General features: G+C 43.7%; 1 protein-coding gene and 1 pseudogene across 1 annotated transcript; both read right to left on the bottom strand.

Moving 5' to 3' along the window:
* Nucleotides 1-69483: 69483 nt before the first annotated feature.
* Nucleotides 69484-131600, bottom strand: LOC148453483 (wings apart-like protein homolog). Its single transcript, XM_088462066.1, has 16 exons — nt 131574-131600; nt 129446-129541; nt 125684-125833; nt 124389-124525; nt 123746-123857; nt 115818-116042; nt 112842-112953; nt 110118-110215; nt 101769-101845; nt 101484-101659; nt 97982-98097; nt 96453-96611; nt 95096-95315; nt 78806-78894; nt 78399-78494; nt 69484-74177 (listed from the first exon to the last, which is right to left on the bottom strand). Exons 1-16 carry the CDS (start codon nt 131598-131600, stop codon nt 74112-74114), a joined length of 1956 nt encoding a protein of 651 aa, XP_088318192.1. The 3' UTR covers nt 69484-74111.
* LOC148453484 (5S ribosomal RNA) lies at nt 105670-105788 on the bottom strand (annotated as a pseudogene).
* Nucleotides 131601-144179: the final 12579 nt, after the last annotated feature.

The following is a 144179-nucleotide window of genomic DNA, read 5'->3' as shown; positions in this document are numbered from 1 at the left end:
GAACTTTGCCGCTCCGATACACCTGAACCATTGCCCCAATCTCATTTCTCTCTTCAACTGGCACATCTTTATTTTGATACTGCAACCATGTTTTTACGTTCAGCCGTTCTCTCAAAATAGGTCTCACAGTAAAAAACCTTATAGAATTTATATACAGATATGGACATTAATGGTGCATACACACGGTCAGATTTTTCCATCAGATATGAACGATAACGATTTAAAAATCGTTCAGTCGTTCATATCTGAAGGAAAATCGTTCATATCTGACATGCCTGAACAATGGACGATCAACGATGCGCGTTCCCGATGGTCAGATAACGATTTCTGAAATCTGATGTGTTTGCAGTCAGACTTGGACGATTCCATTCATTTTAATGCAGTCAAAAATCGTTCAAATCGTTCAAATCGTTCAAAACTTTGTGGTAAAATCGTTCAAATCGTTCAAAACGTTGGTAAAATCGTTCAAATCGTTCAAATCGTTTAATCGTTCATCTGACAAATCTGACAAGTCTGACAAATCTGACCGTGTGTATGCTCCATTATATGTATTTTTACATTTAGTATATACCTATACTATATATTGTAACACGGGGTGTATAAACGAGGATTCAGACAGGCAGTTATTCGGTAAAGCAGTCTTTTACTGGCAGCAGACACTGCACTTTAGCATGCATGAGATTAGGCCTGGACTCACACTGGCACATAACAGAAAATAAGCAAACAAACATAAAAGGTTCCAACAATTAGCAGTCAGCAGTGGCTTGTAGCCACAATTGGCCATGCTATCCTAGCATAGCCCTTTCCCTGGCACTACAAACACATAGTCCTACTACCTGGCTGCTAGACAGCATCAGGGCAAGGAGCAACAGATGTGTGAGTTTTAACCTCTTCCTCTGCTGCTCAGTGATGAGTTGTAGCTGGGCCTGTGCAACTGTGAAAACATGGACTTCCACATCTCCCTTGCTGCAAACTGGACAGTGGGACTCCCTTGGAGGGAGCTAATCCCACCAGAATGTGGGAAATTCATATGAGAAACCACCCCTCTCACCACAATATATATCACTCACACACACATGCACACAGACTAGCTCCTTGATACTATGAATTAAAAAAAAAAACATGCTCATGTTACTCTGGTGCAAAGGAGATCAGATAAATTGGCTCATGTGAGCAGACCCTACAGGTCAGGAGAGGCTCTGGGACAGACTGTTGCTTGCTGCATTGGACTCTATGCATAGAGCTTGATTCAAATATGTGCGCTAATGTCAACACAGCTGCGAATTTGTACGCAGCAGCTGTTCAAAAAATATGCGAATGTCACAGCTGTCTGGATTTGTATTGAGGTGCCAAACGGTGAAAATATGCGCTAATGACTGCATACCCACTGCCACCACACCATAATATGAAGACACCCAGCACTTCATAAAGATGCCCCTTTTCCTTCACTCACATCCGTGATAATGTGCAAGTTAGCGAAAGCATCGGTACAATGGAGACCCATTGGACCAATACGCAGAGTACCCAGGCTGCTTATGGGTTTGCTTTCAGTAATTTATGCACGCCCCTGCAACGGCATTCGAACGCACTGACACAACTGCGTTCGCACAACCACCCCCTACCCCCCCCCGCAGTCACCACCCACAAACAGCAGTTCCTGTCAATCACTTAGTATGCATACTGCCTGCTATCGCATTCCCGATCACAGCGCCTGGGTCTCACATGAGTCTTATACGCATGTACAGATCGCGAAAAAGTGCGTGCGTCTTAGCACTTGCGATCCATGCTGAATCAGGCCCTAAATCCGGCTCTGGCTGTGGGAAATGAGACTCCAAAGCCATCTTTACTGAGTACATAATCACAGTCAGTCATCACCCCTCCGCATACTTACCTACTTTTATCATCTGCTCCACGGGAGAGCAGACACAGGTGACCAGTTCTGGGGGCTGGGCCAGACTCCTATGTCATTAGGCCCCATCCCCATCGCGGCAAACCCCCGCAAATCACGGGAACATGAGGAGGGGGCAGGACCAGGGCTGTCTTAGCAGTGCAGGCCCCTGGGCAAAGCAATGCACTGGGGCCCCTATTAAACAATCCTCTGCCAGGGATGGGATGCTATCGGTGGAGGCTGTGCCAGGGGAAGGGGGGGGTGGTTGTTGGTTATCGCCAGAAAAACAGAAGTCACAGTTTGAACATGTACAGTACAACAAATTTCCTATGCAGTGCCCCTTATACAGTGCCCCCAGAAGTGGTCTCCCCTATGCGGTGCTTCCAGTAGTAGTCCCCCCTATGCATTGCCCACAGTAACAATCCCCCTATGCAGTGGCCCCAGTATTAGTCCACCTATGCAGTGTCCCCAGTAGTAGTCCCCCCAACGCATTTCCCCCAGTATGCACTATGGAATGGGAGAGACGTCATGACATCTCTCCCATCGCCCACTGCGGGGGGAGCCGGAAGGCGGAGCTCATGAGTGAGCTCCAGCCGGCTCCCTCCGTGGAGGACGCAGCAGCCAATGAGAGTCTGTCTGACTCTCATTGGCTGCTATAACAAACACACAGCCGCCGCTGGTGGCTGTGTGTTTGTAAACTGTCTAGGGCAGACCACAGTGAGAGCCCGGGGGACCCTAACAGGGTGCAGCGACAGCTATGGGACCCTGCACCATAGCGGGCCCCAGTGCAATGCACCAGCTGCACCGCCGCTAGTTACCCCCCTGAGCCGGTACCCGCCTTTGCCTCCTCCCCATGCAAGACTATCAGCGGTGACAGCTATGCAGTGGGGGGTAGGGGTGCCATCGTCCACGGGCCCTCGGAATCCTGGGGCCCTTGGGCAACTGCCCATTTAGCCTATAGGTAGAGATGGCCCTGGGCAGACTACATAACACATTTCCACATCATTTAGCCCTGGCTTCTCCATACGGAGCCGCGATTTACCGTGATTCCCGGCATTTATCTCAACATCCTGCCTACTTCACTAGGAAGTGGGCGGGGTGCAGGAGATCCAGACACTCTTCTGGGGGTGCGGGGGGCTCCCCAAAAATTTGTGAGCCTCTGGACACTTCCAGGAGAGTAGGTAAGTATGCCCCTCCGTTGCCACCCACAAATGGTCCCTGCCTGTCAATCCCTCTGCAAATGAATTCTCACTATGGGGTCTATTCATGTATAACATGAAGTGGCTACTAAAAGATTTCACAAAATATCACATCACATCGATGCAATATATAGTGAAGGTTAGTAGCCATTCATGTATACTTACCTCTCCGGCAATTTCGGGAGCTCCTGTACGCAGTGAGAAAACAGACACTGCACATGCCACGGCATCTGAGAGCAGCAGGTCAGGTCAGACCTGCTGCCAAGGATGCTGGGAAAGGGGGACGGAACCAACGCCGGGTGCCGGACAGAGAGCAGGGAAGTATGCAACTTCCTTGCTCTGTTCGGATTGCAGTACAGACTACGCCATTCTCCAGATGGCGAATCTGTACCGCAAGAGAGGAACGGAAAGCTGAGCTTTCCGTTTTTTTATGAATCGCACTCACCATACAAAAGTATGGTGATGCGATGTAGGCATGGAGCAGGGGTGCCGCTGGAGAGGTAATACACTTCTCCACTGTAAACTTGCTCCATGAATTACACAAAGCAGAGAAGAGCCCTGATTTCAGCTAAACAGCTCTGCTTCATGAATAGACCCCTGTGAGTGACAACGAAAATTAAACTTGACGGGTGCACAGTGCGGCTCAGACGCATACTCTGATTACCGATCATCACTCAAATACATAAACATCGGCATTTCAACCATCTCTGAATGATGCCCATAATCAACAGAGACAACCATACAACCATACAGTAAAGTATGTAGAGTCCTGGACAAAGCTTTGAAGGTGTTCTGAAGTGATCCACAAGATGGAGCTCTCCTCTTTAAATTTATTCCTAGATTTACCATTGATCTTTTTTTTTATGCAAACTGCAATTGGTTGTTATTTTCTCTTAGTTAAAATGTACTGTATGTTAATAGTCAAAATTTCCAGGAAATTCCAGTCTAGGAAGAAACCTGTCCACAGATCAAACTATAGCATTGAAAGATGCCGATTGTACAGTGATCAGTAGCTCTGTAATTTAGCCAGTCAATGGGATTAGTTATTATATTGGGCCTACTATTCATCCCTATGCTTAGTGTTACATAAGATAAATAGAACAATTTTCATTTCGCTACTCCATAAAAACTGTGTCACTTACAAGCTCATTATGTCATCTTTCTGCATGAAGTATATGAAGGATGTTGATGATGCAGGTGTTGGTGGTGATTGCAGGCGCTTGGATCTAACAGAGAGAAGGTAGCAGCTAGGTGACGCTGGACTGATTGTTATGTTTTTCGCCAAAGTTTCAGAATTTTGGAATTTGATGAATGCGCTTCAAGTGATGTAACAGGGAGGAGGTTCCTAGATGGTTAAGGTCCTTACCGCTACTCACTCTTGCTTGGCAAACGTTACAGATGGTTTGACAACTGTTGTCCGGAAATATTTCCACACATGAGAAGTGGATTTTTTTTGCTTTTTGTCCCGGCATGACAATGGGCTTTTTCATACCATGCACAACCACTGTTGTCTGATTTACACAAACAACATCCTCATCATCCTTGTTAGCGCCAACTAAATAAATATCCTCCTCATCCTCCTGGTGCAATTCCAAAGAAGCATCCTTGATTTCTTCATCAGCATTTTGACCTGTGTTGATCATCCCTACATTTGCAGAGGCCACACAAATGGTGGAAGGGGGATCCTCTTCAAGTACAGTATTAGAAATGTGAGGCTCACACATGGCAACCACAGAGATACTTAGGACCTTATTCAGACCAGCTTGCAAGCTGGTTGATGTTTAGGCCCTGCGCACGTGCAGCGGCTGCACTGCGCATGCGCAAGCCCCAGAGCGACAGAGAAATTCTCTCGCTCCGGGGCTCACTACCAACGGGGCGGCTGTCAATGTTGATCAACAGCTCGCCTCGTTTAGTAGGCGGGGAGGGGGGGTGGTTTCACAAATGGAGGCGCTCTTTAAGGAACGCATGCCATTTTGTGGGCGGCCGCACTGACATCCCGAGTATTGTCAGTGGGGAGCTTCCTGCTCGATCAGAGCAGGAAGCTCCCTGGGGCTTGCAGTTGCCGAGACCCAACCTTAGGGTCTCGTCGCAAGCCCCGATGGTCGCGATGGTCTTGACCATCGCGACCATCAACTTGGTCGGTCGCTAAAGCTGTAGGTGGTAACCCACAGCTTAGCTAGCAACCAGGAGGCCGCACTTCAAAACACAAGCGGCCGCCCACATTCAGAGCGACCGCTCGCATTTTGCGAGCGCCTCTGAATGAGGGCCTTAGATTCTCCGCGGGGATCTGTGACTTTTTATTTAGCACACAGTTGGTTCATGTGCCTTAGTGATTTTTATTTTTTTTTGACACTTCTACATGGAGAAGGCCTTATATCATCAAAGATGCAGAACCACCAGTCATGAATAAAGGCCAAGGCCTTATCCTTTCCTTGCCACTTCGTGTAGTAAATGACATATTGCCAATTTTTTGTTTCTCTGCAGCTAACGTAGCTTTTAATTTTTTTTCTTTAACACTCTAACACATTGCTTGTTTGATTTTAAATGCCCTGACTTAAGCCCTTGGGCATCGGCCTTCGTAGATGACGTTGACGGCCTTGCATCGTCATCATGACTGCTGGCCGCAGGTGCAAGACTGGTATGTGGTCCCTGCTTTCCTCTCATTTGATCGTCCTCCATATCAACAAACTTACACTGCGGTCTGACCGGCAGTGTCAACGAACAATATTTTTTTAACACGAGGAAGCGCACCCCTGAACGAGGCAGCAGCCCCTTGATGAACACCACAGACAGTACCCCTTCCTTATGGAGAACAAAGCAACCCTGCCAAGTGCAGACAGACCACCTGCAGAGTCACAAATACGTGGACGATAAACTGCGGTCTGGCCGGCAGTGTCACCAAACAATAATAGTGCAGCTAAGTTGCTAATGCACACATATAAAATTAATATCCATCCACAAAAAATATGTGTCACTTATATTTTTTTAACACTGGGGAAGAGCACCCCTGAACGAGACAGCACCCCTTCTTTATGGACAACAAAGCAACCCTGCCGAGTGCGGACAGACCACCTGCAGAGTCACAAATACATAGACGATAAACTGTGGCAGTGTCACTGAACTAGCTAAGTTGCTAATGCGCACGCACGCACAATAAAAAAACAGAAAAAAAGCACTTTTATTTTACACTGGGGAAGAGCACCTCTAATTGACAGAGTACCCTCCCTGGACAACACCGCACCCCTTTATGGACTGCAGCCCTAGTCTAATGCACAGGACAAAAACACAGCAGCAGCCACAGTAATTGACAGGACAAGTGACACAGCAGCTGCAGCAACCACTGACGGAAGCCCTCCTTTATATACTGCAGCCTAAGCCCCTTTATGGACAACACAGCAGCAGCCTTCAGCAAAAGACCCCGACTGGACAAACACACTAAATGACTGACAGTGACTACACTAGCGAGCTTCTTTCTCCTCAGCCGGAGTGAAAATGGCGCCTAACGTGGGAACATTTATATAATCCAGAACCCACAGCCTGAGGATGACATTTTGCCTCGTTTTGAGATCAGAGTCAAGCGGGAAAACCCGAGCCGGTCTTGGATCCTACTCAGAATTGGAATGTTCAGTGGATTCGGTTCTCTGAGAAACCGGACCCGCTCATCTCTACCGTAAAATACCTCCATATTATATCTTGTTTTCAGGGAGACCCGCAAATATTGTTTTCAGAGAATATCCCGCAAATATTGTTTTTAAAGTAGGCCCCTGTTAGCTGGATTAGTTAAAGGGACTGGGGTGGAACTATCCCCTGCTGTACTGTGAGCTGAAACTGAATAAAAAGTGCTCTACAAGCCCTATTTTGTGTTTATCCTCTGATCATTTTAAGTGTGTAACATCTGTATGTGGCGTGTAAGCTTGGCACCTTTAACTGAGAGTTTATTTAGATCTCAAACATTATTTTGCTTAAAGAAATGCCTGTATCTGCTTGTATCCAGGGCCGTTAAAGAGCCGGCTCGGGCGAATGGGGCGTGGCCTAATCGCAGGAGACGTTGCCACGTCCCCTTAGAAAAAAAAAGTTCTATTGCCAGAGGGGGGCGCTGTGAGCCATTTAGCCCAGCGCAAACCCAGGGGGGGGGCGTGATCCCCCCACAGCAGAGGAGATTGTTGAGTGGCGTCAAACCCGGGGCCCCTCCAGCACGTCTGGGCAATTAGTCCTCCCCCCACTTCAAGCACTCCTGTGAGCACCAGCTAGGCACTGAACACAACTTTTCTCCAACTGTCCTGCGGTTAAGCCCAGCTTCTTCAAGCTTAAGCCCTCTGCCCACTATCAGCAGCACTGGTCTATTAGAAGTTGCCAGTGGTGAATTAGCTCACATCAACAACAGTTTATACATGTTACAGCAGCGTGATCACACATACCGGAAGTCCCAGGTGCTTATGGTAGGAATATATCCAAAAAATTGGGTCTGGCCGCCTAAGTCAAGTTTCAAACAAGGAAAATACCAATAAACATCCAAATGCAACTTAATACATAGATGATACTTAGAGGATAATTCAGCATTGCACACAAGTGCAATGCTGAATGCATATTCCCCATTCTGAAAGGCAGAAGCAGTTAAGGTGTAGTGCGGGGCGGCCGACATTCCCAGAAACAGGAGCTTGTCTGTCCCATTTTCCAAGAGTGACAAGGCCAGGGGCTGCGTCCACAGACTCAGTTTCCTGGCCTCGCAAGCCAGCCAGCCTTGGTAGTACTGACACAGTGGTGAGGTAATCTCAACATATAAAGGTATATTTGTTCTTTCCTCCACCAGCTGATTAACACATCAGATAAAGGTATTAAAATTAGAGATGTGAGGGTCTGGATTTCTGAAATCTGAACACACCCAAATTTAGGGGTTCCCAGTAGACCCAGGTCAAGGTTCGGATTCACTTTTGTTCTGAGTCCCTATTCAGATCTGTGGCCCATTCAGAACTCGGATTTAAAAACCAAACTCAGGGTTTGGATTCTGACATTTTACCTGTTTTTATTGATTTTTATACATTTTTGTCCGAATCCAAAACATTTTAGGTTGGTTTTGCAAAACCAAAACACGGAAATGAATCCAGATCCAAACCAAAAGCCAGGAGGTCAGTGTAGTTCCGGGTGGTGATTCATTATGCAAGGCCAGCAATTCTTTCTGGAGCCTCTTCTGCATTGATGCCATGGCGTAAATTCAGAAGAGGCTCCAGAAAGAATTGTTGGCCTTGCAGCATCCAAAATTTCAATACAAATAGGAAGGAATACCAGAGTAGTGTATTCATATACAGTGACGTCACAAGGGGGGGTGCAAGCCGCATCTCGGTGTCACCCGCCGAGGGGTAAGACCAAAGTGCCGACTCCTCCCCAGTGACAGGAGCCGGGTGCTGCTCTGTAGCATTATGTGCAGCACTCTGCTTCAGACACAGTGAGGGAGCCGGCACTGCACACAGGCTGGTACCCAGGGGCAGTCCACATCTCCACTACCCCAGAGTGACTGAAACGAGGTTTCGGGCCATGAGGTCATGTCCCCTACTGACAAGGCCATACCCTCTTCTTTACTACTGCACTACCATCCTCTCCGGGGGCCTGCACCTAGTGTCACCAGGGTGAGTGACACCACTATTGATATATACCTTAAAGAAACCGCTACATGATCGGAATAGCGTCACCTATCTTGAGTATGGTACACAAATTTTATCTGGTACATAGGGTGGGATGTACAGTAGTAAGCATTGCACCAGCGATGCAGTACATCCGGCCCGTCTTCGGGTACACACTGCGGTTAATTACCGTGGTATGTACCAAGAATATCACAAAGGACAGCTCTTCCGATAAGAGCCTCCCTTTGCGATACTGCCGGGCAGAGGGACTTCTGGGCTTAACACCCAGAAGTCCCCTGGTGTCCTTCTGCGCATGCGCAGAGGACGTGGGCTGCGGGGGCTCATGGTAGAAATCGGATCGGATCCCTCCCAAGGGGGAGCATCCCGAAAAGAAGCACATAGGCTTCTATTGGGTAACGCCACCTGAAGGTGATGATACCCATCTGGATGGTGCTTTCTACATATGGGGAATGTGGTAAAACACCCGAAAAATGCATTTTTAGGGTTTTTATCGCATTTTCCTATTTAGTACATCTCAGCCATAGTGTTTTAAGATGTTTATCTGATATATTAATCTTCTGGTAGTGGTGAGGTAATCTCAACATATAAAGGTATCTTTGTTCGATTCCCTTTCCTACGTATAAGCCATCTACCTGGTAGTCCTGGGAAATTCATCACCTATTTGCGCTCTTAACTCACTAAGGGTGTATAAGACTAATCAGGACATATAACACTATGAATTGTCCCTTTGAATCTAAATACAAAAGAGAAGGATGACCAATCAAAGATTGAGGTGGATTTTCAACATGTTGACTGCAGAATAATTATGGACTAAGTAGCATCTATGAATTAAGTTGCATTTGGATGATTTTTGGTATTTTCCTTGTTTGAAACTTGACAGATGCCCTGATCTGTTGTTTTTGTATATATTTCTATTATTAAGGATTTGGGGGTCCTCATTTAACGAATGGCTGCCTTAGTGACAGTTGCGCCTTGGGATTTTATTATTGTTTGTTTTGCTTCTGGTAGGAGCCTGAAAGAAAAAGCGGTTCCAGATGCTGCTAATGTTACCTGCCCAGAATGCAGTTGCTGACAGTGCAAAGGAATCCCTTCAAGTCAGTAGTGGCTCAATGAAGACTAACCTCTGTGCAAATATACAGTAGACCACGTGGCTGAGTAAGGTCATCCAGTCACTGATATTGGTGACATAGTGGCAATATAATCTGAGGCATTTTTTCAGTCATCAGATTGGGAAAGCTAAATTACTCAGCAGAGGAGTAACTGCAGCACCAAAGAACGCAAAGGATGGCGGATTACAGCAGATTGTCTGAAAAAGGTCTCTTAATTATTTTCCAAGTTAGGGATGTGCTCATGAGCTAGGAGAAACTGCACCATTTGGAGGAGAAACATGCTGAAGACGACAGTATGCACAAGCTCAGCATATCTATGCAAAGCACTCTCTTATCTTCTAAAGTTGTTGAAGACATCCCCGTGTAGAAAGGGGAGTGCTGTATGAGGGAACAGAGATAAGTAGGAGAGGAATGGAAGAGAAAATAAAGAAGGAGGACAGGAGGTAGGAGGGAGTGGCAGGCCTGGAAAGGACTACAGTTTATTGGTGGATGGTACTACCAATGGCAGGATGATCCAGATAATCCCAATCATCCAGCTCCCCTACAAATGAAAATTTGGGCCATACTACGTACAAGAAGCAAAAAATAATAAAAAAAACCACAGGGCTAAGAATGCAGGTGGGTGGAAAAACCAGTGGCTACAAAATACTGTGCAAAAAATTAAGAGGGTACAGCTAATTTAAATCAGATGTAAGCTTGTAAAAATGTAATACTGTATGTGCATTTTGGTATTTGTTACTGTTGGCATTTCATTATACTGTAATCAAGTTACAGTACTGGCAATTCAGTGATACAGGTTGGGTCTCCCATATCCAAAATGCTTGGGACCAGGGGTATTTTGGATAACAGAATATTCCGTATTTTGGAATATTTGCATACCATAATGAAATATCTTGGGAATGGGACCCCAATATACACACAGAATGCATTTATGTGTTATATACACCTTATACACACAGCCTGCAGGTAATTGTATACAATATTTTCAATAATTTTGTGGCTCAAGCAAAGTTTGTGTACAGAAATGAAATTATTTTATGTTTCATATTCACACAGCCTGAAGGTAATGTTATACAATATTTTTAATAATTTGTGCCTTAGATAAGTTTGTGTACATTGAACCATCAAAAATCAGAGATTTCATTATCTCAGTCATGCTAAAATTATTCTGTATTTTGGAATATTTGGATTTGGTAATAAACTTGAGTCTGTTATTTTGCAATAACATTCCTGTATCCTAACAAGATACATCTCACTCTTCTGGAAAACTTCATGCCAAAATTCAACCACTTGAGTCCAGGTAATTCCCTTGGGGGAAACTCGCAGAACTTCTCACATGGCTTTTCATTACCCAATAACCTGCTGCTACTGGCTCCCTTATAGAATCATTTGCTGCTTCCGCTTTTCATGCCTCCAGCACTTGCAGATAAGCCGTCAGAGAACTGAAAACTGAGCCACCAAGGAGTCACCTTTGATCTCATGACCAACTGCAGTTGGGCATTTAATCCAAAACTGGTATTTTTATTAGATATTTAAACACTCTGTAAACATTGTTTAATAGAAAAAAACATGATCAATGACTTGTGCATTAACAAATAAACTTCAGTAAACTGTAATGTCAGTGATTAATTAAGCTGGATTTAGAGTCCTCACATAAACTAGTTAAGTCTCTGATAAGGTGGCTGAAGTTTAATCCATTATTCCTGTGAAGAAGAGAACAGAATAGTCGTACAGAGTAGAGTCTTACAGTATACTGTATGTCAAACACAAATCATGCCAAACTCAATGTGTTTACTTGAATTTTTCCTTTGTGACCAGATATTTCAATATTTAACTGCAACTTTTAGCATTACTGCCTCGGCACTGAGGTCATGGGTTCAATTCCCACTATTGGCCTAACTGCATGCGTGGGTTTCCTCCCACATTTCAAAAATATACTGGTAGGTTAAATTAACCCAAGTGTGTATGTGTGTGAGCATGTGATAGGGAATATAGACTGTAAGCTCCACTGGGGCAGGAACTGATGTGAATAGCCAAAATATTCTTTGTAAAGCGCTGCAGAATATGTGTGCTATGTAAATAACTGGTAATAAATAAACTTATTATAAGAACATATATCAACCAAAAGGCTATTAAATGCTCATCACACCTGTAAAGTCCTTGTTATCTAACATCCTCACTTTGCCCACTATAAATTATGGGAGATTCATACTACAGACCATGACAGTTCGGAATATCTCACCCCCACCAGTGTATTTTAGGAATGTGGGAGGAAACAGGAACACACAGAGGAAATGGAAGCTTACACAATCACATGAACACCATACAAACTTTTAACTTTGATTAGAATTCACAGTTCTATAGCAGCGCAATTTTGCTCCCTAGGCCACCTCCTGCATATATCTGATGTCACAACTCCAAAAAGAGGGGTGACCAGGAAACCGAAATCTGAATGTCGGAAGACTCTCAGGCTAGGGATGGCCATCGACCATCGGTGCTTAAACATTGATGGTGTTGCCATCAATGGTGGAGATCCAATGGTTCACCACCATCGATGGCACAAAGCCAGGCAATGTTTTTTTTTCTCCATGTGACGGGACACTGACTCTAGCTCCACCCCTGACATGCCCTGCTAAGCCCCGCCTTCACTGTTTGGCCCACTGCCTGGCCAGTTTTAAAAGTAGTATGACCATTGGTGAATGAAACTATTGATGGTTCACAGCTGTTGATTTCATACTATCTGTGTCAACCACCAATGGCGACCATCAATGTTGAACCTACCAATGGCCATCCCTATCTCAAGCAGATCTCCAGGCACCTTGCAAGCCAAATGCAGGTGCCTATGGAGCAACAAGAGGTCTCACCCCCATGGCCTTGCACTCTTGCAATATTCGCACCTCTCTAGTAACATTCCTGGTAACTGAACCATGGCCAAGCAATGTGAAGCAGTGTTGCTAATCACAGTGGTGTCATAAAAATTGGTGACACAATTACAATGAAATAAAAAATAATGTGACTAAAAAGCATCTCAACAATATTGTTTATTGAAGGATGTAATAATGCATTTATAAGATCTGATTAACAATTAATTGCCAGTATAACAATCATCAACATCGTTGATATTTCCATCTATTGCAGTTATAATACATAAGATAAGGAGGAATGTGGTTAAAATGCCGACAGTCGGGATGCCGCTACTTGGAATCCTGGCGCCGTCATCCTGAAGGAAAGTAGCGGGGTTAGGGGGAGACTCATGATTAGGGTTAGGCATTAGGGGGAGAGTTAGGGTGCGGGTAGGGGGAGGTTATGGTCAGGCACCAGGGGAGGGAGGGTTAGGGTAGGGAGAGGGGTAGGGTTAGAATACTGACCGACAAGTGTCTGTATTCTAACCCTGGTGGGATTCTGACCTCTAGGATCCTGAGCACCAGCATCCCTTACCCATCATGATAAGGAGGTAAAAAGAGTTATTATATTATATTATATATAGGCATGTAATTCACAATAAAATAGGTATTTCTTTGTTTTGTCATTTTGCTGATCTCTTGGTTGTTAGAAGGAGGCTACACTGTAATAATCACAATATAGTAGATAAATTGCTTAACAAAAACACCATTAAAAAGTCAATCTAAAGTTAAATATAAGGATACAAGCAATTATTTTGATGATCACTTGGGGCAAAGTGTTTATTTGTGGCTCCAAATAAATAATTATACAAAAACCTGAGATAAAATGTAATTAAAGTGCAATATCTCATAATGAAAATAAAAATGTAGTAGCACTTTCATTTATCTATAGAATTTAGATACAAATGCTGGTTATTATGCTAATTTACATTATATGAATACGTCAGTAGTAAATGAGTGTAATTTTGAGAATGAAATTATAAGCTCTTCATAATTGTATCCAACAATGCAGTATGTAAGCAAATGTGTTGTATTGTATATATTTTAGCAAATGGGTGTTAAAAATTAATTTACTAATGTGATTAAACATAGCTAATTTTTAGTTATATTAAATTTCAAAAATATGCTTTGATTAGACATATTATATCCCAGCATGGTCATGGTTTTGCATAAAAAGACTGCCCGGTTACCTATGATCATGGCTGCAAGAAGGGACTTCGGTGACTTATGGGCGGTAAACACTCAACAATATGTAGTCCGATCAGGCGGATCGGACATGTCGGCAACATCGTCTAGTGTGTACAATCAATGTCACTGACAATGCGAGCATGGCCCCTGCTGTCGCGATGTCGCTCCCGACATCGGTAAGAGTGTTTACACTAGCCGATGCTGGAACCCTGCAGGTCGGCTGGGTACACATCGTCAAATGTGTACCCAGCTTTAGAAAGAGAGATGATGGTTTGGCTGCATTTAGCAGGTGCATCAGTGATCTTTTTAACTCAATTTTATAATGTTGCAGGAACATGAGTGTCATAGGTGATATCAGTATGGAACACCAAGGGAAAAACGCCATTAGCAAAGTGCAACAATGGGTGGAATTGTCAGCTTTGCGATCATGATACAGTATCCATGCATTAAAACAGGAAATAAAATGAAGACCAATGACTACAAATATCAACCTGTGTGTTATACAACAGGATCTCAGACTCTTTTACCATACCCGGCGCTGCCTCCATTGGCCAGTCTACCCAAGGTTCACATACTTTCACATCATAGTGTCTAAGGCCAGCGAACATGGGTCTTGATTTTGTCAGCTGTCTCTGGAGTTGGCCAAACACTCGGGAATCACTTTTCCACATGACCTGTGCAACCAATGACTGTCCAAGTGCAACATATTTAAACCCCTCACCTGCTCCTTGCCAGTTACAGTACCTTACATGATGCTGGCTGAAACATCAGCAGCTCTGCTTTCAGATTCTTGAATTCAACAGTTCCAGCTTCAGCTGTTTCTAGCTCATGTCTGCTTGCAAAACTAAGCAGTTCTCACACTATCCTCCAGCCTGTCACCAGCACAATTATCCATTGCAAACCTGATGCAGTTCTCACAGTGGAGATTCGTTCAATATCCCGGCACAGGGGATGCCGGTGCTTAGAATACCAGCGCCAGAATCCTGACACTTGTGTGAATCCCACCACTGGCATCCCAAAGGTAAGTAGTGGGGTTGGGGGGAGGATTAGGGTGAAGAACTAGGGGAGGGTTTGGATTAGGCACTAGGGTGGAGGGTTAGGTTTAGGTTACAAGGTTGGGGAGGGTTAATATATCTACTGACAGGTGTCGGTATCCTAACCCTGTGGGGATGTCGAGCCAGCTTCAGGATTTTGACCGCCGGCATCCCCTACCCATCTCCTCACACTGCTAATTATCCGAAGCTAGCAAGCCTGTGCAAGTTAACACCTGCTGTTTTGAGCAGTTCTAAGTCTGCTACCATCTCAGTCAACTGCTCAACTCCAAGTTGCCTGTTACTATACATTCCAGGGTGTTTCAGCTCTCCTGTGATCTTCAGTTCTAGCTGAATACTTCCAGTATCCGAGGCGTCACAAGTGGGGTGTGTAGGAGAAGTGAAACTGAAAGGGGAATTACAGTGGGTGAGGTAAAAGCCCAGGGACTGATGGTGAGTAGAGGTATGTACGTAGGTGAGGTATGATGTCAGGGAATGGTGTAGAGTGAGAGGAATTACAGTTGATAAAGAATAGGGTCATTTTGTAATATATATCAATTAAAAAATCAATGTTGTTGAATGGTTATACGTTACTTCAAATGCTTAGTAAAATTAAACCTATAGCAATATATACAGAGCCATATACTGTATAAGGTGGTGTGATATGAGACACCACCTAGGGCGACTAGAAGGAGGGGAGCATAGCATGCACAAGACTCAGAAGTTGATCTCCTCCCTTTATGGAACTAAAAACCTGCAAGAGCAGTAGATGTGTTGCCTGTTATCTATGGAGTTTAGCCACAGGGGTCTGGGATTAGAGCCAGTTGCGAATATATTGAGGTTTTTCGGAGCAGCTGGTGATTAGCTAGTAGGCGTCAAAGTAACTGGGAGCTGTTGGATACCCCTTTTGTTGAAGTAATTATCCCACTGTCAGCCACAGACAGATTTACTGAAAACCTGACCTGTTGGGAAAACTTTAGGGTTCAGGTTGAGAATCAGAAATGTATAGGGCTGAAATTGTGTAGAGCAGCGTTTCCCAACCTCGGTCCTCAAGGCACACTAGCAGTCCAGGTTTTAGTGATATCCATGCTTGAGCACAGATGGTTAAATCAAAATAAGTAGTACTAATTAAGACACCTGGGCTCAAGTATGGCTATCTTTTAAACTTGGACTGTTAAGCTGGCTACACATCTAAAGATTATCTATCCAACCAGCCAACTAGTTGATTGGTTGGAATGGAAATTTGGTAAGGTATAAAAGCAAAATGACAATCAGCAATTTGTTCCCAAATGCCGGAAAATGGACAATAACTGTTGTTTGAACAACTTGTTTAGATCAAACATTTAGCAAACTTGTCTGACGACCATTTTCATCTGTTTTCTGGCATTTAGGAGCAAATTGCTGATCATCATTTACTCCCATACGTTTCTAGATTTTCATTCCAACCAATCAACTAGTTGGCTGGTTGAACAGATAATCTTTAGATGTGTGGCCAGCTTTAGTGTGCCTTGAGGACCGTGGTTGGGAACCCCTGGAGAGCATTTCTCAAGTACAGGTCACTTTTTTTGGATTTCTTTTATCATGCACAGGTGAGTTAATTTATGTTGCTGGGTCAGTAATTATCTCAACTGCTTCCACAGACAGAAATCCTGACAATATGACCTGTTTGGCACACTTGAAGGTTGAGGAAGAGAAAATGTATCTAACCTTCCAAAAAGTGAAGAAGAGGACAGGTGGAGTAGTGGCCAATAACAACCAATCAGCTTCTAGCTTGCATTAACAAGTACATTCTATAAAATGATAGGTAGAAGCTGATTGGTTGCTACAACAACTTCTCCACTATTTAGAACAGTATTTCTCAACTCCAGTCCTCATTAACTCCTCACATTGCAGGTTTTCTAGGTCTCCAAGTTAGTACATGTGTATTCATTACAACAAAGATACAGTGGACAACTGCGCACAAAGGGGCTGCAAAGTGGGGATTGACCATGGGGGGGATCATCAACCCCCAATAGATAAGCCACAAACCACAAGAAATGGACAACCCTAAAACTCTGCGCACTCCTAATAGAACAACAAACACAAATCCAAAAAGGAAACTGATACAATACTGTAGGGTTTATCTTACTGCCAATAGGAAATGTTCAACATAGTGGATGAAGTTGCAGTTCTTCTTGTATGGAATCTTGCAAGCAGAGGAGAAAGAAAACAAACAAGAAGAAAATAATATAGTGTAGTAGTTCGTAACAGGAAAGTCTCTCAAATAACACAAAAAGATGTGACTTCTTCCCCTGAATGTGGACAGTAAAAGTGGTCGTACCGCACTCACGTTCCAATATTACAGATTCCTCATATAAAGGTATCTTTTAACCAGAAGATTTCATCACCACTGTGAAATTGTTCCAATTGTGGAGTTCACCCATGCATATGGTACAATATAAAAGGCGGGCGTACCCAAACTCACACTGATCGTGAATTCATAAGATCATAAAGGTATCTTAATTCTGGTGCTTCTATTCTTCTGTTGTGGTTGATATCTTATCTTCTGTTCCCTCAGATAATCTCAGTCTTCAGTGTCTCCTGGGCATGACGAAGTACCACTCAAAATGTTTGTTGTATTCATTACTGGTGGGCACATTGTAAAAAATCCACAGTTGGTGCTAATTATTTCCCAGCCTGCATTGTTTCAAGCAGGCACTGAAAAAAACCCTGTTCATAAAAGCATATCTGTCCTCCACTTAACCATATCACCACATAGTCTACCTCTTAACTCCCTTTACACTGGCTCACTCCTTATGCCATCTGTTTGTCTCCCCCTTCACTTTAGAATGTAAGCTCCATAAGCAGGGCCTTCCTTCCTCCTGTTCTCATCACCTACTTCTCTTGCACACCTGCTACACATCCTCCTTGAACACCCTGTCCCTGGACCCCAATCATCTGTTTGAACAAGACCCGTCATTTGCACCCATGCCCTATAAATAAAATGTAATAATAATGATACTGAGGAGACATGTAAAACATGCAATGTTAGGGATCCCTGCAAGCTGGAGATGAGAGAAACTGCTTTAGGAGAATAATAAGAGTTATGGTAGACTTGCCATTGATAACTTCTTTGAGGTCCATAGGGTCAACAGGGATACCATGGGGTAATGTGGTTGGAGAGATCCAGGCACCAAACAGTTAAAGCTTCAACTCCCAGGATGCCTCGGGTCCTCCCCCATACATACCCGCCCCCATCCACAGGCCTTCAGTTTTGTAAACAAGCCTCAAGGCAGGAGAAGGAAGATCAATCATACACCAGAAGCACTCTCACACAAGATGAGGGAATCCATGACCGAAAGAAAAAATACCCAATGCAGCCAGGTGCATCAGGGTGGGTACCCTGTGGACCTTGAAGAAAAAGAGTTATCAATGGTACAGTAAGTCTACCATAACTCTTATTTTCTTCTTCAGGGTCCATAGGGATCCACAGGGATACCATGGGAATATCCTAAAGCAGTTCCCCTAAGGGTGGGGGACGCTCCTGAGCAAAAAGGAGAACTCATCGCCCAAAGAAGCATCCTGAGAGGCAAAAGTATCAAAGGCATAAAAAGAAAAGTGTGGACAGAAGACCATGTGGCTTCCTTGCACAATTGTTCAGCAGAGGCACCATGACTAAATTCCCAAGATGGCCCTAATGACCGAGTAGAATGTGCTGTCACCGTGTTTGCTATAGGTAGATCAGCCTGTGTGTACACCTGAGAGATAGTCATATGTAACCATCGAGCAGGTCTGCTTGTTAGATGGCCATCCTCGTTTGTGAAAACCATATAATACAAAAAGAGCATCTGATTTTGTAACAGAGCTTGTACACTCCACATATATAGGGAGAGCACAAACTACATCCAGGGAGGCTGCCCCTACAGAGCGGTCTGGAGCTGGGAAAAGCTGGAACTACAATTTCTTACTTTACATGAAAATGAGACACTACCGTAGGAAGGTAAACCCCCCTTGTACAAAGAACAGCTCTATCCTGGTGAAAAATCAAAAATGTGGAGCAATTCGAGTGCTGAAAAATCAGAGACTCTGCATGTAGAAGAAATACCGAGGAGAAAAAGTGTCTTCACAATCAACCATTTCAAGTATACAGAGTCCAGAGGTTCAAATGGGGGAGCCTGTAGCCCCTTAAGTACCAAAGAGAGATCCCACTGTGCTACCGGTGGGATAAAAGGAGGCTGAACTCGCAGAGCTCCCTGAAAAAAATTCTAACATATGGTAATGAAGTAATCTTTCTCTGGAACCAGACTGACCATGCAGAAACCTACACTCTCAAAGTGGCCAGGCAGAGACCAAGGCCTAAACCAGCCTGGAGAAAAGCCAGTATCCGGGAAACCCTAAACACCTTAGGATCATACTTCCTGTGGGAACACCATTGGCCAAAATAATTGCAACCATTGTAATAGATGCAGGCAGAGGCAATGCTTTCGTGCCCTAAGCATCGTTGAATCACAGAGCTGGAGAAACCTTTGGCTCTTAAGATGGAAGATTCAAGAGCCACGCCATCAAAGCCAGACTAGGTAAGTCCGGATGCAGACAGGGACCCTGCGTTAACAAATCCTGCCATAGAGGAAGAGGATACGGACTGCCTATGGATAGATTCTGTATATCAATAAACCAATGACGTCTGGGCCATGCCAGAGCCACTAGTATTACTGTTCCGTCTTCCTGCTTGAATTTCCTGAGGACCCAAGGGAGGAGGGAAATTGGAGGAAAGAGATACACTAGTTTGAAGTCCCTTCTTACTGCCAGTGTGTCCACGAATGGCTGCTGATGGGTCTTTGGATCTGGACCTGTACCAGGGGACCTTGTGGTTGTGACGTGATGCCATGAGGGCTATGTCTGGTAGACCCCATTTGTTCACCAAGAGCTAAAACACTCCTAGGAGGAGAGACCAATTTCCGCTGTGTATGTCCTGATGACTTAGGAAGTCTGCTTCCCAATTGAGGCCTCCCAGTATGAATATTGCCGAGATGGCCGGAAGATGACGTTCTGCCCAAATAAGAACCTTTGTCACTTCCTTAATGGCTGCATGACTTTGCATGCTTCCGTGATGATTGAGATAGGCTACTGTAGTAGCATTGTCGGACTGGAACTGGACCGGCCTGCCATGGAACAGGATCTGTGCCCTGATAAGTGCTTTGTATACTGCTCACAGCTCCAGAATGTTAATTGGCAGATGACTTTCCTGATCTATGCGAAAAAAAAAAAAAAACTTCTGGGGAGGATGCCACCGGAAAGTGAGGGCACACCCCTGAGAGACCACTTCTCGGACCCAGGCATATGTTTGATGCCAGTAATCCGCAAATTGAAGAAGTCAGCCTCCCACCCTGGGATTCCCCAGGAGGAGATAGCCCCATCAGGCTAAGGGTTTGTTGTCTGGCTTAGAAGCTGGACATCTGGCCGGCCCAGACCTCTTAGTTTGTCACCTGGATGTCCTGTGAAAACTAGACTGCTTGGAGGAAGACTTCCTTTGCTTGTCCCGGAGGATGAAGGAACTGAAAATAAGACTGCCTACATTTTATTTTAACTGTAGATGGCAAACCTGCAGACTTTGAAGCTGCCAGAGTAGCTATTATCTTATCTAATCATCTTGCATCATCTTGTATATCTAGGATTGACTGAACTACCCTCACCAAAAAAATGAGAGTTATGGTAAGAACTTACCTTTGTTAACTCTTTCTTCGAAGTCCATAGGGTCCACAGGGAGACCTTGGGGTGTAGGTTGGATCTGGATCCCGGGCATGATGCAGTTAAAGCTTTAGCTCCCAGGATGCACTTGTCCACCCTCCCTATACCCCACCCCTGAGCCACCTCAGTTGGTAACAGGTCAAAGGCCAGAGGAGGAAAGAGAAGATTGGAACATTCAAGAATCACACTCACAGAGAAGGAGATGGTAAACCGGTGACTAGCAAAGTAGCCCATATGAAGCCAGGTGGGTCAGAGCAGGTGCCCTGTGGACTTCGAAGAAAAAGTTAACAAAGGTAAATTTTCTTTTTCAGGGTCCATAGGCTCCACAGGAAGACCTTGGGGATGCCCCAAAGCAGTCATTTTAAGGGTGGGGACGTTCCTGCGCTGAGAAGAGAATCTGTCACCCAAAAAAAGCATCCTGAGAGGCAAAAGGTATCAAATGCATAGAACCTTAAACAGGTCTGGATAGAAAACCACGTGGCCTCCTTACAAAGCTGAACAGCCGAGGTGCCACGGTGAACTGCCCACAGACCGAATAGCATGAGCAATAACAGAAGCCAGAACAGGCAAGACTGCCTGTGTGTAAGCCTCTGAGATAGTCATACGAAGCCACCTGGCCAATGTTTGTGTATTGGCTGGGTGGCTTTCTTGTGAAATCCATGGAGCACAAATAAGGTATCTGATTTCTGAAGTGAACTAGTTCGGTCTACATAAATCCAGAGAGCACAGACCACATCCAATGAGGCCTCACCTGCTGAAAGATCAGGTGACAAAGGTCGGTACAATAATTTCCTGATTAATATGGAAATTAGAAACCACTTTAGGAAGAAACTCTGTGAGTTCAAAGCACAGTCCTGTCTAGGTGAAATATCAGAAAGGGAGGACGACAGGAGAGCGCCCCCAATTCTGACACCCTCCTGGCAGAAGCAATAGCCAGGAGAAAGAGAGTCTTAGCTGTTAACCACTTGAGATCCAATGAATCTAGTGGTTCAAATGGAGGACCCTGGAGGGCCCAAAGAACCACCAAATCCCAAGGAGCTACTGGGGGGACAAAGGGAGGTTGAATGTGGAGAACACCTTGTAGAAAGGTGTGGATATCCGGGAGCGGAGCCATCCTTCGTTGGAACCACACTGAGTGCAGAGACATGTACTTTCAAAAAGGCCAGGCGAAGGCTGAGGTCCAATCCTGCTTGAAGGAAGGTCACGACTCTGGATATCCTAAACACTTGAGCTTCTGGTACAACGCCATTGGAAATATGTACACCACACTATGTGGTAGATACAAGCAGAGGCTGGCTTATGCACTCTGAGCATACAGTTGACTACAGAGCTAAAGAATCCTTTGGACCTCAGGAGGGATGTCTCAAGAGCCATGCCATCAAAGACAGATGACCCAGATCCGGGTAAAGCAAGGACCTTGAGACAACAGGTCTGGACATTGAGACAGCAAGAACGGAGTGCCGCTGTGGAGACTCCAAAGATCTGAGTACCAGTGATGATGGCTGGGCCAAGCTGTAGCCCCCAGCAGGAAAGTACCTTCGTCTAGTTTGAACTGCCACAGGGCTCAAGGAAGAAGGGAGACCGAAGGGAACAGGTACACAAACTGGAAGGTCCACTTCACTGACAATGCATCTACGAAGGTTGTTTCAGCATCTCTTGTTCTGGACCAGTACACAAACAGTTTGTGATTGTGTCAGGAGGCCATGAGGTCCCGCTCTGGGAGGCCCCATCTGCTCACTAGGAGTCAAACACACCTCTAGGTGAAGAGACCATTCCCCGGGATGCACGTCATGATGGCTGAGGAAGTCAACTTTCAAATTGGGTACTCCTGGAAAGAACACTACAGAGATGACCGGGAGGTGACCCTCTCCCATGTCAGAATGTGTGACACGACTGTCATTGCAGCCCAACTCAGAGCGTCTCCTTGATAATTGATGGAAGCCACTGTTGTGGCAGTGTCGACCTGAACCTGTACAGGTTTTTCATGCTGGGCCAGTTTGAGAGCCCTGTAGACCTCTCAAAGTTCCAATATGTTGATTGCCAGGGATAATTCGACTGATGTCCAACAGCCCTGAAAGGAGTTTTGTCCGGTCACTGCGCCCCAGCTCCCCAGCCCCAGAGACTGGCATCAGTTGTTAGGATCCATGATCCAAAAGGGGCGACCGTTGGTTAGATGAGATATCTGTAGCCACCAAAATAGAGACAGATGCACCTCCGGAGAGAGCACCATCATCTGAGTTCTGATCCTATGGATTAACCCATCCACATGGAAAGGGACCAGCCTTTGAAAGGCCTGGAATGGAACCAAGCATATTCCATCATGTCGAAGGTGGACATCATGGATCCCAGAACCTGCATTGCCGAGTGGATCGACACTTGGCAACTGTGGAGACTTCTGCGCACTTGTAGTTGAAGTGTGGAGATCTGGCCTGATGTCAAAAAGATTCTCTCATCCTGAGAATGCAGTTGTGCTCATAGATGAATCATTGAGGGATTCAGGGAGGACATTTTCCAGTTGACTAACCATCCGTGCTTGTGAAAGAAAGCAATGGTTAGCTGTAGATGGCTTTAAAGCACCTCTCAGGAACCTGCTAAGAGCAGGAGGTCATCCAGATATGGTAGCAGTCTGATACCCAGACCATGCAGGTGAGCCGCCGTGATAGCAATAATTTTGTTAAACACCCGTGGAGCTGTGGGCAGGCCAAAGGGCAGAGACTGAAATTGGAAGCATTGCTGTAGTATAGCAAACCGGATATAACGCTGATGAGAGGACGCCATAGGTACATGTAGGTACATGTCCTGAATATCCAGTGGTACAATAAAGTCTCAAGGCTCCATAGCTATGATGATGGAGCATAGGGTAGACCGATGAGACCCATTCAGCTTCTGAGTCAGAAAGAGAGTAGAATAACAACCAGTCCCTGGCTGAGATAGTGGGACTGGCATACTTACCCCTGCTTGCAGCAAGGACTCTGTACTGAGTTAGAGAATATGTCTACCCATGGTGGGGGGTACAGGAGGTACCTGTATTGCCTGAACCTGATGTAACAACCCCAAAGGGGGAATCACATCCTGCTGTGATAACCCCATCGGGGGGAATCACAGCCAGATCTGCAATAGTGGCCAGTACCTGAGTAAAGGAGCCCAGGTTATATGTAGCCCTTATCAAATCCTCCTCACTTAAGCCTGCAGCCCATAATTTGCCTGATAGCAGTATGGGGGCAGATGCCTGTAAACACTTCTGCCTTTGCTATACATAGCTGCAAAGTATGGCATTTGGTATAATGCAACCACTGTGTATGTAGGATACTAGTAGGAAGCAATATACTGGTCCTGTCTTATGCCTGGGTAGGTTGCAAGAGCATAGAGCTCAATATGGCACAGTGCAACGAATGTATGTGACAAAACCTCACAAATACTTAGTTCTATAAATGTGAGGCACAGTAAAACCCCTGAATACACCTGTATGTTAAGGTTATAGTCTGAGAAAAAAAACACTGGTCTTGACTGATGCTTGGATAAACTGCAGGAGCCCACTGTATGCGACACACTGGTTCTGTCTGACACTTGGGTAAGCTGCAGGAGCCCTTTGCCCAAATACGGCACAGTGCAGCACACAGCAGTATGTGTTAGAACTCACCAACATTATCTTTTTATACACACACACACATATATATATATATGAATTAAAAGAACCACCTTAACTACAGCTGTATTAGGGCAGAATTAGAGGTATAGACATATGCTGACAGTTAGGAAAAAAAGACAGGCAGCACTAGCATAAGTCACATACAATGCAGAAAGTATACTGCAAAGTGGCACTACAGTCAACTGCCCAGATTCAGTGTCTGGGAAGGCTATAGTGCTGCATACACCAACCGCAAGGAGAGGCATGCAGGGGGACTGGACCACGCGCTGTCCTGAGAGATCTGCAACTCTACCACAAAGATAATGGCGGCCGGAGACCTCAGAGTGGGTGTGAACACAGGAGGAAACAGCTCAGCAAAGCCAGACTGCAGGAAAGGCACGCTGAGCTGAGGGGACAAACTGCTAAACAGGGAATGCTGTCATCTCCCTGGCTGACGATTAACCCCCGGGACACTGGCTCCATCACCAAATAAAAGTCCCTGATAATCTAGTGGAGTGCAGGGTATTGTGTGCCTGCTTCCACAGTCAGCACCTCCGGTCTGTCCCCAGAGACAGGAGGTAGGACTGCTAATACGCGGGTCACCACAAGTGGATGACCCGCTCTTACTTGTCCCTGTACATCTGGCCGCAGTCCGGGATGTCCTGCGGGGCCCGACTAGAACAGACCCCGGGGTCCCGCTGAGATCCCCAGATCGGTACTGGCATCATGGCTCTGGCGGGGTGACGGAGCGGTAGCACAGAAGTCCTATGGATAGTCTGCTGCTGCACGCTCTGATGGAAGAAAACAATCCAAATCATAAAAATAAAATTAACTTCGGGGCTGCTAAAAAGCCCCCCTGCATATACAGTGACCCGACTCCATCCAGGCACCAACTTAAACTGAGGTGCCTCTGGTTCGGGGGCAGGTTAAAGGAGGACGGACCAGTGCATCCTAGGAGTTAAAGCTTTAACTGTGTGGTGCCCGGGATCCAGATCCAACCTACACCCCAAGGTCTCCTTGTGGAGCCTATGGACCCTTAAGAAGAAAGTAACATCCACCGTGGACGGCTGGTCCTCCTCTCCCGAGCTAGACCCTGGAGAAGAAACCTGCACATCATCTGATTCCGCTGATGCGTCTGAATCCATATGCTGAGCAGACTGATAAAAAGATAACTTGCGTTTAGACACCTTAGTAATTACCGGTCTGCTTTCAACAGTCAACTTTGCCATACTCTGACTAGAATGGCCATAAACATCCCTCCAGGAAGGATGTATAGGAGGTGCAAGCATGGCATGCTGTGGACACCCCATACAAGGAGGCACCATGTGAGTAGCCATTCGATCCACAAACTGCTTCATTACCTGAGACAAGGACGACACCCAAGGTGGCTCTTGTTCAGAGGCAGGTAAACTGGACTAGTGCGGTGGCTCTTTATAACAGACAACACACTAAACATCCTTTATAATATCCTGAGGGGACAAACTGGCCAGACAGGATTTACATGAAACCAGCACAGGGGCCTCCACCTCCTGTTTCCCTTTACCTTTTATCATATTCAAAATTAAAGGCAACAAATGCAATACTATGCGACAGCCTTCACAACTACTAGTAAATGTAAAGTACCCAGAAAACACCCCCACCCCAAATGGATGGATAGAAAAAACAGTGATAGTTATAATTGACAGTCAGAAATAAAAGACAGTATCAAACAGTAGCAAACAGTCACATACAATGCATATGTGATATAGTTGCAATAGACTCTGAATCAACTACCCAAACAAAAGGAATGATAGGATATAGAGCACTATATACCTGGTCCAAGGGAGAGGTCTACAGGGAGACTGACCCAAACCCTCCCGAGACCAACAGCTACAGCAGCGCGCCGATATTGGACTGTGAGCGTCTCATATACACGAGGGGGGTAGGCGGAGTGACCCAGATACACGAAAACCTTTGATGGATCTACGTCTGGATCGGGGCAGTGCCTACCTCCCCTGAGCTGCATCAACCGGCTGAGTACGTCAGACCGATCCCCAGCATCAGACGATAAGGACCTGGGAGTCCCGTGGACGCTCCGGGCCCTGACTGCCATGGCTCCTGGTGCGTCTCCGGTGCCAAAAGCAAGGTCTGCCACCCGTGATTCCCCATAAGCGAGGAATCACCTTACCCGACCTCTCCATGTGTTCAGTTGCAGACCGGGCCCCAGCCTCACTGCTAGCAAGCTCAGCCATGACCCACCAAAATCACCAGCCTTGTTACTGGTGTTGTGGGCCCGGCGGAGGTAGACGGAGTCACAGTACATGTGTCACGTCTTAGACTGGAGTAGGAGACGTGGTGGGCCTAGGTTGTGGGAGGAAGCGGAGACGAGGGGCCTGGATATATGTTCTCCTCATCCACAGGTCTTGAATGTTGGCGAGACCTGGGCAAAGGTGCGGAATCTAACCCACAGGATGGTGTTCGCCAGTGACCCCTCCAATTGGGATTTGGGCTTAGCTGCACCCCGTGAGCAGGTCGCGGTCCTTTGACCAGGTACCCAAGCCCTGCGGGAATAGAGACACAACACCCATGGCCCAGAGAGTGTTATGTCTGGATAGGCACTAGCAATACCCTAACCGTACAGTAACTATACCTTTACAAGTAGATCAAAAATCAATAAGAAATTCAAGTGGAGAGAGACTCATGGTTACTTGAGAAATCACCAGAGATAGAAGGCACACAGGTAGGGATGGTGTACACTGCTGCACGGATATTTACCAGAGACGGGAGGCACACAGGTAGAGATGGTATATACTGCTGCACGGATATTCACCAGAGACGGGAGGCACACAGGTAGAGATGGTATACACTGCTGCACGGATATTCACCAGAGACAGGAGGCACACAGGTAGAGATCGTATACACTGCTGCACGGATGTTCACTAGAGACGGGAGGCACACAGGTAGAAATGGTAACACTGCTGCTGTAAGGAAGGTTAGGAACCTGGACCGGGAACTCACTAAGGCACGCTAGGAGACAACCGTTGTTCAGACAACTTCCTGTAACTGTGGAACAGTTATATACCCAGGGGAACCCTTTGATAGATGCACAGCATCAGCTGATCACTCACCTATCCTGGGAAGAAGATACTGTCACATGGGCCGACTGTCATGGCGGCGCCCATGTCCGGAATTGTGATGCCAGCCCACCAGGAAGCCACTGCATGCGGGGAGAATGCTCAGCTTCTCCCCCGCCGCTGCACCAGCTGCCCGACCACCCAGGATGACAGGGGAAGCCGGCGGAGCGGTAAGCGGGAGCCGATCCCCGGCTGAGCCCTTACAGTACCCCCCCCTTTCAGGGTGGGCACTGAACACCCATCAAGCTTATCTGGAAATCTCCTATGAAAACTCTGGGTTAGTCGCGGAGCGTGCACATCAGAGGCTTTGATCCAGGCCCTTTCCTCGGGGCCGTAGCCCTTCCAATCAATGAGATATTGAAGGGTGTTAAATCTGTGCCGAGAATCTAGGATCCTCTCCACCTCAAATTCAGTGCCTTGTAACGTCTTAACTTGAGGTAATTTAGGAGAATAACTCTGAAAACGATTGAGCAGCAGAGGTCGTAAAAGAGAAACGTGAAAAGTGTTTGAAATCTTCATTTGAAGTTCCAATTTATAAGTTACTGGACTGATTACCTTAAGGACACGATATGGCCCAAAAAAACATGGGGCGAGTTTCATGGACGGTACTCTTAACCGAATATTCTTGGAGGACAACCAAACCCTGTCCCCAACTCTCAACAGTGGAACAGCCAAACGTCTCCTGTCCTGTAATTTTTTGAAGATTGCTTTAAAGATTTATGAATTTTACTCCACAAAACTGAAAAGGATTGGATATTTTGGTTCACAGCCGGAACATTCCATAGATGGAAGCTTTTGGAAATCTGGAACTCATGGGTGTCTACCAAAAACCGTAAAAAAAGGAGTGGATTTAGAGGAAGAATGGTACTTAAAATTGTGAGAAAACTCTGCCCAGGGTAAGAGGTCCACCCAATCATCCTGGTAGGATGACACAAAGAGCCTAATGAAGGTCTCCAGCTCTTGATTGACCCTTTCCGTTTGACCATTCGACTGTGGGTGGTAGGCCGAGGAAAAGTTCAGTTTGATTCCACAAGTATTACATAGGGCTCTCCAGAATTTGGCTATAAATTGAACACCTCGATCAGAGACTATTTCCTTTGGGAGACCGTGTAATCTGAAGATGTCTTGAATAAAAATTTTTGCTAATTGAGGGGCTGAAGGAAGGCCAACCAGATGGATAAAGTGTGCCATTTTATAAAAGCGATCCACGACCACCCATACCGTGTTATGCCCCTTGCACCGAGGTAATTCAGAAATAAAATCCATTGAGATGTGGGTCCATGGAGCAGTTGGGATAGATAAGGGACGTAGAGGACCAACCATCTTTCTACGTGGAGTCTTATGTTGGGTGCATTTAATACAGGACAGGACAAACTCCCTGACATCCTTCTTCATGGTAGGCCACCAGTAAGATCGAAGTAAGAACTGGTAGGTTTTGGTGATTCCAGTGTGACCTGCGAACAAGGATGCATGAGCCCAAACCAGTAGTTTTTGCGTAAATTGGGAGGTGCAAAAATTTTTCCAGGTGGTAGAGACACTACTTGAGTAGGAGCAAACACAATTGGGTCCAAAATGGAACGAACTTGAGAACACTCCTCCTCCTCCAACTTGGTCATAAAGGAGCGAGATAATGCACCAGCTTTTTTGTTCAACACACCTGGACGAAACTGAAGTTTTAAATTAAACCTAGAAAAGAAAAGTGACCATCGTGCCTGCCTGGCATTCAACCGGTGTGCAGTTTGCAGATAGATCAGATTCTTATGGTCTGTAATAATCGTGACAGGAAATTTAGCCCCTTCAAGAAGATACCGCCATTCCTCCAAGGCTAAACGCATAGCTAAAAGTTCTTGGTCGCCTATAATATAATTCCTTTCTGCAGCAGAAAATTTATGGGAGAAAAATCCACAGGGATGAGTCTTCCCATCTTCAGCAGTCTGAGATAATACCACCCCTACTCCAACAGAGGATGCGTCCACCTCCACAATGAATGGTTTGTCTATTTGAGGCTGGCAGAGGATTGGAGCTCTAGAAAAGGCATTTTTTAGGTTTTGAAAGGCTTGTACTGCTGGAACAGACCATTTAGAAGGATTGGCTCCTTTCCTTGTGAGGGAGGTAATGGGTGCTACCAGCGTAGAAAAGTGTGGAATAAATCTCCTATAATAGTTTGCGAATCCTAAGAAGTGCTGAGTACCTTTAAAAGAAGTAGGCAGGGGCCACTCAGAGATTGTTTTTAGTTTATCAGGATCCATCTGGAGACTCCTCCCAGAGATTATATGACCCAAAAAAGGTACCGAAGTTTGATTAAACATACATTTGGATAGATTTCCAAAGAGGTGATGAACACGAAGGCGGGACAATACCTCCCGTACATGAAGATGATGGCTCTGTAAATCTCTGGAAAAAATTTAGATGTCATCGAGATAAATCACAACAAATTTATGAAGAATATCCCGGAAGACATCGTTGACATAACCTTGAAAAATAGCTGGTGCATTGCAAAGACCGAAGGGCATTACAAGGTACTCGAAGTGCCCGTCTCTGGTATTGAACGCGGTCTTCCACTCATCCCCAGCTTTAATTCGAATCAAATTATACGCGCCACGTAGATCCAGCTTGGTGAAGACCTGAGCCCCTTGGACTTTGTCAAAAAGTTCTGAAATTAAAGGTAAGGGGTACCGATTCTTTATGGTGTTTTGATTTAAGCCTCGGTAATCTATGCAAGGACGGAGTCCTCCATCTTTTTTCCCTACAAAAAAGAAACCTGCCCCTGCAGGAGAAGAAGAAGGCCGAATGAACCCTTTAGCAAGGTTTTCCTTAATGTATTCTTCCATGGCCGCGGTCTCTGGCGCGGACAAGGGGTAAACACGGCCACGTGGAGGACTTTTCCCGGGAAGTAAATCGATAGCGCAATCCCATGGTCGATGCGGAGGAAGTTCATCTGCAGCTTGTTCACAGAATACGTCAGCAAACTCTTGATAAGCCTTGGGCAACCCCGGCTGGGGGGGGTGTCTTGGAGACTCAGGACGGAGGAACTTCTTAGCTGAGTTGGAAACCGTTGCTTGGTTACATACTGGAATGACCTTGGTCAAACAATTCTGAAAACAATGTGAGCCCCAGGATAGGATTTGCATAGCATCCCAGTCGAAGACAGGATTGTGTTTTTTCAACCAGGGCAATCCTAATACCAGCTCATAGGAGGATTCGGGTAATACAAAAAATTCCAGCATTTCCTGATGTAAGCATCCAACTCGGACAGTCACAGGATAAGAGAGTGAAGAAATGGGTAGCCCCACCAGAGTTTTACCATCTAGACCGTACAGCAACAATTTATTAGGTAGGGGAACGACTGGAACACCCAAAGTGTGAATCAATTTTTCTGCAATAAAATTACCAGCGGCTCCTGAATCAATTAAAGCATGGACCTTTCTTGTCCTGGACTTATGGGAAAGTGACACTACTAGAAGACTTTCTGATAATTGGGATGGCTTGAGAATGACCCCCAACTGAATGCTCCCTACTTCAGTCAGGGTCTCGCATTTCTCGAATCCTAAGAAGTGCTGAGTACCTTTAAAAGAAGTAGGCAGGGGCCACTCAGAGATTGTTTTTAGTTTATCAGGATCCATCTGGAGACTCCTCCCAGAGATTATATGACCCAAAAAAGGTACCGAAGTTTGATTAAACATACATTTGGATAGATTTCCAAAGAGGTGATGAACACGAAGGCGGGACAATACCTCCCGTACATGAAGATGATGGCTCTGTAAATCTCTGGAAAAAATTTAGATGTCATCGAGATAAATCACAACAAATTTATGAAGAATATCCCGGAAGACATCGTTGACATAACCTTGAAAAATAGCTGGTGCATTGCAAAGACCGAAGGGCATTACAAGGTACTCGAAGTGCCCGTCTCTGGTATTGAACGCGGTCTTCCACTCATCCCCAGCTTTAATTCAAATCAAATTATACGCGCCACGTAGATCCAGCTTGGTGAAGACCTGAGCCCCTTGGACTTTGTCAAAAAGTTCTGAAATTAAAGGTAAGGGGTACCGATTCTTTATGGTGTTTTGATTTAAGCCTCGGTAATCTATGCAAGGACGGAGTCCTCCATCTTTTTTCCCTACAAAAAAGAAACCTGCCCCTGCAGGAGAAGAAGAAGGCCGAATGAACCCTTTAGCAAGGTTTTCCTTAATGTATTCTTCCATGGCCGCGGTCTCTGGCGCGGACAAGGGGTAAACACGGCCACGTGGAGGACTTTTCCCGGGAAGTAAATCGATAGCGCAATCCCATGGTCGATGTGGAGGAAGTTCATCTGCAGCTTGTTCACAGAATACGTCAGCAAACTCTTGATAAGCCTTGGGCAACCCCGGCTGGGGGGGGTGTCTTGGAGACTCAGGACGGAGGAACTTCTTAGCTGAGTTGGAAACCGTTGCTTGGTTACATACTGGAATGACCTTGGTCAAACAATTCTGAAAACAATGTGAGCCCCAGGATAGGATTTGCATAGCATCCCAGTCGAAGACAGGATTGTGTTTTTTCAACCAGGGCAATCCTAATACCAGCTCATAGGAGGATTCGGGTAATACAAAAAATTCCAGCATTTCCTGATGTAAGCATCCAACTCGGACAGTCACAGGATAAGAGAGTGAAGAAATGGGTAGCCCCACCAGAGTTTTACCATCTAGACCGTACAGCAACAATTTATTAGGTAGGGGAACGACTGGAACACCCAAAGTGTGAATCAATTTTTCTGCAATAAAATTACCAGCGGCTCCTGAATCAATTAAAGCATGGACCTTTCTTGTCCTGGACTTATGGGAAAGTGACACTACTAGAAGACTTTCTGATAATTGGGATGGCTTGAGAATGACCCCCAACTGAATGCTCCCTACTTCAGTCAGGGTCTCGCATTTCCCGCAAGTAGAGGACAATTCTTCAGAATGTGGTTAGGTGCAGCGCAATAAATACCCAATTTATTTTGGAAGCATCTATTGCGCTCTGCCGGAGTGAGTTTGGTTCTATTGACCTGCATCAGTTCCTCTTCACTAGCTGAGGTGGGCATAGGCGGATTGGCAGCAGAAGAACGAGCTGGTAGACGTTCACCTCTTCCCCTACTAGCCCACCTTTCCCGGTGACGAAGGTCAATTTTGATGCAGAGAGAGATAACGTCAGCGAAGGATTCTGGCAAATCTCTGGAGGCGAGTTCATCCTTCATCCTCTCAGAGAGGCCATGAAGGAAGGATGCTTTAAGAGCTTCCTCGTTCCATTTTAATTCCGCTGCCAAGGTCTGAAACTGGACTACATACTGCCCTACGGATCGTGTGCCCTAACGCACACAGAGAAGATCAGAAGATGCAGATGCAGAATGGCCTGGCTCATCAAAAATTCTCTTAAATGCTAAAACGAATTCCTCGTAAGTAGATACGATGGGGTCGGCCCGTTCCCATAGAGGGGAGACCCAGTCTAACGCTGCTCCTGTCGACAGTGATATCACGTGTCACTTTTGCCCGAGACGTGGGAAAATTCTGGGGAAGGCATTCAAATTGGATCTCACATTGGTTGATGAATCCGCAGCACCGCCTGGGATCACCGGCAAACCTTTCTGGAGTAGCTAACTGGAGTCGAGGTTTGGGGGTAGGAGCCACCAGTGGAGGAACTGATGGAGAAGGTGCGGGAGCTGCAGCCGGAGGAACCAGAAGAATAGAAGCCAATGTGGTTTGAATAGAAACCAGTTGCCTCGAGAGCTCCTGTAAATACTGAGCCACTTGTTGTTGGGCCGCCTCTTGGTTGTCCATCCGAGAGGTCAACTCTTGTAGTGACCCAGTACCTTGGGATCCTGCAGCCTCCATTGGGCCTGAACAAATTATCACGTCTGAGACTGTAGAAGGAGACGTGGTGGGCCTAGGTTGTGGGAGGAAACGTAGACGAGAGGCCTGGATATATGTTCTCCTCATCCACAGGTCTTGAATGTTGGCGAGACCTGGGCAAAGGTGCGGAATCTAACCCACAGGATGGTGTTCGCCAGTGACCCCTCCAATTGGGATTTGGGCTAAGCTGCACCCCATGAGCAGGTCACGGTCCTTTGACCAGGTACCCAAGCCCTGCGGGAATAGAGACACAACACCCGTGGCCCAGAGAGATTATGCCTGGATAGGCACTAGCAATACCCTAACCATACAGTAACTATACCTTTACACGTAGATCAAAAATCAATAAGAAATTCAAGTGGAGAGAGACTCACGGTTACTTGAGAAATCACCAGAGATAGAAGGCACACAGGTAGGGATGGTGTACACTGCTGCACGGATATTCACCAGAGACGGGAGGCACACAGGTAGAGATGGTATACACTGCTGCACGGATATTCACCAGGGACGGGAGGCACACAGGTAGAGATGGTATACACTGCTGCACGGATGTTCACTAGAGACGGGAGGCACACAGGTAGAGATGGTATACACTGCTGCATGGATGTTCACTAGAGACGGGAGGCACACAGGTAGAAATGGTAACACTGCTGCTGTAAAGAAGGTTAGGAACCTGGACCGGGAACTCACCAAGGCACGCTAGGAGACAACCGTTGTTCAGGCAACTTCCTGTAACCTGTGGAACAGTTATATACCCAGGGGAACCCTTTGATAGATGCACAGCATCAGCTGATCACTCACCTATCCTGGGAAGAAGATACTGTCACATGGGCCGACTGTCATGGCGGCGCCCATGTCCAGAATTGCGATGCCAGACACCAGCCCACCAGGAAGCCACTGCATGCGGGGAGAATGCTCAGCTTCTCCCCTGCCGCTGCGCCAGCTGACCGACCACCCAGGATGACAGGGGAAGCCGGCGGTGCGGTAAGTGGGAGCCGATCCCCGGCTGAGCCCTGACAACATGCGTCCTAATTCAGACGTTCAGTTCTGCCAACCCAAAAACATAGAAAATAAAACATAAATTAAAAGCTTAGGACTGCCTGAGTATTCCCCTGTTATAAAGGTGTGTCTGAATCCTGCCGAACCAAATGAACAACTGAAGGCCTGTGGCTGGAGGCGGTGTGTATATATGGGGGAGGACCCGAGGCATCCTGGGAATTGAAAGTTTTGACTGGTGCTGGATCTCTCCAAATTACCCCATGGTATCCTTGTGGATCCCTATGGACCCTGAAGAAGAAAGATATATTCCCCCCTCCACCACCACAGACAGATGAGTTTTAAATAATATGGGTGCAGGGTGTGTGGTGCGGGGCCCTCCTGGACCTGGGGGCCCGTATGCTCCGCACACCCTGCACCCATTATAGATACACCCCTGCTGAGGTATTGAGTGAAATATTGGGTTTAAAATTTTAGAGTTTGATATGACACTCCTTTAGCATCCCGATGCTGGCATCCCAACAGGGTTAGGATATCGACATCTGTCAGTCGTTATTCTAACCTTCCCCTCTCCCAACCCTCCCCCGGTGCCTAACCCCAACCCTGCTACTTACCTTCTGGATTCCGGCAGTCGGGATTCCGGGGCTGGCATTCTGACCGCAGGAATCACAGCATCCCTTAACATATAGATTGCGATAGATAATATCTGAAGCATTCAGATTCAGTGTTGCTACAGTTTTTTTTATATTCCCCTGATTTATCAAAGTGGTTATGCCGAAAGGACACACAGTAGTCATTTGCAAAGTGGTTTTCAACACTGTTTGGTATATGCAGTACATTTGTCGAAAAATCCAGAATGATTATTGTATACCATCACAATTTTTTTAAAGACAAAGGGAGGAATTGCTGCAGACTGGTGAAAGATAATATTCAGACCTGTAATGGGAAGATTAAATTTCCTATGAGGCAGCTAAAGCTCTACCTTGAAATATTCAAGTAGTGTCACTACCGCACGCGGTAAGCCCCCGAGGTTGCACTTAACGGAGATACTTCCTTCAGCCTCAGGAGCTGCGAGGGTGGTAAACCATCAATTTTGGAACAAAACCCAGAATCTATGGGTTAACGCACATTAGCCACGGGTTTGCCACCCGGAGTTTAGTCGCGCGGTAAACACCTCGGCTATTTGAATATGCCAACCTGTGTATGTAAAGTATACAGTTATCTACTCATTTGTCTCCTAAAAATAAATATAAAGATAATAATAAAGTAAAAAAGGCTATTGTGAAGATTTAATGTAAAAGATTATTAATGTGGAGACAAAAAAGGGGACTTAATTAGAAAAAAATAAAATAATTGATAACAGCAAAAAAAAAAAAAGTAGATTAGATAGGAGGCAAAAATGCAAAAAAAAAGCATGTGTGATTAGAGATAGAAAAAAAAGGCGACTGTTACAGTAGGAGTGCACTAAATAATACTGAACTGGAGCTTAGTAAATTTATATTAAGTGGAGGCAAATGGTGATACTGTTAAATAGTCATATTTCATTGCAGCCTTCACCACATGATGACAAAACTACAATATCAGATAGAAACACGTCCAAACTCATATTCTCTATCCTCTTCAAACCAAAAGAACACTACTTCTGGACGTACCACAATACCACAACTAATTGCCAGAAATGTAAATATATTTCCTTGTGGAGCATTAATGTATCTCCCACATATTACTTATTTCCTATTTTCTTCTTTATAGTAGGTAACACATCTTTCAACAATATAATTTACATTTAGATAAAATAATCTGAGGGGATCACGACACCTCGGACTTCGCTGTATCATGTCCTGTTTCTAGATCTATTTACTCTAGGCTACACAGTAGGCGTGCTGCACCTTGAAGGTGGTATAATTCTATGAGGGCTGCATATAATTTTTTATTGTTTTAGGATGTGATTCAGGTTTAAAATTCTGCAATTGAATTCTTTTCTAAATGTGTCTCAAAATATATTTTATCATTTTGCATATAACTCCGTTTCCTGCTCAATTTTTTGTTTATGTCTATATATAGATGAACTTCTCACATCACTCACCGAGATTGTTTGCTTCAGTATAGTATTTTATTTATTTATTTTTTAAATCACAGAGCAGTATGTAATCTCAGTAAAACCAACGGGTTGAAATGCAGTTGTGATCATGCATGATTCCTCATTTACTAAATTAACTTAATTTTCATAATGGTGAATGTTATAAATGGCCTGTCAAATGAATTGAGAAATGATAAAGCAATCTATAATATGTTTGAACATCATACCCATCATCTTGAAAGTAATATGTGATTCCATTATTAAATAATGATGTAGCAATAAAGAATTATTTTATGCAGTCATGGTTTTATTCTGTGGAACGTTATATCACAGGGTCAGTGAAATGAAGTAGTGATCCAGACGTGGGTCCCATCGTGCCAGAGGTGATGGTATGTCACATCCACAGACTGGCAGTTCAGGTTCCCCTAAAGGAGTAATGCAGTGTGACATGCCAGAAGTGACGTGGCAGTACACCATAAAATGTAAGCAAAGGTCATAGCAGCGATCTAATGTTTTAGTAAATCTATAATAGATACAAAGAAAAAGAATATAATTACAAGCTTCATGTAAGGATCTAGGATATCCTAAAGAAATTGTGTATAAAACTAATTAAAGTATAAATGGTTTCTAGGCAACAGATGATTAATACGATGCCAGAATTCGGTCATAAATCAATGTTATAAAGTCATCAAACATCATGCAAAATCACCAGTATAGTAACCACAACATCATAAGATCTGAACTATAAATGAAATGGGCAAGCATATACAGTATAATGGAGACGTCAAAAATTAGTCCAAATGGTAGACATGAAATAAAAAAATATATGCAGCCCTCATAGAGATATCAACAAATGTTATAGGATATTGTTCATGTTATAAAATGAATGGAAGCTCAGTTACTCATTGAGACATACTGAAATATATTATCAGTTCACATTCGTGTTGAAGAAGAAATGTATGACGAGCACCTCCTCTGCAAAGGGGCACAGTATGTTCCATGGGCATAAAAAGTCTTTAATTGTATGACCTTTTTTTATAAAAAAATTAAATAAATGATCTGGCCACTGGTGAAGTGCTATGGTCAATTTGGGTCGATGCCTTTTTGATGGACGACATGTCTATAGCGAGATGTTCCTTCACCATTCCTATAACTTTATTGGGGTATAAAAGTTTACAAGGGCAATGAATGAGATGACATATTTACTTTCACATGTCATACAATATTTTAGCCTATACACCATGCCTGTAGAGGGTTGTTCAAACCTATCCCAAGTAATTATGAGTACAAAATTGTCACCTGTCGACAAAGAAATGAACCATTTTTCAATTCAAACCAATTGCTTTTCTTAGGGCTGATAAGAGTATCTAGATCTTAAAGATTTGGGCTTAATTTGGCAACTGGAACCAATCAGTTCTAATAATGTGCCAATGATGCAGTATTGACAGTCTCATTTTCCAGAATGAAATTGAGTATGTGCTTGGGAAAACTAAGCGATTCATCCTGGTATCTCTGGGTTTAGCAGAGTGTGTCTGTCCAATAAAAAGCATTTTTTATGGCTTCATCAATTTCAGTGCAGTCATAGCCACATTGGATAAAGTCATTGCCCACTTTGTTCAAAGCATTATGTAAAGTAGATCAGGGCAGAGCAGTAACTAGACCCTGGGCCAGAAAGAGCATCAGTGCCCCCCATCAGTGGCGTCACTAGGGTTGGTGTCACCCGGTGCTATAACTCATGATGACACCACCCCCCTCCACCAAAAATTTTTTTAAAATCAGGACCAAGGTGCACAGCTCCACACACTCTCCCCTCTTACCAGTCACGCAGTCCAGTACTCTCACTGCAGTGCTTCTCCCAGAATGCCGGCGGGCATGAGCAGAGAAAGAGGGACTCACAAGATGGCCCGGAGAGCCTACCCCTGCTTGCAGCCACAGTGGCAGGGACGTTTTTAGGGACTGGAGCTCCCAGCACGAACATCCAAAACACGTCCCCCCACACAAATAAAGCTTAATATAGTAAATGTGGTCTCACGATAAGGGGCGTGATCTCAAATGAAAAGGCTACATTATGAATAAATAATGTTAACATAACCATAGGATTAGGGACAGCAAGACCTGTTAAAATTTCCAAGGTACACCATCTGTTGTTCCCCCTACAGGGAAAAAAACATTGCTCCCCACAGAAAATAGCACGTCCCCAGCCATCCAGCCCCACCTTTTGTGTCCCCAGCCAGCCTGCTCCCACCTTCTTTGCCCCCAGACAGCCAGCCCCCATCTGTTGTTCCCAGACAGCCTGTCCCCCCTTCTGTGTCCGCAGCCAGCCCCGCTTCTGTGCCACCAAACAGCAAACCCCCCTTCTGTGTTCCCAGACAGCCTGTTCCCCCTTCTGTGTTCCCAGACAGCCAGGCCCCCTACTGTGTTCCCAGACAGCCAGCCCCCCTCCTGTGCCCCCAGACAGCCAGCCCCCCTCCTGTGCCCCCAGACAGCCAGCCCCACCTCTTGTGTCCCCAGCCAGCCTGCTCCCACCTTCTGTGTTCCCAGCCTGTCCCCCCATTCTGTGTCCCCAGCCAGCCTGCTCCCACCTTCTGTGTCCCCAGCCAGCCTGTCCCCCCTTCTGTGTCCCCAGCCAGCCTGTTCCCACCTTCTGTGTCCCCAGCCAGCCTGTCCCCCCTTCTTTGCCCCCAGACAGCCAGCCCCCATCTGTTGTTCCCAGACAGCCTGTCCCCCCTTCTGTGTTCCCAGACAGCCTGTCCCCCCTTCTGTGTTCCCAGACAGCCTGTCCCCCCTTCTGTGTCCGCAGCCAGCCCCGCTTCTGTGCCACCAAACAGCAAACCCCCCTTCTGTGTTCCCAGACAGCCTGTCCCCCTTCTGTGTTCCCAGACAGCCAGTTCCCCCTTCTGTGTTCCCAGACAGCCAGGCCCCCTACTGTGTTCCCAGACAGCCAGCCCCCTCCTGTGTTCCCAGACAGCCAGCCCCCCTCCTGTGCCCCCAGACAGCCAGCCCCCCTCATGTGCCCCCAGACAGCCAGCCCCACCTCTTGTGTCCCCAGCCAGCCTGCTCCCACCTTCTGTGTTCCCAGCCTGTCCCCCCATTCTGTGTCCCCAGCCAGCCTGCTCCCACCTTCTGTGTCCCCAGCCAGCCTGTCCCCCCTTCTGTGTCCCCAGCCAGCCTGCTCCCACCTTCTGTGCCCCCAGCCAGCCTGTCCCCCCTTCTGTGTCCCCAGCCACCCTGCTCCCCCTTCTGTGTCCAAAGACAGCCATCCCCCCATCTGTGCCCCCAGCCAGCCTGCACCCCCTTCTGTGTCCCCAGACAGCCTGCCCCCCTTTTGTCTCCACAGCCTGAAAGCCCTCCATTCTGTGTCCGTGGACTGCCAACCACCCCCACTTCTGTCCCCAGCCAGCCACCCCTTGTCCCCAGCCAGCCACCCCCTCTTCTGACCCCAGCCAGCCAACCCCCTCTTCTGTCCCCAGCCAGCCACCCCTCTCTTCTGTCCCCAGCCAGCCACCCCCTCTTCTGATCCCAGCCAGCCAACCCCCTCTTCTGTCCCCAGCCAGCCACCCCTCTCTTCTGTCCCCAGCCAGCCACCCCTCTTCTGTCCCCAGCTAGCCACCCCCCCTCTTCTGTCCCCAGCCAGCCACCCCCCTCTTCTGTCCCCAGCCAGCCACCCCCTCTTCTGTCCCCAGTCAGCCACCCTCACTTCTGTCCCCAGCCAGCCCTCTCACTTACCTTCTTCTTGACAGCTACTCTCTTCCAGCAGCGGCGGGTAGGAAGCGTGCTCCTCTCTTCCAGCGGCGGGTGGCCAGCGTGCTCCTCACTACCAGCAGCAGCGGACGGGCAGCTCTCGCAGCAGCGGTGGGCAGTGGGCTCCTCTCTTCCAGCAGCGGCAGTGTCAGCGGACTCCTCTTCCAGTAGTGGTGGCGGGTGGGCAGCGGGTTACTCCCTTCCAGCAGCGTCAGCGCAGTTTGATGCCATGACATCACATACCGCACGCCTTCTTTAAAAAATTAAATAGAAAACCATTTAAGCAAGGATGGGTGGCGGCAGCGGAAGAGGGTGAGGGAATGGGCTGTTCGCAGGCAGATCCCCTGCCCGGGACCTTGCAGCAGCTACTGGTGTGCTCAGCTTCCCTTTCAGTGGTCCTGCGCACACCTCAGCTGTGTGACGGCGGGGGAGTGAGTGGTTTTTGGTGTCACCGCCCTGGAGGGTGACACCCGGTGCAGCCCGCCCCCCCCCCCTTGTGATGCCACTGCCCCCCTCCCTGATAATTTTGTCAGAGGATAGCTGATATTGTGAATGGACGGCTTAAAGATTCCCCTACACATGCTGCAAGGGTAAGCAGCTTCTGCAAAGTCAGAAATTATCACTATATAACATCTCCAGTTGACGGATGATTTTTCAAGCAGTTTCTCCACTTTAGTAATATCTGCATCATTGTGGCTTTATCGATTTCACTTTTGAGAGGATTACCACAGCCAATCAATTTTTTTTTTAATCATAATATTTTTATTAAGTAGTTAACAATTAGAATTGTAAACATGTCTACATAAGCAGTAATAAAAATATAGTCAATAATAGCACAAATAAAGAACATACAGACACAATATAAATAGAAATATGAGCAATATATGTGGTAATACAGATATGAAAATTGAATTAGGAAAAAAGAGAAAAAAGAGAAGAGGGGGGGAGGTGAGCATGGGGATGTATAGAGGAAAGGAACTATGCCAAACCAGGGAGGGAAGTATTATGCAGATCATACCAAGGTCTCCATACCGCATGAAACTTATCCACCATGTTGTTTTGTAGACTAGTTATAAATTCCATCTTGGATATGTACCATATCCTATTTATTAGTTCCTGGCGAGAGGGTGGAGAAGATTGTTTCCAAGCTCTAGCAATCTGGTATTTAGCCGTACAAGATATAAGCATAATCAATTTGTTGACATGTTTAGATAACTTTATATACTTAGACCAACCTTTCTACATCTTTTTCAAGACAATCTATTGATCCGCTCTAATTGGTATATAAATTGTTTTTGTGGCTATAGGCTGATATTGTTTAGCAGATATACCAATTACCTGTACTACTAAACCTATACCACAGAATGTTCAGCGGAACCATTTATTTGTATTGGTTTATTGCCGGTATTGATGGGCGGCAATACATATTGTACCATTGGTGGATGCGATCACTATATTTTGAAAACTGTATATAAATGTATATGTAGTTATATGCTGGAGATAATAAGTAGCGAGTGCTAAAGAGACTACATAGTGGTCTATTACAAAACTATACTAGGTAACTCTTTAAGCAATTACTGGGTACTATATATTTTCTTACAACGGATTATATACAGAGAGATGCCTATTTACTTGAACATGACTGCTGCCTATACTACTGAGTATTAACAATCAGTAATACCATACTATTATTCATAGTTTAGCTGTATCATCGTTAGATGCTTTTTTATGTGTTGTATGTTGTTTGTTTAAGATTATTTTAACATACATATTAAAAATTATATTTTAATATTTTGTCAAAGAGTGTCCCCAGCACAGATGAGAGTTCCTTTTCCTCTTTTGTCTTCTTATGTTTAGATAACTGGCAGACTGGGACACACAAGAGAAGTGAGGCTGGGAAAATCGGGGCATGGGGAGGGGGGGCGGTGAGCAGGTGTTATTGAAGCTATAAGCGAATTAACCATGGACCAAAAGGATGCTATCAGTGGAGGAGTCCACCAAATGTGGAAAAAGGTACCAACCTGGCCACACTGGCGCAAACATAACCGAGACACACAGGGAAACATTTGGTGAAGACGGTTTGGGACTAGGTACCAATGTGAATACACCATATATGAATTCTCTTTTGATAGCAATGCTGATGGAGCATTTCCCAATGTTAGATCGAACTTTCTCCCAGGTGTCATCCCCTAGGGGGCATCCAAGATCCTCATCCCAGGATAGTTCATGGGCTGCCATGGATGAGCGAGTGAAGATTAAAATGGAGTGATACAATTGGGAAATAACGCCTTTGTCCAAAGAGCGATAAATACAAAAACGCTCCATTGGTGTGGGGACACTGGAGAGAGAAGAAAAAGACAGGGATGAATTGACAAAGCTCTGTATTTTAAGGTATTGAAAAAAACAAGAGCGGGGTATAAAATGTCTCTGTTGAATTTCTGCAAAAGATTGAGGAGCAAATCCGCCTGAAATATGCAGAAAACGGGTAATTCCAGTTGAGGACCAGATAGTAGCCATCTGCGAGGATGGCTTGGAGTAAACAAAGGGTGGTACCATAAGGGAATTGGGGGGGAAGAGTATGTGAAGAGATTGTATTTTGTGGTAAGGGAGTCCCAGACAGACAGAGTAAGAGCAACTGAGGCGATCGATAGTGCAGAAGAGGATATAGGTTTACGAGGATCAATGTTTAGTATCTATGGCACAGCCAATCAATTTTTATAGAGTGGACACTGTGATCTTGACTTATAACAGACTTGGTTAACCTACCTATTTGACACTATTACAAGATATGAAGCATGATCGCTATATGTGTCTAACATGTTGATTTTAATATGTGGATTTTGATGTGATAAATGCAAGAGTATCCTTTTCTATTGGAAAGTGCTTTTTGTTATATATAAACAGAAAAATCGGGCGCTGAGGTATTAAGTAGTTCAAGATATAATCCACATGCAACTCTCCATAAGGGATGGCTAACCCTTGAATCAGGAAAAACAGAAATATAACAGAAGGGAGCACAATAGGATTCAAAAGCTGTTTAATATATGTTGTAAAATATTAATAGGTTCTAATTAGAATAAGATCATGTTCAGGATAAATCACATTTAAAAAAGAGTCACAATACAATACAATATATTAAAGCTAAACCGTAAATACAGGTGTCAATATGTATCAAATTGTTGCAAGTGCCTAGTAATCTCATATGAATCAGTGGAATTCTAAATATACCTTCATAAATCCAGACAAATGTCTAATTTCATAAAAATCGGAAAAGGAAAAAAAACAAAAATATGAAAAATAAAAATTATTGAAATAAAATTGAGTTAGATCAAAATATCGGTGATGTTCTTAAATGTTCAAATTATTAAATCCGTGCACCGATGTGCAAAAACTCAGATAGAGAAGCCGTTTTGGGTTATTAAAATGGGATCGATCTTACCCAGAATATAGACAGTAACAGTCACTCCGTTTGGCTGTTTCACCGGTGATTATTTGCACAGTGTGAGCTAACCTGCGTAGTGTATCTCCCGGCTCACATCCAGCTGTATTGGAGGGCAGTGTCCGGAATGTCGCTCCGATGGTCAATAGTAGCAGTGTGGAGGAAACCTTCACCTCTGGTTATGGAGTGGGACCTCCTGTCTCTAGGCACCAGGGATATATCCGTAGAAACTGTTAGATTGAGCCGCTCTTAAGCTTACCACTTGATCTGGATAGCAGTGACACAGATTATCACCCAGTTTATTTTATTTATATATATATATATATATATATATATATGTATATATATATAAAAAACAAGTTTGCACTCCCTTCAAAAGTCCGCAACAGACGAGGTGCTCACTCCAAAATTACCAGCCTAGAACTAAACTGGCTCTTGAATAGTTTCCAAAAACCAGAGGGCACTCCCTTTCAAAAATAGAAAAACTTTTATTGCACTACATGAACTTAGTCCACATTTCTTCAAAAATAATGTTCCAATGTGATCAATCAACTCTTCATCACCACCCAATACATAAAAATAAAAAAAATAAAAAAAATGAAAACAAAATAAAATAAACATACGCTTGTACAGATTCCTAAATATTATATACCTCAATATTTATAGGAAACACCTATAATTAATATTCTCGTTAAGACCCCTTGGAGCAATCGTATCCAAACGATGAATCCAACGTGCTTCTTTCTGTAGCAACACTCTATCTCTGTCACCACCCCTCTCCATTTTGGGCACATGATCAATCAACATTGTTCTCAACATAGCCACCTGATGGCCTTTTTCAAAAAATGTCGTGCCACTGGCTTATCACTCCTTCCATCTCTTATTGCTTGTCTGATTGTACTCCTGTGATTAGCCATGCGTTCTCGAAAACATCTTGCCGTTTTCCCAATATAATAAAGTCCGTGTGGGTGTGCAAATTCCTTGCCTGCTATCATCCCACTACACGTGGTACATCCAACACACCGAAAGCAGCGCTGTAGCTAGACTGCAGTGCGCCCTGTGCAGCACTGCCGCCCCTCTCACTCCCTCTCTGCCCCCCTCCTCCCCCCCTAAGCGCTTACCCTTACTGCCGAGGGGAGGAGGGAGGGCGGGATCCTGCGCCGACATTCACTGTGCGGCATGCACCACTGCCGGAGGTCTCTTCCTGCAGACCTCCGGCGCAGAGAAGTGTGTGGCCGATGCCGCTGGAGGATTCCGCCCTGTGCGGAGGCACCGGCCGCACAGCCCTCCCTACGGCCCTGCCGAAAGCAACCTTTCCAGTATCCCCTTTCCAAAAACCTGGATGCCATGTCTTCAAGTTGACACACTGCCATCTCTCCCATTGTATTATTTCGTATCACCCCCTAACAAATTGAGAGACAGGTAGTGCATCCTTCAATGCCCTGGGGTGGTGACTGGTCGCATAAAGAAGCATCCATGGTGGCCAAGAGGATCTCATCCTGTAATTCCCCAATCATACTTAGTTTTTGCAACAGATCAGGGGTATCCTTGATGTAACTCTCACTCTTGACCACCACTGGTTGTAATAATAAGTCCACAAACTGCGCCAACGGCTGTAACACTGAACCTCGAGCTGACACTATTGGGCGGCCCGGTGGTGCAGTGGTGGACTTGGGAGAGATGGCAGTGTGTCAACTTGAAGACATGGCATCCAGGTTTTTGGAAAGGGGATACTCAAGTCGTGTGGTTAAAAGAGCTTTAACAAGAGTGAGAAGAATCTGTATGAGAGTGGAAAGAAATTAAGATAAAGGTACAACAGACCGCTTTGTTGTCACCACCCAAAACAATACCAAGGCATCCCTTTTTGCTAAATCGGTTCGTAAGAACTGGCGGATCATAGGGAGTGATCCAAATTTGAAATGTCTCAAGAGACCACCTTTGGTAGCGTTTAAAAGAGGGCCGAACTTGAGGCAATTGTTGATGAAACCTACCAAAAATTTCAGAAGGAATAAAGGAGCCACATGGTTACGACGTAAAAAAACAGGTTGCTTTCGGTGTGCTGGATGTACCACGTGTAGTGGGATGATAGCAGGCAAAGAATTTGCACACCCACACACGGGTGTGAAAATCACGATTAAGCATTGGTTAACCTGTACATCATCTTTTGTCATTTATGTGTTGATGTGTCCATATATAATGGTGATCTTGGGGAGCACCAAATTCCAATTACGCAGGTTCAAACGTTCCCTTAGATTTTTGTTTTAATGTCCTTTTAAGAGGGTGAAGATGAAAAAGGGATCCACTTTCAGTTCCTACAATGAAACCTTAATTCTATATGTATTAACTTCCAGACTCAATCAGGATGGCAATTAGTGATTCCCTACCTGACCTGTTAGCTATACACTACTGTAGGAAACCTGCCCTCCATTGAATATCTCCAGCTGAGGACGATAAGAACCATTAGGCTGGATAGGGCATTCATAATTTGACCTAAAAACTGAATATATATTGTGATAGACTAAGGTAACTGGCTGCTCTTGAGTGCTTTTTAAAGGACGTACTAATTGCCAACCTGATTGAGGATTGGAGTTTAGTCTGGAAGTTCCTACATTTTGATTTCATTGTAGAAACTGAAAGTGGATCCCTTCTTCATCTTCATCCCCTTAACCCTTAAAAGGACATTAAAACAAGAAATCTAATGGAAAGCTTGAATCTGCATAATTGGAGTTTGGCGCTCACCAAGATCACCATTCCACAGAACCCTTCTGGTCCATACTGGCAAAGGACCGCACTTGGGGAAGCAGCATCTACTAAAAAAAAAAAAAAATCATACTGTATGTTTAATTTTTGCATATTTAGTTAAACTGGATGAAGTAGCGCAAATATAGGTATTATATATACATACATATACACACACTCACCATAGACAGTAACAAAAGCCAACCAGAATTTGTCAGCTCACATACATGGTAGTCGATGTTTCAGTCATAACAGACCTTTATCAAGACCAGACAAAGGAGACACCATGGCAACCACCTAGTACCATAAACTCCAACTTAGATATCAGCCCCAATCAATCAAAGAGACTGCCCATTCAGACCCAGGAAATCAATAATTCCCGAGACCGGAAGTGGTCTACAACATGACTTATACATGTCAAGTCAATATCTATTCACTGCAACCAACTGAGCCAAGCATACACTATACCTGATGTCACAGGCAACTATAATGGAACAAACGCTCACTTCCAAACATTGTAGAAACCTCAAGCCTGCCACCGCCGGAAGTGTCATGCATTCCAACCAGTGGAACGCACCATACCCGGAAGCGACGCAACTCACAAGGTAGAGGCCAGAACTAATATGTGTTCCATTGCATGGAACGCAAGCAGTTGGAGGATGCGGTTACCCTTATGGCTTATCGCCTAGGTAACAACAAACGTATCCAGCACAGTATAAACAATCAATCAAATAACAATATACAAAATCAATACCAATACAATGTAAATAGAAGGAAATCCAAAGGATAAGACAACTTCGGGGCTGGTCTAATACACTGTATGGATAGCACTGCCAGATAAACTAGCTGAGGATAAATCCACCAAACAACTCAATATATACAGTCAGGTGCATAAATATTGGGACATTGACAGAATTTTCATGTTTTGGCCTCTATTCACCACCACAATGGCTTTAAAATGAAACAAACAAGATGTGCTTTAACTGCAGACTTTCAGATTTAATTTGAGGGTAATTACATCCAAATCAGGTCAACGGTGTAGGAATTACAATGGTTGCTATATGTGCCTCCCACTTTTTAAGGGGCCAAAAGTAATGGAACAAACTAAACAATCCTAAATCTAACTTTCACTGTTTAATACTTTGTTGCAAATCCTTTGCAGGCAATTACAGCCTGAAGTCTGGAACGCATAGACATCACCAGACGCTGGGTTTCATCCCTGGTGATGCTCTGCCAGGCCTCTACTGCAAATATATTCAGTTCCTGCTTGCTCTTGGGGCATTTTCCCTTCAATTTTGTCTTCACCAAGTGAAATGCATGCTCAATTGGATTCAGGTCAGGGGATTGACTTGGCCATTGCATAACATTCCACTTTTTAGCCTTAAAAAACTCTTTGGTTGCTTTTGCAGTATGCTTCGGGTCATTGTCCATCTGCACTGTGAAGCGCCGTCCAATGAGTTCTGAAGCATTTGACTGAATATGAGCATATAATATTGCCCGAAACACTTCAGAATTCATTCTGCTGCTTTTGTCAGCAGTCACATCATCAATAAATACAAGGGAATCAGTTCCATTGGCAGCCATACATGCCCACGCCATGACACTACCACCACCATGCTTCACTGATGAGGTGGTATGTTTTGGATCATGAGCAGTTCCTTTACTTCTCCATACTCTTCTCTTCCCATCACTCTAGTACAAGTTAATCTTTGTCTCATCTGTCCATAGGATGTTGTTCAAGAACTGTAATGGCTTTTTTAGATGTTGTTTGGCAAACTCTAATCTGGTCTTCCTGTTTTTGTGGCTCACCAATGGTTTACATCTTGTGATGAACCCTCTATATTCACTCTTGTGAAGTCTTCTCTTGATTGTTTACTTTGACACATATACATCTACCTCCTGGAGAGTGTTCTTGATTTGGCCAACTGTAGTGAAGAGGTTTTTCTTCACCAGGGAAATAATTCTTCTGTCATCCACCACAGTTATTTTCCGTGGTCTTCAGGGCCTTTTGGTGTTGCTGAGCTCTCCGGTGCATTCCTTCTTTTTAAGAATGTTCCAAACAGTTGATTTGGCCACACCAAATGTTTTTGCTATCTCTCTAATGGGTTTGTTTTGATTTTTCAGCCTAATGATGGCTTGCTTCACTGATAGTGACAGCTCTTTGGATCTCATATTGAGAGTCGACAGCAACTGATTCCAAATGCAAATGTGACACCTAGAATCAACTCCAGACCTTTTACCTACTTAATTGATAATGAACACCTGTCCATGAAATATCTTTTGAGTTGATAGTCCCATTACTTTTGTCCCATTAAAAAGTGGGAGGCACATATAGAAACCATTGTAATTCCTACACCGTTCACCTGATTTGGATGTAATTACCCTCAAATTAAATCTGAAAGTCTGCAGTTAAAGCACATCTTGTTTGTTTCATTTCAAAGCCATTGTGGTGGTGAATAGAGTCCAAAATATGAAAATTCTGACAATGTCCCAATATTTATGCACCTGACTGTACATAGTACCACCTATCCCAATTGTCAAAACAAATATACAAACAATAACCCAAGAATGCACACACAACTTCAACAACAAAATTACCATACAAGTGAAAACAATAAAAGTTAAAATATGGGGAAAAAAAAGAATAGAAAAATATAGAAATAAAAAATATAAATTACGAAAAAAAATGACATAATAGCAAAAAATATAGAAATAAAGATGAAAAATAGCATAATCCAACACTATTGCCCTAGACTCAAAAAGTTTTTTTTCTCTACTCCTGGGTATTATCTCAAAAAATATTATATGGCTGATGTTCATTCAGAAGTCAGTCTCCAAATCAAAGATCCACATAAAAAAAAAATAATAATAATAAAAAAAAATATATATATATCTGTCCAGATTCAGCCCGGCACTCCCCTCCAATATCCACAGACAGCTTGTTCCTGGTGCCCTCCACTAGGGTACGAATCCCCCACAATATAGAAATGAAGAACTGGCAGCACTCAGGAGACTTTTGTAGAAATAGAGCTTTTAATTAAAAGCACTAAGTTTTTCACTATTTCTACAAAAGTCTCCTGAGTGCCGCCAGTTCTTCATTTATAATAAATATATATATACAGTCAGGTCCATAAATATTGGGACATTGACAGAATTTTCATATTTTGTCCTCTATTCACCACCACAATGGCTTTGAAATGAAACAAACAAGATGTGCTTTAACTGCAGACTTTCAGATTTAATTTGAGGGTAATTACATCCAAATCAGGTGAATGGTGTAGGAATTACAACGGTTTCTATATGTGCCTCCCACTTTTTAAGGGGCCAAAAGTAATGGGACAAACTAAACAATCCTAAATCTAACTTTCACTTTTTAATACTTTGTTGCAAATCCTTTGCAGGCAATTACAGCCTGAAGTCTGGAACGCATAGACATCACCAGACACTGGGTTTCATCCCTGGTGATGCTCTGCCAAGCCTCTACTGCAAATGTCTTCAGTTCCTGCTTGTTCTTGGGGCATTTTCCCTTCAGTTTTCTCTTCATCAAGTGAAATGCATGCTCAATCGGATTCAGGTCAGGGGATTGACTTGGCCATTGCATAACATTCCACTTTTTAGCCTTAAAAAACTGTTTGGTTGCTTTTGCAGTATGCTTCGGGTCATTATCCATCTGCACTGTGAAGCGCTGTCCAATGAGTTCTGAAGCATTTGACTGAATATGAGCATATAATATTGCCCGAAACACTTCAGAATTCATTCTGCTGCTTTTGTCAGGAGTCACATCATCAATAAATACAAGGGAACCAGTTCCATTGGCAGCCATACATGCCCACGCCATGACACTACCACCACCATGGTTCACTGATGAGGTGGTATGTTTTGGATCATGAGCAGTTCCTTTCCTTCTCTTCTCTTCCCATCACTCTAGTACAAGTTGGTCTTTGTCTCATCTGTCAATAGGATGTTGTTCCAGAACTGTAATGGCTTTTTTAGATGTTGTTTGGCAAACTCTAATCTGGTCTTCCTGTTTTTGTGGCTCACCAATGGTTTGCATCTTGTGGTGAACCGTCTATATTGACTCTTGTGAAGTCTTCTCTAGATTGTTGACTTTGACACATATATATCTACCTCCTGGAGAGTGTTCTTGATTTGGCCAACTGTTGTGAAGGGGTTTTTCTTCACCAGGGAAATAATTCTTTTGTCATCCACCACAGTTGTTTTCCGTGGTCTTCCGGGTCTTTTGGTGTTGCTGAGCTCTCCGGTGCGTTCTTTCTTTTTAAGAATGTTCCAAACAGTTGATTTGGCCACACCTAATGTTTTTGCTATCTCTCTGATGGGTTTGTTTTGATTTTTCAGCCTAATGATGGCTTGCTTCACTGATAGTGACAGCTCTTTGGATCTCATATTGAGAGTTGACAGCAACTGATTCCAAATGCAAATGTCACACCTAGAATCAACTCTAGACCTCTTACCTGCTTAATTGATAATGAAATAATGAGGGAATAGCCCACACCTGTCCATGAAATAGCTTTTGAGTTGATAGTCCCATTACTTTTGGCCCCTTAAAAAGTGGGAGGTACATATTGAAACTGTTGTAATTCCTACACCGTTCACCCGATTTGGATGTAATTACCCTCAAATTAAATCTGAAAGTCTGCAGTTAAAGCACATCTTGTTTGTTTCATTTCAAAACCATTGTGGTGGTGAATAGAGGACATAATCTGAAAATTCTGTCAATGTCCCAATATTTATGGACCTGACTGTATATATATATATATATATATATATATCACACACATACACACACACTGAATGACGTTCCCATGAGACCACACCCCCTTAATTTTTTTTGCAGAAGTACCCCTAGGGACGGCAAAAAAGTTGATCCCTTACCAAAAATAATTGGGCTCGGGCCGGCCCTCATAACAATTGAACCTTTACTCTGGACTGTACATGAATTCTACATATGTAGTTATTATTATCATAAAATATATAAAAACATTATTCAAGATTGACAAAAACTTTGAAAGCAGTATTCACTTACACAGAATAGTTAAATTAAATATAAAAAATTCTCAAATTGTTTATGGACTTAAACATCAGTCAATTCCAATTTTACAGAACTCTGGTGAACAAACTTAATACAATGCTATGTGCTTTCATTAAAGCAAAGTTTTTCATTTATATATAAAAATAAATATCCTTTTATCATTTTCATCGCTTATTGATCATTGGCTGTTCATGGATTTTAGCAGATAACATAAATTATAAATTGAGATTTCCATTTACCACCACTACTGAAATTGCTGCAAATGTGGTCACAGCTACTGTAATTAATCTAACTCCAAGTTCAGGAAACCAAAACTAGTCTGTCAGCCTTTGAATGTTCAAATAACTGATCCAATTACACTGCAGATTATGGGATTAATGTCTGTCCAAATCCTTTTACTTTGTGGAAGCACTGGAGGAAGTTAAATAATCACTTAGATAAATAAATCTTTGCTTTGTAAATGACATCACTAATTTTTATTCCTCATTTATAGCCTCTTTGATTCAATCTCCCAAATTACAGTAATTTATGATTTCCTCACTTAAGGTGCGTACACACGTAATGATTTTTTGAACGATTTAAAACTAACAACGTTGTTATCGTTCAAAAAATTGTTCAGTTTCTGAGTTATAACAATGAACGAAAATCGTTCAAGCGCGTTCCCATTTGTAGTTCATTTCAGACTGACCAACATAACGATTTTCATTAAGGGAATGAACATTTTTTCGCTCATCGTTGTAAAAATCGTTCATTACACTTCAAAAACATGTTCATTTTTCAAGGGAAAATCTGACAGATAATCGTTGGTTACAAAATCGTTACTTGTGTAGGCACCTTTAGAAGCATTTTGTGTTACCAAAATATTAAACCCCCCCGATTTTTTTTTTTTTTTACCTTTCTCATGCAACTTTTTACTTCGAAAAAAAGGTTTGCTATTACATAAAAAGGATGGGCTTCTTCATCCAGTACAGGAAACAGTTGTAACAATGGGAAATCCCTAACTCTGTAAGGTACACAACAGTATGGATAGTGACATGGCCACATGTTACTGTATTCTTAACTGCATAAAAACCATGAAGTATTATATATGAACACAAGATAAATAAGCCTCAGATTTCATTATCTTTCTACAGAGACATTCTGAACAACTCCTTTACAAACTAATGAAGATTTCTAATGCATTAGGCATTATAAGCAAGATTTATCTTCTTGGTAGCTTTCAGGTAACTCTAATGGATACCAAACAAGGCCTTCTGATACATTAGGTTTGCATAACTAATGCACTGAATCCTCATGCAGCAAATAGTTATGAGTAGTAGTGAACAGTTTAGGGTAAAACATTATCAGAAAGCATATTCAGTCAAAACTCTTTTTCTTGAATGAACTAAAAATTATGGCAAGTTAAAATTAATAATTGAATAAATAAGACATAGGGGCCTATTCATCAAATGATAAATGGCCCGGTAACCATGAGGAAATGCTAGTTAGGTTACTGGGCTATTCATCATCAGGGGTCCGGTAGGACCACCTGATATTCAGCAAACTCCGAAAACTGCAAGTTTTCACAGTTATTTTCTGAGAATAAGCGGCATCTTCAGATAGCCCTTGTTCTCGGATCCCATTCAAATGGGAAGGAGTTCCGGGGATGCGAAAAGGGATCCGAGCGTCTCTGCGCATGCGTGACCTTGGGTCACGCATGTGTAGCCAGGATGACGGGAGGGAGGTAAGTAGTGTAGCTACTTCTGTAGCTGCTTTTTGGAATTGCTTGAATTGCTCCGGTGTTTCATCTATTTATTTATGTAGTATGTGGAAATTAAGTGGATATGAATGTCTTTCTTGATCCAGTTACTGTTACATTTTTCAAGGGTTGAATATTTATGTGTGCTCTGACCCATCAATAATATAAGATAGCATGCAAATCACGTTTTGTTCTCTCTCTTAGATTGTTTTGTTTTTTCATTTTGCATGTAGTGATACCATATTAAAGATGGCCACCGTCATTCAAACGGGTAATATACAGATGGTCCTGGGAAATGGACGTTTGTGCTTCAATGATACCACACTAAAGATGGCCACCATCATTCTAATAGGAGATATACGGATGGCCGGAGAAAAGGATGTTTGTGCCTCAAGAAAGATGGCCGCCGTAACAGGAAGTTGAGACCGGAAGTGGTCACTTATGTTAGAGATTGCGGAAAGTATGAGAAATCCTCTGGACATTATAGGATGCTAGTGAAGTCCTCCAATACCAAGAAATGACGCGTGGGATGTGAGAAGTTTATGTGACTTATTTAGTAATAAAGAACACGCTCCGCGAAACCGGAAGTCTGGATGGGTACTTCCGGTTTCATGTATGAAACAGTTTAGGAAATATTACATGTGCTTTTAAAATTTGGCTGTTCAAGTATATTGGTTAAGCAGGATTGTGTGTGTGTTAATGGACCCCAATGAGGATCCATTATTATGTATGATTATTGAAATTTTTTAATGAGATGGGCCCTTTGACCCAGAAGTAAATATAGAGAGGGGGATATAAAGCCTGTGTATCCCAGTCTGAGCCACATTGCCTTGAGAGAGCAGAGACTCTTGAAACACGTTGGCCTGTGGTACAGACTGAAGGTTTCTGGTGTGTACATTCCTGGCATTATCCCCTGGCACAAAGGAATCGAGGTGGAGAATCCAGAGGCTTCCACGCAGTGTTTTTATACAGGCCTTTATGCAAGGGGACGTCTGGTAATTACACAACCTATAAACCACAACTTTTTTGATGTCTATGGGATTGATTATATTCTGTTGATAAGACCGACATCTAGGAATTTTTTATTTTTCAATTTTTTACTGATAGTAGGTGAATAATTTATTTTGTTATTATTGGATTACACTATAGTTCCTTTTCCATTCATTGTGTCTTTCATGATATTGCACAAATAAGAGAACATACAGATACGGGAATCATTCAGATTGGATATACAAGGAAAGTACTGTTTTTTTATGACATATGAATTCTTTTTTTAATAGTTGACCTTAGCGCACCCTAGTCCCCAACACTGTCTTATGTCAATATTGTCTCAGCTACTTTAGGGTATTACTTTTTTGAGGACAGTGGTGCTGCTTGTGATACTATTATTGGTGTCTGGAATTGTACTACATTGTATATATATATTAGATTTGCTCTCACCCTACATAGTATCTGTTTTTAGGCTGCCTCCATTTGTGGAAGAATATATTTATCATGTTTAAACAGTTGAAAAATAGGGAGGAAAAACTAAGAATTTTTTTTGTTGAGAGCCCCTTTTTACATAATGATGATCTAGAATCAGCTTGTAAAAAATTGGAGAAACTGTTATTAAAGGAAAACCGCCTATGGTGGGAGACAGTAACCTTAGAGAAGTACGTTGCAGATCAGATTATCCCTAAAGGTCTAAGACTCAAGAAATTACCTTCTTTTGAAGATTCTGCCGAAAGCTTTAGAGATGAATAGATCAGAACCTTGGAGACGTGTTCTCTCACTAATGGACTTGATTTTAAAGGAAATACGGGAGAAAATAAAAAAGTTCAAAGAAGAAATTGATGCACTATTCACTTTAATAGAACCATTTAAGGAGCAGCCCGAATGTGAAAGATCTGAGAAAGAAATCGAATCCAAAATAAGAACACAAGGAAACTACAAGGAAATAATTAAGAAAAAAACAGAAGAAGCTGAAAAGAGACCATGACTATTACAAGGAAGGAAGAGGGGATTTATTTAAAGAAAAGATAAATGACGGATCATTATATTCAATGAAAATGGATCCAGATGATCTGGAAGAAGAACCCTATAAGTCGATATTTCCAGAATATGGAATGGATAATGATAGACCGGAAAAGAAGATCTGGGGAAACACCAGAGGAGACAAAGAGATGAAGGAGAAGCAAAGAATACCGCACCATAACAAAAGTACCTTTAGGAATTTAAATTAATATGGAGATGAATACAATAGATATAGAAGAATATATGAAGATTTTAATAATAAAAAATGGACATACAAAAAAGATTATGCAAGACACTATGAAAATGAAAGATTGGGATATAAAAAGAGATAGAGACTATGAAAATACCAGATGGAAACCACACAATATAAGGAGTCAGAGACATCAAACAAGACATGACCACTTTATGGGAAGAAATTAAAGATATAGAATTGATCAAACACAAAGATGGGAAAGACCAAGGAATGAGAGGTTCCCCCAGTTTCGGACTCAAGAGGACTGGGATCCAGCGGAAAAGAAGAATTGGACCTATATAAATAGGACAAGACCTTTTTTAGAGGAAGGCTGGAGACAGCAAAGGAACCCATTATAACGAAGTTGGAGAAACAGAAGAGATCAAGGGGGAAAAGGGGGGGATGCAAAGATAAAAAGATCATATACAAAAAGAAGAAACGACACCTAAAACAAATAGTAGTACAATAGAAGAATAACCAAAGTAAGATCTTCAATTTGAGAAGAAGATCACTAAGTAAGGAAGAGGAATATATTCTTCTGCAAGGACTAAAGTTTGCTCCCAGTAATAAAATCGACCAATTTACCACGTGCATTGATGTTGAAAAATTTGTAAGGAAATTAACCATCAAAAAATGTTTCACAGAAAAAGAGAAAAATGAAGTGGAGGAAGTGTCATAAATAAAGAATAAGTTTAAAAAGTGCTCCACATTTTACCCAAGACATATGAAGGGGAGTCTGGTAGATAGCTTCCAAAGATCAGTCTTGAGCGATATAGAAAAATTGGAAGATGTCAACTTAAAAAAATGGAATTTGAATAGAAAAGAGATGAAAGCAATAAAATCACTACAAAAGGATGAAAATATTATCATTAAACCTTGTGATAAAGGTGGAGGAGTCATAATTCTAAATAAAGATTATGTTGCAGAATTAGAGAGAATTAAACGATGCCAAAATCAAAAGCGACCCTACCATGAGAATTAAAACAAATTATTACAAGTTTTTAGAGGAGTCATTGGAGAATGAAGTCATCGCTAAAAAAAAAAAAGTATGATTTTCGTGGCAGGTGTGGGGAGTTTGACTACAGCCCTATTGGAATATATACTCACATCTACAACCCCTGGTAACAAAAACTAAATCACACCTGAGAGTCACCAGTGATGTTTTGTGTAAGATTAAGAATGTAGAATGGACTGAAGGAATGACACTGGTCACAGCAGATGTGTCTACTTTATACACAAGTATACCACATGACAAGGGTCTGGAAGCCATTAAATGGCATCTGGAAAAAATGAACTTTACCAAAGAAAGATTTTATTGTAAATGAAATTAACTTTATTCTTAATAATAACCACTTCTATTTTAATGAAGACTATTATATACAGTTAAATGGTACCGCCATGGGTACGAAATTTGCTCCCAGTTACGCCAATTTGTTTATGGTGTACAGGGAGGAGGAGGTTATCATTAAAGAGCCTAGGATGAACCTCCAGTGGTGGTACCGTTACGTAGACGATATTATATTTTTATGGGACGGTAATGAAGAAAATCTTATGACATTTTACAATGATCTTAACGAGAATAATTTTAATATCATTTTAACCTTTCATTCCAGCAAAAAGGAAATCAATTTCTTGGATCTTACAATTTATGTAGATAATAACCTATTACATACTAGAAGTTTCAGGAAACCCACTGACGCAAATAATTTTATTGCAAGTACCAGTCAACATCACAGAAACTGGTTAAGAAGCGTCCCTAATTGTAGTAAAAAAGAAGAAGAATGTGAATCTCAAATTGATGTGATGGAACAGGTTTATTGAGAAAGGTTGAGAAAAGCATGTTGGATCATTATAAAAAAAAAAATAAGAGTTATGGTATAACATACCTTTGTTAACTCTTTTTCTTCGAGGTCCATGGGGTCCACAGCCATTACGTTGGGTATGAATCCCGGTCACCAAACAGTTAATACAAACGAGCTCTCTGCTCCCAGGATGCACCAGGTTTCCTCCTCATATACCCCACCTCTTGCCTCAGGTAGCCAGTTTGTTACCAAGCTCAAGCAGAGACAAACAAAGGGTAAGAAAGAAAAGACCCATACTTACGAGTCCAGACTCAAGAGAAGAAACTATGGAAAACCTCCTCCAGAACTACAGGTGCGTCTGGGTGGGTGTCCTGTGGACCCCATGGACCTCAAAGAAAAAGAGTTAACAAACGGTATGTTATACCATAACTCTTATTTTCTTCTTCGGGGTCCATGGGGTTCACAGCCATTACATTGGGGATATCCCAAAGCACTAACCCTATGGGCGGGGACACTCCTGACTCTCGGAAGAGAGGAGAATCCTACGCCTGAAGGAGGCATCCTGAGAGGCAAAAGTGTCAAAGGCATAAAATTTGACAAAGGTATGGATGGAAGACCATGTGGCTGCTTTACATAATTGCTCGGCAGAAGCACCCCGGCGGGCCGCCCATGATGGACCTACCGCCCTAGTAGAATGTGCAGTCACTGAATCCGGCACACGCATACCAGCCTGTGTATAAGCCAATGAAATTGCCATACTAATCCACCTGGCCAGTGTCTGTTATTTGGCTGGCCAGCCACGCTTATGACAACCATAAAGCACAAAAAGTGAATCGGACTTCCTCCATTTGCTCGTGCGTTTAACATAAATTCTCAAAGCACGGACCACATCCAGGGAAGCCTCACCTTGTGAGAGAGACTTGTGCCCTGAAATGCTGGAACTACTATTTCTTCATTAATATGAAATTTAGACACCACTTTCAGAAGGTAACCCTCCCTAGTACATAGTACTGCTCTATCTTGATGAAATATCAAGAACGGCTCCCGGAAGGAAAGCGCAGCTAAATCCGACATTATGTGCAGATGCCATAGCAAGGAGGAATACCGTCTTTGCTGTTAGCCACTTGATGTCTATTGAATTTAAAGGCTCGAACGGAGGAGCCTGAAAAACCTTCAGAACTAGAGTCAAGTCCCACGGAACAACCGGGGAGACGAAGGGAGGCTGAATCCTCAACACCCCCTGAAAAAAGGTCTTAATATCCGGTCTCAGAGCAATTTTATGTTGCAACCAGACTGAAAGAGCTGACACCTGAACCCTTAAAGAAGCCAGGAGTAGCCCTTTTTCCAGACCGCTTTGAAGAAAATCCAGCACTCTGGATATCAGGAATTTATGTGGATCATACCCTTTCAGTTCACACCACTGAAAGTATGCCAAACCCTATAATATATGGTTTCCGTGCCTTCAGCATCATCCGTATAATAGACTCGGACAACCCCTTTTCCCTCAAGACGGAGGCCTCAAGAGCCATGCCGTCAAAGATAGCCGATGAAGATCCGGGTACCAGCAGGGACCCTGTAGCAACAGATCTGGTCTCAATGGCAGAAGCTATGGAGTGTCTATGGAGAGAGACCGTAGATCTGTGAACCAGTGCCGTCTCGGCCACGCCGGAGCTATTAATATGACGGTGCTGCCCTCTTGTTTGATCTTTCTGACCACTCTGGGCAGAAGAGCAAACGGGGGAAACAGATATACCAGCTTGTAACGCCACTTTACTGTGAGTGCGTCTACAAACTCGGCTCTCGGATCTCTTGTCCAGGATCCGTACCTGGGAACCTTGTTGTTCCTTCTTGATGACATCAGATCTATTTCTGGTAGACCCCACCTGTCCACAAGGTTCCGAAAAACCTGTGGATGTAGGGCCCATTCCCCTGCATGTATCTCTTGCCGACTGAGAAAATCGGCCTCCCAATTCAGGATTCCTGGAATGAACACGGCAGATATCGTGGGCAGATGAGTCTCTGCCCATACCAGGATTCTTGATACCTCTGCCAAGGCGGCCCGACTCCTCGTGCCCCCTTGATGATTTAGGTAGGCGACCGTGGTGCGATTGTCCAACTGTATCTGCACCGACCTGCCCTTTAAGATTTCCTGAGCCTGCACTAAAGCTTTGAATATAGCTCTTAGTTCCAGGATATTTATCGGTAGCCGGCTTTCCGTCACCGACCGCTTTCCTTGGAATGTGTGTGACCATGTCATCGCCCGTCAACCTTGAAGACTGGCGTCGGTTTTGACTAATGTCCAATCCGACACCCAAAAGGGGCGACCCTGCCTGAGATGCTTTGTCTGCAACCACCAGGTCAGGGACAATCGTACCTCTGGAGAGAGATGCAGCAGCTGGGACCTGATCGTGCGATGATCCTTGTTCCAGCAAGACAGAATGAATTGCTGCAGTGGTCTGGAGTGGAATTGAGCATTTTCCACCATCCTGAAGGTGGCCACCATCGACCCCAGGACCAGCATGGCTACTAGAATGGATATTTGCCTGTTGCGAAGCAACCTGCGTATTCATGATTGTAGAGCAAGGATCTTCTCCGGCAGATATATTCTCTGCACCACGGAGTCCAATCTCGCTCCCAAATGACACATCTGTTGTACCGGACAGGGTGACTACTTTTGCCAGTTTATGATCCAGCTGTGACTGTACAGACATGATACTGTCAGCCTCAAATGATCCTGTAACTGCTGTGGGGACTGCCCCAGCAACAGGTCGTCGTCTAAGGCAAAATACTGACGCCTTGGTGCCTGAGGCATGCCATCATCACTGCCATCAGCTTGGTGAATTACCGAGGGGCTGTGGACAGGCCAAACGGCAGGGTCTGGAACTGAAAATGTTCCTCCCCTACCGCAAAACGAAGAAATTTTTGATGAGCCTGTGTGATTGGGATGTGAAGGTAGGCATCTTGTATGTCTAGGGACACCATATAGTCCCCCTGTTCCATTGCCAACACAATCGATCGCAATGTTTCCATCCTGAACCTGGGGGCTCAAACAAATTTGTTGAGCTCTCTCAGATTTAGAATAGGCCGGTATGACCCATTCGGTTTCAGAACGAAGAACAGATTGGAGTAAAACCCCTCTCGGAACTGGTTCTCTGGCACCGGAATCACTACTTCTGATGCTAGTAAGGCAAGAATAGCCTTCTGAAGGGCCAAAGCTTTCTGAACCCACCTGCGGGTTTACACAAAAGAACCTTTGAGGAGTCGTCCTCCAAAACGTCAGGGCGTACCCTCGGGAAACTCCCCAAATTCAGGCATCCTCCATCATGAGGTGCCAGGGCTCTGAGAAACGACGCTGTCGGCCCCACACCCTGGGATCCCCCAGGGGGAGGCCCGTCCCATCAGGCCACTGGTTTATCCTGGACCCTTGTTCTGCCAGGGCTTCCTGGTTCCTGCCTTTCTTGGTGGAAATCTCGCTGAGGGCTGACCTTTGGCCTTGCCCTGCAGCCGAAATCCCCGAAAGGATGCCCTCCTCAATTTAGATGAGGTTGCTGATGGTAAACCTGCCGTTTTTGAGGCTGCCATGGAGGATACAATTTTGTCCAGTTCTGGACCAAAGAGCACACCTCCTGTGAATGGAAGGAATTCTAGGGCCTTTTTGGACCCGACATCTGCCCTCCAATCCTTCAACCAGAGGATCCTATGTGCCACCACGGACTCAGCTGAAACTTTAGAGGAAAGGTTCCCTGCATCCAAGGCGGCATCACCCAAATAAGAAGCCCCTTCTCTAATAAAGGAGATCATATCCAGTTGCTCCTTAGAGGCATCTGGTAAAGACTCTGTTAGAGTTTTGGCCTACTCCTCAATAGCTCTTGCTACCCAGGCAGTGGCCATAGCTGGGCGGTGGCCGTTCCTGCCAGCGAAAAAATTGATTTGAGACAAGACTCCAGTCTCCTATCCGTGGTTTCCTTCAGTGAAACTGCTGGGATTAGCAAAGTGGTACGTTTAATCAGCTGTGCCACATGCGCATCAACTGATGGTGGATTCTCCCACTTGGCACAGTCCACTGCTGGAAAAGGATATAGAAGCGTCATTCTTTTAGAAGAATGGCTTATCTTATCCGGACGGACCCATAAGTTCTGATAAATGTTCAGACTTTGGGAATTCTGTCTTAACCACTTTTTGGCACTTGAACAGGGGGGCTTTCCTAAGCGGAAGATCCCCTTCCTCGATATTTAACACCAATTTTACAGCCCTTATCAGAAAAGGGACATCGGCTACTGGGAAATGATCATCACCCTCCTCGGAGCTAGACTCCTGCGAAAAGACCTGTGCCTGTTCCTCCTCGGAGGAGGCACTCGAGTACTCATCCATGTAAGGCGGTACATGGCGCCTAGATTTAGGCTGCTTTGGCTTGACAGCCTGTGGCTGAAAAACCCCCGAGGATGATGCCCTAACCTTACCAGCACCAGGGTCCATCCAAGGCGGCCACATCATGGGCATAGGATGCATCTGCTGAGGCAAGCCCCAAATCGGTGGTACCAGGGCAGCCAGCCGTTCCGCCACCTGAGCAATAACCTGAGAAAATTATGCCCAAGGAGGCTTAGGGCCTGAAACAGGCAAACTTAATTGGTGTGGTGGCTGTCTGAAACAGTTCCCACAAAGCCCATTTTGTAGAAAGTCCTGTGGGGACAAACCTGCCTTCCAGGCTACACAGGATATCAGCAACGGGGCTCCCGCCACCTGACCCTCAGACTCCTTAGACATAACACTATGCCACTGGTTCTGAGTGTATATGTGCTGCTTTCTACTCTCAACCCACACACCTGTAGCAAGGGAAGGGGAGAGACAGTGACAGTATACAGGAATTACAGTTCTTTTACAGAAGAAACAGTATCCATAAACAATCACATGTCATGCATAAATACTCTGCGAGCCATATGCATATAAGCTCTCACTACCACAATCAGCCTCAGCTTAGGTAGGATAGAGCCCTGTAAAAACCTAGACCAGCAGTAGGCAAGGTATACAGGGAGACTGCCCAGCGTCCCTCTTGTAGGAGCAGTGTTCAGAGAGCAACTGACATACACTCTGGCTGCCCTATATGGAGGCTGGGAGGAACAATCCACAATCAACTGTGCCAGAGGACTGAACTAGCGTGTGGATTGGGGGAGGTATGCCTGGGAAGTGTACCTCCCCTATGCTGCTTGGACCTGCCCGGTAAACTGACCTGGCCGCCACCACAAGCCCCAGCTGGTCAGGAACATCAAATCCAGGCGGTCTAGGCTAGAACAAGCCGTATGCCTCCTGACTGCAGCGCGCCTCCGGCCAGTCTCACCGCCGGAGGCCGGACCGCCACGTGGTCCCGGCGTCAGCGGCCGCTGCGACCACCTGCTTACCTGCCATCCCCTTGATCCGGTTGCAGTCCGGAAAGCCCCTGCCGAATCCCCTGCCAAGGACCTGCCGAGGCTAGCGGTGCGGCGCCGGAGGAGGTAGTTGCAGTGCGTGGCCAATGCGCCTCCAATCAGGCGCGAGGCTGCTACCAGGACAGCTCAGACCACCCGCTGAGATAGAGTAAAACACTTTTTTTTGTTACTCATCTGCAGGACTGCTCCAGCAGTCCCACTGTCTATGTGGTGAACACACCAAACAGGAAGAACTGGCTACCTAAGGCAGGAGGTGGGATATATGAGGAGGAAACCCGGTGCATCCTGGGAGCAGAGAGCTCGTTTGTATTAACTGTTTGGTGACCGGGATTCATACCCAACGTAATTGCTGTGGACCCCATAGAGGTGTTGAATAAAGATAGAGATGAACTAAGAATGACGGGAAAATAAAGAATAAGGATGATCGGTTCCAATTTGCCTTTATTACGGACTATTTGGCGCAACATAGACAAATAGAAACCATCATCAAAAGACATTGGCATCTCCTTTTAAAAGATCCAGTTTTAAATAAAATGATACCTGAACGCCCACACTACATATATCGTAAGGCACCTAATTTGAAGAATCTATTAACTAAAAGTTCACTTGCGGAAGCACCCACTCACCCAATTAGAAATAAAGGTTTTTTTCAGGTGTGGAAGTTGTGAGGCCTGCAGAGAGATCAAGACTAATCAGACTAAATATGAGGAACAAGAAAAATACAGACTCAATTTATGACATGCCATACGACAAATGTGATTTACCTCCTAGAATGTAGTTGTCAGCTTATCTACGTGGATAGAACGAGTCGAGCTTTGAAAACTAGATTAAGCGAGCATTTGCGGAATATCAAAAAGGGGTTTATGACCCATTCCCTTTCTAAACATTTTAAGGAGACTCATAATTGCTCAACAAAAGGAATAACTCATTTTATAGCGTTGGAGAATGCCAAAAATACATGGAAAAACAGACATAGAAAAACGCCTAGCAAAGAAAGAAATGAGCTGTATTTTAATTTAAAAACATTAATTCCTAATGGCCTCAATTCCAATTTTGAGCTATAGTGGTTATTATGAGCCTTGTGGATGTTTTGATAGTTCATATTTAATGTTTTTTAGCTATTTATTTATGTATTGTGTGGAAAATAAATGGATATGAATGTCTTTCTTGATCCAGTTATTCTTACATTTTTCAAGGGTTGAATATTTATTTTGTGTGTGCTGATCCATCAATAATATAAGATAGCATGCAAATCACGTTTTGTGCTTTCTCTTAGATTCTGTTTTTTCATTTTGCATGTAGTGATTCCATACTAAAGATGGCCACCGTCATTCAAAGGGGTAATATACAGATGGTCCTGGGAAATGGACGTGTGTGTCTCAATGATACCACACTAAAGATGGCTGCCGTCATTCTAATAGGAGATATACAGAAAAGGACATTTGTGCCTCAAGAAAGATGGGAATCCTTCAGATTGGATCTACAAGAAAAGTGTTGTTTTTTTATGACATATGAATTCATTTTTTTTTTTTAAAGTTGACACTAACACACCCTAGTCCCCAACACTGTCTTTTATGTCAATATTGTCTCATTATTTTAGGGTATAACTTTTTTGTAGACAGGGGTGCTGCTTGTGATAGTATTATTGGCGCCTGGAATTGTACTACATTGTATGTATGTATGTATGTATATATATATATATATATATGTGTGTCTTGTATTCTCAATACTAGTTGCTGCATAAAGATTTTGTTTTTTTCTTCCGCTGTGAATAGTCTCTTGCAGTGTGGGCTTCTATTGGATATCATGTTACTGTTATATGAGGCACACCCCTCCCTATATCACATACATATTGATCATGGATTAAAACATTTTTGAACTTATGTTTTAAAGGACCTGTCAGACTATGAATGCTTACGTTGTTTATATGTTCTCCCTTTTAGTGAACCATTGATGTTTAGAAGCTACTGTGCCTTGATAAAGGTCCATATTGGACCGAAACGTTGGCAAATTATGTTGGTTTAATCATTAAATACTGAATAATCTTGCTGAAAATCTGGAGAGTGTTTTTCTTCTTTCTTGAAGAAGCTAGACTTATCTATGGGAACCTCTATATGAATTTCCCTAAAAACAATCCAGTATTTTGAACATTATAAATTGAGAGTGCCGGACTATCTATCTATCTATATATATATATATATATTTTAAAGTGCAACCCTGTCCACTAACACATAACTGACCCTAAGGATGTCATATAAGCAGATTATTTTTTTTTTCTGAATTCATCAATAAGAAACGTTGGACCTAGGGCCCTAGGCCAAAAGTTTCTGATTGATAAATTCAGAAAACAAAACAAAACCAAAGGCTAGTCTGTTAGGGTGCTTTGATGACCAAGTTTTGGATCCTCTGGTCAAGTTTATAAAATAGTAGGCCTTGATGCGCTACCATATTCAAACACATAGGTACTATTTAAAAATAGAGATAGCAAAAACATTTTTTTTTTTAAAATACCTCACTCATTAAAAGTATTTGTGTGCCAAAACCTACATAGAATCCTGCTTTTCACTATTTTCGAAAGGTGGTTTATTGGCAAAACAAGAAACACAAATATTCACTGTGTTTATGAAATGAAGAAAAAAAGAATCACATTTGCGTTAGCAGGACTGTCTTGAAACTTCAATAAATAAAAACTTTGCCATCTTCTAAAACCTGACTGGGCTTGTAAAACCACAGTTCCTTCTCTAGCGTGCCTGCACATCAATTTCTGGTCTTGGCCATTTCATGAGTAACCTGTTCCCTGTACCCTTATTCATCACTTTAGTGCACCCAAGATGGCTGCCCAATACATTTGTTCCTTATCCTTTTATATTTAGAGTGTGCCCAAGATGGCCAACTCCCCATTGCATTCTCCTGTACCTAATTTACCAATCACTTCGTATGTTATTGTATATTTGTTTATTTTTCCATTACAAAGGGGATGCGGTTAATTTACCGCCGACTGGAATGCCTGCCGTTGGAAGGCCGACCCAGGACAAAAGATAGGGGTTGAAATGTCGACGCCTATCTTTAACACGACGCTGAAATCCCGACGCCCTGCATCCCATACAAGGTAAGCCGGGAACAGTTCGGTTGTAGCCACGGGGGAAGGTTAGCTTGAGGCACACCCAGGGGGAGGCTAGGGTCAGGCACCACCAGGGGAGGGTTAGGGTAATTACGTGCCCGTCGGGATGTCCTCCTGTCGGGCTTCTGGCATTGGTATGAGAACCGGCGGCTATTCAACAGTCAGTATTTCATACGGATTCCTTTTTTAAGTACCATTTAGAGTAAAATAAATGGTACTATAATTACTGAAAGGACATTGTAGATACCCACAAGGATTTTATGATATGTTCAAGCTTACTGTCTTTCTCAAATACCAAAAAAAAGTAAAACCTTTTATTTTGGTTAACTATTCCAGATTGAGATTGTTTTCTAAACTGAGCTATGGCTTTACATTGTCACAATATGAGAATTATCAAAGTTTTTTGCATATTAAACAATTTACAAAGGATACATTCTATGGGATTATATATAAAGTGTAAAGTTTATAATTTTCTGTTATTGCTTCATTGTTATTTTTATCATTTTAAAGCAATGGATTAAATATATATACAGCCATGACCAAAAGTTTTGAGAATGACACAAGTATTTGTTTTCAAAGTCTGCTGCTTCAGTTGTTATGATGACAATTTGCATGTACTTCAGAATGTCATGAAGAGTGATCAGATGATTTGCAATTAATTAGATATTTATCTTTACCCTTATTTAAAGTTTTATGAAAGTGGGACCAACAGGTGAACGCACTTAATCGACCATGACTGAAAATAAAAACAAATAAAAGAAAACATTTAACCTATTAACATTTAACCTACAAAGTAAACTTCTTGAACTTCTTGCCCTGCAGCTGGCTGTGGCCCGCCCGGGATGTGCTGAGAAAGGCAGGAATGATCATGGATTAGAGATTTGTATTGTGGCTACCGTCATTATCTGCAGCATGTCCCTGGGGCTAGGGCACCCCCGTGCATATTTCCGCAGCCTCCAAGCACACTCCTCTCCAGCTGCCGAACATGGCGATGAACAATGTCCTCTTTGCACAATGTACCCTACTATATATTTCCTGGGCTTCCTTTGGAGCTTCCGCAAAGTGGTCCAAGAACAGTGCAGATTCCATGGGAGGTGCCTCCTGTTCATCGAGGGTGTGTGGCGGAGCGGAATATCACAATGGAAAGAGAGCACTTCTCTGTGGAGGACAGAGTGCGCTTGCAGGTTCAGTGTAGGGATTGTCATCAGAATCCGATAGTTACTAATTATGTTTTTGTACCAATGATAGTGATTTTACCATTTGATGGTGGTACAACAATGTTTACTGAGAGAGAAAAATACCCACAGAAAATATTATGCAGTAAATGCCCTTCCACAATGTAGAGCCTTGCACAATTAGATGACTAGATGGAGTTGTACTGCTCAGATCTAAAGTTAGTGGATTATTCTCATAGCAAATCCTACCATTTGTATTTGCGGTCAGTGCATACCTGAGGGTAGTTTCCTAGCATTTGGTCATGGACATTTTTTTCTATCCCAGACTTCTATAAACAGCCTATTTTAGAGCAACCATTTCAAGCATTGTTCAAAGGATGACAGGAAAATGCTACCATTACTAAAAGTGTAGTATAACACAACACAAGGTAGTGTCTGGACTGTAGAATACTTTTTTTTTTTTAAACCAATGCAAGCATAAATGTATAAGTAATGTAAATGTAATAAACTACAAGGCTGTAGTAGTTATATATGGCTGGATAGGTTACAATTTAAACTAGCGTTTTTTCATTGTCACTTAAACATTGTTGTCTACTACAAGCTGTTTAAATATACAAATTTTACCTGTAAAATGCCTTGTGTTATAATTTACACAAAATGAGAATTAGACTATTACTAGTCTAAAGCATCAGGGCAATAGGATTTAATAAATGCAAAAGTTACCAGGTCTAAAGCAAAATTACAAGATCAAATTTTTTTAAACTGAAAAAAGTTAAGTTTAAAATAAACACAACAAAGTACTGAAAGTAGCAATTTTTATTGGAGTTAAAATTATTTACAAAAACCCAAAGACATACTTCATTAAACTGGTACAAACTTGATTTAAATTTTCCTGCCGTTAGCTTTTGCTCCAAAGATCACAGCTGAGAAATACTGTATAAAATAAAAAATAGGATTGGAGTCAGAAAGGTATGCTACCATTCTAGTTTCCAATGGCTTGTATTTACATCAATATATACAGTGGAAAAAAGTTACTTTAAAACTTTAGTTGACTTGCAAGTAGGTTTCAAGTACCTGTAAAGCAAAATCTTTGATGTGGATCTTCAGCATATTAATGAATTGTAGTTAGCAAAATGGCTTCCACCCAAATCTACTTTTAAAAGACTGCAACATCAGTCATTACCATGCCAGAGCGCATTCTAAGGTTCTGAATCTAAAAGTGGGAGATTGTATAAACTGAAGAGGTAAAAGAAAGCTAGAGTATTACTATACGACTGGCTTATTTAAAAACCATGCTCAACTTTATTATTCACATTGAATACAGGGGGCACTCTCCCTGTTCAAAATCTAGTCACTTAAGGTGGGTCTGCATATAGGACAGAAAATATCAGTAAGTAATTTATCCACATTAAAAACAAACCCCAAAGAAATAGAAATTTTGTTTGGTCTGAAACACCCATTCTGCACCTGTAAAAAAATAAAAATAAAAAAGTACATTAAAAAAAAACCCTTGCAACAACTATGCCCAGTGTTAAGACATTGCACATCCGATAAGATCTTTGAGGAGGAGGAAGGGTGGGGGAACTTGGGGAAGTGTGAGGTTTTTTATATTATATATATATATATATATATATATATATATATATATATGAGTTGTTAAAATTGCTACATGCTCAAAATGATGAGAATACAGAAATATTTTAAGAATAACTGCAGTATGTTAAGATAAAGAATGTTGTATAATCTGTGCTAAATCGTTAAAGAGTAAATAAAAAATGAAGCAAAAGAAACAACAAAGGAAAACATGACCAAATGGACACTGGCTACAAGAGCTCTTCACTCAGATAAAGTATAATTTATTCACACTTCTTACATGTATCTGACAAGTGTGCTATGATTAAGACATATTTGATAATGTAAGGAACTTTAGGCTGGTCACAAGTTTTTCTTCTTTTTTAATAGCATGAAAAATAATTTAGAAAAAAAAGAAAAAAAGTCTTATTGACACTATCAGAAACCCAGACAAAAGCAAAAAAGTGTTTTAGTGCGACATAACATTGAATCAAAAAGCTTTATATGTAAAAATGCTTGTGAGGGACAAGGAGACCGTGATTTAGGTAATCTCTTTACATGAGGGCTTATATGTCATTCCATGGTAACTCACGTTACATAGTGACAAAGCAAACCATTAGCAATTACTGTACACAGTTCTTTAAAGCATGACACGTCTTATTTTCTCAGTAAATAAAAATTGACATAAATGCCTTTTGTTGTTGATAACCATGCACACAACTTGCTGTGTCACTTTGTAATGAGAGTTACCATAGAATGACCCATATGTACTAGGGTGAGACTTGCAGCCGCTGCGGGAACTCCTGCGAGTTCTCCTGTATTTTTAAATGGCAATCATTTTAAAGACAAAACCAGCTTGGTATTGCCTTTAAAATGATTGCTGCTTTAAAAATACGGAAATACTCGCAGGAGCTCCAGCAGCGTAGGCAAGTCACGCCCTAAGTACAGTGTTGGCTAACCTTGACACTCCAGCTGTTGTGGAACTATATATCCCAGCATGCCCTGCCACAGTTTTAGCATGCCCTAATAGCAAAACTGTAGCAGTGCATGCTGGGTTATGTAGTTCCATAACAGCTGGAGTGTCAAGGTTAGCCAACACTGCCCTAGTACATAAGCCCAATGGTCTTTTTACAGCTTCAGAATGGAAGAATGAGGGTCCTAAAAAGAAATAAGATACTACCCAGAAACTTGAATCTTTTTATAGCGTAATTCTTAAAATATTACCAATTTTCCTCTTTGTATGGTATATCATGTTTTCATTAAGAGCTCATTCAGGAAGGAGCGCATGTTGGAGAATACAGAAGGTGAGCTGAAAATATGCTGGAACAGACACAGTTGTCCTCTGTAGTTGCACAGAATCATTTTTCAGAGATCAGAAAGTGAGAAAACAGGAGAAAAAATAGCCAGTACATTTATCATTAAGTACTGAAACATTACGCTATTTACAGCAATCACTTATTGCATTCATCATCTGGCCTTTAAAGGTAAAATATTCAACGGATATCACTCTACTATGCAGTTTTTAATTTTTTCAATGCCTCCGGATACTTTCCCATTTAACATCTAATGCACTGGCAGTGTGGAAGCCATGTTGAGTGTCAGTTTACTTGCAGTGACTCCTATATTACCTCTTGAATATAAAATGTGATGTTCTCTTTTAGGTTAAAAAAACCGAAACAAAAAAACATCGCTTATGCAATAGAAATGATTTGCAGTATAAGCCTATACCTACAAACGTTCTGTTTTATGGTGATTCAGTTTGTTGACATCTCTTATTATGTTTATTGCGTGTTTTTTACAATGTGGTCAAGAACTAGAAGTTATATAAAATTTAAAAGTGAAAAAAAAGGTTGCTTTTTCTGTAATTTGGGCATGTTCACCTAAGTTACTCAAGTTAATGCAAAATATGTAGATTAGTAAATATACCAAAGTGCAGATTTGTAGGAATGGAGTTGTTGCCCATAGCAACCAATCAGATTTTACTTATTTATCTAGCACCTTCTAGAAGATAAAAGCTAGAATCAAAATGGTTGCTAAGGGCAACATCTCTACTTCTAAAAACCCGCACTTTAGTAAATATACCCCTTGGTCTGCAGTGTAACACAACTTGCCTGTAAAACCAATGTGATACTATATCGCCCTTATATCTCCTTTGTAAACTGACAATAAGAAAATATATATATAAATAAAAAAGCTGGAATTGTACATATTGTTTATTTGCTTATTTATGTGAGATGTTTGGGTATGTTCAGGATCATACTAACCCACCCCACCAACATGTTTGCCATTTATTGGCAAATGCAGTTCCAGAACAGTTCGACCTCCATATATTAAGAGCTTTGCTGAAAGTTTAGACAATTTAACATCCATACGATAAGTTACCCTCAAAAAAGAAAAAACAAAAAACCTGAATGCATTCTATTCAGTGTGTTTTGCATATATACTAGATTAGGTATCTTTGTGCACAAAACCTTGTGTGGTATATATAATCCCAGAAAAGGTGCGGTTTGGGTCCATAGCAGCACAGCCAAGCACAGAGATCACATAAGAAAAAATAGTATTATGTGTTGCCAATACTGGGGATATTAATTGCTTTCACATAAGCCAACACAAACCTATCTTGGATAAAATACAGACTCCAGGGTACCAGTGATGTTTAGCAATCATACTTCCCAAATAACTGCTATAAAATCAGTTTACAACCAATTGCCAACATCTATAATAATATGGTAATTAAATAAAAAAAACTGTTCTGTACATTATTCTGATCCAGACTCCAGAATGTCTATCCTTTAAAGCACAGGTTCTCAAACTCGGTCGTCAGGACCCCAAACGGTGCATGTTTTCCATGTCTACACACTGAATCAAGTGAAATAATTAGCTCCACCTGTGGACCTTTTAAAATGTGTCAGTGAGTAATGATTACACCTGTGCACCTGCTGGGTGACCTTGAAAACATGACCTGTGTGGGGTCCTGAGGACCGAGTTTGAGAACCACTGCTTTAAAGAAACACTTTATGGATTTAATGCAACTTCAATGACAACATCTAGTTCAAGTCCATCATCATCTTTGCTAGAATTTATCTTTGTTACTACAGTATATCAGAAATCTAACCTGATAAATCACCAAGACAGAAATGCTGTGTTTGATTGCTGTAAGGCGATGGGAGTAATACTTGAGACAAATTCCTAAATGCTGTATAATTGTATGGGTTGAGCATCACTATATATTCAGTACACTACAAAAGGACTATCTATTATTATTCTCCTCTTATTTTGCACAGAAAATTCACCCAAATATTTAACTTTTAATAAGATGGCACAACTTGTGGAAAACCTTAATAAAATACTGGGATATGGGTTATCTAATTTATTTGCCAAGAGAAAAACAATTAAATTTACAATAGTACAAAAGATATTTGCTCATAAAACATATATTTTATTTTAATATTTTGTCCTAAGGAGGAGCATTTCTGGATAATCCACGAGCCTACTCTCAATGAAAAACTGTATGCAAACAAAGTATAACTGCATATTACACCTTTGGGATTCCCGCTGAAAGCTACTTGCTCTGACGGTAATCAGTAAAGCAGATCAGCTCAGCTTTCAATTAGGGTTCTTGTTTACATTTTTTTTTGTTATCATCTTTGACAACAAGTAATAGTGTTTATCAAAAGTCGTGCAAGCCAATCTTTCAATTAGTTATTGGACTCAAATTACTATCACTTCTAGTAGAGAGATTACTTTGCGTGAAATCCTAACCAATGCAACAGGTAAATCAAAAGTTCAACTTGCAAAGTAAAATGGTGCCAATTGACGCGTAAACCAAGAAATGATCTGTGTAAAATGAAAAATAAAAATGAACCATAGATAAAGCCACTCTTTGGAAAGTTAGCTTTGTCTTCTCATCTTCCCCAAGCAATGGGAAAATACACGACGTTCATATACCCCCCCCTCCTCTAATAGCCAAAATTGTAAAGATTGTAAAGATCACAATCGTGGGTAAGAGTGCAAGATTAGTATAATCCTTAAAACTGAATATATTTTATTAACATTTTCACATAAATATTGCTAAGAACCTCAACTATTTTTTTTTATTTTATTTTTAACAGAAAATCAAAGCTTCCATCTTCCTTTAAGTTTTTAGACAGTCAGATGCAGTTGGCTGTTCAACTATATGGCTTAAATAACTGTTCCTTGTTCTACACAGTCACATTCTGTTATGGTGTGTATCGTATACAGCCTGGTAGAGAAAATAGCCCGACTAATGCAATGAAATATCAATTCGTATATATATATATAGGTCTGTGTTGTCAGGACATATCTCCAAGCCAGAAGTTCATCTCTAAATGTTCAATTGCTTTTCAAAAAAAATCTTTTAAAATCATTAAGTAGCTTAACACGGGGATCACTTGCCAAATACGGCAACGCTGGAGGGACCTATATCGATTGGTGGCATAAATATATCCAAGACCCTTTCATCAATCAACATTCTTGTGAAGAGTGCCCGCTGTTCTCTTATGTTGACAAAAAGGCTTAAAACATGTAATTGCAAGGTGCTGCAAACCTGTGCAAAGGTTTTGTGAAACTAAAAATAACACAGACCCTTGCATTGCACTTCTGAAGGCATGTTCCTTGCCACACAAGGCATTACAAATTACTGTGGCAGAAGGATGATCAAGGAAAAAAACTCCCTGAAAGTCAAATAAGGGCACATGCCTCCTCATATATATATATATATATTAGCCCAAGATGACACCTGAGATGGACCACTTGAAATATAAAAATAGATCCCTATTTACTAATTGAGTACATAATGTACAACTGAAGCACTTCCAAACTTGCGCTCTGGCACACTGGAAAGCCAGGGTTTACCGGCCTTACCCATTGTAATTTAGCGCTGCAAAGCTTTACAAATATCACAACATAATTGAGTCAACAATATCCACAAGTTTTAAATTAAGAAAGAATTGAAAAAAAAAAAGAAGAGGGGAGGGTCATGTATAGAAAATACATTTCTGGAACAACATGTTATGAGTATTGGAAGCATCTAGTATAAAAAGTAAGCAAAATAGCCAGGGGACAAAATCTATTGACAATATTCTAAAAAGTTTTATATAAGTCCTAAAGTTCTGGAAGCATTGAAAAGCCTATTACAAAGCAGAAAAAAAAGGAGAAAAAAAACCCCACACACAAAAGCAGCCTCTTGTCCAGAAATAAACAGATCGAGCTTTGTTTGAATTCACACCAGTTGAGCTGTCTTTGTACCTGGCTGGCAGAGAACGCAGTACTTCAAAAGTAAAACAGCAGTTGCACGATCAGCAGCAATTTCTTTGCGATTTTACATTTCTCTCCTTTGACTGGCCACGATAAAACTTACCCAGAGGAAATAGGATATTTAAGCCCCAATGAATTCTATTTAAACACAAAAGAACTCAAATACTGCAAAAGTTTATAACAGTCGGGTATCTTATTCCTCTGGATCTTAAGTTTAAAAGCCGCCATTATGTTCGGCTGTAACCTGGTTGGTGTGGCAAACTCATGCGCAGACAGCAGAACCGGAATCCTGTTTGCCTTTTTATTGTAAGTAGCACAAACAAATGTAATCAGTGCATCTTCAGGGACTCTCTTACATGACTTGTTCCTTTTGCAGATGGAGAATATCCAGCATTAATGAGGGTCTGCTGTCAATAGAAACCTAGCAGTGTTCCAAATATTCAATGACTCTGGAGATTGACTTCTGCCCTGTTGTTCCTACTGCACACTATTAAAAACAAACAGAATACTGCACATTACAAGGAAACCCATACCCAAAAGGCTTGCATTAGTGCATTGCAATAATACAAACAAGTCCAAAATACAGTTTTCAGATACAGGTTGAGTCTCCCATATCCAAATTATCAGAAATACAGATTTTTTTTTTTAGCATGACTAATAGTGAAACCTTTACTTTCTGATGGTTCAGTATAAAACACACTGTTTAAGGCACAAGATAATTTAAAATATTGTATAAAATTACCTTCAGGCTCTGTGTATAAGGTGTATATGAAACAAATGCATTCTGTGTTTAGATTTGGGTCCCATTCCCATTGATAAGAAATTATTCCAAAATACAGAATATTCCAATATACCACTGGTCCCAAGCATTTTGGATATGGGAGAATCATCCTGTACTAATAATACATACATTTGGCATATTTATCAAACTAAACGTTAGCTTTACCACAATAATGTGCAACATGCATCAGCTTAATATTGGTTCCCTATTAAGCTACAATAATGTCAGTCAATACTTGGGTATAAGTAAACCGAGAACCAATTCTGAATATTAAAAAATATAAACTGTTAAAGTGCTACTACAAAGGACTAACATTTTTAAATACTATCATAACTTGCTAAATACATCTTTTGGCGGGTTGGGTACGGGCTCCTGGTGGCCGGGTTGCAGAAGGTCAGAAAACCGACCGCAGTATCCCGACAGTCAGAATTTTTTTATTCTAAACCTAATCCGTATGTTTATTTATTTTTTTAAGTTTAAAATGCTTGGCATAATTTTAGTTTCGTTTATAAAAGGTTTATTCTTAGAAGTGCATTTGTCACCTAAAACACAGGAGAGGCAGCTGTTTTGTGAGCTAACCCCCAGATTTTATGAAAATCAAGCTTATCCATTTAATATGCACTAGTGACATGTGCGCACATGCAGAGTGAGGTATCTGCACTTGCGCAGATCTCACACCATCAGTGATGGGAGAGAGTATCACGCACACGGTATGCTAGGTATTAAGATGTAATCACACAGTAATCCAGGATACTGTGCAGGCATGGTGTAGTCAAAGGCCGAGATTCAATTCAATGTAACTTGAATAGCTCCGGGAGGGAACTCCCACGCCGGAACTATTCAATTGAGCGTGCTGTTAAGTCGGAGAATGCCGGTTCTTGTGACAACCTGTGTGTTTAATCGCAAGAACCGGCATTCTCCGACTAAAGTGCCGGCTGCATGGCTGCTAGGGCAGAGTTAAACCGGAAAACGGCTGCATGGCCGGAACTTTTGTCGGATTTCTCCTCGCATTCCCTGGAGAGTGCGAAAGGAAATGACGAATCTTGCGTTGAATATATTCGGGAGCTCCCTCCCGAATATATTCAACATCACATTGAATTGAATTGCGGCCAAAGACTGTTTATTATGGAAATATCTTTACTTGCTTCTTACATTGTAGCAACACACATCAATGCCATCTCTCAGGTTCTAGTTTCCTGTCGTCTATGCCTCTTGCCCAAACAAAAGACATATGAGCATGTTGCTCATATGTGAAATTTCAGTGGCCACGCCTTTGACAATTCCTACGCTTCTGCTAATTGTTGTTTTATGATGCATAATTCTGTATCTTTTTTTGGCTTTCACTGTGGCCTAATAGAATCCCTTTACACTTCATATACTTTTTTTTGGAACATGTACATAGGCCTTGCTTTCAAATATGCTGTAACCAGGCTTTTTTTGTTTCATAGTTCATATGGGATCCGGTCTAAAGATCTACAGTAAAAATTTAGACAATGTCTAGATAGACACCAGATGTTAGACAGTTAGTAGGTCGACAGGGACAAAAGGTCAACACGCTAAATGTCGACGTGTAAAAAGGTCGACAGGTACAAATGGTCGACACAAATTTTTGTTTTTTTAGGGTTAGGTTAAGGCACTTACCAGAGGGTTAGGCACTTACCCCAACAGTTGGGGTTATGCACCAGGAGGGAGGGTTAGGCACCTACTGGAGGATTAGGCACTAGAAGGGACGGTTAGGGTCAGGCACCTACCCTGACAGTTAGGGTTAGGCACCAGGAGAGAGGGTTAGGGTGAAGATTAGGGTTAGAAAAAAAAAATTCATGTTGACCATTCAGTGGCGTAACTTCATCCCAGGTGCCCGGAGGCAAGATAAATGTTGGTGCCCACCCCAAACTAAAATGTACCACCCCCCAGCACCTATGCCAGCCCCAGCTGCCGCCGCCCCCCTTATGCAGTTCCTTTTATATAATGCCCCCAGTAGTGGTCCCCTATGCAGTGCCCGCCTATGTACTGCTCCCCAGTAATGGTCCCTCTATGCAGTACCTCCAGTAGTTGCCCCCAGCAGTGAGGCCCCTGTAGTTGCCCCCAGCAGTGAGGCCCCTGTAGTTGCCCCCAGCAGTGAGGCCCCTGTAGTTGCCCCCAGCAGTGAGGCCCCTGTAGTTGCCCCCAGCAGTGAGGCCCCTGTAGTTGCCCCCAGCAGTGAGGCCCCTGTAGTTGCCCCCAGCAGTGAGGCCCCTGTAGTTGCCCCCAGCAGTGAGGCCCCTGTAGTTGCCCCCAGCAGTGAGGCCCCTGTAGTTGCCCCCAGCAGTGAGGCCCCTGTAGTTGCCCCCAGCAGTGAGGCCCCTGTAGTTGCCCCCAGCAGTGAGGCCCCTGTAGTTGCCCCCAGCAGTGAGGCCCCTGTAGTTGCCCCCAGCAGTGAGGCCCCTGTAGTTGCCCCCAGCAGTGAGGCCCCTGTAGTTGCCCCCAGCAGTGAGGCCCCTGTAGTTGCCCCCAGCAGTGAGGCCCCTGTAGTTGCCCCCAGTAGTGAGGCCCCTGTAGTTGCCCCCAGTAGTGAGGCCCCTGTAGTTGCCCCCAGTAGTGAGCCCCCTGTAGTTGCCCCCAGTAGTGATGGCCCCCACCGCACACACCAAAAAAAAAAAACACTTACCTTTATCCCCGCTCCGGTGCTGCTGCCGTCCATCCCCGGCGTCCGCTCCTCGGCACTATGGAAGTGACGTCATTACGTCACTCCCATAGTGCACTGCGGGACCCGGAAGACGGTGCTCACTCCAGAGCTCCGTCCCCGGCACTATAGGAGTGACGTTATGACGTCACTCCCATAGTACACTGCGGGACTCGGAAGACGGAGGGAGCTCCGTCCTCCGGCTGCCGCCGGGGGTTCGAATAGGAGCCGGGCACCCGCTGGTAACACACTCAGCGGGTGCCCGGCAAATGGAGGGTGCAGGGAGTGCGACCGCACCCCTTGCACACTCCGTAGTTACGCCAATGGAGGTGGAGCGCCGATCAGCGGCGCTCCTTCTCCATGCAGCTCCCGAAGACAATGGAGCCATGTGCCCCCTTCAGGGCAGACGCCCGGCAGCAAATGACTCCATTGTCTCCGGGAGTTCCGCCACTGCGACCATTTAAGTGTGAACCTTTTGACCCTGTCAACCATTTGTACCTGCCGACATTCTTACATGTCGACCTTTAGTGCGTCAACCTTTTGTCCCTGTCGACCTATTGACTTTCTAACATCTATTGTCCATCTAGACATGGTCTACCTTTTTACTGTAGAACTATCAATCCACATCCGTTCATATGGAATTTTCTTTGATGGCTGACTAAATTAAATTAAGAGTGTAGAAAATGTTGTCATGATCACTTTGATGCAGAATTTAAAATCACATATTGGAACAAAGAACATACTCTTGCTTTCACAGAAGACCCAAGGTAATAACATGTTAAAATGCTTATTTATACACTTACTAAGAGTTCTACTGCTTTATTGTAATCAGCGACTATCAAGATTTTTACAACACATTTATTTTAGTAAATGTATGAATAAACATTTTAACATGTTACTCCCTTGAGTCTTCAGATTATGGATGATTATAATGTTGTGATTGTTATTATGCTGCTGCCAGTCAGGGCAGGAACAACCAGCTACAGTCAATAATTACTCCTTGTAAATGAGCTACTGAATCAATCGGTAAACTAGGTCAAGAATTTATTGTTTGTTCTAATGGATTTGATTTTTTTTGCCGTAGTCTAACGAATACTGTTTATGAGAAATAATTCAACGCTTCCAACAGTCCTATAATAAAGATGTACAGCTGTAGGGATTGGTATACAGGCTGTTTATGCAAGAAAATCAGCATGCACAGTGCTTTTCACATCTATAAGCTTCACATCTAAATAAAAATATGAAGAAGAACGTCTGTTACTTACCGTAAGATTCATGAAACTTAGAAACTTTTTAAGCATTTCAGTCATTATTGAGAAATCTCCATTAGGTAAATGACTTCGCACAGTAGTCACGTTGATCTAAAAATTAAAACAATAATTTGAAAGTCATATGCATAACAGCTTCAGCAGTTAGGATTTCTGTCCAGATAACATTAGGATGTTTTTTTTTTTTTTTTATTTAAAATGAAAATAAAAGGTTCAGTTTACATTTTAGATCTAGAAAGCTTACACCCTTACAAGCCTTACCAATAGTAACTCAGATTGCACCCAGAAGCTCAAAAGCTGAATATAAATCAGGTTTAAAATGTAAAAATAAAGATATGAAGAGCATATTTTTATTTTTTTATTTTTTTTAGAACGTACAAAAATGTATTTAAAAGCGCACTTACTGGACTCTCCTGGCAGAGACAACCCAATAGCAAAGCTGTGTAGGAGGCAACAATGCAATCTTCCATGTGTTTGCCTGCATGCTGGAGGGCTGAAATAGAAAAATGATTTCTAAACAAGGACCAGCTTTAGGTAAAAGTACAATTTCATTTCTAGCTGTAGTAGTAAGCTACACAAAAAATAACAGCCTCAAAAAATAAATCACAGAATGAACAGTTGCAAGTCTAACCGATTAACTTTGAAAACCGTTATGCAAAGTTAACACTATTAAAATTAAACAAGGTATGATAAGGAGAGTTATTCACTGCAACAATGAGCATCCACCATAAAATGTTCAGAAAGTAAGAATGGCTGCACAATACTATTAAATATAGGTAACGCAAGTATAATTTCTAAAGAACTATAAAAGTGAAATAAAGAGTACCTGTAATTTTCATGACCGTGCAATAATGCAATAGATCACTGTGTTCCTTTCAAAAGATTGATAATCATACTAAGCATAAGACATACTCGCACTGGAATTACTGTACACTAAGAATACTATTCTTTTTAGCTTAAAACGCAACCAATTCCAAGATATATAATACAATAACATATGCATAAGAATTAAGCCCTGCACAGTTGCAGACACAAAATATGGCATTTCGGCTTTCAGTGGTACTGCCCAATTACACATTCAATGAGTCTAGAAATGGCAACACAAATGGATAGATTTGCAATCACACAAGTCCAAACAAGGTCCTCTCCTTAACCATTTACAATTAGAGGTGTTATATGGCAATAAACAGTACATAGTTTAATAATTAAAAGGAAAAAAAAATGTCCACAGAAGGTACATTTGATCTCACTACCTCCCACCCAATTTGTTCATCTTCCAATATTTTCTGTGGGCTTTGTTATTTTTTTTTTAATAGACTGCTCTTTTCTTTTCCTTGGTGACTAGTAGCCTCTCCCTGCTAACTGAGATAAGCAATGTTTGCCAGGCACAGTATCTGTACCTCTTCCACTGTAAGGCCATAAGCTGCACTGCTCAGATAAAAAAAAAATCAGTTATGGTAGACCTATCTAGATAACTCCTTTTCTTTGAGGCCCAAAGGGTCCACGCGGATACCATGGGGATTATGCTGGTTGGAGATCAGCCACCAAACAGTTAAAGCTTCAGCTCCCAGGATGCCTCGGATGCTTCTCCATATATACCCCGTCCCTAGCCACAGGACTTCAGTTTAGTTAACAAGCCTCAAGGCAGGAGAAGGAAGAGCAATTGTACACCAGAAACACTCTTACACAAGATGAGGGAATCTGTGACCGAAAGGAAAAATTACCCATTGCGTCAGGTAAGTCAGGAACCGGATTACCCCTTCCTGCAGCATGGAGTGAATGGCTTCCTGAAGGGCCAAAGACTTGACAGCATCAGCTGGAGGATGTGGACCCTTTGGATCTCGAAGACAACGAGTTATCTAGGCAAGTCTACCATAACTCTGATTTTCTTCTTCAGGGTCCATTGGGATTCACAGGGATACCATGGGGATGTCCCAAAGCAGTTACCCTAGGGTGGGGGACACAACTGAACAGAAAGGAGAACTCATCGCCCAAAGGAAGCATCCTGAGAGGCAAAAGTATCAAAGGCATAGAACCTAATAAAAGTATGGACAGAATACCACGTGGCTGCCTTGCACAATTGTTCAGCAGAGGCACCACGACTTAATGCCCACGATGGCCCTACAGACCGTAACCATCGAGTTAGGATCTGCTTGTTAGCTGGCCAACCTCGTTTGTGAAAACCTTATAATACAAAAAGAGCATCTGATGTTCTAACAGAGTTTGTGCACTCCCCATAGATATGGAGAGCACAAACTACATCCAGGGAGGCTTCACTTACAGAAAGATCTGGAGCCTGAAAAGCTGGAAATACAATGTCTTCATTCACATGAAAACGGGAAACCACCTTAGGAAAGTAAACCTCCCTTGTACGAAGAACAGCTTTATCCTGGTGAAAAATAAAAAAAGGGGAGTGACAAGACTCTGCTAGCACAAGAGATAGTGAGAAGAAAAAGAATCTTCGCTGTCAAACTTCAAATCTACAGAATTTAGAGGTTCAAATGGGTGAGCTTGTAGCCCCTTAAGATCCAAAGACAAATCCTACGGTGGAACAAAAGGAGGTTGAACTCGCAGAAAAATTCTAACATCTGGTAATGGAGGCAATCTGGAACCAGCCTGACAGTGCAGAAACCTGCACTTTCAAAGTAGCCAGGCGGAGACCACGGTCTAAACCTGCCTGCAGAAAAGCTAGCATCCTGGAAATCCGAAATACCTTAGGATCATACTTCCTGTGGGAACACATTGACCAAAAGAGTGCCAAACTAATAGATGCAGGCAGAGGCAGGCCTCCAATTACAGAATTTTAAAAAACTTTTGCTCTTAGGATGGAAGACTCAAGAGCCACGCCAGAAGAGGTAAGTCCGGATGCCGGCAGGGGTCCTGCGTTAACAGATCCTGCCATAGAGGAACAGGATACGTTCTGTCTATTGACAGATTCTGTATGTCCGTGAACCAATGATGTCTGGGCCAAGCCGGAGTCACCAGTATTACTGTTCCACCTTCCTGCTTGGATTTCCTGAGAACTCTTTGGAGGAGTCAGCTCGGAGGCAAGCGATACGTCAGCTTGAAGTCCCATCTTACTGCCAATGCGTCCATGAAAGGCTGCTGATGGGTCTCTGGACCTGGACCCGTACCTGGGGATTTTGTGGTTGTGACGTGACGCCATGAGATCCATCTCTGGTAAACACCATTTGTTTACCAGGAGCTGAAACACTCTCGGATGGAGAGACCACTCTCCGGCGTACATGTCCTGGCGACTCAGGAAGTCTGCTTCCCAATTGAGTACTCCCTGTATGAATATTGCAGAGATGGCCGAAAGAAGACGGTTCTGCCCATCAGAACCCTTGTCACTTATTTCATGGCTGCGTAACTTCTTGTGCCTCCCCGATGATTGAGGTAGGCCACTGTTGTCGCATTGTCAGACTGGCTTGCCCTGGAGCAGGTCTTGCGCCCTGGCAAGTGCTTTGTATACTGCTTGCAGTTCCAGAATGTTTAATGGCAGATGACTTTCCTGATTTGTCCATCTTTCCTGAAAGGTGCAATGACCTGTCACTGCTCCCCATCCGCGAAGACTGGCATCTGTGGTGAGAAGCATCCAATTTGGAATCCAGAATGGGCGCCCTTTTTTCAGATGATCCTTTCTCAGCCACCACAGGAGGGAGTGACAAACCTCTGGGGTAAGGAGGATCCTCTGGGACCTTATTAGATGATACTGTCCGTTCCACTTGGAGAGAATACATTTTTGCAGAGGCCTGGAATGGAACTGAGCGAAGGTGGATACCACTGATCCCAGGACCTGCATTGCTAACAGAATGGATACCTTCCGCTTGCGTATTCGCAACGATAGGGCCACAATCTTCTCCTCTGGCAGAAACACAGTATGTGCCAGAGAATCCAGAAGAGCTCCCAGATGTACCATCTGCTGTGTTGGAGAAAGTGAGGATTTCTTCCAATTGATGATCCAGCCGTGCTTATGTAAGCAGGCTATGGTCAGTTGAAGATGGTTTTGTAAAACAACTGGAGTCTGTGTCAATATCAGAAGGTCGTCCAGATATGGCAGAATTCTGACTCCCTGACGGTTGAGATAGGCCGCCATGTAATCCCCAAGCTCCATTGTCAAAATAATTGATTGGAGAGTTTCCATACAAAACTTGGGTACATGGATAAACCTGTTGAGAGTTTTTTGATTTAGTATAGGGCGAGAAGCTCCATATGGTTTCTGAACCAGAAATAGATTGGAATAATAACCCCTTCCCTGTTGCGACAAAGGCAATGGATTACCCCTGCCTGCAGCATGGAGTGAATAGCTTCTTGAAGGGCCAAAGCCTTGACTGCATCAGCTGGAGGATCTGTGCAAAAAAACTTCTGGGGAGGATGCCTCCTGAAAGGGAGGGCATACCCATGAGAGACTTCTCTGATCCAGGCATATGTTGTTGTTTGACGCCAACAATCCGCAAACTGAAGAAGTCAGCCCTCACACCCGGGGATTCCCCAGGAGGAGACCCGCCCCATCAGCCAGAGGGTTTGTCGTCAGTCTTAGAAGCTGGATGTCTTGCCGGGCCAGACCTCTTAGTTTGTCACCTTGATATTCTGCAAAATCTAGACGTCCTAGAGGAAGGCTGTTCCCTTGCTCGTCCCTGAGAACAGAAGGACCGAAAAGAGACCTGCCTAGACTTTATAGTCGCCGTAGATGGCAGACCTGCTGACTTTGAAGCTGCCAGAGTAGTTATTTGATCAAACGCTGTTCCAAAAAGTACTTTTCCATAGAAAGGAAAAACTGCCAGTGCCTTCTTTGATCCTGTATCAGCTTTCCAGGATCTTAACCAAAGGGTCCTGCGCCACCATTGAAACAGATAGGGAGCCGCTTCCCATATATGGGAGATATACATCATCTGTTCTCTGGTAGCATTTGGTAGAGAATTTTAAAATGCTCCCCATCCATTCTTCAACAGCTATAGCTGCCCAGGCTCCAGCCATAGCTGGACGAGTAACAGTTCCAGATGATGAAAATATTGTTTTAAGACATGCTTCAATCTTTTTATCCGTGGAATCCTTCAGGGGAGATGCTGACGGAATAGGAAATGTAGCATTTCTAATTAAACGAGTCACATGAGCATTCATAGTAGGAGGTACCTCCCGCTTAAAACATACAGAAGCCGGGAAAGGATACAACACTGTTATTCTCTTATTCACATAAAAATGTTGTCAGGGTTAACCCATGCCTCATCCATAAGCTCAGTGATCTGTTCAGATACAAAAAACTCCGTTTTGACTACCTTCCGGTGGTGATTAAACACTGGAGCCTTCTTACTACGAGCTGGTTCATCATCCTGAATATCTAGGATTGATTTAACCACATCCACTGTGGATGGATGTTCCTTCTCCACAGATTCCTCTGATGATGTATCTGAATCCATAGGTTGAGCAGACTGATAAAATCAGGTATTGTATAACATAGCTTAGATAACTTTTTCTTTGAGGTTCATAGGGTCCAAACAATCTACCTTGGGGTATGTAGTTGGAGAAATCCATTGCACCAAACAGCTACAGCTTTAAAGCTCCCAGCATGCACTGGTCCTCCTCCCTATATACTCCACCTCCATCCACAAGCATTCAGTTTGTAAACAAGCTTAATGGCAAAAGACGGAAAGTGGAGAAGGAAGTACAATGTACCCAAGAAACACTCTAAAAATACGAAGAGGGAATCAGTGATAGAAAAAAAGCAAAGAACAGATCCCAACTGAGGCCAGGTGAGTCAGGGTGGGTGCTCTGTGGACCCTATGGACCTCGAATAAAATTAGTTGTAAGGTATGTTATACCATAACTCTGATTTTCTTCTTCAGGGTCCATAGGGCCCACAGACTCTACATTGGGGACGTCCTTAAGCAGTTCCCTTAAGGGTGGGGAGGCTCCTGAGCAGACAGGAGAATCCGCCGCCCAAAGGAAGCATCCTGGAAGGCAAAAGTATCAAATGCATAGAATTTGATATAAGAATGGATGGAAGACCAAGTGGCTGCCGTGCACAGCTGTCTAACCGCCCACGACGGTCCGATAGTCCGGAGTTGAATGTGCTGTCACCTTGTTAGGAACAGGGATATCAGCCTATATATAGACTTGAGCAATAGTTGTACGCAGCCAGAGTCTGTTTGTTAGCTGGTCACCTAAATTTGTGAAACCCATATAAAACACAAAGAGTGAATCCGATTTCCTGATGGAGCTGGTACGATCCACGTAGATACGTAAGGCACGAACCACATCCAGGGAAGCTTCATCTGTAGACAGGTTTGAAGACTGAAAAGCCGGGACTATAATTTCCTCATTTATATGGAAACGGGATACTACCTTCGGAAGGTAACCCACCTTAGTACGAGGACAGTTCTATTTTGATGAAAAATCAAATATTGATAGCGACATGACAGTGCTGAAAAGTCAAACTCTACGAGCTGAGGAGAAAAAGTGTCTTTGCTGTCAACAATCTTAAGTCCACCTTATCCAAGGGTTCAAAGACGGGAGCTTGCAGCGCCCTGAGAACCAATGACAAATCCGGTGGTAGAGACAGTGGCCTGTCTATGGAAAGACATGTCAGATCGGTGAACCAAAGTCTCGGTCAGGCAGGAGCTATTAGTATTAACCTGCCGCCTTCCTGCTTGGAATGTCTGACTACTCTTGGGAGGCGGGATATCGGATGGAACAGGTACAGTATGCCAACCTGAAGTTCCACCTCACCTCCAGAGCATCCACGAAGGCTGCAGAGGGGTCCCTCGTTCTGGAGTTGTACCTGGGGACCTTGTGGTTGTGGCGTGACGCCATGAGGTCTACGTCTGGTAGCCCCCACTTGTCCACCAGGAGTTGAAAGAAGTCCGGATGAAGAGCCCATTCCCCGGCGTAAGTCCTGACGACTTAGGAAGTCCGCTTCCCAGCAGAATGTTCGCCACTTCCCTCATGGCTGCCAGGCTTCGTGTGCCTCCCTGATGATTGATGTTGGCCATTGTGGTCGCATTGTTGGACTGAATCTGGACAGGCCTACCATGAAGAAGGTCCTGCACCAGACTAAGCTCTTTGTGCACTGCACAAAGCTCCAAGATATTTATTGGTAGGTAACTATCCCGAGTCGTCCACCTTCCCAGAAAGGTGTGACTCCCATTCACCACTCCCCATCCTCGCAGACTTACATCAGTGGTGAGGAGTACCAAATATGGGACCCATAACGGACAACACTTGTCTAAATGACACCCACCAAGCGAGGTAGAGCCGAACCTCTGGCGAGATGCTGATCATCTGAGACTATCTGCTGATACTGGCCAATGCCAATGAGACAGAATCCATTGCTGCAGGGACCTGGAGTGGAACTGGGCATATGCCACCATATCGAATGTGGATACCATGGAGCCCAGCACCTGCATTGCCAGGTGAACTGACACACTGTTTGACTGTAGTGCCGCAATCTTGTCCTCTGGTAAGAGACTCCTTTGGCCCAGAGAGTGCAGCAGCACCCCCAAGTGCACCATCTGCTGAGTTGAATAGAGAGAGGACTTTTTCCAATGTATTATCCAGCCGCCGTTCTCTTATAAGCAGACAATGGTCATCTGATTATTACATTGTAACAACTCTGAATATCAGGTCATCCAAATATGGTAGTATCCTGACCCCTTGTCGTTTGAGATGATGTTTTTGCTATCTCTCTGATGGGTTTGTTTTGATTTTTCAGCCTGATGGCTTGCTTCACTGATAGCGACAGCTCTTTGGATCTCATATTAAGAGACGTTTTACCTGCTTAATTGATAATGAAATAACGAGGGAATAGCCCACACCTGTTCATGAAATAGCTTTTGAGTTGATAGTCCCATTACTTTTGGCCCCTTAAAAAGTGGCAGGCACATATAGAAACCGTTGTAATTCCTACACCATTCACCTGATTTGGATGTAATTACCCTCAAATTAAGTCTGAAAGTCTGCAGTTAAAGCACATCTTGTTCATTTCATTTGGTGGTGAATAGAGGCCAAAATATGAAAATGTGAATGCACCTGACTGTATACTGGGAGACTGACCCAAAGTCCCTAAGATCAACAGCTACAGGGCGCACTGAGCGTGGATCATGAGCGTCTCACACACGTGGAGGGTAGGCGGAACAACCCAGATGCGCAAAACCCTTCATAGGGACTGCGTCTGGGAAAGAGTTGAAAGGGGAGCGCCTACCTCCCCTAAGCTGCATTAACCAGCTGGGTGGGCTGGCCTCACGGCAGCAGGGGCTTCTGGTGCGTCTCTGACACCAGAAGCAAGGACTGTCACGCGCAATTCCCCGTAAGCGATAAATCGCCTTACCGGACATCTCCATGCGTCCGGTTGCAGTCCGGGTCGTAGCATTGCTGCTAGCAAGCTCAGCTGCGACCCGCTGAAATCACCAGCCCAGTTACTGGTGTTGCTGCCCGGCGAAGGTAGATGGAGTCACAGTACATGCGTCTCAATTCAGACGCTTCTTACTGCCAACCCAAAAACATAGAAAGTAAAAACATAAAATAAAAGCTTAGGACTACCTGAGCAGTCCCCTGTTACAAAGGTGTGTCTTAATCCTGCCACACCAAACGAACAACTGAAGGCCTGTGGCTAGGGGCGGGGTATATATGGAGGTGGACCAGAGGCATCCTGGGAGCTGAAGTTTTAACTGTTTGGTGCCTGGTCTCCAACCATAATATTCCCCATGGTGTCCCTATGGACCCCTAAGAAGAAATTAAGGAGAAAACCTCTGCATCTTAAGAAATGACAGTGCTTTCATCCAAAAAGATAACAGGATTCATTTAAATAAAAACTGCAGATTATACTCACCAATAATAAGAGTTATGGTAGACTTACCTTTGTTAACTTGAACTACCTTTGGAGGGGAGGGGGGGGGGATATGTGGTTGGAGTGATCCAGGCACCAGTCAAAGCTTTAGCTCCGAGAATGCACTGGTCCTCCTCCATATATACCCCGCCCCCAGGCATTCAGTTTTAAACAAGCCTAAATGGCAGGCGAAGGAAGCTGGTAGCTGGTCAACCTCGCTTTTAAAAACCATTACACAGAAAAAGCGCATCTGATTATCTGATGGAATTGGTACGATCCACGTAGATATGAAGGGCTCAAACCACACCCAGGGAAGCTTCACCTACAGAAAGGTCTGAAGACTGAAAGGTCAGAACTACAATCTCTTCACTCATATGAAAATGGGATACCCCCTTCGGAAGGTAACCCGCTTGTGTACGGAAGGATAGCTCTATTTTGGTTAAAAATCAAAAATGGGGAGCGACCTGAAAGCACTGCCAAATCAGAAACTAAGCGAGCTGAGGAGATAGCGAGGAAAAACAGTGTCCTCCTTGTCAACTATTTAAGGTCCACTGTGCAAAAGGGCTCAAAGGGAGAACCAAGGATAAATCCCACGGTGCCACCGGAGGGACAAACTGAGGTTGAAGGCGGAGAACACTCTGCAAAAATATTCTAACCTCCGGCAGGGGATTGATTCTGCCCTGGAACCAAACTGACAACTGCAGAAACCTGAACTCTCAAGGTAGCCAGGCAAAGACCGAGGTCGAGTCCAGCCTGGACTTAGTAGAAGGGAGATAGGAGGATACAGGTATGTCAACCAGAATTCCAACCTCACCGCCAGAGCGTCCACAATGGCGGCTGAGGGGTCTTGTCCTGGACCTTGTGGTTGTGACGTGATGCGATGAAGTCTACGTCCGGTAGTCCCCACTAGTTGACCAGGAGCTGAAAGACATCCGGGTGGAGAGCCCATTCTCCGGCGTGTATGTCCCGACGACTTAGGAAGTCCGCTTCCAAGTTGAGCAGTCCTGGGATGAATATTGCAGAGATTGCTGGAAGATGGCGTTCTGCCCAAACCAGAATGTTCGCCACTTCCCTCATGGCTGCCGGACTTAGTGTGCCTCCCTGATGGTTGATGAAGGCCACTGTGGTTGCGTTGTCGAACTGAATCTGGACAGGCCTTCCATGAAGGTCCTGTGCCAGACTAAGCTCTTTGTGCACTGCAGTATATTTATCGTTAGTTGACTTTCCCGAGTCGTCCACCTTCCCAGAAAGGTGTGACTCCCTTTCACCCCTCCCCATCCTCGCAGACTTGCATCAGTGGTGAGGAGTACCCAATCTGGGACCCATAACGGACAACACTTGTCTAAATGAGTCGTCTCCACCCACCAAGTGAGGTAGAGCCGAACCTCTGGCGAGATGCTGATCATCTGAGACTTTATCTGTTGATACTGACCATCCCAATGAGACAGAATCCATTGCTTCAGGGACTTGGAGTGGAACTGGGCATATGCCACCATATCGAATGTGGATACCATGGAGCCCAGGACCTGCATTGCCTGGTGAACTGACACACTCTGTTTGACAAGGCCTGCCCTGAAGGAGGTCCTGTGCCAGAATGAGTGCCCTGTGCACTGCACAAAGCTCCAAAATGTTTATGGACAGGTGACTTTCCTGAGCTGTCCATCTTCCCTGAAAGGTGTGATGACCTGTCACCGCGTCCATTCCTTGAAGACTTGCGTCCGTGGTGAGAGCCACCATGGGAGGGAGAGCTGAAACTCTGGCGAGATGAGGATCGTCTGAGACAATAATCAGATGATACTGACCGTCCCACTGAGACAGAATCCATCGCTGCAGGGGCCTGGAATGGAACTGGGCATATGCCACCATGTGGAAGGTAGATACCATGGAACCCAGGACCTGCATTGCTAAGTAAACTGACTCTTCGACTGCGGAGCAATTTGCGCACCCGCAATTGTAGAGCAGAAATCTTGTCTCCTGGCAGAAAGATCCTTTGTGTCCGAGAATCCAGTAGCCCCCCCAGATGTACCATCTGTTGATTTAGAGAAAGAGAAGACTTTTTCCAATTGACTATCCAGCCGTGCTCTTGTAGACAGGCAATGGTCAGCTGGAGATGATGTTGTAACATCTCCGGAGACTTCGCTAATATCAGGAGGTCGTCCAAATACAGCAGTATCCTGACTCCGTTGTCTGAGATGAGCCGTCATGACTGCCATTATCTTGGTAAACACCCAAGGGGCTGTGGACAGACTAAAGGACAGAGCCTGAAACTGGTAATGTTGCTGACGAACAGCAAACCTCAGAAACCTTGGCACATAAAAGATACATGCAGAGACACATCCTGTATGTCTAGGAAAACCATGAAATCCTCAGGCTCCATTGCCAGCATACAGTGCCTTGCAAAAGTATTCACCCTCCTTGGCTTTTTACCTTTTTTGTTACATTACAACCTGTAATTTATTATTTTTTTTATCTGAATTTTATGTGATGGATCTGCACAAAATAGTCTAATTTGGTTAAGTGAAACGAGAAAAATATATTTAAAAATAATCTTTATAAATAAAATTCTGATAATTGGCATATGCATATGTAATCACCCCCTTTGCTATGAAGCTTCTCAAAAGTTATGGTGCAACCAATTACCTTCAGAAGTCACATAATTAGTGAAATGAAGTCCACCTGTGTAAAATCTAAGTGTCACATGAACTGTCAGTATAAACACACCTTTTCTGAAAGGCCCCAGAGGCTGCACCCCTAAGCAAGAGGCATTACACCATGAAGACCAAGGAGCTCTCCAAACAAGTCAGGGACAAAGTTGTTGAGAAGTACAATTCTGGGTTGGGTTATAAAAAAAATATCCAAATCTTTGATGATCCCCTGGAGCACCATAAAATCCATCAGTATCAAATTGAAAGAACATGGTACCACAACAAACCTGCCAAGAGAGGGCCGCCCACCAAAAATCACAGACCGGGCAAGGAGGGCATTAATCAGAGAGGCAGCACAGAGATCAAAAGGTAACCCTGAAGGAGCTGCAGAGTTCCACAGCAGACACTGGTGTATCTGTGCATGTGACCACTATAAGCCGTACACTCCAAAGAGCTGGGCTTTATGGAAGAGTGGCCAGAAAAAAATCCATTACTTAGTGATATAAATAAGACGACACAATTTGAGTTTGCCAAAAGGCATGTGGGCGACTCCCCAAATGTATGGAGGAAGGTGCTCTGGTCAGATGAGACTAAAAGTTAACTTTTCGGCCACCAAGGAAAACGCTATGCCTGGCGCAAACCCAACACATTCCATCACCCCAAGAACACCATCCCCACAGTGAAACATGTTTTTCAGCAGCAGGGACTGGGAAACTGATTCGAGTCGAGGGAAAGATCAATGGTGCTAAATACAGGGATATTCTTGAGCAAAACCTGTTTCAGTCTGCCTGTGATCTGAGACTGGGACAGAGGTTCACCTTCCAGCAGGACAATGACCCGAAGCATACTGCTAAAGCAACAGTCGAGTGGTTTAAAGGGAAACATTTAAATGTGTGGAATGGCCTAGTCAAAGCCCAGATCTCAATCCAATTGAGAATCTGTGGTCAGACTTGAAGATTGCTGTTCACAAGCGGAAACCATCCAACATGAAGGAGCTGGAGCAGTTTTGCCTTGAGAAATGGGCAAAAATCCCAGGGGCAAGATGTTGGCAAGCTCAAAGACTTATCCAAAGTGACTTGCAGCTGTAATTGCCGCAAAAGGTGGCTCCACAAAGTACTGACTTTAGGGGGGTGAATAGTTATGCAAGCTGAAGTTTCCCGTTATGTTGTCCTAAATGTCGTTTGATTCACAATATAAAAAAAAACAACTTCACAGTTGTAGGCATGTTCTGTGAATGAAATGATGCACACCTTCAAACAATCCATTTTAATTCCAGGTTGTGAGGCAACAAAACATGAAAAATGCAAAGGGGGGTGAATACTTTTGCAAGGCACTGTAAATGACCGTAGGGTTTCCATACGGGAACTTGGTCACATGGATAAACCTATTGAGAAATTTCAAATTCAGAATAGGGCGAAGAGACCCATTTGGCTTCTGAATCAAGAATAAATATGAATAACCACCCCTTCCCTGTTGGGATTACCACCCCTGAAACCAGCAGGGCATGAATAGCCTCTTGGAGGGCCAGGGCCTTGACCGGAGGAGTTGTACAAAAAAAAAAAACCTCTGAGGGGGATGTCTCAGAAATTTTAGAGCATATCCTTGAGAGACAACTTCTTGAACCCAAGCATCCGTTGTCGTCTAATGCCAGGCATTAGAAAACTGGAGAAGTCGGCCTCCCACCCTGAGAGCCCCCAGGGGAAGCCCGCCCCATAAGGCAGATGGCTTATCGTCCAGCTTGGAAGCCAGACGTTTTACCAACCATGATTTTTTGGTCTGCCGCTTAGCCTTCCCGCAGGAATTATCTTGTCTGGAAAAAAACTGTCCCTTTGCTCTTTCTTGCGGGCGAAAGGTCCGAAACGAAGACTATATATATTTAGCGGTGGTTGCAGATGACAATCCAGCAGATTTTGATGCTGACAAGGTAGCCACCATTTTATCCAATTCCTGACCAAACAATATTTTTCCAGCAAAAGGCAGGGATTTAAGAGCTTTCTTAGATCCCAAATCTGCCTTCAAGGACCCTCCACCAAAGGGTTCCCGCAAGCCATAACTGAAGTTGCCAATACTCTAGAAGCCAGGAGTCCTGCATCAATATCCGCTTCTCCCACATAAGCAGCAGCTTCCTGCATTTGGGAGAGATAGGACAGTTGTTCTCTGGTAGCCTGTGGCATAATGTCTTCCAGAGCATTTGTCCATTCCTCCATAGCCTTGGCTACCCAGGCTACGGCCATAGCTTCAGATAATGAGAAAGTGGATTTCAAACATGTTTCAAGTTTTCTATCTGTAACATCCTTGAGTGAGGATGCAGATGGAATAGGTAATGTAGCGCGCCTGATCAATCGTGTCACATGAGCATCTACAGCCGGAGGGACTTCCCACTTAGCACATTCACCATGTGAGAAAGGGTACAGAGATGTTAACTTCCTTGTAGCATAGAAACGTCTATCAGGCGTGTTCCATGCTTCAGCAATGAGGTCCGTAAGCTGCTCAGACTGAGGAAAGTAATCCTTTACCAATTTCTGACGCCTAAAGACCGGATTCTCAGAATAGAGGAAGAGGAGATTCCGCCTAAATCTAAGGATGGATCTAACCGCTCTTTCCAGAGAGGGGACATCTACAAAGGATTGGTTGTCTTCCCCAGCCGAGAGAGAACCCGAAGAGGAACCATGTGTAAGATCATCTGATGTGTTAGAATCCGCAGGCTGCGCCTGATGGGATACTCTTATGCCTATGCTTAATGGTAATTGGTCTACTTGTTTGCACCACTTGCTAAGCAGCGGTAGATGGTTGAACCATACTCTGATTTGAATGAGCATAGGCATCCATCCAAAAAGGATGCATGGGGGGCATATACATATCAGAATGTAACTGCTGCAGGAACCCCATAGTAGTAGGCAGCATCGGATCTGCTGCACGGTCCACTAAATGCGACATAACCTGAGACCAAGAGGACACCCAGGATGGCTCTTGTACAGGAGCTGGTGTACTGGATTGGAGGGGTAACAGTTTAAAACAGGCAGCACACAAACCATCTTGTATGAAATCCTGAGAAGACAGGCCTGCTGAACAGGATTTACATGAAACCAGCACAGGAGCGTCAACCTCCTGTTTATCCTTTACCTTTGACATATCAGTGTATAAAAGGAACAAGGTATAAACGCAATGCAGTCTTCACAAGTACCAGTATTTGTGAACTACACAGAAAACCCCACACATCCTGTACAAAGGGATGAGGAGAAACACAGTGATAGTTATAACTGACAGTCAGAAATAAAAGGAGGTATCAAACAGCAGCTAGCACAAGTCACATACAATGCATATGCAATTAAATCGCAATGGGCTCTGAACCAACTAACCAACACCCAAGGCTTGGTAAAATGTAGAGCACTATATAGCTGACCCAGGGGAGAGGTATACAGGGAGACTGACCAAAACCTTCTGAGAACAAACAGCTTCAATAGAGCACCGCTGGTGGACTGAGAGTGTCTCATATACACGAAGCAGGTATGAGGAGCAACCCAGACTCGGGAAACTTTCGTAGGCTTGGCATCTGGGTCGGGGGTGGAGCGGCCGGGGGAGAGCCTACCTCCCCCCTAGGCTACATCAACCTGCCGGGTACGCTGGCCTCATGGCAGTAGATGAGTCTACTGTCTATCTCCAGCGTCAGATAAGGCCCCGATGGTATAGTGAGGATGCATACTGTCTTGGGCAATCACTGCAGCGGCTTCCGATGCGTCTCCAGCGCCGGAAGGACTGCTTTGCGCGCGATTCCCCATAACCAAGGAATCGCCTTACCAGACATCTCCTAGTGTCCGACTGCAGTCCGGGCCTCCAGCGTCGCTGGTCGCTTAGTTCCGCTGTGACCCACCGAAATCACCTGAGATGTTACTTGTGTTACGGCACCGGTGCAGGTAGGAGTTGCAGTGCATGCGTCGGATTTAAGACGCTCAGCACTGCTAACTCGATAACATAGCAATAAATCCTAAAATGAAAGATTGGGACTACCTGAGCAGTCCTGCTACAAAGGATCGTCTGCATCCTGCCGCACCAAACGAACAACTGAATACCTGTGGCCGGGTTATATGTGGAGGAGGACCTGTGAGCTAAAAACTGTTTGGTGCCTGGATCACTCCAAGCACATTATCCCCATGGTATCCCTGTGGATCCCTATGGACCCTGAAGAAGAAAGAGGGTTGAATGAACTTCCAATTTCCAAACAATGTAATCTTTATTCAGAGTGTTTCTGTATTATAGTATCTAATTTTTTTCCAAGAAAAAACCCTTCACAAAAGGAAGAGAAGCCAAGCTGTATTTACACTGATCATTTGCTACCCAGCGACGAAACCAAAGGGTTTTTCAAATCACGACACAGGATGCTAATATTAGCTGAATCAGCAAAGCTATCCTAAACAAAACAATAACAACATAATGCTTCTTTTAGTATGTATTTCTACTTATTTCTTTTAACCCAAACCACCACCTGCTGCAATGCAATTCTTCCCCCCCATAAGAGCTTTGAATATTGAGGCTACAGGAGTTCCAAAATTTAATGTAAAGCCTGTAGATAATGTTCTTTTCTTAAGGCAATGGTTCCCAAAGTTTCTTGAATCCCTGCACCCTAGAGTATCAGCATTATTTTTTCACAGCACTCCTAGGCCAAAAGAAATTGGCCTTGAGAATTTTCTAATATCAAGTACATTGTGTTTTCTCCATAGGTTAGTTATGTGGTGGTGGTCAGAGTTGTGCTTCTGTTTGCACACATTTTTTTTGTTGGCAGCCAGCAGCGCTGGTTTTACCGGTCACATGGACCATAAATAATTTGATTTGGTAATAGACCACCAACCTGTGGCACTCCAGCAAGTGCCCCACGGCACCTAGTTTGAGAACCACTGCCGTAAGGAATTGACAATTTTTCTATCCATTGGCCATTATTGGTCCTTCAAGAGCATAAAATGACAAAACACATCTTAACAAATTAAAGTATTCAATTACAGTAAATTCATTTATAGCCAACAATGGCAACAATTTTCTTAATTATATACTGTACATTAAGTCAATTTATAAGCACAGCAAGATATACTAGGAGCAAGCTGGAGACAAATTCATTCTATTTTGTATTTAACCACGACTACTTTGCAAATAACTGCAATGCCTAGATAGGTTAGGACATACAGAAGGGCTATTCATTGTATAAAGAATCAGAGCTTTTGAATAAAAAGAGGTACCTTTATTAAGATCAAGTTCTTCATCCTCCTCTTCCTTTTTTTCAGGTTCCTTTTCAGGCTCCTCTGAATTCGGGCTCTTTTCAGTGGTGACCCACTGGATCTCTCCTCCTGTCTCCTGCCATTCACCACTCTTGTCTTGCGGCGCTGCAGGAACTTCTTTGATTAGCTCATCTGTCTGACTTTCAGCTAATAGGGCTGCTTGTTCTCGCTCCAAAAATAGCTGTAGAGAAAATGATTTTTGCCTTAGGGTCAGGGGTTCTCATCTTGTGGGTGGCAATACAAAGTATTGGTCCACATAGTCCTTGTTTTTCCAAGAAAAAAATCTAATTATGATGTTTGGTATAACCACAGTATCTCATACAGCTCTATTTAGAAAAAAAAGTGTAATAAAACGAATAAACTACATTGTAAATTCACCTAGAAACTATAGTGTGTTGGACTACACAAAGGCCTAAGGAGTATATTTAATCAAAAAATTTGTATGGGGGCTGCTAAAATGCCAAATCTACCAAGCTCAAGTTGGAGCTTGGCCCCAGTAGCTAATGTGATCTACAAATGGCGTTAGTCATATTAGCCTATGGGCTGCATGAGTGGTCTGATGTCTGTGCATGTCCAGAATCATGGAAATCATCATTTTACTTTTACACCTCTTGGAACCCCTGTCCTTGGATGGTAATTTTATTAAATTCATTCAATGTGCAATTTTATTGCCAAATTAAGAAATTATAATTATTTGGAACAAGTCCCGATTATTAATAAATATGCCCCTAAATCTTTTAGCAAAGAATTTACTAAATGCCCCCATACACGGTGTGATATGCACGTTGCGATCCGACGGCCGACATATCGGGCGGTCCCCACTCACGGAGCAATCGGGTGGCCAACCGGCTGATATGCTGGCACCCCCCTCTCCCACTCGCATAGCTCTGCATAGGATCATACATTGCATCCCCAGATCAAGTGAACAAGCAGTAAGATCTGGGGGTACGATGTACGATCCCATGTAAGCGCGCACAGGCAGATATCACGGCTGTGCTGCTGATTACACTGGTAGGTGAGCAATGCCTGTAGTTGATATATTATGTAAGAAATTAAGTTCTTTCAAAAACTGAGCTCCAAAAGATATTTTCACACAAACTGTAGAAAGCCATCATTCAGTACAATATCTTATTGCTAGAAAAGGTTATCCAATCCCCAACTATGTTATGTAATTAATCTTACATACCAGTCTGTGAGCAAGATGAGTGGCTCTGTATTTGAAGACTAATCCTGCTACAAAGTTTTAAGATATAAAAGGTCAAGTGCAGCTAATTTAATATGCCAATTTCATATGGAAGGTATGGATAGAACTTCTCACCTGTACCAATGCATGCACAGCATCAAGCTCTCTGGTTTCCCTCACACACTCTTGTCCTTCCCCACTAAAGGAATCATACGATTGTATGGTCTCCATGTTCACAAGGCAGTACCGGTTTCTAGCACTGTACTCAACCAAATTAATCAGTAGACCCAATCCCTAAAAATAACATGGAAACATAATAATTTATGACACCAAACATAGAAAGCATAAACGGTAAATGTTCACATTTTCAAAGTAAATGATCTCTGTGTATGCAAACTAGCTATGTTACAATCTGTAGGATTGCTTAAGTGAAACACTGCTATCAACTGTCATTATACTATAATGAGTATATAGGTTAATTGCTTTTGACAAAATAGTAAGGTGCCGTTATAGGTGTTAATCCTATTCCATGCGACGGGTGCGAGTTGCTATTGCAACTGCATTAAAACGCAGGCAACGGACCGGCACCTCGCACACTTCGTGGCCCGCTCTGACCCAGAAGTTGCTTAATTTTGCTCAGAGCCCTATGGTCTGCGAGCACTTTTAAGCAAATCGCACTCGCGAGGACATCCATGGAATAGGATTGACCCCTTTGCATGTGGTGTAGGGATTTCAGACTGTACGCAACAATGACTTGACCTACGTGAATTATTGATAATGCTCATCTGGAAAGAACTGCATAATATAGTGGAGCTATCTAAATACTGACTTTTTGGTTTACCATCTTATTTTTATTTTATTAACACACAGGCCATACATCTACAGCCCCGATTCTCCATTCTGCAGCTCCAATGATTGGTGGCCGTTTATGGTTTGCGGATCAGGAAAAAACAGCATTTTTAAACAATATTCAGTCGGGAAACCGACTGTCTAATTCCGGCAAGGGTCCAATGACAAGCGTCGAAACCAGACGCCTGTCATTTTACCTACGCCGGGGGACTTGGGGTTAGGCACCCCTCCGGGAGGGTTAGGCACCCCCGAGGGGGGAAATTTGGGAGTCACTCCACCCTCCCCCCCCCCATCCCCCGGAAGATTTAGGTTGCGGCTGCGGGGAAGGGGGGTGTTTAGGTTTAGGCACTTACAGGGGGTGGGAGGGTTAGGTTAGTAAATACTATAATACTTACCTGTCGGGATTAGAACCGCCGGTCTTTCAGCGTCATGCTTCAGACTGTATTTCACACCGATTCCGTTTAAACTCCCCAACTCGCCAATCCCGATCATTTTTGGTCATGATCGGCAAATCGAGGATTTCCAACATGTTGGATTTCCCAGATTCCCCGGCAGAACGGGGAAATGGGGCAATCCAGCACCCCATTGCAGATGTATGGGCCACGTTACACAATCACACTAATGGATGGGTCATAGTGCCTTTCAAGACTTGAGCATATGGTGGAAGACAACCAGAGGAGCAGGATAACTGGCAACTGAACAAAGACTCGTCAACAGCTATGCTAACATACAAACGATCGTTATTTTAAGAGTTGTGTGTATCAGGCCATAAATTACAAACATGTATAGACCTACAACTGCCAAAAGGAACTTACCAAAACTCTAATATCAAATCTCTGTTCTTGAGGTAGGTACTTTGGAACTAGAAGAACACAGTTCAGTGCAGTGTTAATCAGATTGTCCTGTTCACCAGTCTTCGTACTGCCCCACTCTGTTTAAAAAGATAAAATGACAATAGATTTTATATAGATCAGTGCCAGATTATTGAAGAAAAAAAAATAAAAATAAAATCTATTAGTAAATTAATGATTTTATTCTACTAAAATATTTGCATGCATTTTAACTGTAAAAATAAATAACTCAAATTAAATTTTCCTGTTCACCATTTTAAAATGTTAGTGTTAGGCTAGGAACAGTAATAGACCCAAACATAAGGGTGCAACACAGCCAAGGACTAGCAATCCTCTAAGCAGAACTGTTCCCATTATAATGAAGTTAACACTCAGCATTGACTTTAGGGCAGCGGTTTTCAACCGATGTGCCGTGAGCAGTCACCAAGTGTGCGGCCAGAGAAGTCTGCTGCTGCACAGCCGCTGTCAGTTTAACTTCGAGCCCGGCAGTGCTGGGCTCTTCCAGGTAGCTCAGATACACTGCCCGGGACGTGACATGAGACGCGTTGGCATGACATCAATGGTCACGCACACGTGTCGCCATCCTGCCCTCTCTTACTACTCTGCAATAAGTAGTATGAGTGTGAATGAGGCTACACACCACTGACTACTAGGTATTGGTGTCATCCGTGGCTGAGGGACAGGGATGACTGGGAGCTCTGCTACAATCAGGTCAGGTAATTATGTTGGGAAACTGCGGCAATAATGGAGTTTTTTCTTTTTTCTATGGGGCCAATGTCTTCTCCTTCTGCGGCGGGCAGTGTGTTTTATGTTTAGGAGTAGGGGCCAATGTCTTTTTTTTCCTGTGGGGGGGTCTGAGTGTGTTTTTTCATGGGGGACAGTGTGTGTGTGTTCTTTTTCCAATGGGGGACTGATGGTGTGCCTTGGCAATTTTAAAAAAGTGTTCGGTGTCCCGCAAGTTGAAAATCACTGCTTTAGGGAGCTACTATCCCATAATGAAGTCACTGTAATCCAGTTGTTCCAAATGAAGACTTCAAGACCAGAGTGCGAGGTATAATACAGAATAGTCGTACACAGATAACCACCCACAAATTGAATACCACTATATACAATACTTACTTTAGCCAATGTGCTCTTTAGTATTATTAACTTATGTACTTAAGATCTGTAAAGATCTTCACCAGAAACAAATTGTGCAGTTCAAGTACATGGAAAAGGCAACCCTCATTTGGGACTGTGTACTGTTGTGTGATCACACATTCAGCAACATGCTCCCTTCTATAAAAAAAAAATGAGACCGTATAGGGAGCATTACATTAACCAGCTACTAAACTAAAGTTTTTCCTTTATACAGATGTGTCCAAATATATCTGTCAAATCATGACAAACGGGGCTATTTGGCGTTTTTTGAGGATAGGTGTATGTGGACACGGACTCTGCCGCTCCATGTGACTTTCTGAAAATGTGTCTATGTGCTACTTTATACCAATTCCTCTGCAACAAATATACTAACCCTATGTACATTACTATCAAATTGTGCCACAAAATTCAGGAGAGTCTAAAATCTGGATAAAAACGCAAATGATACGAGTGACCGGTCCTATGCCTTGCAACGTTATGCTTAATCTGCTTTATTATACCAATTCCTTTGTGACAAAAATATTAGTCCTAAGTATCCAGTACACTGTAAGCTAATATGCATTCATTTAAAATGCAGAAAAAAATATGCAAGCATCCGTGGCAGAGCGTCTAAGTTGCTCCAGGCATCTTACACCATCTGGCGCAAAAAAAAATGGGTGTATGAGGATACATCAGTAACATATACTCTGCCATTCCATTCATTATTTTTTAGAGCAATCCTTTTTTTGTATAAGGAGTATGACTAATGCACATCACCTCACCAGAGTCATAGGGGTAGATTTACTAAAAATTGAAAGTGGTGGTGATGCCTATAGCAACCAGATTCTAGATATAATTTTTCTATTACATCCTATAGAACATGATAGAATCTTATTGGCTGCTATGGGCAGGATTACTACTTTTCATTTTTAGAAGCTTTAGTAAACCTACTCCACAGAATCAGGAAAATAAGCGACAAAAATAGAAGGCTGTAAAAATGCCACTACAGAAAGAACAACAACAAAACTACTAAAACTATTAGGGCTCGATCTAATTAGCCACAATGATCTCGCGGGTGCGCACTTTACGGCAGCTCGAACTCAAACAAGAGTGCACGCAGCCCCATAGGACTCCAAACAAAATTGTGCAAATTCAGGCTCTGAGGTGGCCGCGAGAGATGCCGTTGCTGATGTTTGAACGTCACGGCAATGGCAACTCGCACCCTTCACGGCTAAATGGAATGACCCCTTAATGTAGTATTTAAACAAATAAAATTACATGCTAAGAAATGGTTAATGATAAGCATACAAACCAACTCTAATACAGCATTTGAAACTTTGAGCTGGTAAAGAGGTAAGAATATAAAAATTTGTGCACATTCACATTTTTAGAAAGTTTCCCAGAGTGATGTGACTCACCTAAGGCTATACACACACTGGCATTAATATTCATCACTTTGAATTAGTTTCTAATCCAACATAAGCATATAAATATAAAGTTGGCTGTGAAAATAGCTTTTACATGAATGTACCTCATTTTACATGCTTCTTGTTCTAGGTCAGTGTGTCTGAAACACACTTGAAAACGTGCATATCTCTCAAAAGGAAGAATATTTTAAAGAGATTGTTAAAAAACCTCTACATGTGCATTTCTAAAGCTGGCCCCACACACAGCGATATTTTACCCAATCTGGCCGATTCCGACACATTGGAACGACAGATCATGTAAAATATGGCCAAATCCTGAGTATATCGTGAGTCCCCACTCACGATGCGATGCGCATCCCCACTGGTCGCATATCGCATCTTCAGATCTGCCATGCAGTAGGGCAGATCTGACAATCTAGGACACGATGCACTGTGAAAGTATGGATGCAGGAGAGATTGTTTGAAGATTGGACACCAAATTGTTTGCAGATCGTGTGGAGATCGTGTGCAGTGCTGCCGGGGAGAGTTTCAAGGGAAATCGTACACATTGGCTGATCGTGTGCACATCGCCATGTGTGTGGGCACCTTAAGTGTGTTTGGCTAGAACAAGATGCATCATTGTTTTGTTACAGACCCCTGTGGGTTTTTTTTTTTTTAAATGCACATTTGCAGATTACATGTGCAATAAAACTAACACACTGCAAATGTCAATGAGCATTGAAGCCTAAAGTTGATAGAAGTTATTTGGAGAAAGGATTATTTATATTTGTATACAAGCATAAATACAAGAAAAGCATTTAAATACTTTCCTATAATGGAACCATTTCCAAAATATCAATCGTAGAGGTTTTCTTACAATTATTTGTTTGGAACTAGCTGTGTACTTGACAATGTGCTAGCAATAAAAACAAAGCGGATACCATTATCGTTGGTTAAGTTAAGCAGTACACCAATGATTGCCCTCATGCAGTCCTCCACAGCTTTGCCTACATTGCTGCCCGCATTGTGGTATGGGAGTGGTTTGTCGTGAGGAATGCAGATGCTATCTTCAGCGCGGTTATATTTCTGGATGAACTCCTCACAGTGTCTAAGGGCTCTGCTCAAAAAAAAGCACAAGGAAAAAAAAAAAAAGAAGATACATTTTAATACACAAAAGTTAACATATTGACATCCTTGCTATCATCAAAGAGGACTGTTGGACTTACTTCGCTGATGACACTATGAGTTGGGAATCTTTGTAGGCAATTAAGTAACTCTGGTTTTCTGGATTGTGCACAGTGACCTGTAAGCACAACATTTACCATTACATATATGTCTTCATAATACAGTTTTTGGAATAAAACACTTAACCGCATATTAAGGTGGGTATTCAATTAGTGAAGATGGCTGGAAGGTGCTTGTGTTCTCTAGGAACTTGCAACCAACCACAAATATCACTGAATTTTTCCCTTGCATTCAAGGGGTGTACAGGAAACTCTGCGATGTTGAGTTACATTAATAAGTGTTGTTGGGCACAGCCGCCCAACATAATGTAGCTGTTTAGAAATCTCTCGCATGAAATTGTCTGCAAAAGTTCAAATGTCTTATTACCTGTATAGTGTTTTTACATTTTCTATAAACAACTATCCTAAAACATTAATAGCTTTTGAAATATCTAACACTTAAGTGCCAAAAGTAATGGGATAGCTGTATATATGAAGGTAATGGTAGGCGACGTCACTGTACTGTGGTGTCTTGGAAATGCCAAGACCTGCATCAGTTGTAATCTGGCATCTCGAGTGTCAGTTTGCACACCGGCTAGGCTGCTCGTGGCAAGGCGACATTGATTATCGGAGTTTGAATGTGGCATGATAGTGGGCGCCTGACGAATAGGAGATTTCGTTTCCAAAGTTGTGCAGAAATTCAACATTCCTCGATTTACAGTGTAACGTGTGTACCGGGAATACCTCATGGAAGGCATTACCACCTACCATGGACAGCGCAGTGGCCAACCACGGGTACTTAATGATCGTGACCAGCAGCGTCTGGACAGAAAGGTCTATGGTAACAGACAAGTGACACTGGCTCAAATCACTTCGACATTCAAAGCAGGAGGTACCAGACACATATCCAGCAGGTAGTGAATTCTTCTTTAGCTTCCATCGGATATGGGAGCAGAAGACCCACCAGAGTTCCCCTGTTAACACTACAATACCAGACATTGCGCTTCACCTGGGCTCGTGATGTCACTAATTGGACCCTAGAGGGTTGGCATGGTCGATGAGTCTCTGTTCCAGTTGTTTTGGGCTGATGGTAGGCCGCAGGCATCATAAGGCCAAGGACCCCAATATTCAACAAGGCACCGCGCAGGCTAGTGGTGGTTCCATAATGGTGTGTGGTGTGTTCACTTGGCATGGATTGGGTGCGCTGGTCCATCTGAACATACCATTGACCAGTACCTGCTACGCTGCACTGCTTGATGACCATTGCAGCCCTTTATGAACTTTATGTAGCCTCACAACAATGTAATATTCCAGCAGGAAAATGCACCCGGTTATCGGACCCAAGTCGTCCAGAATTGGTTCAAGGAGGATTCTGGAGAGTTCCAACGAATGGTGTGGCCACTACGTTTGCCTGAGATGAATCCAATTTAGCATTTATGGGACAAGGTGGAAAGGTCCATTCGCACCCAAGATCCTGCACCAACAAATATCAGGGACCTGTGAAAAGCCACTTTGGTAGTTACTAGCCACTGCATTCTCGGAATTCTCCACAAGACCCACTGTTTTGGAGATGCTCTGACCCAGTCTTCTAGCCATCACGATTTGGCCTTTGTCGAAGTCGCTCAGATCCTCACCACTTGCCCATTTTTGCTGCTTGCAACACATCAACTTCAAGAACTGAGAGTTCACTTGCTGCCTAATATATCCCACCCCTTGACATGTGCCATTGTAACAAGATAATAAATGTTACTCACTTCATCTGTCAGTGGTTTAATGTTGCAGATAATTGGTTGAGAGATATACAGAGGTGTCCACATACATCTATCTTCAGTATGCTACAAGTCGAGCTACACAAAACGCGGAAGCTCCGAGTGACTCTGTAGCACAGAGCGTCTTTTTGTAAAAGTTTTAACCTTCAAATGAGTCTTTATTTGCTGAGAATAGGTAGCACAGGCAGCTTCTGCTGATTAAAATAAGAAGCATACCTATGTTGTGTGCGACTGCGGGTTTGTCTGCATTCGAAACGCTAAGTTACAGTATTTCAGCCGACGACACTAATGTAGTCGCACACAGAATACAGACATGCTGCATATTATTTTAATCAGCAGAAGCTGCCTGTGTTACCTATTCTCATAGATGTGCAAATAAGACATATTTGAAGACAAAAAAAAGTTGCACAAAAAGACGCTCAGCGCCATAATATTTATTTATTTATATAATATATATATATATATATATATAATATATAATATATATATATATATATATATATATATATATATATAATAGAAAATTGAATTAACAACAGAGCAACTAGTTTACTACAACACAAAGGTGTGGATTAAATGGATTTTTTCTTTTAAAAATCCTCGATTCATAATATCCAACATAGTATGTACCTACACCATTAAAGTAAAAAAGTGCAAGTGCAAAATAAATATATGAAAAATATATATACAATTTATTCAAAAACAATAGAAAAAATAAAATAAAGGGGTGGAGTTTCACAAGTAACAAGCTTTAGTACAACATTTAAGCTTTAAAAATACATTTAGGAGCAGTTATAAGCATGACATTATAGAGCCAGAGGTAATAAATAAGTTAGTACAAATGGATTAAAAAGGAGTAAATAGTAAAAAAATATAGCAGCTTATCTGAGTATAAGAAAAGTTTTTTTTCTTTGAATTCATGGAACAAGAGTCAATCACTCCTAACGTGTTTCGTCCTGGGACTTCATCAAAGGGATGGCGTGTTGGTGGAGTATTCCGATATTTATACCCCATTAGGAGTTCATTAGAGGTCAGGAGTCGGCATCACTTCCTGTGTGTCAATTGGCACTTCCTGTGTATCTGAAGTTTAAAATATTGTTGGAAATAAGCCTTCTAATTGCCCTTTCCTATTGGCACTTCCGCCCATAATAGGGCACGTCATGTACCATGCAATTTCTGTTCTCTACTTCTAGGTACAGTGATCTTGGCCACGTTTGCTGGTCCCATCACTTCCGCCTTCTTTGGTGTGCATCCTCGCGTCACTACCGTCCTTTTGGACCTTGTGTGTGCGCCCGCCGAGTCCTATGTTCATCATCGCTTCCGCCCTTACTGGTAACTTCACTGGGATACTTCCGCCCATTTAGCGCGGATCTTTGGAACACTAGTTGTCTTGACATCACTTCCGCCCTTCAAGTGCATGACTTGGAAATCCGTTCTAATTCTAACTTCGGCCCATACAATAAAGATCATTTATATTAAATTTCTTTGTTGTTATTTCTTGCCGGGTGAATCTAGAACGCAAACAAAAACAAATAGTAAGATCTAAAATGTACTTGCAGTCCTGATTTATAGAATCGTACCCCATTATGTCGATGTCTATCAAAGTCTATGTTAGATGTTAATATGTGAACATAATCATTGTAAGAGATTTAAAATGCGATGTTCATATGTAGAATAGTGTAGACTTTTAATTAGTTTAGTCCTTAAGTTTTTTTTTTTTTTTTTAAAGTGGGAATTTTCTAAAACTAATAAAAAAGTAGGTTCTGTTCAAGGAAGTTTTACTAGAGCATAACCCAAAAGTCTTGATGGTTTCTTCAGAGTAATATATGTTGATTTTTTTCTTCTTCTTGGCCTGGAGTCATTTAGGGGAATATGTGGGGCTTACAACACCTGGAATTCCCAGGTGGTCTCCTGTCCTGGTCAGGCCCAACTACGTCTAGCCCCCGATGTCTAGCGAGATCGGTGCTTACACGTAGTGGTATGGTTGCAAGCATATTGGTTCAATTTTGTATTTGGTCTGTGATGAGTAACTCGTCCGTCTCTTAGATGGTCCAAACTCCATTGAGATGAGAATAGTTCCTTAATGGGGGTGTCATTGTATTGAGGTACATCCAATATGTAAAAGATTTTTTCCGTATTTGCAGCACCTGGTATTCCTAAGAGGCTCCCCATCTTAGTACTAGCCAGGCCCAGCTATGCTTCGCTTCCAAGATCAGACAAGATTGGGCATACATATACTGGTATGGCTGCGAACACCCTTTGCCCTTGACTCAATAACAATTGGCACTCCCATAATTTCTACTACACCTGGTCTTCCCTCAAAGGTCGCCCTTTAGTGTACTGGTCAGACCCCGCCTGGTTTATCAGGAGACATCTATGATCTGATGATAACATAGCGGTGTAATAGTAGATAGGATCTATTACAAGAATGGGGCGATCTAATAATTTTCATTGAATCCTTTAGGGGCCAACGTGTCCAGTTCAAATAGCCAGAACATCTCTCGTCTTGATCAAAAGTTGCCTAGATCTCCTCCTCTTTCGCCCAAGGTCACATGTTCAATGGCTATAAACATATCTTCAGGGTTGGAGTTATGCTCTATTGCAGTGTTTGGAGACTGCGTGTCCCTCTACTTTGTTTTTAATATTTCGGATATGCTCCTGAATCCTTTCAATTTCAAGGGTCTTTCCTACGCATTTGAGTCCACAAGTACATTCCAGCAAATACACCACTGATGTGGAGTTACAATCTTTTATCGTGTACTCCTTAGATCCATCTGAGTAAATGAATGTTTTCTTTTTGGGGTGGAGGAATTTACAAATATTGCAAAGGCCAAATTTATAGCTGCCTTTAGATTTGAAAATATTTGAGGTGGTTTATTTCTTTCTGATCCCGTAGCATACTAGGTGCCAATAAGTCTTTCAGGTTTTTGGATTTCCTATAGACACAATCTGTGGCTTTGGTGGCAGGATCCTCTTTAGCACTGGGTCCAACAGAAGAATGTTCCAGTTTCTCTTGGACTTTTTGATCTGATTTTCATGGCCACTATATGTAGTAATGAAGGGTTGCATCTCCTTTTTCTGGGGCTCCTCCTTGTTATATCTCAGTAGGTTCTTCCCGTCTAAAGTATTAGTTTTCTGTATTGCTGCCATCAGTGTTTCTTCAGGATACTCCTTTTCTCTAAATCTATTCGCATAGACTTCCAGTTGTTCATTGCATGTTTTGCCATTACTGCAATTGCGTTTTATCCTGTAGAACTGAGAATATGGAATATTTTTCTTCCATTTGTCCAAATGGCAACTTTTTAAATGCAGTTTACTGTTAGCATTTAATCATTTTATAAAATTCTTGGTACGAATTTTGGCCTCTGTTGCTGTTAAAATCAGATCTAAAAATTCAATGCTTAAATTATTAAAATTGGACGCAAATTTTAAATTGATATTATTTCAAATGTGTAATAAAAACTGGTTAAAACACTGTCTTCCGATCCTTCCCAGATAATTAAAATATTGTTAATGTATCTTTTGTAGGAGATTATGTTATTTTTGAATCGGTTACTATTGTAAACATAGTTCTTTTCCCAGCAGCCCATTAAGAATTTCGCAAAGCTTGGGGCAAAAGTTGTGCCCATGGCTGTTCCACATTCTTGACGGTAAAATTGATTCAAAAATGCAAAATAATTATGATTGAGTATAAAACACATGAGATCACATAAAAACTCCATGTGTGGGATCTCCATATAGTCATTCAACTCTAAAAATGCTCTTACCGCGTTAATGCCTTTTGTGTGCTCAATACGGCAATTGTTGCCCAGTTGTAAGTTTGTTTCCATTTGATCTCCTCCATATATTGTAAAACATTTGTGTTGGTGTCCGTGAGGTAGGATTCGAGTTCCATAATGTAATTCTGAAGGAAAATATCAATGTATTTAGACAGGTGAGAGGTAAGTTATTCAATGCCTTCTATAATTGGCCTGCCCGGGGGTTCCGTGAGTGAGTTGTGGATTTTTGGTAGAAAATAGAAGATGGGGGTTTTGGGGTTCATCTTCATTAGAAACGGGAACTCTACTTTAGTTATAATATTCTTGTATAAACCTTATAGCAAGATGGTTCTCAGTCCTATGTAATCTTCTACTGGATCCTTATCCAATTTCTCATAGGAATTCTCATCTCCAAGTCTAAAAGGAGCAAACACACACGATTTTTTTGAACGATTATCGATAACGATATATTTTATCGTTAAATCATTGAAATAATCGTTCACTTTCTGAGTTAAAACGTTGAACGATTGTTGTTTATGCACGTTCATGTTTGTAGTTCAGTCAGACTGACCAACACAACGATTTTCAGTAAGGGAATATGCAAAAATCCTTTGTAGTTAAAAAAAAAAATCGTTCATTACATTTAGTAAATGAACGATTTCGGAAACCATTTTTTCAAAGGGAAAAATTAACGAATATCAACTAAAATAGTTTATTAAAATTGTTCATTTACTAAATCGGTGTGTGTGTGTATATGCAGCTTGAGAGCTTCTTTTAGATAATAGGTGTAGTCCATGATGACTAAACCCCCCCCTTTGTCAGCCGGTTTTAGAACTATCTCCCGATTTTCCTTTAAGTTCTTTATAGCTTCCTTTTCACGGTTATTTAAGTTCTGTTTTAAAGTCTGGATCACCTCTTTTTCACAAAGATCTTTTTTGACCATTTCATAAAACATGTTTATATGGGTCCCCTAGGACTCTAGTGGATAATATGTTGATTTCCTTTTCAGGTCTGATTTTGAGGTAGATTCGTTGTAGTTCTTTATAGGTGCTGACTCCTTTGTCAAAAAGTGTCTTTTGAGTGTGAGATTTCTTACAAATTTGTTCAAATCAATAAAAAAAGTTGAATCTATTCATGCTGCTTGTTGGGGTTAAAGTTCAACCTTTACTTAGTAACGTAATTTCAGGTTGGCACAGTATGTGCTGGGATAAGGACTAAACTAATTAAAAGTCTACACTATCCTACATATGAATACCGCATTTTATATTTCTTACAATGATTATATTCAAATATTAACATCGACTTTGATAGACATCGGCATAATGGGGTACGATTCTATGAATCAGGACTGCAAGTACATTTTAGATCTTACCATTTGTTTTTGTTTGAGTTCTAGATTCACCCGGCAAGAAATAACAAAGAAATTTAATATACATGAACTTTATTGTATGGGCGGAAGTTAGAATTGGAACGGATTTCCAAGTCATGCACTTGAAGGGCGGAAGTGATGTCAAGACAACTAGTGTTCCAAAGATCCGCGCTAAAAGGAAGGAAGTCTACCGGTTAAGTTACCAGTAAGGGCGGAAGTGATGACGAACATAGGACGTGACCGGCGCACACACAAGGTCCAAAAGGGCGGAAGTGACGCGAGGATGCACACCAAGGAAGGCGGAAGTCACGGGACCAGCAAACGCGACCAGGATCACTATACCTATAAGTAGAGAACAGAAATTGCACAGACATCACGTGCCCTATTATGGGCGGAAGTGCCAATAGGAAGGACAGAAGTTGCCCGATCAACAGAGTGGAAAAAACACAGTTTAAACTCTGCTTTTCACAGCACAAGGCACCAAAATATTGCTATTAGCCAAGACAAAAGCTAACAAGCAATTAGAAGGCTTATTTCCAACAATATTTTAAAATTCAGATACACAGGAAGTGCCAATTGACACACAGGAAGTGATGCCGACTCCTGACCTCTAATGAACTCCTAGTGAGGTATAAATATCTGACTACCCCACCAACACACCATCCCCTTGATGAAGTTCCAGGACGAAACGCGTTGGTGGTGATTGACTCTTGTTCCATGAATTCAAAGAAGAAAAAAAAACTTTTCTTATACTCAGATAAGCTGCTATATTTTTTTACTATATACTCCTTTTTAATCCATTTGCACTCACTTATTTATTACCTCTGGACTCTATAATCTCATGCTTATAACTGCTCCTAAATGTATTTTTAAAGCTTAAAAGTTGTACTAAAGCTTTGTACTTGTGAAACTCCACCCCTTTATTTAATTTTTTCTATTGTTTTTGAATAAATTGTATATATATTTTTCATATATTTATTTTGCACTCTTTTACTTTAATGGTGTAGGTACATACTATGTTGGATATTATGAATTGAGGATTTTTAAAAGAAAAAAATCCATTTAATCCACACTTTTGTGTTGTAGTAAACTAGTAGCTCTGTTAATTCAATTGTTTCTATTACCTTCCTTAATACCTTTTACCAGTATTTTACTATTAACTTAGAGCTGACACTGGAATATCATAGGTTAAGTTACTACAATTTGACACTACAGACACTGTATACACTATATAGTCTCCTCACTTCATTATAAAGAAGTATTGGTGCCGTACCCACCCATTTTCGTGATCGGTATATATCTATATAAAATAAAAGTATAAAAGTTACATGCAATTTTAACATTTAGAAATTATGGTCACGGATGCACATGTAAATTTTCTCTGCATGGCAAATAAATCAAAATAAAATCGGTAGAGGCTTTCAGAATGAGAAACAATCAAGGTTCAGATACTCACACTCTCCAGGACCCTTAAACACCTTTCAGCTCCCCACAAAAATGCAACCAATTTTTCCTCATTTTCATTGTTGTCAAGATGATTCGCACATTCTTTAACTAGAGGGGAAAACAAAGAACTTATCAGAACATATTTTAAAGAAAGTTTAAACAAGCTTATTCTGGGTACACACTTGTCCAATCCTAACGAGATCCAACTCCAAATCAGACTGTTTATGCAAACCTACTGCAGACCTGGCCACAGATTCTACATTCAATCTATATGTATATACTTGCCCAATTTTTCAGCAGACCACCTATCTGCATATGCTGAAAGGATTGTCTCACTAGCATCAGCTCCCCCTGCACCCATGGTAATTGTTAAAAAAAAAAAAGTGGGGTCCCCACCCTAACAATTATCCCCTAAACCTCTCAGCTTGGTCTGATATTGGAAAATATAGGAGGGACCCAAATACCGGTTTCCCCTCTATTTTCCAATAACAAGCACAGGGCTAAACCAGCCAGGAGGCATGGAGAGACACAGTGTAGGGTCCCCCTGTCATCACATTAACCAGCCCCAAACTGGTCAACCCAGGACTGGAATTAACCAGAAAGTGGGAGCCACAAAAATAATATTGGGGTCCCTCCCCCTCAGTGGCGGTGGATGTGGGGTTAATCATATGGAAAGAGTTAATATTGTTCTTGATAGGCAGACTACAGGTTCCAACATGCCTGCCAATGATCCCCTAAGCTGCGTCAACCGGACGGGTATGCTGGCTTCATGGCAGCAGAGGCGTCTGCTGCCATGACCCAGACGTCAGGCGAGAAGGCACTAATGGTCTAGTGAGGAAGCGGACAGCCCTGGGCACTCATCGCAGCGGCTTCAGGTGAGTCTCCAGTGCCAGAAGCAAAAACTGCCGCGTGCAATTGCCTTACCCGACATAACCATGCGTCCGGTTGCAGTCCGGGCCCCCGGCGTTGCCACTAGCAAGCTCTGCAGTGACCCGCTGAAATCACCAGAGATGTTACTGGTGTTGTGGCGCAGCGGAGGTAGGAGCGTTTTATTACGCTCAGTACTGATAACTCTCTAATATAGAAATAAAATATGTAAATAAAATTAAAGCTTGGGAATGTCTGAGCAGTCCCCCTGTTAAAAAGGTGCATCTGAATCCTGCCGCACTAAACTCAAAACTGAATGCCTGTGGCTAGGAGCGGGGTATATGTGGAGGAGGAGCTGGGGCATCCTTGGTGCCTGGATCACTCAACCACATTACCCTATGGTATTTCTGTAAATCCTTATGGACCCTGAAGAAGAATATTACAATAAAGTCAAGACACTGATTGTTTTAGTATTTTATCGAAGACATCTTTCGCCTGGTGGGCGAGGGTCTGTTTAAGCTCTTTTGCACCACCCAGGCCTCCCGGTGTCTTCTTTCTTCAGGAGCTCTGTTCCTTATCCGCTGTCAGACTGCTTCCCGCTGGCTAACATCAGCCAGCTCCAGGGGGCAGGGTGATATTGCGGCGAGCCATAATGGTCACTCTCAGTTCATTATCAACTTAATTAACATGTTTAATAGTGCAAGGAAAGACAATGAGCAATGGCAAACCTTTCCACTTTAAAAGGTAGTATGGCTTGTCTGTTTGTCTTCCCCTCCCTTTTAGAATGTAAGCTCTTACAAGCAGGGCCCTCTACCCTCTTGTGCTTCTCCCTACTTTAGTTTCATCTACTTCTTTCTCACCACTAGAGCACCTAACACTTAGTTGCTTATGCTCTGTTCTTGTCTGGGTGTTATGGTCGCTAATGTAGCAATATATATTATCCATGTCCTGGTCCTGTATTGTATTGTTCTGTAAGTCGCTTGTCTACAACTTGTTTATGTACTTTGTAAGGCGCTGCGGAACATTTGTGGTGCCATATAAATAAATGATAAATGGCTAATGACAGCAAAAATGTTCTGTAAAGAGTAGTGTAGCACCAGAAGTAAGCCCTTTATGGAACTATTCAGATCTAACCGATGAAATAAGTTTCCAAAACATAAAATACAAGGTATGAGTCATCCACATGTAGGTACAATAGCAGCTACAACTAAACACAGTCAGGAAATGATTCATCACATATCCAATAAAATACATGAAAAGGGAAAGGCAGCACATGTAAAGTATGAGCACTCTAAGTGATAACACAATGACATTCCTTGTATCGGAGGTTGATTCCTAAGGAGGATTTCACCTCCATGGGAATCAACCTCCGATACAAGGGACATCATTGTGTTATCACTTTGAGCGCTCATACTTTACATGTGTCTTCTTTCCATTTTCAGGTTTCCATTAACAGTTTAAATTCTTGCACATGCTTCACAGCAAACTAAGATTTATTTATCACCAGTTATTTATATAGCGCACACATATTCCGCAGAGCTTCACAGAGAATATTTGGCAACTCACATCAGTTCCTGCCCCCAGTGGAGCTTACAATCTATATTCCCTACCACATGCAAACATACACACCAGGGTTAATATTTGTTGAGAGCCAATTAATCTACCAGTATATTTTTGGAGTGTGGCAGGAAACCAGAGTACCTAGAGGATCCCCACTCTAGCACAGGGAGAATACACAAACTCCACAGTTAGGGCCGTGGTGGGAATCGAACACACCACCTCAGTGCTGAGAGGCAGTAATGCTAACCATTATCAAACATGAATATTCATCAACATGTACAACACATTCCATTAAATGAAAACATACCTTTATCAACAATATGGTCAAGTCCACCTAAAAGTCTTAGTTCCTCTTTAAACCAGTCACCTGCTCGTTTCGATGTGAGAGACAGTAACGTCTCCATAGCTAAATGACCACTCTGCAAATTGAAAGAAGCACAAAATTATACTTGTAGTCTATGCACGATCAATTTAACATCACACACAAGCCCAAAGGCATATAAAGGCAATTGCTTCAACATATACTGGAATGGTACATTAACATGGATAATGCTGGAATCGAAACAAGCCAATTGCTTTCAAGATTATAATTTAAAACAAAAAATGGACTTAAATTCTCAAAATGACACTATCATTTGGTCTCATAAAGGACGAAAAAAAAAAATTGAAAACAGAAGGAATACTACATTTGAGGGCAGCTAGCGGTGCACATTTTTCTGCCCTTTTTGACACTAATTTCGCTTGCACCTGCATAGGCTCCAAGCAAAATCAGCCTTATGCATGGGAGGAATCTGTCGAAACCAGCACTAAATGTATTTCTGCCCCTTGGAAAGATTTATTGAAGAACTAATAAGGTAAAATTAATTTATAGCAATTGGTAAACAGGGCAAAAGAAAAAAAAAAAAAAAGGAGGGGGCAGGATATGTTTTTGTATTTTCATAATAAACATTTAACTGATCAAACTTAGTTGTTTGTAAAAAAAAAAACATCCTTATAGTCATTTATTTTTATGGTGAAAGAGGGGGTAAAGGGAGGTTTAAAGAGACCACCAAAATACCTAAAGCATACAATAAACTTTGCTTTTAAAAACCAGAAGGGTATTTTAAGTTAGCCATTCAACTATCATATTCCCATCTTAGTAAAAAAAGAAAACCCCATGTAAAAATAGGATTTACATACAGTCTCATTTTGTTTCTGCACCAATATAAGTAGACATTTAGCATAATTTTTTTTTTTTTTTTTTAGCCCATGTCCTCTGACATCATAAGTGTTTGGATACTGTTAAGTATTTATCACTCCCATCTACTGGCAGCCTGCAAGCACAGCCCATCCCCCTAAGGCAATAACGAACGTTTTAGATATAGATTAGTGATTTTTAATGGTTTCCATGAGCTTTAGCAATACAATCAACCACAACCGGAAGAGCGTCTTTATGCAGATGTTAAACTACATATGAAATCTGCACCATTAACTCTTACTTGAATGATTTTTGCGTTGTTTAACGTGTTAAGATCTACTTTTAAAAAAAGAAATGTACATTTTATATACTTATAAAGCAGTCCCCTTAGGAATCCACTGTATTTGAAAGTGTTAACGTTGCACGTTATGGGCGGTGTCAAAACAAAAATGAATTACAGCACAGAGTGCATAAAGGAGTCTGGTTTCAGATATTTTCTAGACATAAAAAATACATGGACAAAAATGTTTAAAATGCACTCCCACGTCCCAACAGCCTAACAGTAATGAAACGAAGCAGGATATGTCTAAAAAGGTATAAAACATTTTAACTTCCGGAAATTATAATTCTGTATCACACACACATCACAAAATTAGTATTATGATACAGCTAACCAAAATCTTAGGGCTCAGTCTAAGCAAATACAGTTTTCCTATTCAGTGTAATGTGCCATTTAGATTGTTCAGACACTTAACAACAGTGACATTTGACAAAAGCTTGAAGCTCCGGAAATCAGGATAGCAAAAAAAGAAACGAGCAGAGTAGACTTTAAAGTGATGCACTACCATGTAGGATATACATTTTTCCAACTCATCGATACCCCTAGGGGCTGCTGTGTGCAACCAGCTTCTCTCCAGCTCTAACGCAGAACAGTTAGAACAATTCTTTTTATCTACCATTTACAATGGCAGTGGAAATGCCATGGTGCATAATGAGTGTTAAAATATTACTTTCTTTAGTCATTATAAAAGTGGAGCAGGGTTTCTGACATTTACTATAAGCCATCAAACAAGTGGTGTCTGTAGCCACTGGCAAGTCTGCAGTAACTCCATTAAACAACAGTACAGGTGTTAAACACGTTTATAGTGTAGCAATTAGGGTACTAGATGTAGTTTTATCTTGACCTCACAGTATGAAAATCACTGTGCTAGTTGATTTAATAAAATTATTTCAACGTGATACTCAGTGTCATGGAGTTAACTGAAACGCGTGGGATTTTGAAAACATTTTCATACATATCACAAACATGTAATGAATACAAATATAGATGTAGGATGATTCACTTTCTGATACCACCTCTTAAAATGTATATCGCTATCAGATATAGACCAATTTGTATAATATTTATCCTCACAGCAATATAATGTCCAGGGGAGTATGACTGATAAATAGTATAGTCTTATAGGAGAGTAGTGATTTTGATAAGTTGGTCAGAAATCCTGATTATAATAACAGATGTATAGCACCAGGTGGGTCCGATGATTACGGGAGGGTACACATCCTCCAAAGTGGTTACGTCTCTTATCTAGAGGCAGCCAGTCTAATCGGGATCTCCAGAGAACGCAGTTAAGCCGCGGTGTGGAGCAGTGCTATTTCAGATCTTCCAGAAACACAGCGTTTCCCCTGTTATTCCTGCCAGCCAGAGATAATTTGCAAGGGATCAGTACTATCAGAAGGTAGCATGTCTTGAGAAAATTCTCAGTGTAAAACCAAACACACTGATCTCAGGCACTGAAGACAAACCACCTTCTGATAGCACTTAATCCGATTTACCATCATCCAACACTATTGAAATCTCCTGCACCACAATTTTTCTCCGGCTGGCAGGAACAACAGGAGAGACGCGGTGTCTCTGGATGATCTGAAATAGCACTGCTCCACCACTGCGGCTCAGCGGCCATCTAAGGAAATTATATTGCTGTGAGGATACTGAATATATTTTACCAATCGCACGATCTAGTCACAGATATCAAGTACCTGACCAATGAGACCTGCAAACTAATCAGTGAACAGAGGAGACTAATCAGTGAATCAGAGGAGACTTACCGTGATATTCTCCAAATCCAGATGCTTATTGTGGACTGTTTCGCACAGCTTACGAATTTTCTCTTTTATTTTGTTCATATCCTTCTCGTTCATATACCTGGATGTAGTATCTTGCTCCATCTCTAAAAGTCTGATCATAAGGTCCAGACTAGCTCTGTCAAGGTCCATGTTTAAGCGGTCTCTGCTTAGTATGTACATCAACGCGGCAGTACAAAGTGCAAGATTCTAACAAAAGAATATAGAATGGGCAAGACTGAAGACTTAAATTCGAATTGCACATTAATAAAATTACAATATATATATATAGATTTATTTTTTATTTTTTTTCAAAAGTTCTGACTGACTCATCAACGCCCGACACAATCCCCTGAATCTGGAAAAATGAAAATCTGGGAGTATATTCCTTCCAGGATGCGAGTGCCCACAAAACATAAGAGTTATGGCAGACTTACCCTTGTCAACTCTTTTTTTGTCGAGATCCATAGGGTCCACAGGGATACCATGGGGAAATGTGGATGGAGTGATCCAGGCACCAAACATATAAGCTTTCAGCACCCAGGATGCCTGAGGTCCTCCTCCACATCTATATCACCCACCGCATCCACAGTATTGGAGAAAGGGAGGACTTCTTCCAATTAATGATCCAGATGTGCCTCTGTAGGCAGGCAATGGTTAGTTGGAGATGGTGTTGTAATGCAGCTGGAGACTGTCTCATTATCAGGAGGTTGTCCAAGTGTGGCAGTATTCTGACTCCCTGACGTGGGCTGTCATGACTAATTATTTTGGTTGATCGACCAAAGGGCAGTGTCTGAAGTTAGTAATGTTGTTGCAGGACAACAAACCGTAGAAATTGTTGGTGGGATGGCGTAATGTCAGGTAAAATCCCCAGGTTCCATTGCCAGAATAATTGACCGAAGAGTCTCCATGCGGAACTTGCGTACACGGATAAGCTTGTTGAGGGTTTACAGATTTAGAATAGGGCAATGAAACCCATTTGGTTTCTGAACCAAAAACAGGAATCCAAGAGTCCAGCATCTATTTCAGCTTCTCCCAAATAGGAGAAGCTGAAATATCTCTCCCTGTATGTGGGAGAGATATGTCGGCTGTTTTCTGGTAGGATCTGCTAGAGTCTTCCAATGCCCCCGTCCATTCTTCAACAACCTTGGATACCCAGATAGCAGCCATAGCCGGCCGGGTAACAGATCCAGAGAATGAATACACTGATTTAAGACAGGTTTCAAGTCTTCTATCTGTGGGATCCTTGAGTGAAGATGTGTACGGTATAGGCAACATAGCGCTCCTGACTAAATGAGTCAGATAAGCCTCCACAGTAGGACGGACTATCCACTTAGTACATTCGGTAGGTGGGAAAGGATACAAAGATGCTAATCTTTTTGGAACATGGAACAGTATCAAGCATACTCCATGCTTCTCCCATAAGTTCAGTGAGCTGCTCAGGCTTAGGAAATTCAGCTTTTACCACCTTATGGTGTTTAAACACTTAGGTCTAGGAGCTGGCTTGTCAACCTCTATATTTAGTATTAATTTGACTGCCCCTGCAATTGGAAATGTTTCTGCAGCACCAGAACCCTCAGAAACCATTGATGGGATGGTGTAATTGGCACATGACGATATGCATCCTGAATGTCCAAAAGACAGCATAAAATCCCCTGGTTCCATTGCCAACACAATTGACCGAAGGGTTTCCATACGGAATCTGGGTACTCTGATAAATGTATTGAGACCCTTTAGATTCAGAATAGGCCGGTGAGCACCGTTGGGTTATTGGACCAAAAACAGGCTGTAATAATAACCCTTTCCTAGTTGATTCAATGGAACCCAGATTATTACCCCTGAAACCAGCAGAGAATGAATGGCCTGCTGGAGGGCCAAGGCTTTCGGTGACTCCACTGCAGGAGTTGTGCAAAAAAAAACTTTGCAGGGGACTTCTCCAGAAGAGAGACCACCTCCTGAACACAGGCGTCTGTTGTTGAGAGTTACCAGGTGTCCAAAACTGTAGAAGTTGGCCTCCTACCCTGGGAACCTCCAGGGAAAGGCCCTCCCCCATCAGACCGCAGGTACATCCTCAAACTTGGAAGACGTCTGTTTGGCCAGGGTTTCTTAGATTGCGGTTTCCTGCGAGAACTGGTTATTGAAAACTGACCTTTTGCTTTTCCTTGTGGCCCGAAAGGCTCGAAAGGATGACTGATGCTGAGGGTAGACCAGCCATTCTAGAGGCTGCCACCGTAGCAACAATCTTATCCAGTTAAGTATCAAACAGAATGCCTCCCGTAAACGGAAAGGATTCCAGGGCTTTTTAGATCCTGCATCTGCTTTCCAGTCCCTTAACCAAAGGGCTTTTGTGAGCCACGATTGAGACAGCTGATGCCTTATAGGATAGTATACCTGCATCCAACGCTGCCTCTCCCAAAAAGGAAGCTGCCTCCTTAACATGGGAGATAAGAGTCAGCTGTTCTCTGGAAGAATCTCTTCCAGTGCCTTCATCCATTCTTCAATGGCTTTAGATACCCAGGCCGTAGCCATGGCTGGCCGAGTAACAGCTCCTGATAGCGAAAAGACTGCCATGAGTCTTCAAGACTCCTATCTGTGGAACCCCTAAGAGAGGATGCAGCGGGTATGGGCAATGTGGCGCTCCTGATCAGATGTGCCACATGCGCGTCTACTGAAGGCGGAGCTTCCCATTTGGTGCACTCCTCTGGTGGGAGGGGGTATAAGGCCGCAACCTTCTTTGTAGTATGGAATCGCCTATCCGGAGAACTTCATGCTTCCCCCATAAGTTCCGAGAGGTGCTTAGATTTGGGAAATTCAGCTTTCACAACTTTGACGCTTAAATACTGGAGCCTTTCTTTGCACTGGATCCTCATTATCTATGTTTAGCACAGCTTTGACCACCCTAATCAAGGAGGGGACATCCGCTGTTGGAAAATGGTCCTCCTCTCCTGAGAGAGATTCCTGAGAGGAGCCCTGTATATCCCCACACTCATCAGAAGATGCACCATAGTCAGCAGGCTGGACGGAATGATACTATGAGGCCGACTGCCTTCTGGTTTTAGGCTGTACCGGTCTAGCTGCTTGCAGTAGTAACTGAAGGGCAGCAGAGGACAAACCCATACTCTGACCTCAGTGGGTATAAAGGTCCATCCAGGATGGATGCATAGGGGGCATAAACATAGTAGGTTGTAGCTGCTGAAGGTACCCCATAGTTGGAGCCAGCCTAGGAGCCACCAACCGGTCTACAACCTTCGCCATGAACTGGGAAAAGGAAGCCCAAGGGGGTTCCTGCCCAGAAGCTGGTAGGTTTGACTGATGTGGTGACTGATTAAAACAGTGACTACATCATCCATCTTGTATGAAATCCTGAGGGTATAACCCCGCTTTACAGGTCATACATGACACCAGCACAGGGGCTTCAGCCACCTGTTTCTCAGCTTCTTTGGACACAATATCACTAATGCTATGCAAAGTACTTATACAATGTCACAATGTTTCACACCCAAAATAACCCACACGCCTGTAGCAGAGGGCTTATGAGGAGAAACAGCAGTGATACAACTGACAGTTATTCAGGAACAAAAAGGCAGTATAACACAGCAGATTTCACAAGTAACATGCAATGTAAATGATATACCATAAAAAACAAATATATATATATATATATATATATATATATAGATAGATAGATAGATAGAAGTGGAATTGGGAAAAGGCATGCACCTAATAGTGTAGTATTTAAAACAATGTACGTGCTCAAAATATAATGTGCGTACCAAATAATAAATCTTTAAGGCTTATCTGTGATTCTTTCACTGGGATTCCATATGGTGGGGTAGGTATGGTCCTCCAAAAGATCATTAAAACCTTAATAGAAGAGGCTCCAACAGAGCCAGATAGAACACAAATATAGTGTAGTATTTTGTTTACAAGCAGCGCATATAATTTAATGTATAGTGCGTACCAGAAAGATACTTAAACAACTGCATATAGGACCCGACCGGAAGTCAGTATCAGGCTAACTATATCCATCTGTATGCGGGCTATGGGGGCCTCCATGGGATCCTAGAGGAGTTATCAGAGTACACAATACTATATGCAGTTGTTCCCAATTCCACTTCCAGATCCCATTTATCCTGATTGCTGTTCAGGAACCTGAGAAGACTGCTGCCACCTCCACCAGAGGGATCAAAGTGTCACACGTGTTAGCACTATATGGATTTCACTTTGTATTGAAACACATTTATTGCACAAACATATATATTTGTTTTTTTTTGCAGTAAGCTCTATTAGTCAACTACCCCTAGTAGGATATCGAGCTCTGTATAGCCTGATCACCTAGAGAGAGGGATACAGGGAGACAGACCCAACCTCCTGAGAACACAGCCACCGAGAGCACCTGAGAGTGGTCTCTGGCCGACTCGTATACAGGGAGCCTGGTTGGAGCAACCTAGACGCGGGAAACTTCAAATCTGAACCAGCGTCTGGTTCGGGGCAGGAGCGTTGGAGAGGGCATACCTCCCCTCTGCTGCATAGATCCACCTGGCACACTGACATGGCCGCCGCCATTTACTTTAGCCCCAGCTGTCAGGATCCGTCAAGCCCCGGTGATCTAGTGTGGGAGGCAGTTCACCCATCTTATCACTACAGCAAGTCTCCACCGCCAGTGGCACGGACTGCCACGTGGTCCCCAGCCGCGAGGAACCACCTTACCTGTATCCCCGATGCTCACGGCTGCAGTCCTGGGCTCACTTCTGACGCCAGACGAAATCACCATTTCCCTCACTGGTGTTGCGGCACCGACGGGGGAAGACGAAGCAGCAGCACGGGCGTCCATTAAAAAAATAAAAAAAAACTTGTTTGGGACTGCTTGCTGCAGTCCCACTGTTCAGCAAGGTGTCACCTGGACACCAAACAAAAAATAATGTCCTGTAGCCAGGGGCGGGGTATATATGGAGGAGTGCATCCTGGGAGCTGAGAGCTTGTTAACTATTTGGTGCCTGTCTCACACCACACACATACCCCAAGGTCATTTCTGTGGACCCTATGTACCTCGAAGAAGAAATGCATCACTTCAGAGTCTACGCAGACCCATCGCAGAGTGATTGACAGGAAGTGAGCGTTTGGGGGTGGTTGGCTAAAACGCAGGTGTATCAGTGAGTTTGAACGCCATTACAGGAGCGTGCAGAAATTAGCCACTGCGATGGCATACGCAGCTTGAGTTCTCACTGCGTACAGGAAGGATTGCAATTTCTGAGTAAGGTCTGACCTTGTGTAACTGTGCGTGAGGCTCCGATGTTACTTGATGGTACCGATAATTTTGCAGACTTGTAAGGTATTACAAATGTGAGTAAGGGGAAGTGGACGTCTATATTGGGCTGCAACGGTATTGCGATTGCAAACATTAGCATATTTTCACAGCGGGTCTGTGTGCGCAATCGCAGCTGCAATCGAAATAGTGATCCGTATTAAATCAGGCCCATAGGCCGCTAATACATAAACATTGGCAACCAATACATATGCAGCTAATACAAGTACAAATGTACAGTACTTAGCCTTCCAGGAATCAACACCGAAGCTGCAGGGGAGAGGAGGTGTGTAGGTATGTGCAATGCAGGAGACTGAAACAGTCCCTGCAGAGGAATGGCCACTGTGCATGCCCTGCTGTTGGATGGATCCATGATTGTACCCTGCAGAAGGGGGGGGGGGGGGGGGAGAGCAACGCTGAAAGCTCCGCCCCCTCCGTTCTCCACTCCCCCGAGAGAGTGTACTTCCCCTTGTTGGGGAAAATTTGTCCAGCCTGTAGCGCCCACACTCCCCCTGCTCGTAAGGGAAGGAGAGCTGCCGCAAAATACCCTGGCGGTGCCCTCTGCACATCAGCAAGCTGACTGACATCTCCTGCAGCCGCCAGCAGAGACAAAAGTAAAAAAAAACAAAACAAAAGAACCTTACAAAAAATAAAAATGCTAAAATTACAATAGGGCTACATAGCAGCACCTTCCAACGTGCCCTACTCCGTGAGCACCTAAAGAGCACTGGAATTGTGGGATTTCAGTTTAATTTGGGTGCCAGCCCCAGCCTCCTATTGTCCAGTGTTCCCCCCAGCCTTGCTGCAAGGGAAAAAGGGATTTTTCGAAATTTGACTCCTAAGGGGGTGAAAAGGGGTCAAATGTTTCCTCCCCCTGAGCAATGTCCTGACTGACCATCTCATCATGGCAACAGCACCGTCCAATATTCAATTACGGGAGCAACACTAAGTGCCACCCCAAGAACTGCCAAACATCACTGGCAGTTGGTGTGGCTCCCGTAATTGAATATTGGACTGTGCTGCAGCCCCACCTCTGGAGCCACCACTAGCCATATGATCCTGACGTGGCTTATGAGGCAGACAGCACTGCAAAGGGGTCAAATGTGTTTACACCGATTCCTAATTAGCTCTTAAGGCGCATATCCATTACCGATATCGTGTAGTGTGTCCCCTGCAGTGGTGTGCTCAATGTCCTTAACGACATTGAGCACCCACGCTGAATGATATATTGTTCAGTGACGTGACTCTCCCTCATCCCCGTACTTGCAGTACCTGACAATATAGGTCAGGTTGCCCTGCATGTACGGGTGATGAGCGACACGGCCAAAGGGAGCGTGCACTGGTGGTTAACGGCATATCCACTGGATGATAACGATATCGTTCATTAGATCATCTAGTGGATACGCGGCATTAGGCCACAGGTGAGGGAGGGAAATGTCAAATGTGTTGCTAGGGGGTGAAGGAAGGGAATGTGTTACAACAGAGCTAAGGGAGGCAAATGTGTTACTACAAGGGTGAGCAGGGATAATGTGTTACTCCAGAGGTGAGTAGGGGTAATACTACAGAGGTGAGAGTGGAACGTGTTAGTGCACAGGTGAGGGAGGATAAGTAACTTTGGGCTAAATACAGATTTTCTGTAAAAATAAAACTGGTTGCAAATCTCTCTATGACAGGAAACACAATCCCTAACTAAAAGTATTGTACGAGAAGTATATTACCGTATATACTTGAGTATAAGCCGAGTTTTTCAGCACAAAAAATGTGCTGAAAAAGTACCCTCTCGGCTTATACTCGAGTTAAGTGTAGCGCTGACCGGACGGAGTTCGGTCAGCGCTACAAACTGCCAAACACACAGCCGCCGGAGCTGGCAGCTGCGTGTTTGGTGTAATCAGCAGCCGCTGAGAATCTGTCAGACTCTCAGCGGCTGCTGCTGCTCCCACTGCGGTAGCCATCTTCCGGCTCCCACAATGGGTGATGGGAGACACGTTGTTATGACGACGTCTCTCCCATGCAAAGCGGCCGGAGGAGCGGACAGCGGCGGGACCAGGAGTTTCAGGTAAGTGATTTTTTTTTTTTATTCTTGTCACGTCTCTCTACTGGGGGGGAGGGGGGGGCGGACTACAGGGGGCACTTCCAGGGGGCGATTACTACAGGGGGCACTGCCAGGGGGCGATTACTACAGGGGGGGATTACTACAGGGGGCACTACCAGGGGGGGATTACTACAGGGGGCACTACCAGGGGGGGATTACTACAGGGGGCACTACCAGCTGCTGCCATTTCCCACACTAGGCTTATACTCGAGTCAATAAGTTTTCCCAGTTTTTTGGGGTAAAAGTAGGTACCTCGGCTTATATTCGGGTCGGCTTATACTCGAGTATATACGGTAATCATAATATTAAGTGGCAGTTTGGTTGAATTCAACTGCAGCACCAATTAGCTACATAATTAAAATATCAACATCACATGAACTCTACTGTATAGCCTATAAAATGCATTTTGAAGAAACCACCCATTTAAAAATGATGAAAGGCCTTATAAATAGTATATAGTGTACTGTTACAATCAGTGACAACAGTATTTGTAACAATATAAATAGGTTCACGTACCGGGTGATACTGACTGTCATCCAGTGTTTTAAAAACCATGGCTACCATTCCATGTGCTCGCAGGTGCATTCGGAAGCTTGGCATTGCACACTTTGTCGCCAAGCTTATTACACTGTGGTGAGCAAAAAAAAGATTAATGGATAAAATAACAAAAAAAAAAAAACCACACAAACCTGAAGACCACAAAACACACCACTTGACATGAGCACACTGCAAAGCCTGTACGTTATTTTTTAAATATTTACATTGAAAAAGGGTCGTATCATAAAAATTTGTGTTTGTATATACATACACAACTTTTTTTCTCTAAAAATAAGCGACACTGAAGTTGCATCTTTTGTAAATAGTTGGACACCCGCTGCATAAGCTTGTATAGGTTATCCACAGGGTAGACTGTACAGTTACCATGGAGGTAATACACTAAAACAGTTCTAGTCCATATTATGGGGACCTTTACTTGGCCCATGTAAGGAGCCATGTACAGCCATTATATTGAGGTCAATATATCTGCCGGCTGATATAGATGGTGGGCATGAACATGTAAAATCTAGACAAACACATTTCCAATGTCAAAACTATGCATTTTACTTCATAGACATCCATATAATAAATAAATAAATACACCCCAGGGCACATGTCCCACCTAAGGCATCGCGTGTTTATGGGCTGGTTACTCTTCAGTCCACTGAGCAAGTACTCAATATCATCTGTGAACTCCTGATTCTCACCAAATTCTACCACATCATTGAAGTGCTTCACATGCTGAACAACAGTGTACAGCTAGGAGACAAAAACAAATAATTTTTTCAATTGCAAATTCACTGTGGTCCAACCATTAATAAAAAAGGACAACAAATGCAGTGGTCACAGACACAAACAAATGCCCGACTGAACGTCTTTCCATGCTTACATAAAAATGTATTATGCTAGGAACATTGCAATTCAGTCGGTTTGTCTGTGGCCAATTTTACATGTAAACAATCCATATAAAAGTGTTGGGTTTAGAACAATGTATCCATCTTAACATTTATTATGGAACAAAAATATAGATCACATACTGCTTTTACACTTATGTCCCGGGTCTGACCCAAGATTTGGAACATAGCTCCAAACCGGGTCAGACCCGAGACAGATCCCATTTTCCACTGCGGCGCCGATCCGGGTTATTCCCGGATCAGAGTCATTCACACTGCACACTGGTGCAGTCCTGGCGCTTGGAGATGACATCTCCATGCGTCAGAATATGGCTTTCCCCGTGCTGTAAACGGGGTCCAGGGTCGGATGACCCGGGTTACCAGTTTACACTGAAGCTTTACCCGAGTCCTTCCTGGGAATAACCCTGCTCGCTAGTAGGGTTGGCTTCGCAGGTGACTGGACCCTGGTGGAGCCGTTTCCACCTACCAAAATCCCGGTTTGATGCACGCTCACGTGAAATAACTTGAGATTTTGATGCTAGTGGAAAAGGGAAATAAAATAAATACTAAAGCAAATTAAAGAATTTATGATAAAACCGAATCATCTGAGTGTGTCCAATTTTGCTCCTTCTACTATTCATTGCTGCCTACATAGCTCAATATGCTATTTAAACAGCATTAGGGAACAAGCACAGAAAGATGAAAGCTTTATATAGGTTTATGAAATTCCAGGTCACAGTAGTAAAAAAAGTGACCTTAAAAACAATTCAATTGCCATCAAAAGCCAAGGGGCATGTGCATGAGACAACATATAAATATTAAGCAGAAAGTTGTATGCTGAATGCACACAATTCATTAGACAATGATCAAGTGAATGTTTTGCCAATTATGAATAAAAACGCTCTACACAGCTCAACACTCCCAATGACTCTTTAATAGCTTTCACATATTTCCTCTGATGTAATACAAAGTAATATAGGGACAGCATTAGAAAGGACAATATAAAACAGAAAAGAAAACTCACTTCTTTATGCTCCTTCCTGCATTTAAGTGCAGTTACAATGTCTTGATACGGCTGTGTGGGAATAGTCACAGTTTTAATCACTTTAGGAGGAGGAGCTGGTGCCTTAAACACACCATCATCCTTGGGACATGGAGCCTCTGATGGTTTTGCCTATAGAGAAAGATTAACACGAAATACATAAACACACTGATTACAGTTTGCTGATTTAGGTAGCACATTATTCTGAGTAGCAATTACACCAAACAGCAGCAACATTTTTAATGTTAGACCTTTTTTCACTATATACATATACGCAAAAATGAAATGCTTAAAGCTGGGTAAACAGACGATATTTCAGCCGATTCGTCGGATTGGTCAGATAGATTGTCAAAAATCGCCTAGTGTGTACACACCGGGTCATGCGCGCTCCCGTTTGTCCGCCAGCCGCATTGTCAGGTTGGCCCTACATGCAGCTCAATCTGACAATGCGACTGATGACCCCATGAAGCATATCGTCTAGTGTCTAGATTAACTTTCCCAGTGTGAACATGAATACTACTTAAAAAAGTCTACTATCAAGGCCCATTCTAATTAGTATTAAAAAAATTGGAAGGAAACACTCCAGAGAAGCATCCAAAAACAAAAAGGTCTTTTCAAATAGATGTTCATTCTATGGAAGGAAGAGCAGAAAAAAAAACTGCCTCACTGGTCAAGCAGAGAAGCTTGGTGGCTTGTTCGTTTTCATAAACTCAGAAGCTGCCAAGAGGTTTTAGACCTGGATTTAATTTCCGTTTAGAGGAAGAGAGAAAATCAGGTGGAATAGAAAAAAAAAAAAAAAAAAAAAAAGATGCCATGTCTAATCAAATGATAGCAGGGAACAGAGGGTTTAATTTGCACTGAAATGGAAATTTTGCAAACGTTTTTTTGATAGCATGCCTGATTTACTGGGAGGGAAATGTAGGAAAATACTGTCAAAGTTTAAAAACACATGCTTTATGTATTAAATACACTACAAGCTGACCAAATCAATCCATTTCTACTTGCTGTAAAAATGGTTACAAGTGATTATTATTCTTTATTTATATGGCGCCACAAGGGTTCCGCAGCGCCTTACAAAGTACAGAAACGAGCACAAAAGACAACAGTTATTAACAGTACAGACAATGGAGGACAAGTACATGATTTATAAACAATGCTGAATAACACCTAAATAAGCAGCAGAGTGTCAGTAAGCAGTTTTAGGTGCCATTGTAAATTAAATTAAAAGTAAGGCAAGAAGAAGCACGTGAGGAAAGAGGGCCCTGCTCGTGAGAGCTTACATTCTGAGGGGAGGGTCAGACAAACATGGGTGACCCTTATGGGCTAGATAGTGAGGAAGGAGCATAGAGTAGTGGGTTAGGGTAAGCGCTGGAAAGCATTGAGGAAGAAATGGGTCTTGAGGGCCCATTTGAAGATTAAGAGCCAGGAAGCCAAGCGATGGAGGAATTTTGCAGGAGCAGTGGTGTCAGAGGGGTAAATCCAGGGTTTGGTGATGGCAAGGAGAATCAAGGCATTGCAGATGAAGTGCTCATGAACGGAGACCAGTTTATTATAGACAAAACTGGCTTTCCAGAGGGAACAGGAGAGAGGGACAGAGTTAAGAGGCGAGAGGAGAATGAGATTATTAGGGTTGATGTAGTGTGGAGGTGATATCGATCTAGAGAAGGGGGATAATGAGTGTGGGGTTATGTGGCCGGCTTCTGAATGAAGAAGGGTGACAACAGGTGGTGGGTAAGGTGGAGGTTTAGTGTTGTGTGTGGGGGGGAAGGATAGGTAACTTGGAGAAAAGAAGGTGCAAGGTTTAGTGGTGGTGCAGCAGGACCATGGTGGAAGAGAAGTGAATAATACTGGAGTTGTGGGAGATGCAGTGGAGAGACTTATATGTGATGAAGAGAGAAAGAGGAGGGGAAGGAGGGGGAGAATGTAGAGGGGAATATGGATGGAGAAAAGAGATGAAAACTGGTGGTAGAGGAAAAAATAATGTAGCAGCTGAGTAAGGGAGGAGTAGAAGAAGAGAGACATCGTGTAGATGAGGCAGTTGGGGAAACAGTCAGTAGTAGTAATGCGTGTGAGATGAGGGAGCAGTACAGGTCAAAAGTCAAAATCAGATAAAAGGAAGAACAGTGCTGGAAATGTAAGGGCACAACTACAATAGTATATTATAACCAAAAAAGGAGTATAGAGCTGTTAAAGTAGCAAGACTTGAGAATTAGTATAAAGCATGAATATATATGTATAATAAAAAAAAATGTATAGGTGTGAAACAATGGTAGATACTACAGTGGTATAAAGATAAATTGACAGTGGTATTGAAATGATTTAAACAATGTAGAGAAGAAACACAAACATACAAGTATTAAATGTTCAGTAAGCAGGTAGTTGCTTGCAATGCTGAAGCAGGGTGTTGGCAAAAGGTGTGTGCAGGTTATAATGGAAGCTGGTTGCTGAGTAACAGGGTTTCCAAAAGCTCAGAAGATCCTTTGTTTTTTTTCCAAGTTATAGAGAGTTCTTTTAAAATGTCGTCCTCCTGTCTTCCTCCTGCTTAACTCCTGACTAACTCTTTAAGTTCTGCTGTACATGTAGTGCCACTAATACCCCTTTTACACCGGAGCTAAAACCCGGGTTCTTGAAGGGTTAACCCGTGCAGCTCCCTGGTGTAAAAGGGGAGAGAGTTGGATCGCCGGGTCGAGTGACCCAGCAATCCAACCCAGGTAACTAGCAGGGTTTAACACGGGCGCAGCCCGTGAAACCCTGCTATGGGAACAGCGCACTTCGGGTCACGATGACCTGGAGTGCGCTGCTAGCCGGCCGATTGGTCCGGCTTCAGTGGCGCTTGGAGATGACGTCATCTCCAAGCGTCCACTTTCACTCCGCAAAAGCTGGGTCTATGCAGACCCGACTGCGGTGTGAGCGGCGCTGACTCGGGAATATCCCGAGTCAGCGCCGGCAAAATTCCGGGTCTGATCCGGATAAGAACTTTGTTCCAACTCCGGGTCAGACCCGGAATTTAGGTGGAAAAGGGGTATTAGAAAAAAAACCCGCTTTGAAATAAAACCTAGCAGCCTTGTACAAGCCTAAAGCCTTGTAACCTACTGATTATATAGTTAAGCATAACATGTGTAGTCACTGATTACACCCACCCTCAATACCCTCACCCACACCAGATACAAGTCATAAAATTCTAATACAAGCAAGTAGAGCCAAAACAGCATCCCATGAAGCTATGAGATAAGATCTGACTATATAATTAAATTTAAAGTTACTCTGGAGTTTAAAGATATTGATTAAAGACAGTATACCTAGCAAATCAGAGAATTCCAGACAGCATTGGTTTTTCTATAATAGATGCCTGGTGCAAATATATGATTACCTAGCAAATCAGAGAATTCCAGACAGCATTGGTTTTTCTATAATAGATGCCTGGTGCAAATATATGATTACCTAGCAAATCAGAGAATTCCAGACAGCATTGGTTTTTCTATAACAGATGCCTGGTGCAAATATATGATTACCTAGCAAATCAGAGAATTCCAGACAGCATTGGTTTTTCTATAATAGATGCATGGTGCAAATATATGATTACCTAGCAAATCAGAGAATTCCAGACAGCATTGGTTTTGATTCAAATGTCTTTTTATCTGTTCTTTAAACAGTGGAGAACTTCAGTTACAAAGTGGGGGTCATAAATTTGTCTTTAGCAGTGGGTCTGTATAGAATACCCTATGCAGTATGAGGACCACTTACTGGTGCAGACTGGGCTTTCAGTGCTGGTAAGGCAGGGAGCTCCTCTGACTCTGGGTGGTTCCAGTGCCTTGCATTATACACCGCTTTTGTTGGAGACTGAAACAAGATCATTTTAGTAGTTAGGTATTGAAGCAAATAAAATCTATAATAATTAAATGTACATTGAAAGTGAAGGAATAGACTTACAAGTTATCTGTTAATTCAAATGCAATGGCATCCAAAAAAAGATATACTCAGTTACCGTATATTGTGGAAAAATATTATTAGGCTTAATATATTGAATTTATGTATACCCTAGCTGTAGTAGCCGGCACTGCCCGGGCAAGTCCATGACCAAACGTAGCGCTCCCGCTAGGCTGTTTTAGCGGGGCGCCACGTCCTGCCCTATTTCTGAAGGGCAGAAAGCAGCCTGCCCTCCAGCGTGGCGCCCCGCTGAAACAGTCTGTGGGTTCTGTACTCCACCCACAGGCCGCAGTGTCCCACAGGTGGGGAAAACGCCCCCAAGAGTGACGAAAAGGGGACGCGTCCCCTTTTCATTTGCCACGCCCTTTTGGAACGCGCGATTATGTGCCCTTGCTCTAGGTCCAGCGCCGTGCCTGCCGCCGGACCTAGACTGAACACTACAAACGTCATTAGAATTAAATTGATAGGGGACATCTGAGAGAAGTTTAAAGTAATATTATGAAGAACATAAACAACAGTAGTGAAGTTCACCGCAGGCAGGTTCTGGCACTTATATACAGATGGTCACTGCTTGGAACTTGTGAGCAGGCAGCATAAAGCTGGCCATGAGAAAAGCAAGACGTCTCCAAGCATATATATGCCACTTTCAGAGTTTGGCCCTGTGACTTGTTGATGGACATGGCAAACACTGGCTTTAGGGGGAAAATGAGATGGTAAATCCGTAGGTATTATGGGATCCTGGGCATGAGTACATTTTCTTCCTTTGCCGATCCTGTCAAAATAGTAGCGCCAATGATATTTTTCCGAGACTCGTAGTACATAATCTCGTACAATTACATAGTTTGCACTTCTCCATCTTTCCGATTGTTATTAGAGGATGAGCGCTGTATTCAATGAAAAGATCATAGTGAAATGCCACCTTTAGCATAAAAGCCCAATTTGACCTCTTCAAAATAGCCTTGCATCGTGCAGTTTGTTCAATTGGGATGCTCAAAATGAGGTTTGAAAATCTGCAGCAGCTTGTCGTTATAGAATAATCTGCTCTCGTGTCTCAGAAGCTCGAAGCTTCATTTGTCAAGATAGTAAAGCTGTATTCTTTTTTTTATCCAGTGCTTTTCAGTGGGCGTTATGGGAAAACATATAGACTATGTTCTAATCCAGCCTCTAAACTATTCATATGCCAATTTTCAAGTCAAAGACTGAAATGTTTGGTCGTGATTGAGCAAACATTCATACATTTCATTATTATATATTAGTAGGGAAACATGTCTTATATGTGTAACAGATACACCTGAAAAGTACATCCAACCTAAGGCATTGCATGTATATGAGCTGGCTACATAACTAGTCAGTGTAAATGCAGAATTAAGAGATTACATATAATGACATGAAACAGCAGGGTAAAGACAGCACTGCCATAATGGGCTTACTAGAGTGTGAGTCTACTGTTAGAAAGTAGCATGATCCGTCACCAATATTCAAGCAGCTAATGGTGTCTGGCATTTCCATATAGCTTATGATGGTGTGGTATGAGAAAAGACAGTAAAAACGGAGAACATGAAAGAACTAGTCAAATGTGGAAATGCATTTTTAAATATGATTTACCTGTCATTGCATTTCCAATGCACACCCATTGAAATGTATTTTAGCATTTAATTAGGGAATGGGTATGAAGTCCCGGCGGCCGAATAGCGCCCAAATGGAGAAGATCCCGACAGGGCAGGTAAACACCCTATCCCTACCCTTCTTCCCCCGCTAACCCTCCCTTTAGTGGTGCCTAACCCTAACCTCCCCCTCGGGGGTACCTAACCCCACCTTACCACACCCTAAACCTAAACCTAACCATAACCCTCCCAAGAGGGGGTGGTGCTTAACCATAACCGCGCTACGCTTCCTAGACCTAACCCTCCACCCGTGGCTAACACTAAGGGCGCCCTGGAATTACCTCGTTCGGGCTGGAGTCCTTTGGCATTACGGCGTCAGGATTCTGAAAGCCTTCGGTATTTCGACGCCAATTTTAAGTCCCTTGTCGGGATTGAGACTGGCAGCCGCCGGTCTCATAACATCACTTTAATTAGGTTTGTGTGTATCAAATGCATGAAACAGAATAAGAGGTATTCCTATTAATCCATCACATTACAAGTGAAAAACAGGTCAAAGCAAAATCTGTAGTCTCTTATAGCATAATGTATTCATACTTTGCATAAGTTTACATGCACCTAACTTGCATGAAAAACACGTTAACAGTACATGGCACATAGCCTTAGAGCTGAGAGCGGACAGTTGTATAAATACTTTTTTCTGTCACTACAGCATCCTGTGGGGGAAAAATAAAACAAGACCGGATTTTCTGTATAAATAAAAAAGGCAGTGGAAACAGACAAGCACTGACTTAATACAGTTTAAGAATGTAAAAGTTACTGCCAACATGCTATAAACAATGACAAGAAGGACATGAGCAAAAACAGGTCAGCCAGGATAAACTAAATTACTTGTTGTTTGAGCTGGATAAAGTGGGTAATCTGCCGTTCTTAAGCTTGGGACACACTAGTCCAATCCACGAGAGAACAGACTCCCGACCAACGAGACTGCCCAACACTGGACAAGTGTGTACCAGACGCCGACCGACGCGCAGACCAGATCTTGGTTGCCTGTCGGGTCTCCTGCTTTTTAGACATGCTTAAAAACTGGGTCATTCCATGCCAAATCACAAAAAAAAAGTAAACTTTTCAACCCGACTGGCTCAGATTTTCATGAAATTTTGAAGGAATGCCCCCCGCTTTGCCTCCCTGTCACAAATCAGACTGCGGCCGGGAGGCTCTGCATACGACTTCACAGATTGAGAGCTGCACATGAACAGTACACATCCTGCGCATGCAGAGCCCTCCCACCATCGGAGATGTGTGCTAGATATCGTGTTAGCGTACATCTCTGTACAGGCCCTGTATTAGGTAAACTGTCTTAGGGCCTGATTCAGCAAGGATCGCTATTGTGACAAGGCATGCAATCGACCGATTGTTGCGTTCCGCGCATGCACCGCAGTCCCATCGCAGAGTGATTGACAGGATTGTACCCATTTGGGGGGTGGTGAAGGTGGGGTTGGTCAGCGAAACGCATGCATGCCTATCCGTTTGAACGCCATTGCATGGGCGTGCAAAAATTAGCCACTGCGATGCCATACACAGCTTGTGTACTCACTGCATGCGACGAGGTTAGCAATTCCTGAGTAAGGTCAGAGCTTGTGCAAGTGTGCATGAGGCTGCGATTGTACTCTATGTTACCAATGGTTTTGCAGTCTTGCTAAGTATTACGGACGTGTGTAAGGTAAGATGAGCGTCCTTATGTATGCAACAGAATAGCGATCGCAGAGGATTAGCATATCTTTTCAGTGAGACTGCGTGCATAAATCGCTATTGCAGTTGCAATCCGTACTGAATCAGGCCCCTTCGTCCCCTCTATCACCAGTTCTCAATGCAGAAGCTGCAGCCAGACTGAAAAGAACACAGTAGGGATGGTCATCAAAGGCAGAGAGCCATTTCTTTTCTGCCATCGATGGATAAGTGGAACCAGATGGTTTAATTTCTGCTCATTACACAGAGCTTAGCCCCAACACCTAAACCCCATCCCCTGTTTTTTGACTAGCCCGCAGCTTGCCAGACACTCGGCAGCGGTGTTCATCGAGTGGTGCAAGCCATCGATGGTTCATCATAGATTGTTATTGTACCAACGATGGTTATCACCGATGGTGCCATCAATGGTGACCATCAATGCAAAACCACCGAAGGCCATCTCTAGAACACACAGAGAGAGAGACTACAAGACTTGCCAGTTGCATGGTTCGTGCAAGAAGGGTTCAACTGCCATACTTAATACACTTATTTATTTTTTTTTACTCCTGTTCCCAAAGGCTTCCCTAAACAAAACTTATACCAATGAGAGATTGCATTAAAGTGTATAAGATACTTTATGTACAAAAAAAAATTAACATACACTTTTTGATATTCAAGGTCAAAGGTCAAGGAAATGTAAAAGTCAATATTTAAATATAAAACATTTTTTTATGAAACTATGGTCCCTTAGCTTCAAAACAAGACCAACATGAAAGTTCTACCACAATTAGAAACAAAGTTAGGAGTCGTTTTAGCTGATCTTGCAAGTATAAATTTTACATTTTTTGTCATGTTTCCAACCCTGTACCATGAACACAGTGTATCACTGAGGGATAAAATTTTACATATGAAAGTTACTTTATGCCGTTTATCAACCTACCAAATTACATGAAAAGCTGAGATGGTTGGGTTTGAAGCAGTAATGATTTGGCATGGAATAACCCAACTAGTACATCTGACCGCCGGCCGATATTGTAGTGCGGAGACCGGAGATGGTGACCGATCACCGATCCCAGCAGGCCAGCACACTAATAACGTGCACTATTCACCGCGGAATTCGGTTGAAGCAGGGGGCTTGGCAACAGGGAACAGATAACAAGAGATATGGTAAGAACTTACCTTTGTTATCTCTGTTTCTACGAAGTCCATAGGGTCCACAGGTTTGACCTTGGGGTATAGCTGGATCTGGATCCACGGGCACCACGCAGTTAAAGCTTTCACTGCTCCCAGGATGCACTTGGGTCCGTCCTCCTCTATACCCCGCCCCCGAGCAACAGGCACCTCAGTTGGTAAGCAGCCAAGGCCGGAGGAGGAGACTAAACAGAGAGAAGGAAGACTGGAACACACAAGAAACCATACTCACAGAAATGGGAGACGGAAAACCGGTGACCAGCCACACAGCCCATTTGAAGCCAGGTGCGTCAGGCCGGGCGCCCTGTGGACCCTATGGACTTCGTAGAAACAGAGATAACAAAGGTAAGTTCTTACCATATCTCTTGTTTTCTACTTCAGGGTCCATAGGGGGTCCACAGGGTTGACCTTGGGGATGTCCCAAAGCAGTTCAACTAAGGGCGGGGACGCTCCTGAGCAGAAAGGAGAATCCTGCGCCCGAAGGATGCATCCTGAGAGGCAAAGGTATCAAACGCATAAAACCCCAAAAATGTCTGAATGGAAGACCAAGTGGCTGCCTTGCACAGCTGAACAGCGGAGGCACCACGTCTAGCAGCCCAAGAAGGACCCACAGACAGAGTGGAATGAGCCTTAACAGAGGCCGGAACAGGTAAACGTTCCTGTATATAAGCCTCCCTAATAACAGAACAAAGCCAACGGGCTAACGTTTGTTTGTTGGCAGGCCAACCCCTCTTATGAAAACCAAAGCGGACAAACAAGGAATCGGACTTTCTAACCGAAGCAGTCCGATCAACATAAATTCGTAGAGCACGGACAACGTCCAATGAAGCCTCACCAGCTGAAAGATCAGTTGACTGAAAAGTTGGCACCACCAGTTCCTGATTAATGTGGAACTTAGAGACAACTTTAGGCAAAAACTCAGGACGAGTGTGAAGCACTGCTCTGTCCTGGTGAAAAATTAAGAAGGGGGGACTACATGAAAGCGCCCCCAACTCAGATATCCTCCTGGCCAAAGCAATTGCCAGGAGAAACACCGTTTTTAGTGTTAACCACTTGAGGTCAATAGACTCAAGAGGTTCAAAAGGAGGTCCCTGCAGGACCCGAAGAACCACCGCCAAGTCCCATGGAGCCACAAAGGGAGGTTGAATCCGGAGTACACCTTGGAAAAAGGTGTGAACATCAGGCAAGGTAGCCATCCGTCGTTGGAACCAAACAGACAGAGCCGACACATGAACCTTCAGGGAAGCAAGACGTAAGCCCAGATCAAGACCGGACTGTAGAAATGCCAAAATCCTAGAAACCCTGAACACCTGAGGATCAAAGTTTCTGGACTCACACCACTGAAAGTAAGTGTGCCACACCCTGTGGTAAATCCGTGCCGAAGCAGGCCTAAGCGCCCTCAGCATGGTACCGATGACAGAGGTAGAAAAACCCCGGGACCTTGGACGGCTGTCTCAAGAGCCACGCCGTCAAAGAAAGCCGACCCAGATCCGGGTAAAGGCAGGGCCCCTGAGACAGCAGGTCCCAACGCTGAGGCAGAAGGAACGAGGCGTCTACGGACAAGCTCCTGAGATCGGAGTACCAAGGACGTCTGGGCCACGCTGGAGCCACCAGAAGAAACGTGCCCCCGTCCTGTCTGATTTTTCTGAGCACCCGAGACAGCAGGGAGATCGGAGGGAACAGGTACGCTAGGTAAAACGTCCATTTCACAAACAGCGCGTCCACTAGGCTTGCGCCTGCATCTCTTGTCCTTGAGCCGTACACGGGCAACTTGCAGTTGTGACGGGAGGCCATCAGGTCCAACTCCGGCAGTCCCCATTTGTCCACGAGAAGTTGAAACACCTCTGGGTGAAGCGACCATTCCCCGGGATGCACGTCATGACGGCTGAGGAAGTCCGCCTCCCAATTGAGGACTCCCAGGATGAAGACTGCCGAGATCGCCAGAATGTGGCACTCCGCCCAAGCCAAGATCTGAGACACTTCCGACATCGCAGCTCGACTGCGAGTCCCTCCCTGGTGATTTATGTACGCCACTGTGGTGGCGTTGTCCGATTGCACCTGAACGGCTCTTCCGTGAAGAACGGTGCCTGATGACAGTAGAGCACGGTACACTGCCCGCAGCTCTAGAACGTTTATGGGAAGGATGGCTTCCTCCGCCGACTAATGGCCCTGAAGAGACAACGAGCCTGTCACTGCCCCCCAGCCCCGGAGACTGGCATCTGTCGTGAGCAGAACCCAGTCCGGGATCCAAAAGGGGCGGCCCTGGATGAGATGAGCTGACTGAAGCCACCACGCCAGAGACCGGCGCACTTCCGGGGACAACACCAGCATCTGGGATCGGATCCGGTGAGGTAACCCGTTCCATTCCGATAGAATCTGCCCCTGCAGGGGCCTGGAATGGAACTGGGCAAATTCCACCATGTCGAATGCCGACACCATGGACCCCAGGACTCTCATTGCAGAATGGACCGACACCCTGCCACTGCTCAGGCAACTGTGTATCCTCAGTTGTAGGGAGGACACCTTTTCCAGAGTCAAGAAAATCCTTTGTTGACAAGAATCCAGAAGTGCTCCCAGATGGACCATCCGTTGAGATGGGACCAGAGAGGACTTCCTCCAATTTATCAACCACCCGTGTGCCTGAAGACAAACAATGGTCAGGTGGAGATGTCAAAGAAGCACCTCCGGGGAGCTTGCCAGCAGCAGAAGATCGTCCAGGTACGACAACAGTCGAATACCCTGACCCCGAAGGTGGGCAGCCATAACTGCCATCACCTTGGTGAACACCCTCGGAGCCGTGGAAAGGCAACGCCCGAAATTGGTAGTGATGGTTCAGGATAGCAAACCTCAGATATCGCTGATGTGCCGGTGCTATGGGCACATGGAGATAGGCGTCCTGGATATCGAGGGAGACAATATAATCCCCGGGTTCCATCGCCAGAATGATGAAACGTAACGTTTCCATCCTGAACCTGGGAACTCTGAGGTATCTGTTCAGAGACTTCAAATTCAGGATAGGGCGATGAGAACCATTGGGTTTCGGCACCAGAAAGAGTACAATAGTACCCCGTCCCGCGCTGAGACTGCGAAACGGGAACAATGATCGCTGCTTGTAGCAAGGATTCTATAGCTACCTGAATCTGGCCAGCTTTGGTCTTGTTCAGAGAAGGACTCGTGCAGAAAAACTGGTGGGGCGGCCTGAACCGAAAAGACAGGGCGTACCCCGGAGAGACTACTTCTCGAACCCAGGCATCCGTGGTGGTATTGTGCCAACACTGGGCGAATTGGAGAAGTCGGCCTCCCACTGTGGGGTCCCCCAGAGAGAGGCCCGTCCATTCAGGCAGCAGGCTTATCCTCCTGCTTGGAAGAAGGGCGCCGAGCACTCCATGCCTGCTTCTTGGGCTTGGGTGCGGCCTTGGTCGCCGAATGTCTCGGGAAGGACTGGCCCTTGGCCTTACCCGGAACCCGAAAGGACCGAAAGGCAGAGCTCCTCACTTTAGCAGGTGCAGAGGCCGAAGGGAGGAAAGCCGACTTGGACTTAGCCAAAGTATTCACTATCTTGTACAAATCCGGACCAAATCGTAAATCACCATTAAAAGGCAAGGCCTCCGGACCCTTTTTTGAATCCGCATCAGCCCTCCAGGACCTCAGCCACAGGGAACGCTGAGCAGACACTGCTGCAGCCGACACCCTAGAAGTGAGCAGGCTGGCATCCAAAGACGCTTCCCCGATATAGGAAGCTGCATCCCACATCTGTCCCACTAACGCTCTCTGGATATCCGGAGCCTCATCAGGAAAGGTATCCTCCAAGGCATTGGCCCATGCCTCAATGGCTTTAGCCACCCAGGAGATAGCCATGGATGGGCGAGCCACCGCCCCGGAAAGAGAATAAGTGGACTTTAAACAAGTCTCCACCTTCCTGTCCGTGGGATCCTTCAAAGAGGAGATAGACGGCAATGGCAGCGTCGCGCTTTTGATCTAGCGGGTAACGTGAGAATCCACCGCCGGCGGAGTCTCCCATTTCCTGCAATGAGCTTCAGGAAAAGGATAGTTCGCCGCCAACCTCTTCTGTGGATGGAACCTCTTACTGGGTAATTGCCAGGCCGCCGCCATGTGATCCGTTAACTGATCAGACAGGGGAAACACAGTTGAAGTCACCTTGGTCTTTTTAAAATTAGGAAACTTCGACCTAGGAGCCGGCGCATCATCCTCAACATGTAGGATAGCCCGCACCGCCCTAACTAAGGCTGGAACATTAATGGAGGTCTTAGCTTCCACCTCCTGCCCCATGGCATCAGAGTCAGAGTCCTCATGGATTTCTTCATCATCTGAGGACACTTCCGAGTCCGACAACTGCGCAGCTAGTGAACTCACAACCGGACGTTTAGACGCCCTTGGTGGCACATCACTTTGCAACATTGACTCAAACGCCGAGGATGATGCCGCCAGACTCTGTACAGAGCTGGAGAGAACATCCACCCAAGGCGGAGGAGCCGTCGGAGCAAAACTCTGCAAAGGCACTACAGACTGACGCGTCACTGGGGGAGACTGCACATATACAGGCAGTTTCGAGTAAGGACCCATAGTCTGGGCCCCGGGGGGAGACCGCAATATTTGCGGAATACCCGGGGAAAGGGGGATGGTGGGCTGAGGCAACGCCCTAGAAGGGACCGCTGATGGGACCGATAACCGGTCCGCAATAGACGCCAGCACCTGTGAAACCATCGCCCAAGGAGGGTCCTGTGACACAGGGGGGTTGGAGGGGCCCGGTACCAGCTGGCACCGCCCGCACAGACCATATAGAGATAAGTCCTCCCCATCAACTCCAGCGGCACAGCGTCTGCAGGAAAATAGCACAGGAGCCACAGAGCGCTCAGTCTCCTCATCAGACATACCGTAAATACACAAGAAATACGTATCACCAGAGGAATTACGGTTTTAACACCTGCGCACTCACCAGTATGCGACACAACAGCCCAGATATGGTACTGTGTAGCACACAACAGTATGTGACTGACCCTAAAAATACGTGATTTATATAAGTGAGGGTATCAGAAAAACGCCTTTCCCCCACACACCTGCTGGGCCGTAGGAGAAGGAAAGGGATAGTTATAAGCTGACAGTAAGGAGAATAAGTCACAGACAGGCAGCACTAGCAATAGTCACATACAATGCAGAAAAGTTAGTACTCACTGCACCTTTCACTACAATCAACCGCCCAGATTCAGTGTCTGGGAGGGCTATAGTGCTGTGTACACTGTCCTTTAGCAGGGGAGAGGTACACAGGGGGACCGGTCCACTTGATACCGCCTGGGAGTCTGCAATGCCTGCCAGTGAAGATGGCCGCCGGAGACCTCAGAGGAGGAGTGGCCGAGAGATAAGAGCAGCTCAGCGACGCCAGACTGCTAGTTGAAAGGCGCACTGAGCTGAGGGGAGGAGCCGCTAGACAGGGAAGGCTGCCCCCCCCCTGGCTAGAAATTAACCCCCGGGTTGCCGGTCCCGCTACCAGCCTGTTACCCTGGTGGTCTAGCGGACACACGGGGTAGTCCGCCGCCGCTGCTAGCGCCTCCGGTCTGTCCCCAGAGACCGGAGGCTTCTGACTGCATATAAAGTATCCGCGGGCCGCCGCACGCGGCGACCCGCGGCTTACCTGATCCCCGTCACGTCCGGCAGCAGTCAAGGGAGTCCCCAGAGCCCGGCTAGTACAGGCTCTGGGGTCCCGTCGCGATCCCCAGAGCTGTACTGGCGTCGCGGCGCCAGTGGGGAGAAGGAGCGGCAGCGTGGACGTCCTAAAGGACAGTCTGATGCTGCCGCTCTAATAGTGTAAAAAAAGTAGAAAAAAATAAAAAAATCTCTTTTAAAATAAAGCTTAGGGGCTGTTCCTGCAGCCCCACTGCGACAGGGTGACCCGACTCCGGCCGGGCACCAACTAAAACTGAGGTGCCTGTGGCTCGGGGGCGGGGTATAGAGGAGGACGGACCCAAGTGCATCCTGGGAGCAGTGAAAGCTTTAACTGCGTGGTGCCCGTGGATCCAGATCCAGCTATACCCCAAGGTCAACCCTGTAGACCCCCTATGGACCCTGAAGTAGAAACTTAACTTTTGCAGAGTTCGGCAGCAGGCAACTTGCAGAACATCTGCGGCGCATTTCATAATCCAAAATGGCCGCGGCAAGCCAATCACGGCCTGCCAAGTCATCGCCCAGCCCCTTATACCGGCTAATACAAGCCAGCGCGAGAAGGAGGAAGTCAGTCCGACAGAGGAGGAAGAGCTTCTGAAGAATGAAGACGTCGGGGAAGTCCTGGATGGGCAGCAGCCATGTTAAAGAGCTAAAAGGCCGCAGACCTCCAGGTGAAGACGCCAGGGAAGATCTTAAAGGCCATTGCCCCCCCCTCCAGATGAAGCTAAATAAATTTAAACATTCAGTGTTTTGTTTTTATTTTAATATTTCTTTTACAGGGGTACTATAGGTTAAGCAGGCCCTTAATGTCCCTCCTGCTGGTACTTGTGTTTCTCCAAGTACCAGCATGCGGGGGAGGCTTGCTGAGACCTGTAGTTCCACCTGTAAAAAGAAACAATATTAAACTTTTACTAATGGACTATAAACTCTGGTCTTCAGCCCTGGCCTTGGGTGCCCTGGAGAGGGGGACACCTTTATTGGGAGGGGGGGGGGGGGCACTTCCCAGGAATCCCCAGTCTGGGCTAACTGGAGAGGGGGGATGAATGCTTTGGCCGAGGGACCCCGTCAAGTGTGTCCCTTGGATGTGGTATTCCCCCCCCGCTAGTGGAACCCGATGCTGGTTCTGAAAACACGGGGGACCCCTACTTGTTTTGTTCCTCTGATTTTTAGAACCAGTGCCAGCTCTAAGAGCCTGGTGCTGGTTCTAAAAATATGGGGGACCCCTACACATGTTCCCTATATTTTCTGAACCAGGGCCAGCTCGAGAGAGCCTGGGGCTGGTTATGCCTTTGTGGGGGGAACCCCACGCCATAGTATTTTTTTTTGGAAACCTGAAATCCTGTCCCATTCCAATTAGGTTATTAATTCTCAACCTCCCCCTCTTCACCATTAAATTAAATTCCTCATTAATAAAACCCCTTTCCTGCACAGTCAATGTATGTTTTGAGCAGACACAGATTGGAGGTCTGCTGAAAAATTGGACAAGTGAGTAGCGAGGATTGGATGTAGAATCTGCAAGCAGGTCTGCAGTAGGATTTAATAAACAGTCTGAACTGCCGTGGATTGGTGTGTATCCAGCATTAGAAAGTACTCAAATTCTAATGTTATACCATCTCTTTACAGACAGATGAATAAAATGAAGTGCAATGTCGTCACTACAATTATCACTCAAGTAGTGCCAGAAACCAGCACCAAGTATTTAGCCCCATATTATAATTGGTTAACCCAGACTCCAGTAAATAAACAAGGGGTGTGATAGTGTTCACTCTAGCTCTGGCGGCAGGCAGGGTGCCAGAGCTAGAGAGGGCAACTTTGTGCACGCGCGCCCGAAAAAGAGCGTTGCCATAAAAAGGGGGCGTGTCTATAAGACGGCACCCGCAGGCTGTGAGGGCAGGGCGCTTTTTGCCCTCCTTCTGAAGGGCAGGGTGCTTTTTGCCCTCCAGAAGGAGGGCAGGGCGCTGATCCCCGCTAAAACAGCCTAGCGGGAACGCTATGTGATATGTATTACCGCCGGCCGCATTCAATTCCCAACAGCGGCTGTCCGACAAGGAGGAAATCCCGATCGTCCTAAAGGTAAGCATTTACTAACCTAACCCTACTTAGGGGTGCCTAAACCTAACCCCCCCTTCCCTGCCTAGGCCTAAGTCCCCCAGGGGGGTGCTAACCCTAATCTCCCCCTGGGGGACCCTAACCCGCCCTCCCCCTGGCCTAACCCTAACCTCCAGGGGGGTTGCCTAACCCTAAGTTCTCCCCGGGAGCCCTAAACCTAACCCTCCCCCCCCCCCCCACGGCTGTCCGCTGCGGCACCCGGCATACGCTCGCCGGTCTCTCGACGTCGGACAAATTACAGGCGTCTACATTTAGACACCTGTTATTCGTCCCTAGTTGGGATAAAGCAGTCTGTAAGCCGGCGGTCTGCATATAGACCGTCGGGTTCCAGACTACATCCCATAAACAAGTTGTCAATATACGCTTCTGTAGTTAGTGCTTAAACATTCTCAAAGTTATCAAATGTTTTGCATGCGTACTTTGTGTATAATGGACATCTATTTGTTGGTAAGCTATTTTATGGGCTACTTGGAGCAAAGGGTACACATTTCTAAGATACTGATGTCTGGATACAGTAAAAAAAAATAAAAAAAAGGGAAACTTCAGTTTTAAGACCAGTTGTGCTTATGCACACAACATATGTAACTTAACAGAAAGTGCAAGCATGGCTTACTAGAGAGAGGCTCACATCAAGTTACATGCGACTGCAATGAACTAAACAGTATTAGAACACTTTAGGTGCAGTTAATTGTTTCCTCAAAAGATGACATACTTAATTGTAATGGAATGGGATTGAAATCCCGACAGAGTCAGCCCGAGAGAATGAAACCCAGACAGCGTCAGGTAAATTACCCAACCCTCCCCTCTTCCCCCCCCCCCCCCCTCAACCCTTCCTTAGGGGTGCCTAACCCTAAACTCCCGGGGTGGTGCCCATCCCTAAATCCCTCCATGGGTGCCTAACCCTGACCTCCCCCCTGTTGGTGCTTAACCCTAACCCTCTTCCCTAGGGGTACCTAACCTTAATCTCCCCCCCAAACCGAACGCTAACCCCGCTGTGGACCCTACGGACTTCGTAGAAACAGAGATAACAAAGGTAAGTCCTTACCATATCTCTTGTTTTCTACTTCAGGGTCCATAGGGGGTCCACGGGGTTGACCTTGGGGATGTACCAAAGCAGTTCAACTAAGGGCGGGAACGCTCCTGTGCAAAAAGGAGAACCCGGCACCCGAAGGATGCATCCTGAGAGGCAAAGGTGTCAAAAGCATAGAACCTCCAAAACGTCTGAATTGAAGACCAGGTGGCCGCCTTACATAGCTGAACAGCAGAGGCGTCACGTCTAGCAGCCCAAGAGGGACCCACAGAACGAGTGGAATGAGCCTTAACAGAGGCTGGCACAGGTAAACCCTCCTGTGCATAAGCCTCACAAATAACTGAACAAAGCCAACGGGCTAACGTTTGTTTGTTGGCAGGACAACCCCTCCTGTGAAAACCAAAGAGGACAAACAATGAATCAGACTTCCTAACAGAAGCAGTCCGGTCCACATAGATTCTAAGCGCACAGACTACATCCAAGGTAGCCTCACCAGCTGAAAGATCAGGTGACTGAAAAGCTGGCACAACAAGTTCCTGATTGATGTGGAACTTCGAAACCACTTTATGCAAAAACTCAGGACGAGTGCGAAGAACCGCTCTGTCCTGGTGAAAAATCAGAAAAGGGGGGCGACAGGAAAGCGTCCCAACTCTGACACCCTCCTGGCAGCAGCAATTTCCAGGAGAAAAACGGTCTTAACGTTAACCACTTGAGTTCCACCGACTCAAGGAGGTTCAAAAGGAGGACCCTGCAAGAGCCGAAGAACTACCGCCAAGTCCCAAGGAGCCACAGGAGGCACGAAGGGAGGCTGGATTCGGAGAACACCTTGGAAAAAAGTGTGAACATCTGGCAGCGTAGCGATCCTTTGCTGGAACCACACGGACAGCGCAGACACATGCACCTTCAGGGAGGCAAGGCGTAAGCCCAGGTCAAAACCTGACTGAAGAAAGTCCAAGATCCTAGAAACTCGGAACACCTGAGGATCAAAGTTTCTGGACTCACACCACTGAAAGTGCACCACACCCTGTGGTAAATCCATGCTGCAGCAGGCTTGCGTGCCCTAAGTATGGTGCTAATAACCGAACCCGAGAAGCCCCGAGACCTTAAGACAGCTGTCTCAAGAGCCACGCCGTAATTGGCAGCCCACCCAGATCAGGGTAAAGGCAGGGCCCTTGAGACAATAGGTACTGACGCTGAGGAAGAAGGTACAGAG

The sequence above is a fragment of the Taudactylus pleione genome, unplaced genomic scaffold, assembly GCF_031769625.1.
Source record: "Taudactylus pleione unplaced genomic scaffold, aTauple2 ptg001143l, whole genome shotgun sequence".
Lineage (NCBI taxonomy): Eukaryota > Metazoa > Chordata > Amphibia > Anura > Myobatrachidae > Taudactylus > Taudactylus pleione.
The sequence above is the reverse complement of the archived record's forward strand: the minus strand, read 5'-3'. Positions and strand labels throughout refer to the sequence as shown.

Excerpts from the sequence above, each read along its gene's own strand:
- LOC148453483 (XM_088462066.1), bottom strand. The coding sequence starts at position 131,600 with ATGCCAAAGGACTCCAGCCCGAACGAG. Across the intron at positions 96,612-97,981 it reads GATTTGATATTAGAGTTTTG|GGATTGGGTCTACTGATTAA; the intron begins GTAAGTTCCTTT and ends TGTTATTTTTAG. Across the intron at positions 78,495-78,805 it reads GTCTCTGCCAGGAGAGTCCA|ATCAACGTGACTACTGTGCG; the intron begins GTAAGTGCGCTT and ends TTTAATTTTTAG.